This window comes from Ruditapes philippinarum, unplaced genomic scaffold (genome assembly GCF_026571515.1).
Source record: "Ruditapes philippinarum isolate M1 unplaced genomic scaffold, ASM2657151v2 ctg1094_1_1_1_1, whole genome shotgun sequence".
NCBI lineage: Eukaryota > Metazoa > Mollusca > Bivalvia > Venerida > Veneridae > Ruditapes > Ruditapes philippinarum.
Window position 1 is genome coordinate 33,548 of NW_026865634.1, and position 108,747 is coordinate 142,294.

At 31.5% G+C, this 108,747-nt stretch overlaps 5 protein-coding genes across 13 annotated transcripts; 1 reads left to right on the plus strand and 4 right to left on the minus strand.

The window, feature by feature from the left end:
- Positions 1–22,518: 22,518 nt before the first annotated feature.
- Positions 22,519–42,549, minus strand: LOC132729845 (josephin-2-like). 6 transcript variants are annotated; one of them, XM_060715685.1, is made up of 4 exons: positions 42,411–42,549; positions 33,179–33,314; positions 24,598–24,723; positions 22,519–23,857 (listed from the first exon to the last, which is right to left on the minus strand). In XM_060715685.1, exons 2-4 carry the CDS (start codon positions 33,304–33,306, stop codon positions 23,554–23,556), a joined length of 558 nt encoding a protein of 185 aa, XP_060571668.1. In that variant the 5' UTR covers positions 33,307–33,314; positions 42,411–42,549; the 3' UTR covers positions 22,519–23,553. The 6 variants fall into 6 exon arrangements, with proteins under 6 accessions (XP_060571668.1, XP_060571667.1, XP_060571666.1 ...); XM_060715684.1 differs by lacking the exon at positions 42,411–42,549 and adding an exon at positions 38,337–38,555; XM_060715683.1 differs by lacking the exon at positions 42,411–42,549 and adding an exon at positions 34,260–34,430.
- LOC132729846 (uncharacterized) lies at positions 38,753–40,788 on the minus strand. The gene is made up of 4 exons (XM_060715686.1): positions 40,643–40,788; positions 40,249–40,404; positions 39,746–39,995; positions 38,753–39,511 (listed from the first exon to the last, which is right to left on the minus strand). The coding sequence occupies exons 1-4, from the start codon at positions 40,682–40,684 to the stop codon at positions 39,252–39,254; spliced, it is 708 nt and encodes a 235-aa protein (XP_060571669.1). The 5' UTR covers positions 40,685–40,788; the 3' UTR covers positions 38,753–39,251.
- Positions 42,550–42,609: 60 nt separating the features above from the next.
- On the plus strand, positions 42,610–77,232 carry LOC132729844 (uncharacterized). Of its 4 annotated transcripts, XM_060715676.1 has the most exons (10): positions 42,610–42,672; positions 51,212–51,327; positions 64,227–67,248; positions 68,073–68,163; positions 68,687–68,780; positions 69,214–69,422; positions 69,943–70,087; positions 70,577–70,666; positions 71,186–71,323; positions 71,605–77,232. In XM_060715676.1, the coding sequence occupies exons 3-10, from the start codon at positions 64,245–64,247 to the stop codon at positions 74,167–74,169; spliced, it is 6,336 nt and encodes a 2,111-aa protein (XP_060571659.1). In that variant the 5' UTR covers positions 42,610–42,672; positions 51,212–51,327; positions 64,227–64,244; the 3' UTR covers positions 74,170–77,232. The 4 variants fall into 4 exon arrangements, with proteins under 4 accessions (XP_060571659.1, XP_060571658.1, XP_060571662.1 ...); XM_060715675.1 differs by lacking the exons at positions 42,610–42,672; positions 51,212–51,327 and adding an exon at positions 57,189–57,468; XM_060715679.1 differs by lacking the exons at positions 42,610–42,672; positions 51,212–51,327 and adding an exon at positions 57,507–57,630.
- Positions 77,233–80,305: 3,073 nt separating this feature from the next.
- Positions 80,306–94,416, minus strand: LOC132729847 (neuronal acetylcholine receptor subunit alpha-6-like). Its single transcript, XM_060715687.1, has 7 exons — positions 93,855–94,416; positions 87,930–88,069; positions 87,543–87,587; positions 86,269–86,378; positions 85,748–85,978; positions 84,111–84,421; positions 80,306–82,586 (listed from the first exon to the last, which is right to left on the minus strand). Exons 1-7 carry the CDS (start codon positions 93,889–93,891, stop codon positions 82,030–82,032), a joined length of 1,431 nt encoding a protein of 476 aa, XP_060571670.1. The 5' UTR covers positions 93,892–94,416; the 3' UTR covers positions 80,306–82,029.
- Positions 94,417–103,614: 9,198 nt separating this feature from the next.
- On the minus strand, positions 103,615–105,542 carry LOC132729843 (uncharacterized). Its single transcript, XM_060715674.1, has 2 exons — positions 105,327–105,542; positions 103,615–104,992 (listed from the first exon to the last, which is right to left on the minus strand). The coding sequence occupies exons 1-2, from the start codon at positions 105,421–105,423 to the stop codon at positions 103,617–103,619; spliced, it is 1,473 nt and encodes a 490-aa protein (XP_060571657.1). The 5' UTR covers positions 105,424–105,542; the 3' UTR covers positions 103,615–103,616.
- Positions 105,543–108,747: the final 3,205 nt, after the last annotated feature.

A 108,747-nucleotide genomic window follows, 5' to 3' on the forward strand; every position in this document is an offset into this window, starting at 1 on the left:
TTCAAATGGCTGCTTCGTGAGGGCCCCAGGGGTTAAAATGAATTGTTACGATTTTTTTCTGCCCGGCCCCGGGATAGTGGTAGGGGGTGGAGGTAATGGTATGCAAACAAAAAGGGGTCTCAGAAGTAGAATGGCTGGGCCCTTTCAGTAGGTGACCTATAATAAAAGACCCCTTTTCCTTTTTATTATTAAATTTTAAACTAATTGTGCCTTTTAATTTTTAAAAAAAATTTTTAATGGGAATTTATGAATTTATACCAAAATTTTCTATTAACTTATTTTTTTTTTTTTGACAATTTTTGTTTTAAAAAAAATTCATAAGATAAGATCCCGTAATGATACAGAATACCCCGTTGAACTTGACTTTTATTTGGGAAGATTTTTTTGTTCTCTCAATTATTTTTTGTAATGTTAGTGTATTAAATGTCATACTGAACCCAGACTTGATTTTTGTATATAGTTTTTTAACTATGATGATGTTTTTTTTTTTGTTGTTGTTATAAATATTCGGTATAAGTCTGTGTGGTCACAAATTTGATTTTAACACGTGACATTCATTGCATACTTAGCTCCGTGTGAAAAACCATCCAAAAAAAGTGGAAATGTGGTAAAAAGCACTAATGATTTATGCAATATAAAAAATATGTATGAAAAAGGAAGAAGGTTTTTTTGTTGTTATTTTATACTGTTTTCTTTTTTCTTTTTTTCTTTGAATAAAAAACAAACAACAACACAACAATACCCTAAACAGTATTCCTACACTTTCGGAAAGAACAGTTTATATTATTTTTAAACATTGCTATAAATGAGGTGTAAGAATTGTATTATTTTAATATCACAATTTGATATTATGTTTTTATACATAATACTTTAAATGAATGTGTAAACAATTGTGTAATTGAAATTTAATGATTTTGAGAATTTCCCTCATATACATAATTATTTGAATTTTTTTTAGTAGTTTATCAGCGAAATTTAAAGAAAATTGATTCATTGACAGGACTGTAATAGGAAAACTTGATTCTTTCAAATAAGCAATTTATAATGTTGTTTTTTTTAATATATATAATATATTATTTATGTATATTTGTTATTTTTGAGTGTATATGTATTATATGGTATGCTTATTTGTTGTGACTGCTAAATTGTGTTATTGTTATATAATAGTGTATGTTTTTTTCTCTTTTTTTCTTTCTTTTCTCTCTTTTTTTGTCAAACATGCTAGATTGCTAATTTTCTGGCAATAAATTGCTAGTTTTTACTGCCAACATGTAAGTGGCTATATACTCAACTGGCAATAAACTGCTAGTATGTTTTAAGTTGATTTCTTATTCCTCCCTTCACCCTATGATCATGTCAGAATTTCTGTCAGCATTTTGTTTGTCTTTTGGTTTAATTAATTATTTGTTCTGAAGACCACAATTATATAATATTCTAGTCATTTTGATCAAACTTTAACATGATTATCATCTTTTGGCTGTTTTTAGTGCTTTATGGCAATAATGACTTAGGTATGCCACCACATCTAGTTGAGGGAAAGATTACTTGGTGGCTAAGGCATCTGCCTCTCAATCCTTGGAGTGTAGGTTTGAGCCATACTCATGGCATGACCATGTTTGCACATATGGAAGCAGTATTGGTTAGTACCAGGAAATGAACATGGGAGTTATTCAAATAAGCTTCATCTTTTTAATCACAATTGAGCTAACATAAATATGATCAAACAAATTAAATATAAATTGTTTTCTGGCCATTTTGCACAGATCTGTACTGTTTGAACCCCAGCTGTATATTGTTGGCCATTCAATATTATTACTTTAATGCTGAAAGTCCTTAAACTATAAAGGAACTCTTCTAAATTCAAAGCATGGTACAGTCCATTCTATAAATTCAGCAAGGTGAAAACTAAATCATCCAATTATAAGATTTAATTGAGGATAATTATTATTTTCTTTTCTCATAAATCAAGGATACTTCTTATTAAAAGAGTCCTGGTCTAGGCATCATACAACTATAATAGGACATGGTATCTTTTGTCCTTCCATGTTGACAAAATATTTTACAGTATATTGCACTTAAAATAATTAAGAAGAATGATCTGTAACTGATAATAGAAATAGAAAGAATGGTTTGAACTTGTCTGGGTATTGTTTAGGGGGTGAATAAAAAATTTTCTTGGACTATACTGTACAAGATCTTTGTGCACATATTCTGGTCATTTTCTGTTTAAATTATTTCTTTGCGGAATTATTTCCCCTTGATTTAATGTATAGCACAAACTATATTGGAATACTTGCATCTGTGTTAGTGAAAGCTTACCAGTATTAGATTTGCTTACTAAGCATAATTGGTTGTTGTCAATATAAACAAATTTTTGTAGGAAAAATATCCTAAGATTTTATTTTTTGTAGTTTTTAAATATTCAATTATATTTACATATTGTGATAACCAGTTTAATCTGTAACTGATTTTGTAGAAATGAGGATGATATAATTAATTGACCCATAATCTGCTGGAAGTAAAAGTGATTAGCCTTTTCCACCAGTATAGAGCAATATGCCAGTATGCCAGCCTGAATATTCTGCCCATATACTGTAAGCAGATAACCTAGAGATCAACTTATAATTTTCATTTTTATTACCCAAAGTTGATAATGGACTGTTCCAAGAATGGAAACTGGACAAGTCTATTCAAGAAAATTCAGCAAGTTAAGTGTTAATTATCAAACCTTGAATATTGTTATAGATTTCTTGTTTATGCTTATTTGACAAGAATTTTTTATCCCATACATTGTACATGTAGTTTTAAATGAAGTGATAGTATGTGAATTGCATCCGAATTTTAATGTTTTATTTTGTTTTTAAATATTATAGAAATATTGTTTACATGATATTTAAGATTTTTATCTGATATTAATATGATTTTATTTATATGAAGCATTTTACTGACATTTTGAATTATTTATAGAACGGATTTTACTGATGCCTTTCATTGGTCAATTTTAAAACACTGTGATCATGATTAACCAATCAGAAAAGAGACTGTGGTTTTATAGTATTTGATCAAGTTGTTTACAAATGAAACAAGAATTAGCAGAGCTACTTTTAGTTTATGATTATTGTTAATTTGGTTGTTTAAAGAATAATACAAACTATTTAAAAAATGTTTCATTCAAGAATCTCAAACTTTCATATTGATATTATTTTACCATAGACATCTTCAGTAAAGCCTCTAGTCTTTTTGTATAATATGTAAGTAAACTCAGCTTAGCAAATAAAAGAAAACTGCATTATTAATGGTATTGATGGTATATGTGGAACAGTGGATTTGATGAACTTTTCGAGTGTTAGCTGTGATAATAACAGACCTATGAAAGTCAGTGCTCACTATGTCAGTTAGTGAACACTATGTAACCCAGTGTACACTCTGTAATTCAGTGTATACTTAGTAAACCAGTGTATATTACATAAGCTAGTGTACACTACATAAGCCAGTGTGCACCATATTATTAAGTCAGTATACACAAAGTAAGCTGGTGTACACTAAATAAGCCAGTATATACACAAAAGCAAGTGTACACTACATAAGCCTGAGTACACTACATAACCCTGAGTACAGTACATAAACCAGTGTACGCACAAAAGCCAGTGAACACAACATAAGTCAGAGTACATTACATAAGTCAGTGTGCACTAAATAAGCCAGTGTACACTATATAAGTCAGTCATGGTAAACAATATAACCCAGTCAATGTACACTATGTAAGCCAGTCAACACTGCATTGTGCATAAGCCAGTGTACACTACATTAATCAAACTTGTTGTTTTATTTTATTTCGAATAATCAAATGCAGTATACATTTGCTTGTTTCTTAAATTAATATATTATTTTTCTGCTATTCCTATATACATTTATTTATTTGCTTTTAAAATGCTACTATCATGCTGTTGTTTTTCAGTGAAAATAACATGATTTTCTTGTTCATAATTCTCTTGTTTCAAGTACTGTTATAAGTCCACTTGTGTTAACACGATTTTCTTGTTCCCAGTACTGTTAACATGATTTTCTTGTTTCCAGTAGTGTTAACACGATTTTCTTGTTTCCAGTACTGTTAATATAATTTTCTTGTTTCCAGTACTGTTAACATGATTTTCTTGTTTCCAGTACAGTTAACATGATTTTCTTGTTTCCAGCCCTGTTAATTTATATTACTGTTCACATGATATTCTTGTTTCCAGTACTATTAACATGATTTGTTTGTTTCTTTTACTATTAATAATTATGATTTTCTTGTTTCCAGTACTGTTAATATTATTTCCATTGATGTTAACATGAATTTTTTCTCTGTTGCTGTTTTCATGTTTACATTGCTGTTAATATTTTTCTGTTCCCAGTGCTGTTAACATTATACTATTGTTTGCTATCTATAACCATGATACTATTGTTTCCTTGCTGTTCTCATCTCTATATTACAAAGATGTCATTTAGGATTGTTTGATGTTTGTGCTTGTTTTTCAGTGCTTTTTCTTAAATACAGATGTTTTAAGTTTATAAATAGTATTGTTCTTGTTATTTGTATTATCCAAAACATTTATTCCTGAATTGAATAGAGACATATAAAATATATTTTCAAGGAAGTTTATGCAGAAAATTTTTGAGTGTGATCTTATTGATTACAGTTGCCTCCATGAATCTTTATGGGCGACTCACTTCAGACAAGTGTTGGTATTTTTATGTCCCCATTCGAAGAAGATGGGGTATATTGTTTTGCTAATGTCAGTCTGTCGGTCTGTAGACCACCTGGTTTCCGCTGATTATCTCAATCAAAGGGCTGCAGCTCTATGGTATTTTCTGATCTTTGCAATCTAAATCATACTGACTATCTGTATGTACTTTCCTGTATCAGTTTATTTTTATATACTATAATTCATCTTACGCAGCGACAGCGTTTTGATTTTCTTCTATAACAGTTTCAGATTGATACATATGGAATTTTTCATGGAAAAAAAAAATTGAATTGCCTCGACTAGGATTTGAACCATAGGCCTCTCACACCCTCAACGAGACCGCTTACCTCTGCACCACACGAATACATTATGTAATTCTAAATTGAGAATTTCCATTTCGTGTTTGCAATCCTTATTAATTTCGAGGTATTTTGTTCACGATAAACTTGTTGTTTAACACTGATGAAAATAATTTAGCGAAAATCTTCTCACCAAATCAGTCCGACATGTATATATTCCACTACTCGACAGTCAGATTTATTTGTGTACTACGCTCTGGAGTATCGGTAATCGACATAGCCAAAAATAGCATTTTTATGCCCCCGCCATATAATGGCAGGGGCATATAGTGTTACCCTGTTCCGTCATTCCGTCATTCCGTCATTCCGTCCTTCCGTCATCATCAGTTTCCGTTCATTATCTTAATAACCCTTGCACATATTGAACTCAAATTTGACATATGGATATGTCATGAGAAAATCTAGGTCAAGTTCGAAATTGGTCATGGTTCGATGATTTTTGGCAGAGTTATGCCCCTTTTACATTGAAAATAATATGAAATTTTCAGTTTCCGTTCATTATCTCCCAAACGGTTCAAAACATTCAATTTAAAATTGACATATGGATATGTCATGAGAAAATACAGGTCAAGTTCAAAATTGGTCATGGTTCGATGGTTTTTGGCAGAGTTATGCCCCTTTTACTTTGAAAATAATATGAAATTTTCAGTTTCCGTTCATTATCTCCCCAACGGTACAACACATTCAACTCAAACTTGACATATTGATATGTCATGAGAAAATACAGGTCAAGTTCAAATTTGGTCATGGTTCGATGATTTTTGGCAGAGTTATGCCCCTTTTACTTTGAAAATAATATGAAATTTTCAGTTTCCATTCATTAACTCCCCAATGGTACAACACATTCAACTCAAACTTTACATATGGATACGTCAAAGGAATGTGCAGGTCAAGTTCAAATTTGGTCATGGTTCAATGATTTTTGGCAGAGTTATGCCCCTTTCACTTTGAAAATAATATGAAATTTTCAGTTTCCGTTTATTATCTCCCCAATCGTACAACACATTTAGCTCAAACTTGACATATCGATACGTCAAAGGAATGCGCAGGCCAAGTTTAAATTTGGTCATGGTTCGATGATTTTTGGCAGAGTTATGCCCCTTTTACTTTGAAAATAATATGAAATTTTCAGTTTCTGTTTATTATCTCCCCAACAGTATTAAACATTCAACTCAAATTTGACATATTGATACGTCAAAGGAATGCGCAGGTCAATTTTAAATTTGGTCATGGTTTGATGATTTTTGGCAGAGTTATGCCCCTTTTACTTTGAAAATAATATGAAATTTTCAGTTTCCGTTTATTATCTCCCCAACAATATTACACATTCAACTCAAATTTGACATATGGATATGTTTTTGAAATGTGCAGACCAAGTTCGAATCTGGTCATGGTTCAATGATTTTTGGCAGAGTAATGCCCCTTTCACTTTGAAAATCATATGAAATTTACAGTTACTGTTCATTATCAACCCAACAGTGTTACATATTCAACTCAAAATTGACATATGGATATATCAAAGGAATGCGCAGGTCAAGTTGGAATTTGGTCATGGTTCGATGATTTTTTGGCAGAGTTATGTCCCTTTCACTTTGAAAATAATATAGATACATCTTAGGAATAAGCAGTTTAAGTTTGAATTTGGTCGTGGTTCAATGATTTTAGGCAAACTTATCTTTCCTGAATGTTGGAAAAATTTTGAACTTTCAGTTTCAGCACTCATACTTTTGTGGAAATGTATATAGCCATTATGTTGGCTACAAATATGCAATATGCTATTTTTAAAAGGTTAAGACTGAATAATTTCAGTGCCTTGAACATTGTATAAAAATGGTTAAGACTGAATAATTTCAGTGCCTTGAACATTGTATAAAAATGGTTTGTGTTAACATTGAAAAGTTTTAAGGGCTTTGAACTTAGAATGAAAAAAATAATTTGTGCAAACAAATTAGGAACTAAATATTATAACATTTGAAATTTTGGCTGCATGCGGGGGCATCCGTGGCATGATGACACATTTCTAGTCATTGATTAAAATGATATTCATGATAATCGGAAGCTTTACGGAAATAGCCGAACATTTTTCATTGGGTAAAAAAGATATTCATCCGCGAAATTTGTGATTGTAACCTCATATTTCTATTGACTAATCTAAACTTTTAATGCACTGTAATTCGTTAAATGCCTACATCAAAAATTATTCTTTCTTTTAAATTGTTGGTTTTTAAGCAGTTTTGAGTGAGAACTACTTTGCGTTGTTAGGACTGTGAAGAAATTTTGTGTTAGACCGTGGATGTTAGCTATGTATTTACTGATCTTACGATCAGAAAATACAAAAACTATTTATCACAAAGTCTTCATATTTCACATAGTGATAGGTCATAACTAGTGGATGACCCCTGATTTTTGAGTCAAAGGTCAAGGCCACAGGGGCCTCAAATGTCACAATGGTTTCCACTGATTATCTTGAAATTATCATCACAATTATCTTGAAAAGTATTCATCACAAAGTCTTCATATTTCACAAAGTGATTGGTCATAACTAGTAAGTGACCCCTATTGATTTTGGGGTCACTTAGTTTAAGGTCAAGGTCACAGGGTTATTGAATGTTAGTATGGTTTCTGCTGATTATCTTAAAAGCTATTTATCACAAAGTCTTCATATTTCTAATATTGATTGGTCATAACAGTTAAATGACCCCTATTGATTTTGGATCACTAGTTCAAAGGTCAAGGTCACAGGGGCCTTAAATGTCAGAATGGTTTCCGCTCATTATCTTGAAAACTATCACAAAGTCTTCATTATTTTTCTTTTTTCCATAATTGAACACTTCCATGTACCCATTTATGGCAAGTTTCTATAAACAAAATTACCAATAATGTGAGTTAAGGGCTAGAAAGGGGGCATATGTGTCCTTTGACATTTCTTGTTTTTATTTAGAAGATGGGGCAGCTTTTTAAAGCAGCACACCACCAGATTCCTGCTAACTTTCATGAAAATTTTGAAAATGTATTAAAAAAAAAATAATTGCATACAGCACTTACAACCAATTTACTAAAAAAGAGGTCAAAATATGTAAAAATAGCCCTTACTGCATTAGTAATGCAGTAGAAATAGGGTGAAAAAAGTGCAAAATCGGTTCTTAAAGACGTTTTCTGGAGTTTTCAAATATAGACATATAGGCAAAAAACTGTTCAATAGGATTTCTTTAAACTTTAAACTCATCAGTTTGTATTATTGTGTATTTCATATGTTAATCAAAACTTTCATTTTTCGAAACCCACAAAATAGTATGCAAAACAATAATTATTATGTTATGAATATCTGATCATTTAAGTGAGTACTACATTAAGATATGAGTCAAAGGAAAATTTAAAATTACATGAAATGCTTATTATTATAAAAATGTTAAATTTCCTAGTATATATATATATTTATATATATTTGAAATAATTTTAAGAAATTTTGATAATCTTTAATATCAAAACAGTAACTTAAATTTTACTATTTTTTGCCTCTGCCTGCCGAAAATGTAAATTAGATATGATGTACAACAGTTATTGGCTAAAAATGATTTGTTACATGAAATGAAGCACCGAGTCTATATAAGAATATTAATCACCAGGTACATTCAGTGCTTTCAACAGACTAGCAATAAGTTTAACCAAATGTCTATCTTACATACATGAACAGATCAAGTTGTTGTCAATGGGACAGCAATCTGAGGTCAACACAGACCCTACAATTTGTAACAACCACACGGGATTATGGTATCATGCATATTTATAATTTATCATTTGTTTTCATCTAATTAATGACATTTTATGACTTTGTAAATGCAGTTAAATGAAGACAATTAAGTCATTTAATAATAATTTATATGTCCATAGTGTTTGATACTGACCCGCATGACAAATGGATATTTGATTACGGTATTTAACGAGTGTTGACCATAGTTAATATGTCCATCATAATCCATTGGTACACTTCTTCTTTCATATCTCATAGGTAACTCAGTAAATAACACGATAATAGCCAAAAAGATATTTCTGCAAAAGCTTTTTTTTTTGGAATTTGGCTAATGACTTTTTGGATTATAAAAAAAAATCTGATAATTTTAGTAAATGAAATATTACCTAGGTCTTTTTAAGTAACTGATTTCAACCATGGAAGTGATAAGAAAAGTGTTTTACTTGATTTGGATACTTCTGAAAATCTTCGGATTGAGCCATTCTTTGAATACTACCATTTCAAAGTAAGTATTTAAAATTTAATTGAACAGTGATCAATAACCATGTCATAATTTCACAGTTTTTCATTAGAGATTTTGTCATTTTCAAAATATTTGTATTCTTAAAAGAAATCAACTGAGGTTTTTGACTGGAAATAATTTTTCTATATTTATGTTCTTTTAATTTTCAAGAAGGTCTAGACCAATCACTTATGAACAAAATTTGAGATCATTCGCTTGTTTTGTTTTCCAGAACAATTATTCTAAGTGTGCAAAATGACCCAAAATGCTTTTCACTCAAATTGGACTAAGAATAGCACAAAAATACTATTTTCAGTTTAGTGTTAGTAGATTTCTTGATTATTTTTTTAGTATATCTGTCTGCTTTAAATGCCCAAGCTGATCTATGTAAGAAATTCAAATTTTACGATTTAAAGCTTTTGGACCTCATTGGAGTTCCTTTAAGTTAAAACTACAATTCTAATAATTAAAAATATATTTTTTGAGAAAAACATTAAGTTATCAGAATAAATGTCAACATGCAATTTGAGGAAAAAATAATGTAAATAAAAAAAAAGATAACTGAACCTATTAGTTGTACCAATAAACATTCAATAAAATACCAATACATGTTCTGTTAAAAATTAATATACATAATAACCTGAAAAAATGCACACTAATCAAAAAGAAATTGTTAGTTAAAAAACGTGTTTTTGACTATAACGCAAGAATGGAAATGTAATATAAAACCAATTCTTATTTCACAGCTAAAAATATAAAAAAAATTAAAGTAAAATGAGTTTTCCTGTTGAAAATTTAATTATCAGAAGTAAGGCAATATGAAAATCATAGCATACTTTCTTCAGAATATAGCAATTAATTTAAACTGATATTTTACATGTGCTGTATTTAAATGCTTTCTTTTGAGAGAGTATCAATGAGTATTTTTTTTATCAAAATAGGAGACCAAAAAAATGCTTTTAAGAAATAAAACTAAAATCATTTCTTGGGCCAAATGAGACTTAAATCAGTTGATAAAATTAAGCATATAACTGAAAACCAAACATAACCTTATTCAATTCCAAATACTTTGTGATATCATTTTCAGTCATTTTGCAAAATTGATTTTTTATGCTTCAACTAATAAAATTCAGAATATTTTTCTACCAATTTGACCTGGAATAAAGGACATGTACCAGTGTCAGAATAAATTTGAAGTCATAGGTGTTTCTTGCGAAATTGCTCACATTTAGGGGCAGATAACTAATATAAAGTAGGATGGTCATTTTTTTTCCAAATTGGATTCATTTTATTTTCATCTTTATTAAATTGTTAATTTATGTTTATATACCGATATATGATGATTACGATAAAATACATTAGAATTTGTCTGCATGTTAACCAGAAGTAATGTACATGCTACATCAACAAATCTTGAAATGTTGTCTGTTTGTATCGGTTAATTTTGTAAATACAGTATATCTAAATTAAACCGCATATATGGAAAAAAAACATCAATGTGAGAATGATGACACCGCAGAAATAAGATACGCAAGAATTTAAAACCCCTTATTTTAACAAAAATCGCAGAATATTAAGCCCGCAGAAATAAGTACTTATACGGTACTTTCCATTACTTATTCCACTTCATAACAAGAGTGATTTCATACAAGAAACAAAACAATTAGCATGATACTTCCATTAACTGTGTATGAATCTTAGTTCATGACTTTTTTTGTGACATCTATCTCAACAGGTTTTAAAAAGAATTCAGTTTAAGATTTAAATAAACATTCGATAAAAGACAAGTCCAAGATTGTTAAACATCCTCTTAGCACATAACAGAGAAAGCATCCAGGGATCGTTTGTTCTTTCTTTTGGCAAGGCTAAATTTTTATGTGGCAATTTATTAGGGACAATGGTCACCCCTGATTCAGATATCATGTTAGATTAGTATTAGGTCATTTGCTGAGACATTGGTAATTGCTGGAAACTTACTGAGGAAAGAAAGTTAGGAGGGTTGACTGCCAAGATTAAAATTTGAGAACAGACTATTTGGTATAAGGGAAATTATAGAAATGTTTAAACTCTACTGACCTGTGCAGGAGTTTAAGTGAAAACTAATCTAAAGATTTGTGTATTTGAGTTAATTTAAACTCCTGTCTGACTAAGGGGGCGTCCAAAACACTGAGGTGAGCGCAGTAAGATCGCAAGCATCACCACAGCATTGTAGTGGCATCGCATAGAACGCTGGCCGAGGCGTGAATTTTGAGCATGCTCAAAACAAACGCTGTAACTCGGCATTCTGATAAGAACGCAGTGGGTTTGCATGAAGGACACTGTAGCAACTCAGAAGCATCTCATACAACGCAACAGGAGCTCCGTGAAAGCATAAAAGGAACGACGAATGAACACAGTATTTATCACAGCGCTTATACAGAGATTGTTGGGCGTATCTACCCTGCTTATACTGCATGTTCACGGCAGGAGAGCGCCGTAAAAGAGGGCAGTGACAGCGATAAGAACGCAGTAGAAGCGCATTACGAACGAGTCAATCACCAAATAAAATGCTGTGGAAGCTTTAAAGCATCATCATAATCGTCATAAGGATGCCGTGAAGTATCCATGTCATCAAAAATATCATATTTTTTATTACAATCTCTCAGCACTGTATTAAATTTAAGAACACCGTTCGAATGCAGTGAAAGCGCAGTCTAGTGTGACAGGGCCTTTATACTCCCCACCGGTTGCCCATATGGGCACTAAGCCCTCCAGAAGAGTATCAGTCATTTTATTTTTTGGGGGATAGTGCAAGATACAGAAAGATGCTCTAAAAAGCTTCTCTTAGTTCTTCAACATGCCAAGTGTTTAAGCACTCATGCACAGGACCATGATTTAAAGTCTCATCTGAAAGACTGATTAGTAATTTTAGTTGGCCAGCCAGGGAATCAAACCCACAATGTTGAGACTACAAGTCTCACACTAATCTATTGAGCTAAATAGATTTCAGTCATAAAACTTTGTTTAAATCATTAACACCTTCTGCTGTCTTAAGCGTTGGTCAAGGTGTGTTTACAATAATTATTCTACAATTACCTTGTCACTACAATGTCCCTGTCATCATCAGGAGAGATACTCACATTGTCCAGCTGTGATTATGTCTCACATATGATAAATTACACCTGAACATATCAATCTGTCATATATATGAAATAACGTATTATAAAACACATTTACCCATTCACCTCAAAATCGTTGGCCCACTTCTGACCGGACGCGTGAAATGCTTATCAAGTTAATATTTTCTCCACCCACCCATCATATTTATAATTGCTGTCATCTCAAGTGTTAATGTAAAGGTAACTTTGTGTTGCACTTATTTGAGAGTAAAACAAATGTTTGCTATTTAATATTTATATGAAAGTATAGCCTAATAAGATGGCTGGCTATAATTCATTTTCCCCATTTCAACGTGATAATAATTGAGTCATTATTTTAGCTTGACTTCTTTCATAGAAAAAAAATGAGGAATTTTTACAGTCCTCAGTCGGCGTTCCAATTGTTGTCCACAAACTTTAACGGTGATCATGACTTTTTCAGTTCTTAGTGTTTTGTCTTCATACATGGCTATAACAACCCTTGGGACAAGACCTTGAAGCAGACCTTGACCTTTCATTCACCTTGACTCTCCTGGTCAAATTAATGAAATTCTCTTGTTTTTTTTCCCTGTAACTGGCTATCAATTTTCAATGTTTTAGAATTAAATTATGCTTTAAGAATAAAACTCGATTATTTCAATATTTAGATCTAAATCAGTGATTTGCAAAGGTAAATAATTAAAAAATAATTTATCTCTGAAATGTTCACCAATTATATCTCAACAATTTAATGAAAAAAAAATAAGTAGAAAAAAAAACACAGTTGCAACTATATGAACAAAATGTTGGATTCTATTAAAAAAGGTATGATGCCATATATCAATAATTTTGTAGCTTTTATCAAGACAAATTTTACGACTGGCTGTCAACATAACAGAAATAAATGCATGTTTCCCTGACCTCACAATGAGTTTTAATATATTTTTATAATCACATGACCTTTATTTGGTATAAAATAGTTCCTTTACATGACTGTGATCTTGTGCATGAATGGGCCGACATATAATTTTGTCTCTTATGTCCATTTCTTGTTTAAGTACTACAATATCATTGAAGATGATAAATTATTAATGGATAATACACTTTACAAAAAAGACATTGTACAATTACATAGTTTTTTTATATTCTTATGGACAAATTTGGATAGATCTCGAGTTTTAGCAAAGAATGCAGCTGCCTTGTTATTTAGCACACATAAATAACATACGAATGTAGATTAAAAATTTCCATCACTCTTAACCTGCTGAATTTCTAAAATGGATTTGTCCAGCTTTTATTTTTGTAAATATCCATTATCAATTTGGGGGTATCAAAATGAAAATATGAAGTTGGTCAGCCAACAGTTTAGAGCCTGGCTTGACTCAATACTGGTTACAAAGACTTTTTTTCGGTTTGAAGTACATTGTATTAACTGTTGATATTTTTAGATACAGAATTTTACTGACATTTTTCTTTCAAATTTAAGGTAGTGAATTGCATGATTTTATCAATATACAAATAAACATTCTACTGAATATAGATTGTCAAATCAAGCGTTATGTGCATTTTAGAAGTGACATTAAGTTTATACCAGGATATCACATTTGATTTTTTTCCTTAATCATATAAATTCTAAGATAAAAGAGCAATAAACTCCATGTTGGTTTTCTGACATGACCGCAAGTTTTTTTTCCTTCATAATTTGCGATCCATTTGATGTTGGTAGGTTTGGTGTGAAAATTCAGATCATTCTCAGTTCTCTTACTCTCTCTTTTCCTGAATAATCATTTAAACTGAAAAACATTAAAATCCTTTAAGTACTTTGATGAGTAAGTGACAGTCACTGTACTCTAACTGAAATATTGTTTATCAAACACTTTTTGAACTTCTGAGTATAATAAATAATTACAAAATATCATTAATGATTACAAAATATCATTAAGGTATAAAGAGGATGAAGGCTGTCATGACATTTTAATAAAGCAAGTCAAATGACGTCTGTATATATGTTATAAATACCTGAGGCTACTAATCATTTATAATAAGGACTGTCTTTATAATTCTATAAACATGCACTTTATTCAATTAATTTTGTATTAATTACCTGACTATAAGTAGTTTTTGTAATGTAAAAAACAACAATAAAAAACAACAAACAAACAAAAACAAAAATAACAACATAAATAAATTATTTCAATGACATAAATTATGCAACATGTTTACTCAACATAATTATTATAAGATTAACACGAAAAATCCATACATATTGGCCATTTTAGAAGTCATTTTTATGTTCTTCAGAACTGGACTGTTACATATGAACTAACAGACTGATGCAAATTTGAATTTCCAAAAATTAGCAAATTTGGCAAAAAGAATAATTGTATTCATCAATTTGAAATAAATTTATGATACAAAATTGAGACCTTCACATAATCAAGTTGATGTGCCCTGAAGTTAGTTGGCGGGCTGGATTGACTATCAGTGTATGTTTTTCTTGGTTCATAATTATTCACATATGTAAGTGGCCCAATAGCTGCAGAACAGTATTCAGAGGGTTCCTTATTCAAGTCCCGGTCAGGGATCTTTGAATAGTTGAAACTATATTCTGTATAATATTGTACAACATTATGCATTTCAGTAGATTCCAATAACATAATATTGAATTCTGTATTGATAATTTCTTATATTTTAATAATTTCACATATTTTGATAATTTCACAGTTAAATAGACATCATAAGTGCAAGAACATAAACATACGCATGCTACATGTTAAAATGTAACTGAGAAAATTTCAAGAATCTTGTTTCAGTATGAACATTGTGACATCATGAATTATTTATACTTCTAAAATCAGTAAAAAATAAAATAAAAACATTAAAAAGGTATGATATAAAAAGAAAATTACATGTTTATCCCACTTGTAAAAAATAAAATAAAAACATTAAAAAGGTATGATATAAAAAGAAAATTACATGTTTATCCCACTTGTAAAAAATAAAATAAAAACATTAAAAAGGTATGATATAAAAAGAAAATTACATGTTTATTCCACTTGTAAACTCCAACTGTATATTTTAACTTGTGACTTTGCATATGATAGTACCTGGTACTCAGTGAAATATACATGTATTCCGATCTTGCGTTCAGACGAACAAATATCCTATATAATTATAGAAATATAGCCATAAAAGGGTGTTTCTGTTCACAGCATCGAAAATAATTTTATTCATAATATAAAATGTTTCTGTATTTTCAGTGATACCTCAGATATGATATCTATGATAGAAACTGCCATCTCAGGAAATACGGCACTTCATTTACATCAAGGTATGTATGACCAATCATTTCAGTTTAATATCTTTGAACTCTGGCTACAATTTATGTTAATTTTATGCCACCATTATAGAGCCACTGCAAGCTTGCACTTTCTTGTATAGTCAAAATAATTTGACATGCCAAAGCTAGATTCTGAGTCATTTTTTTGTTTTGGGTCAGAATCTCGCGTCAACAAGGGGAGATATATTGCCCTTACACAAAACAGCACAATATCTTAATGTGTAGTACAATTAGTTGAACTTATCCTTGTATTCTGGCTGAGATTCTTATTTCGAGTATCATCTTCATCTTGAATTTCTCTACAATAACAATGGAACTCCCAATTTCAAAGAATGTCTATCAAGCTTATTACACAAAATATTAAAAGCGGGTTGAAGTTAAAATCACTTCAACTTGTTTTGGATTGGCACAATTCCCTAAATTTTACTGTAAAATATAATTACAGGACTGTCAGCCAGACTTTTTTTGTGCAACAATTAAAATAATGTACAAATAAAAAATCATTCATCATTTTGTTTTTGTTTTGTCATTTTATTGTTTAGTTTTGGTTTTCAAACTTTTTAAATTAACTTTAAAAATAACCTAAAAGTACTTTTTATATAAACAGATATGATTTCAAGATGGTTTTTGTCAAAACATTTTGCTCCTGGAAAAATTAGTAATGAAATTGTATGAATGTGTTTCATGTTTGAAGATAATATTTTGCTAAATTGAATAAAAAAAACAATAATTCTTACACAAAATATAATTCTATTACAGGAGGTTCAGTTAATGTGCATGAGGGGACACCCATGCTAGATATGACTCGATCAACATGGTCATTGCCTGGAGGTCACATGGAGAATGATACAGAACAAGTTCTAAATTCTGTGCCATTGCCTAATGTCATTTCAGCTGTGCTTGATTCATTAAACAGTACAAAAACTTTACATAAAATAACGACAGAAGATAAACTTGATGTAAAACATAGTTTGAATGAAATTGATAAGAGTAATTCAATATTACCAGAAAATATAACAGAGTTAAACAATGAAACTGTTCCGAAATCGAACAGTTCCACATCTGGATTTTACATACCATTTGAAAAATTGTCACGGGTTAAGCGCCAAGCAAGAAATAATTCATCATCAGATGCAACTCCTAAAAAACGAGCCAGAGTTTTACTTCTAATGAATCGCAAACCTTCAAATAACACACGAAAGTCTCATGACTCTTTTCCAAGTAAAGTTCTAATGTTAGTGAAGAAACCAAATGCCTCTGCAGTTCAACAAAGTGGTTTTGGATTGAGGCAAAATTTGCATGAGATAGTATACTCCCCACAGACGAGTGACCCAAAAATTAGCGAGGTTACCCAGAGTCAACCGGCCATACAGAAAATAAGCGACCTGAATAAGATAGAACTTCCATTAAAGCCCCTGGAATTTACAACAGAAAATTCTTCATTAGGTTCCACTCAACGTATAAACAATCAGCACTCTTTCCCTCAAGAACGGAGAAATTCGCAGAACTCTACGTTCATGGAACAAATCAATAACACACCTTCTCTTCTTGACGTTCAGCAACATCACAACAGAATGCAAAATAACCAACAAAGTAACGTACTTCATAGCCAACCAGAAGAACAGAATATGCGATCTTCAAGCAATATACATACTATAAATGTAAATCTAATTAATAGTAATGGACAATCAGGTCAAAGATTTGAAAATAGACAAACAGGAAGTCAAACCAACAGCAACAAACAAACCAGTCATAGTCAGTCTACCCGAGAACCTTCCTCCTCAAGTAATTCAAAGCAACTGATAAGAAACAGTCCCGTTATTGTCATCAGTCAAAGTAGTAGACGGGCAAGATTACCAGTAGAAAGGCAGATGACAATACAGCCTGCAGTCAGCAGTAACAGGATAAGTATCAGTCCTGTAAGAACGTCTCGTAGACGGACAACTGTAACCAGCTCCAGACCTAACAGACCCTTAGTGAGGGCAATCTCAAGTCGTAATCTTAACCAACAGAGAAGTCAAACGCAGGTTCGACAGACACCAAGACAGACACCTAGACAAACACCAAGACAGTCAGCAAGACAATCACCTAGACAAACACAAAGACAGACACCTAGACAGTCACCAAGACAGACACCTAGACAGACACAAACTTTACGTAGGCGTACATCTGCTCGACAACAACCAGTCAGACGGCGACCTTCTCCGCCAGATCCATTCACAAGGAGATTTTCTGCCGGATTTCAAAGAGGCTCCAACTTGTTGCATCAACCACCTATAGATTTAACAAGTTTTGGTGGCACAGGATTCAATACATTATCACCTGCACAAACAAGATTACCACCTTTCAGGCCTCCAATGGGTATGTTTGGGGGAATAGGTATGCCTGGAATTTTTCCTGGTCCACCAATATTATGATTGTGAACAAAGCTGAAAATCATTACATGTATTTATGAAAATGTGAACAAAGCTGAAAATGGCAAATCATAAAATTGTAAGAAAAGCTCAAAATTGTTAGTAATGAAATAGTGAACAAACTTTAAAACAGTAAATCTTGGAATTGTGAACAATTATCCAAATAATTCATCATGAATGTGTTCAAAGCTGAAAACTGTTAGTGAAGAAATAATAAGTAAGTAAATAAAGTACAAAATTGTTGATAATGAAATTGTGAACAAACTTCTAAATAGTTAATCACGAATTTGTGAACAAAGCTCAAAACTGTTAATTATGATATTGTTAACAAAGCTCAATATTGTTCATTTACAATGAAACTGTGATACATAAATCATGAAATTGTGAACAAAGATTAGACTTGTAAATCATGAAATTGTGAAGAAAAAAATATCAAAATTGTGAAAAAGAAAGAGTTTAAGTTTGAAGTGCAAGAATTATTTAATAGTAACATTAAAATAGTTACATAGATTTACTTAGACTGAACACAAATGGCAGATGATTTTATGAAAAATAGAAGTGTAGATATGAATAGTGAGACAGAAGTGCAGATATAAATAAAGAAAAAAATAGATATTATGTTGAGTTTCAGGTTGATTTTTACATGTATTTGTATGAAACAGTTTGTAAACCTCATTTGTTACATTATATGAAGTTATTTTACATTTTCTAAAGCTTCTGTTGCCCAAAATCAGTTAACATTCTTACGCACAACAGTTGAAGTTAACTTACATTTCCTGTCACATGTTTTTATGGACAAAAACAGTATATTATAATATATTGACATATAATAAATAAATCATATAATAGCTATAACAGCTCTCTATAATGAGATCAAGTGTTACATCATCTATAAAATAATGACAGTTCAATGCCTCATTAAACCATCACGAGGAATTAATAAATTACCTGAATTACCAGTACATCATCATGTAATGTAAAGCATACACCTTAATTAAAGGTGGTCATTCTCAAATTACCAACATTTTTGCACATTATGGGGTTTTTTGGGTGCTTTTTGTTATTATTGTTGATATCAATTATTTTCCAATTGTTACAAAAATGTGGCCCAGTATCAATGACCGTCATATACCGGTAAAAAAGAAAAATGGTTTTTATTTCTAGTTTCAGGTTGATTTATATTTGTAAGAAAATATTTATTAGGTTTGTAAACTTCATTTATAATATTATATGAAGATTAATCCACACCCTTTTGAATCTGACCACTTTTGAAATCAAATTTTAAGGAATGATTTTCCTCCTCATATATCAGGGGCCTTTAAAAGCAAATTAAAATTCTAATTTAGATTTTAAAACTTACACCAGTTTTTTTACTTCTCAAATAAGTGATTGTAGCACTAATTTCTCCCAAAATTAATTGGATAAGTCCTTTTTCCGATTAAGTGAGAAAAATCACTGATTTCAAAATCAAATTATATAAATTGAGCTACCAACAGTATAAGGCATATACAGACTGCACGGAAAGTGCACGCTGGCTTGGCTCCATACCTTTGGCAAGGGCTATTCTTATGCATATTTTACATCTTTTTTAAATAAAAGAAAAATATTGTGCAAAAAACCCCATCCAAATAATAAGCTAAAGGTTTGAAAGCAACTACCAGAAATTTTAGTTTCATACAAAATATCGGCCATATTTTAATACTCACTTATTATAATCTAGTCTACTATATGCCATGATTATCATTTTAAAAAGATATATGCTTAGTATTTATTTTAGTATATGTAGTAAATATAGTATGTATGAAGTATATATCTAATATATATTATTATATTATAGTCAATGTACATTGTGAGCCATGTTTCATGTATATCAAACACAAATTCTTTGTATTTCATTATAATTACATTATTGTTTACTTTCTTTCTCTTTCTAAAATCTGTTTTATTTATTATGAATCTGATGACTTTAACAACATTGCTCCATCTTTTATCTCCTTTTTATAGGAACAATATTGGACAAATGAATACATGTTTTATTGTGTACATGTATATACACATGTACATAAATGACAGGTCCACCTATATGACATGACTGTATAAATAACTTAATACATTTGTACATGTACAATCAATTTTCAAAATATATATTGTATGATGTTTTTAAAACTCATTATTTGTATTTCCTCATGTTTGTTTCTTTTTACTTGTGTGTGTTTTTTCATTAATTTTGTTGAAATAAAAGAAAATAAAGCAAATATTATATAAATCATTTTCCAAGAATTTGTTGTTGATTTTTGCATCTAATCCTGATATCTTCAAAAATGATAACCAGGCCAATTCCATGAAAGGAAAGAGAACTAGTCCATTTAAGAAATTCAGACAGTAAAAGGTCAAATGCTAGAAGTGATAAGAATAGACTAACTCCGGAGTTAAGAATATTTGTTGCTTTTTTTTTTCAAGCTTATTGGTAGGCACAATCAAACTTTTGAAGTTACAGCTTTGAAAATAAGAGCAACAGGTTGACTAATCTATTGTCACATGTTGTGCACTGTGAAGCTATATAGGTAAAAATTTAGTTTTACCTAGTGAGTAGCTGGGAACAACCCACATTTGCCAGGCTCCGGATAACATCTATTGTCTATGCTACTAGTAAAGAGCAAATTCTCAGCCTGCACTCTCTTGTGTTCTGACCAAACTACATGTATATCCAAACTATATTGTATCATGTTAACTGAATTTTGACATAAAATTTCTCACATTAAAGCCGCATGCCTCCAGATGAACTATAATATATTTATTTGAAGAAAATCAAAATCGAGAAAAATGTACAAAGATTTTAAGAAAAGTAAAAATATTCAAGATTCAAGTGATAAACTTACATGTTATGTACAATTCATTACTGATTTTGCAGTATTTATCACAATTTTTCTACTCTGTGACTTAATGCTGTAAGGGCTATAATTTTGCATAATTTATTTTGACCTCTGTTTGGTAATTTACGTGGATTGTAAGTGATGTTTACAATGTGTACATCGTAAATTACTTTCTAATACATTTTCAAAATTTTCATATAAGCATGAATTTGAATTATTTTCCTTTTCTTAGATATATTGGTGTTCCATGTGACAAAGCAAGGGAGGTAATCACTACATGATTTGGCCAAAAATGTTGAAGCAATTATTTGCCCTTCTATGACTTTCAGTAGGTCAAGTTTTAGAAAGGTTGAAAATGTTTTTAAATTGTAAATAGTTATCTTCTTCTTGAAGTACATTACTTTATTGGCATACTAAACTATTGAGAATTTTCTCGCATATACAATGTATATGTAGAAAAATCAGCACATTTGCATGACTATATGTAAGAATATCTTCCACAAGTTCATAGAGGAATTGAATACAGCTTTAATGACCTTATGACATAATATTCAACAATATCATCATCAACAACAACAACAACAGCAGCAAAAATCAAATAAATATGAACAATTATTTTTGCAGACAAACTAAAATTGGCCACAATGTATTTTGTACATTTATTTTGAAGTCATATATTAAATTGAAACCCATGACCCAAGTCCTGTAAATGGGTGTCTTCTTTTTGATGTATTAGAAAGATAGTGCTAGATATAAAGACTCTCAATTCCAGATGTATCGAGCATTCACAAAGTACCTTTGTAGCTTTACAGTATATGAATGCAGAATGATACTAGTACACAAACTAATGTGGCCGAGTTGTCAACACATTGGACTAGTAATCTAAGGATTGCTGAACCCATGGGTTCAAACCCCATTATAGACAAGTCGTTGTTTCTGTGAGCAAGAAAATTTACACTCATTGCTAAGTACTGGTTGGGTCCAGGGACGGATTCAAGAGTGTTTCAATAAACTTATAGCTTCTAACACATTGGAAATAACTTAAATTAGTATATACTAATTTAATAAATAAAACAATGATTTTAGTACCAGCTATTGTATTTAGTTCAGACAGAGAACAGAAGAAAAAAATGGCGCAGACTCTTTAAAATATATTTAAATAAAATTAAAAATTTACAATGGCGATATTCATGTCAAAATGTAGTTAGGGACTTTCTATAGCCATAGTGGTTTAGGTGCTAATTTATTATCACTTACTCCTAGTGCTGTTGTTTTGAACCCCAATAGGGAAACTAAATTAATTCAGGTCAGGAAGCTATCCATCTAGCTTACAGAAGGGCAGTCCTTCAACTCAGGTGCCTACTCATGCCTAAAATAATGCACAGAGGGAAATATGAGATCTTACTACACCAGAAAAGCTTCAAAGTCTAAATAATTATGATCTTTACAGGGTCTGTATCACATAAACTTCCACCTCACCCAAAAAGTTGATAAAGGAATGAAAAAGTAGTTAGACTAAACTAATATTAATAGTAAATACATATGAAGGTAATGAAAACAACTAGTTCAAAAACATTTTCTGCTATATTAGAAAACACCCAACATTTTTACAAGAAAAAGTAAATAAAAATAAATTAAATGTATAATTAAAAATCATTAAATAACATGTATACAAGACAATAATATGTAACAAAATTCACTTTTTTAACAAAGCTTTTGAACCCTTATATAATGATACTCTATTCTAATGTAACTTATAATAATCATTATTTATGTACCACTACCAGTATATGTGTACATTTGTACATGCATAAAATTTATTTCTTTAAACATTTAACATGAACCCCCTACATGTATATGTATCATAAATGTAACTATAACCTGAATTAAACACAATGTTCATAACCTAGGCATACATGTAGATAAAAAAAATCACTGACACCTTTTTCAACAAAATACTTATGAACCCCTATATGTACATAAAATTTTACTATAGCAAAAACAATATTTAAAAGATTTGGAATGAACTTAACACATAAATACCTAGAGTGGTCATACAAATTTCACCATATTTCATCTTAGCATTTTCTCGAGACAGTCAAAGAATGAAAAAAAGCACAACTTAAGTTGTGCAACCCTTAATTGAGCATGTCCTTTAATAGTGTTTCTAAAGGATCTATCTAATAATCTTTAATTTGTTTATTAAAGCACTTAGAGACAAAAGGGCAAATATATTCTCAGGCCTATGTCACTTTTACATGTATATCATAATTATGATGTGTCAGCATTTTTTGCGTAGCTTGACAATACTTGTACAGTAATTTCAAATTTTTCTAAATTATCACTTTTTATTTTGACACTCATTTAATTGATAACATACACTTCCAAATCATGAAAAACTTCTCAGGTACTTAAATCCATTTTGCAAAAAGGTAAATCTTCTCTCCAATTTATCTAAAGACCACATTTTTTTAAGAATTAACATCTTCCATATACCAGGATCCAGAAGTTTCTACTGAAGGTTCCACCACGATCAATAACTGAGTTTTCTCATCTTTCAATCTTTCATTTAAGAAGTCAACTGCCGCCTGTCTCTCCCCGAGTTTTATAGGCTTATCTAGTTTAGAATCTAGATTGTAGAAGGCTCCTTGTACTTCCCGTATTACATACCAATGTTTGAAGTCAAATGGAATCTTGACAAAGCCAAGTTTATAGTCTGATGGAACATTGAGAATGACACCTTTAACTTTGCTGAAATCTACCTTTTCTACTTTCCTGAAGAAAAACAAGAAAATATGTTTTTAGAATTAAATTGTAAGCACAAAACTAGTAGTAATAAAGACACATTGTGCCTCAGAAAAGAATAAATTTTTACTCCTTTAGAAACATGATATTTATAATGTTTAAATAACGGTTTTAGAGCATATTAGGTCCTTTTACCTGAAGTAGGCTAAATATGAAATAATTTGTCAAAAAAGTAGTAAAATGTAAACAAAGTAGTATTTTGACTTCTATACAAAATACTTAACCACTATAACTTTACTTTTTGCTAGAAAAAAACAACAACAGAAGAATAGATTGCCCACTCTCAATCCATGTTGCCTGATAATGGTTGTCACAGTTTTTGAGTCACTTGGAAATTTTCCTAGAATGATGAATGGTTTTGTCTAGAATGAAAGGTTGACAAGTCCATTTAAGATATTTCGTGGGGTAAGGGTTAAGATATGACCATCATGGATGATGCAGTCAGATTTGTACTTAGCACTTGCAGTTCAACAAATATTCCTCATTTCTGTATAAGTAATAACGCTGCACTCCACTTGAAACTGACAACTTCTCCAATCTCCAAATACATTATTCAAAACATCTTGAGAAAACTGTAATACACAAGATTCTTTTGTTTTGGACCATTGTCATAAGCAAAATGCTCAAGCTCAAATCAAACATCTAAAGACCTGCGCTTTCCAGAAAGTTTTTGTTTTAAAATAGATACATGTAATTTAAAAGACGCTTACTTTCTTCTATCAAACCATATCAGACATAGATCCTTGGTTTGTAAAGCAGCTGTCAATACATTAACGTCATAGTTACCAAGGCCAAGCATATTACGATGAGGGTTCATAAACCTTGAAGGCGTCAAACTGTAAATATAAAATTGACAAGTGAAAGAAATATGATACTTATTTAAAATTGTAACAAATGTGTGTAATTGTCTGTCAGTTAAAAATCATATATAATACCTAAAGAATTTAACCTTAAGCAACAGATTTTTTCCTATATGACCAGTGCAGACCAATTTCAGACAGCATATCTGTACCATCTGATCTTACTCTACCATGTTCATTATTCAGTCAGTCAGTATATACATTTATCAAATAAACCACGGCACAGGAGTGTAATAAAGCCAATTAATAAAAATGATATTACACTAGACGATATTACACTAGTGAAATAACACTTTGACATGACGTAATTTGCACTATAAACATAGTGTTAAAGCGCGCTAATGTTTGCGTTACACTGTAGGCGCATCAAAGAAAAATGACTCTTGTTAACAGTTTACCGTTCTTATATACATAATAAACAGAATATTTTATTTGTATAGATTCAATACTAAATTTATTGAACTAGTTGAATAAATTTAGTATTAAACCTACACTCATTCAATATCCTCTATGTACTTTATTTATTCATGAATTTGAATCAATTTTGGACATTATTTATAAACACTCATGAAAAAAATTGACTTGATGACTAATTCAAATTTGACATTGACCTGTGAATGACCTTGACCATCAATGTTGAATATAAAATTTGAATTATATTCTGTACAGGAAGTATTCTTTTCTACAATTTTCTACCTCTGCTGATGTGTTTGACTTTAGAAATAAGAACTTGGCACCCACTAGGTGTGTTGGCTCTTGTTTAAACATCACCTTATTATATTTTACAATATTATTGATTTAACACTTGACATTTATGAAAAAAATGTGCAAGGTATATGCCTCTGTGACAGGCAAATGATATTGGGGGGGGGGGGGGGGGGGTGATGGAGGAAAGAACTAGACACGGGTGCCCCCACCGCGCCACTGTTCTGTCAATCTTTTTACTAAGTCAAGGGAAATTACTCTACAAATACTGGATAAATCCACAAGCAAAACCCCAGGTGCAAATCTAAAATATGCTGAGCAACCTGCCTATAAGGTTAAATGACTATGTCAAATCCTTTTTGAGAAACTTGCGACACAAGTTGAAAACTGCAAAACTTTTCTAAGTGAAGGGCAATAACTCTAAAAATACTAAATAAATCCAGACGAAAATACCCAGGTGCACAACTACACATGCTGATCAACATTCCTGTAAAGTTTCATGACTCTAGGTCAAATACTTTTTGAGTTACGTGCGACACAAGTTGAAAATTGCAAAATTTTACTAAGTCAAGGGCAATTACTCTGAAAATACTAAAAATATCCACACGAAAATACCCAGGTGCACAACTACACATGCTGATCAACATTCCTGTAAAGTTTCATGACTCTAGGTCAAATACTTTTTGAGTTACGTGCGACACAAGTTGAAAATTGCAAAATTTTACTAAGTCAAGGGCAATAACTCTGAAAATACTAAATATATCCAGACGAAAATACCCAGGTGCACAACTACACATGCTGATCAACATTCCTGTAAAGTTTCATGACTCTAGGTCAAATACTTTTTGAGTTACATGCGACACAAGTTGAAAATTGCAAAATTTTACTAAGTCAAGGGCAATAACTCTGAAAATACTAAATATATCCAGACGAAAATACCCAGGTGCACAACTACACATGCTGATCAACATTCCTGTAAAGTTTCATGACTCTAGGTCAAATACTTTTTGAGTTACATGCGACACAAGTTGAAAATTGCAAAATTTTACTAAGTCAAGGGCAATAACTCTGAAAATAATGAAAATTTCCAAACGAAAATACCCAGGTGCACAACTACACATGCTGATCAACATTCCTGTAAAGTTTCATGACTCTAGGTCAAATACTTTTTGAGTTACATGCGACACAAGTTGAAAATTGCAAAATTTTACTAAGTCAAGGGCAATAACTCTGAAAATAATGAAAATTTCCAAACGAAAATACCCAGGTGCACAACTACACATGCTGATCAACATTCCTGTAAAGTTTAATGACTCTAGGTCAAATACTTTTTGAGTTACATGCGACACAAGTTGAAAATTGCAAAATTTTACTAAGTGAAGGGCAATAACTCTAAAAATACTTAAAATATCCAGACGAAAATACCCAGGTGCACAACTACACATGCTGATCAACATTCCTGTAAAGTTTCATGACTCTAGGTCAAATACTTTTTGAGTTACGTGCGACACAAAAGTGAACGGACGGACGGACGGACGGAAGGACGGACGGAAGGACGGACGGACGGACGGATGGACAAGGGTAAATCTAAATGCCCGCCACTAACGTGGGGGCACAAAAAAGTGCCCTATGGACAACTTTGTATAGGTAAACTTGAACATTAACTGTAAGGGCCGGAAAGCTCTGTCGGTAGAACCGCAGAAAGGTATTCCATGGGTCCCAGGTTCAATCCCGGCAAGGCTGTACATTTTTCTCAGCCTGTGACAATAATACTGACAGATAACTTGAAACAGAGAGTTGAAATAAATTGGCTTAAATTTACCACAAGAAAATGTGAGGGCTCATCTAGTTTTGTAGCTTAATTAAAAGAAGTACATCTTACAAATAACATAGGTCTGACTTAGTTTGCCCCTTTGTATTGTCCAAAATAGCCCTGCTCAGGGTTCAGCTTAGTTACATTGACATTTTTAGGAAACCTGAGCTTTAAAATTTTGTACTTAGAATCTAAACTGCTGAGAGCCTGGATAATATGCTAACATAGACTTATATGGCAATGGTTGTCTAAAACCATATGCTTTAGAGATTAAATATTTAACATGAATCATTGGCTAGTGTTACCTCTTTAAAAGTTGAAGAAATCATATTCCTGTGATCCAAATTTATCCCAGTTTAATAACCTACTTTAGTAGCATTTAAGAATTGTGACCTTGTCTAGAGATGGATACCAGTGAGCGATATAGGATCATTATGGCCCTCTTGTATTTTCATGTACATTCTGCAGGTGACATCTACATTATTCTTATTGACTCAAGACAATGGCAGCTGCTGACTGCATTAAACAGGGTCATGTTATATAGAGGGTACATTAATAAATAAAAACAAAACTATGTATACAGGGTGTATTTTTTTATATATATAACAAGACTTTTAATAAATAATTATTGCCAGCAATAAAAAAGTAAATATATACAATGTTCATATATAGGTGACAGCTAAAACAGTTTAACCTACTGTGTAAAAAAAGCTTGGAAAAAACTCATGTTATTAACAAAAATTTGAAAACCATTTTCATGAGCATTAGTCCTCTTAGAGGCTCTTATCTCTCAAATGTAAAATCAGATTTTCAAAGTCATTAAAGTTTCAATTTAACATGATTAATGTTATTTCAAAATAATATGTGATAAAAAGAATGATGACAAGTCTGTATTTTAACATATGAATAAGTCTGATAGAGACAATCAGTATATGATCATTGATAATGATACTTCATACTGTCTGTTTTGACTCCATTTCATAGTCCAGCCAATATGTTGGAAAGAAGCTTACATATATGGAAGTTTGCTGCATTGTTTCTTGGTCTTAGTTGAAGAGAAAGCATGTAGCATTTTAATGCTTGTTGAGGTCTGTTTTCTTGTTCCATACATTGTCCTAAAATGTTGAGAGCTGTTTCTCTATGTTGAAGGTTTGTATCAGTTACTATGGTTATTGTAAGATTATTTAGAGCTTGTTGTTGATCTTGATGCTTTTGTAGATAACTGTAGATCTTGTATTGTAGGAAGTATAGGAAAGGTATAGAATCAACTACAGCCCAGTCCATCCAACAGTCTGTTCTTTCATCCCTGTGTATCATATCATCTTGCGTAGATCTGAACATTTCATATTGTAGTTCATGAGGAACACAGTTGATCTCTTCCTGTATGAATCTGACGCAAAATGCTGTAATATTTTTAATACAGTCCTCACTTTGTTCATTACATACCCTCATGAATTCTGCTGTTACTGCTCCTGGAAGCTTTTCCGAGCATCTGCAGATCGGTATGACAGGATAAGAGTTATATTGTTGTTCTGTGTGTCTCAGAATTAGATCAGCTTTCTCCATTTCTTCTGTACAGTAGAACACTGAAGCCAATTTAATTCTGCTAGATGTAATATCCGAGTTTAAACCAGCAGATAACCAAGCCAATGCTTGAGGTGACACTTGATTATTTTCACCAATGCTTGATGATGCTAGGATAGATCCGTAGGTGGTAAAAAGAAAAGGTGCCAGAAGCTTCAATGCAGCATTTTCTAATCTATTACCATTATCACTTAAGATCATTAGTTTACCTACAGATTGTTTTATTGTTCTAATGTTTTTATTACATAAATGTTTTAAAACAAGCTTATGCTCTCCAGTTATCTTGTTTGCAATATATATATATTCACAGGTCAAAAAAAGTTCATATAATGCAAGAGAAGAAGGAAAATTGTGAACTCCATGTGGTACCCTGTTCAGTTTAACTTGGAGTCTATGACCAAGATTATCAATATCAATACTAAGTAACTGGTGTCTATCATTCTGTATCAGTTCACATATATTTTTGGAAAGTTCATGCTTTGTGTCAGCTGTAAATTGCCATGCCATCAAATTATTTTCTGCTATAATGAAATGTGAACAACAGTCATTCTGTACACAACTGTGTAATTCCAATAAGCAGTATGTTAAACATGTAAATAAATTGTTATCTTTCCATGTACTTTGGTCAGTGTTTTCTATACAATGTAATAGAACTGTTTTACACATGAAACTTGATATATTGATTTCATCTTGAGGATTAAGGAAGGATTTAAGGATCATTTTCAATAACACATAGCACCTTATTTGTGTTATATTTAAATTAATCATAAGACATCTTTCTGCCATTGTTGTAGATATTCTCCATTCCAGTTCACGATATTCACTGACCTTACTCCCAGTTGGTACAACAACACACCCAGTACTGGCTGCATATCTTCTCATCTCTTGTGTTGGCCATCTGCCGATACCCTGTCTCTCTAACCAACCTGATGCTAATTGAGGCCATGATTTACAGGGTAATGCAAGCACATTGTCTCTTTCACAGAATCCATGTTGTCTTTGTTCTACTAAAGATGGTCCATGCTGCTGGTAAGGGCCCTGAAGGAAAGCATTTAATACCATTGTGTTTTTAAATAATATATTTCCTCTTCTATCAGAAATATGGTGTTCACCAGGAATGACAGTTGCAGGAAGAGGTTCATCATGTCTGAGTCGTTGTAAGAAACAATACCCGGGAGTAGTGTTCTCATCCTGTACCATTATGTAGTTAAACTTGCCATATTCCCATTCTGACCAGTCTTGTATTATATTGAAATCATGGGAACAGTACAGTATATCAAGGTCTGAATCAAGTCCTTGAGTAGTTGTTCCTTCACTCTGACTCCCCAGATCAATATTCAGTTATATTTTGATCAGTTAGCCTGCACCTGATATTACTCAGAGCCTCATTCAGCAATTTTGTTTTTCTCCTTCTCATCACAATTCTTTCATTGACCCCAATGTCATGTAAAACCTCTGATAAAATCAAAGATAGGTTTTCTCTGTAGTCAGGTTCTTGAAACATTCTGAAATAAATATTAAGTTAAAGGAATTTTTTTTTCAGTCAGTCACCAGATTTATTTTGTCACAATCATACTTCTACTTGTTACTTATATGTACTTCATGTCCTATAACAGAACAGAACCGGAGAGCCAATCTGGACTTTAGGAAACATAATACTAATCTTCCTCTATTGGCTATGAATGCAACAGTGAAGGGAAACAACTCACTTTTTCTAAAATTCTTGCACTTTATTTTTTTAAATTATGTCCCTTAAAAATATGTATAACACCACAATATATTTTAAAAATACATGATAATATTAAAGTTTATTTTGTATATTGCTATTAAACTGACTGGATTGCTAAAAGAGAGACACTAAACTGAAAACACTTTCTGAAATATTCCATGAAATTTTTTTTTTTCTTCACATAATTCATTCTATATAAATGAGAAATTGTGTATTTAGAATAAAGTTTAAAACTTACTTTTAATGTTGGATTTATTTAATATTTCATAAAAAAATGTCTTTCCATTTCACCAGGTAGTTGGAATTTTTTCAATTTTAACTTCCTCTTTTGGTTTTGAATGGAATTATGAAGGGAAATAACTCAATTCCGCCTCCTAATAGTTATGAGATGAATTACGTCCCTTTTAGATTTTTTATATCCTGTCCATGTATTCTAAAAATATGATTATATGAGGCTTAATTATTTATTTTTAAGTAATATAGAATGTATTAAAACATACATTTTTTAAAGAAAAACATAATTATATTATTTTAAGTAGGAAACAACACTTACTGTGAGTGATAGATTCTCTATTCAAATGCAGATTTGCAAATTTGACAAAAAAAGTCATCATCACTTTCTGCATAATTTGAATTGTTTATATCAATTTCCTGTAATTTTTTTGTACATTTTTACATTGTATGTACATTGAATGTGTAGCCTTTGGTTCTATGATATCACGGTACTTAACATTTATTGGAAAATATTAAAATATAAATATCATATATGAATGAGATTTTTCTTCTATCTAATAAGTGAACCTTTTCCAAAACTGTTTGTCAAAAAATTATTTCAAAAGATCCAATTAAAATGACATTTTTTAAACTATTTCCGATGTCTGCCATTCCAGAGGAGGTTACTATGGTATCACAGTAATCCCCCCAAAATGCAAGTATGGAAGGATAAATGGGTCAAAATCTTCAAGTTAAGTTGTGAAAAACTTCCAACAGATAACTTGCTATAAAATTCAAACTATATGAACAGACGATATGTCATAATGTATATGTGATTATAACATATTTTAATTGACTGTGTAAAAACAATTAAGGGAAATAGTAGTCAAATATGAAGATTTTATAAAATAGTTTTCTTGCCATGAATACATTCATTATTCACAAAATTAAATTTATTGGCAAATGAAAATGAATTAAGTGTGCCAGTTTTAAAAACATTAGCATCATTGTGTGTTGCTTTTACTAGCAGTCACAGAAAATATAAATACTGTGATATCATAGAACCAGTGATATCATAGGAACCGAGTATACTGAAAAACAAAAAACATTTTCAAAACATAATAATCTATTCAAATAATGTTTTTCTTAATGTAATTGTAAATGTAACAATTATTCATGGTGTTTTGATGAATTATAGACTTTAAAATTGGGACTCTAAGCAGTTTCAATATAAGCACATGGTTCCCTCACGGAAAAGAAGTTACGTGAAGGTTGTATTTTTGTATAATTTACTTGGTATGACAAATCCTTAAAAATCTGTCTAGTTATGGTCATGCTGAGTACAGTTTTCAAGTAAGTGGAAATAGATAAAGCAATGAACGGAATATTTGTAAAACTATTATTAATGATCATTTTCAGTACAGGTATGATTTTTTTTTTCTATTTGACTACTGTAAAAAAGAGGAATGAAGTGGTAACAGGATTGACATAACTAGTAACATACATGTGATTTATTTATTTTGTTGGGTTTAACCTCCCACCGTCACAATATTAGGCCAAATGGCACTTGCGTATACGTTAATCAATGATAAATGAATATATGTGTATACATGGTATGGGCATAACATTAGAAACACAATTTCTATTCCCGAGGAATATGAATGTGATCATATGTATTACCATGCTTGCACACTGTACTTCCTTCCAATGTGCTATGTCAGTGTATTAAGTTTGGAGTAAATCCCTCAAGTACCTTTGGAGTTATGTTCTGGACAAAACTTTAAGTAAATCTTATAAAGGGGAACAACTCATTAAAAGACAAGAATGAGTTATTCTTCTTGAATACTGTACTTCTTACCAATGTGCTGTTAGTATATTAAGTTTGAAGTTTGAAGAAAATGCCTCAAGAACAAGTTATGATTCAAAGTGTTTCAAGAAAATCAGATAAAGGGAGGAAAGGTAGCTATTGTTCTTAAACAATGCACTTCCTTCCCATGTGCTCATGTGTCAGTGTATGAAGTTTAAAGAAAATTTCGGCAATAATTTTGGAGTTACACTCTGGAAAAATTGAGACAGATGCACAGATAGAGACCATTTCTAATATCCCCTTCGCCTTTGGCGGAGGGGATAAAAAATTATGCAAGCAATAGTATATACAAACAGTCAAGTTAAGCACAATAATTAGATATATTGACTATATTCTGTGATAGTTTTCTTTGGGTCAGTCAGACAAAATAATAATATCTACTTTGTATATTGCCCAAAAAATATCACAATACTTTTTTTTCACTCAGAGAACTGCACATACAGCACCAAAGACCACAACAAATTTAACCATACTGATGGCTTAGGTGTGACATTTTTTTTAGATTATGAGATAGAAATACCTGGTACAAATGTCATCAAGAAATTTTTGTGTAAAAGCATCTTTCTCCTGGAATAGGTTGTTTAAAACATGGAGGGCACACAGTTGTTTTCTCTGTCTCTCATGGTAAACTGTCCCATTGTCCCCCATAACTTTAACTGTAATAAGAAATTAAAACAACATCGATGACAGACATCACCACCCTGACTCACGAGTCAAATCATTTAAGATCATTCAGGCTAATTTTCAATATCTTCCCACATATTTTGAATTGTTTTGTTTTAAAGATATACTAAGCTCAAATTTAATTTAATAAGATAATATTGAAAAATACTACTGTACACAGTTTTTTTGTAAATATAAAATAAACATGTTTTGACTTCACATAAAGTAGATAATTGTTATGTTTAAAATTCTGTAACACACTTAGTATAATATGTGGTTACAATATGAATATATAGCGTCATTAAAAAAATTCATTAACTGGCAAGAAAAGACTGACTTTACTGAACCTGTAATAGGGAACACAGATTCCAATACATAGTTTATTCATTCTTTTATTCAAATTAAACATATTAAGTAAGATTTTCAGAGATTTAAAATTTTAAATGAATTTGAATTTCTGTGATAAAAATATTTTATTAACGAATGAGCATTATCTTTAATTATTTTGCTCACATATTTTGCTTTTCTAATTTGCTATGTCACTAGTAAGATTAAATTGTAAACGATTTCTTATAAACATTTCATCTTTCTATCTGCTAATGTAAAACCCCAGTCACTAATTTGTAGCAGATGCTTATAATCCCACATTCATGAACTATAGTAACTTGTAAGAAGACCAACAACTATTGAGCTTAGATTTGTTAATCCAAATCTAACCCTGTCTTACGTAGGTAAAAATGTAGTGCAAGTTTCACTAAAGTTATCCCTGTTTCTCATATTCTCGGGATAGTCTTTTGTTTGTTTGTTTGTTTGTTTGTTTATTTATTTATTTATTTATTTATTTATTTATTTATTTATTTATTTATTTATCTAGACTATTCATCCATTTATCAATTCTAATAAGCATTGTTTTTATAGCTATTTTTTATTATCATTACCATTCCCAATTTTATATTATGTTGCAACTGTTATACTGCCTTACAGTAGGCTACCTTTTCAATATTTTATTTTCAATTTCATAAACTTACCTTCCTAAAAGAGATGCTGTGTTAAAAATAAATGCAGAAAATATGGTTAAACATAAAAACATATAAAACACATAAATAAAATTAAAACACATAATGCAAAAATAGTTCTTACGTTTTATATAAATTTAATCAACTCGCGATGCGAATACTTTAAAACTACGTGCCTCACTAAGTACGAATCCAATCGCATATGATAACATCCGTCTAGTCGGTAACAATACCGTGCAATGCGTCATAAAAGTAATATAGGACATTTCGGACCAGACACTTCGTCATAAATTATCAACTAACAGATTCTTACAGTTGAAAATGTAGATCGTGTATTTGCAGTCTGCATATGCTCAACAGCATATGAAGCCCAAGACCAACAACGTATACGTAGATAAATTTATGTAACAAATAGAAAATATCTTCGAAAATACTAATAATTCTGAAGCGGCTTTTAATTATGAATTAAGATTTTGTTTAGTTAATCATTGTGCATGAACAGTTTATTGATTCACGTGACTGTTATAAACTGAAAAGTATCACTTCGAGATTTGTAACTAAATTGGCCAAACAATATTATTTATGTTGAAAATTCCATGTCCCTGAAAGTTCAAAACGTTGGTCATTATAGGCAGCATTATATATGACAAATACTTTTTATCCCCTTACAGAGACTTTTATTATTTATTTATAATTAGATATAGCTCTGTGGCCTCTATAATTTGCTTGATTTTCAAAAAACGAACACTGGTCTTCCAGAACTTTCACTGACGATGCAGTATAAGTGATGATGCCATACCACGTCATTTGCAGCAAAAATAATAAATTTTATAGCGCCACGAAGTTGTTTATTTTGAACTAAAATAACTTAATTATAAGGTTGAATGAAATTGACCTTTTTAAAACTCTTTTTCATTGGTGGATTTTAATTTATGCATTACGTAGGCAGTAAACAACTTTCTATTGGCCGCTTATATATTTGGCGGTAAACTTTTTTGTCTCTTGCGCTTCTGCAATTTTTGTTCATTCCGTATTCGTTTGACAAGTAGATCACATAGTGAGATTCTATTTTATGATAAATTTCACTCTTCGTGGAATTTCCCGATTGAAATGTCATTGTGTAAAACAAGCTCAACCTATAACTCCTTTTATTCTTTCTAAGATTTACTTGACTTTGAATTTTAAAAATCCAGAAAACTTAGTTTTTTGGTGTTTATTTTTATTTGCATTTTTTCTGTTGGCACGAAAATCAAATTTGGCTTCAACTACACTTAAAGATTTAATTAATCATAAATATTTGATTAGGTCTGATGTTACTCGTTTTCATGGTAACTTAATAGTTACTATGAATTGGACCAAAACAATTCAGTTTGGAGAACGTCTTTTACAGACTCCTCTATTAAAGTTACCAGGCTCCTGTTTGTGTCCGGTTACTGCATATGATAACACGTTAAAGGTCATTCCTGGGAAATCTGCAGATGCTTTATTTCTTTTACCTAATGGTAAGCCGGTAACTTATTATTTATTTCAAAATAAATTGCGTCAGGTTGTAAATGATCTTGGGTTTGATTCATCATTATATTCCTCTCATTCATTTCGGCGTGGTTTTGCTACTCTTGCCTTTAAGAATAATATCAGTTCAGATGAAATTCAGATTCTTGGAGATTGGCATTCTGACGTTTATAAACGTTATATTTCACTATCCATTGAAGATAAGTGTAAAATTATGAAGGATATTTCTCATGTTTTTTATGTTTGATGTAAATATAGTCTTTAATAAACTGTTCTTTGTATGTTTTCAGAACATGTAGCTCATCCACCACTTCGAAAGCGTACAATTGTCTCAGACTCCATTGCCAAAAATGTGTCAGGTATTTGGGATACTCAAATAACAGCCTTTCCTGGAATTAATATTTCAAGGTTAAGTTTTCGTATTCCACAAGGTCAAGTTGATCTTAGATCTGCTTATATCATATTACATGTTGGTACCAATGATGTAACTGGCCCTCGTTCAGAAGATGAGATTATGTCATCTTTTAACGATTTGATTTCCAATGTTCGTCAACAATCTTCTGGAAGCATTATTGTATCTGCAATCATTCCACGCCCTATAGATTTTGATACAACTGGTAATAGGGTTAAAAATTTAAACAATAAATTGGTACTATTATGCAAATCTAGAAATGTTACTTTCATTAGAACTTTCAAACCCTTTCTTAGGTGTGGCATGCCCCGTCGTGAGTATTATGCTATTAAAGACGGTGGTTTACATCTTAATCTAGAAGGTACCAGGCGTTTGAAAGATTTTTTCATTAATACCATTGCTCACTTAAAGTAATTACAACTTAGTGTTGGATGAGCGCTACATGTTTACTGAAAGTTTCAATCTTTGTATTGCTAGACAGCTTGTTAAGTGAAATGTGTGATTTGTAATTATTATAAACTTTAGAATATACATTCATAAGATAGTGTCATGTTCTAATGTCATTATGTCCTTGCTTGAGACACACTGTTTCTCAAGAAAGGCTCAGTCTCGTAAGCTGGTAATGACCAGTCTTGGAGATTATGCTACTAAGGAGGTGGTATGAAAGCCTCTTAGTAGATTTGTTATAGTATATACACTTGTTCTAGAGTGTTTCATGATATTGAATATAATGCTTATATTCAAATATATACATTAGTTGATATATGTACTTTATGCTTTTGCTTGAGACACACTGTTTCTCAAGAAAGGCTCAGTCTCGTAAGCTGGTTATGACCAGTCTTGGAGATTATGCTACTAAAGAGGTGGTATGAAAGCCTCTTAGTAGATTTGTATGTATCTGAACTTATATTTGCTGATGTTTTGTATTTTGTAATGTTTTTGTTTGTATTTTTCATGGCCATGGGTGTGGCTGGATTATGAATATTACTTCTGTAATGATTAATGGATTGTCATATGGATAGACAAAGACATTTCTATTGAGTTTCATGATGAAACAAATTTTCTTATTTGTACTGGATAATAGAATCATTTAATATGAATGTGAAACATGTGATCTCAGATTACCTAATAATATTATATCAAGATCAAAATTTCTCTTGTGTTTTCTTTTAAATGAAAACTTATAATTACGCTGTTTTTTCAGGCTTTCATTCGTCTCGTCAGATGCAAATAAATACCATGTGTTTCTGTTAAATCCATAGTTTCCATTGGATGACACACTTTGTATATATTTTCTTAAAAACTGAGCAATTTTATGCCCCAAAAAGAAGTAATTGAACCAATTTTCCATCTAACAGTACATAACCAAACGTCCATATGTGCACGGATTTATATTTTGTAATATAAATCCGTGATATGTGTAAGGTAAGCCTTCTTGACGATAACAAACCTTTTACTTATAAAATATGTATGTATACAACAATAATCAAGCATACATTGTATATATATCTAAAAAATAGAGATAAAGCATCATGTAACCAGCTGCTCATTATTAAAAAGAAATTGCTATACTGTTGCTTATCATGCTAAGTGCATAAAAATTGTATTAAACAAGAAATGGGAGAAAACATTTTGCTTTTTAACCAGTAAATTATTGAGTTTCTTTAGCGTCGTCTCTGGGTCTTAAGATAAGTTCCTGGTCATGTACAATTGAAAGAGAGATAGGATAAGATAATCTTTATTCATAGTTGGTTACAATAAACATCTTACTCGGTCATTGTAAGTCCGGGATTTACAAGAACTATGCATTTTCTATCAATTCCAAAAGAAAGCAATTTAAGTAATTTGTTAAAGATTAAGAATGTCGTAAAGATCACATACTTTTTTTAATTTATTACAATCTAAAGACCAATTTAACTGGTTGTTTAGGCATATAATATGCATTAGAGGAAAACATAAAAGAAAACATAAACACAGTTGTCAAAGTTGTTCGAAGAAACTGACAAAATAGAAAATACAGCAAAAAAGAAAAAAAGAGAACATATATTTTAACAGTAACAGCTCTAGATACTCACCAGCCCCACATGACTGCCAGCCTAGCTGCCCAAGGTTATAAGAAAGAAATTTGTTTCTGATATTAATAATGGTATCAGAGTGATAGTAAGAAAAGTAAATGATGAACCAGCATTGTTTTGTCAATACTCACAACAGTAAGAAACTATTTGACAACGTCCATAATAACTTTACAAAACTTCTACTATCGTTAAAATGAACACATTCCACAAGATACATATTGAAACTCGTCACTTATTATTTTTTATCATAAAAAGTACATGTTCTTATATATCTGTCACAGAATACCAAAGTGCCGACCCTTTTCTATTGGTAGACAATGATTCCTTGTTTTAAATTTACATAAAATTTTAATTAAATTAATAGACAGGATACAAATAATTTTAAAGCAGAACCCAGTTTTGTACATGCAATATAGATTCAGAGTCAACTCGTCCTCTGGTCAACTCGTCCTCTGGTCAACTCGTCACCTTTTTGGTCAACTCGTCCCCTGGACAACTCGTCCTCTAGTCAACTCGTCCCCAACTCGTCCCTTATATTTTATTACTACTTGTTTTTCATATAGTTCATAAATCATTATAGACTGTTAAAATAATATATTATAAAATAACTGAATTGGACATATTTTGACGCTTTTTGTATGCGAATATTTGGAGTTTCATCTTATAATAAGGATATATATGCATAATTCTGATTAAATTACATACAGAAAAAAACAACACGAAGACGATCAATAGCAATAACATTTAATGTATAAAAACATGTTTTATATGCAAAGATAAAATATCATATCGTATGTCTTTTTTGTCAATATTATGTCATACATGTATATATAGTCACTTTCACTTTCACACTTTCATTGGTTTTTTTTCCATGCACATATTTCATTGTCTTTTTTTTTTGGACATCTTACGACTCTACTCTTGGGGCTTGTATAAGTTGCCGAATTCTCTCAAAAGTCCCGTTGATGATAACTCCCCATTCCTGTACTTATCCCACAGCTGGTGCGTCTGTCCCTGAAGAAAGGTGTACTTTTTCCGCTGGTAGCGGCGTAGTCTTCCTTCACTTATTAATTCCGAGTTCCTCACCGCTACCTGGGCCTCATCGTACAGCAGTTTTATCAAAAGGTAGAATGGAGGCGTTCCCCCAGCCCTCCCATTCAATCTTCTATGCCATCCTATAAAATAATAGAAGTTTATTACAATACCAATAAGATAGGCACAGGTCAACTATAATAGATATATTTTTCTCTTTAATGCGGCGATGTATGTGTCCATGAATGCATTTCTCAAATTCGCTACAATTTTGGCTAAGACATATTTTTTTATGTATGAGAAGTATGACTGCTACCATGTATACAGTCTATTTCAAATATCTAATATTGTCATAATATTTTAAAATGTGATTTTACCTTCAATATCGTTGTTTGTGCGGATGCTCAATCCAAACACCGACCAAGAATGGACTGGCCACATATCATTGTCGATCCAGGTCCGTCTAATGTAAGCTAGCAGTCCATCAAAACGGTCTGGAGCTAAGTCTGCCATAGACTCGAACACAGGACCAATGTGTTCTGCAGGAAGGAATGGCAGACACAGAAGTTTTCTGATGAAGCGGTGTGCCCCTCGGTGACTGACATACTCGGCAGACAGGCCTTTTTCCTGTAAAAAAACAATTAGTTTCAGAATACGTTCAAGAAAGATAAAAAAAATACAATTAGTTTCAGAATATGTTCAAGAAAGATCTATAAAAATAAATTGGCAATATCAAAATATTTCAAAAAAAATATATGTATATTTCAATCATAATTATGGCTCTTTTATATGAATATATTTGATGTGACATCATCTTGTTTTTATTTAATTCTATACTTTTTTTAATATTGTTTGATTTAAATATGATTGTTTTCATTACCTGTACTTTCCTCCATACTGCTTGCCCCCAGTGGAAACTGCATCCGTGGATTTCTGCGTCCTCGAAAACGTGGCGTAATGCATTCCAAAGGGCTGCCTCAAAATCAACAACGAAGTCAACCACATTCACTTCGCGCTGTAACAAACGACCCAGTTTCTGAAATACGAACTAAAAATTAAATTTCCATTCCAAACATTCCCATATACAGTACACTGATACAAATATTGTACAACCAGCCGATATTGAGTATATATCGTAATGCAATTTAAGTTTTTATTTTATTATTCTGATTACCCTTTAATCTTGTACATGTCCAGGAACCGGATTGATATATGGATATTTTTTCAATTAAATAATAATTTATAGGCTATTTTTAATATTGAGTCTGTCGTACCTTAAGGACTGCGACGTAGTCTCTTGTGCGTCTGCTGCTCATGAGGACGTTAAACGAGAGGTAGTTGTTTCGCACAATCGCCGCTCCTTACGAAGGCATGGATAGAAAAAAGGCTTGTGAAAGGTTCCCTCACAACCTTAAATGTCCCATCGAGGTACCATCTCTTCGCTTTCTTTAACTTGTCGCACAAGAGCTGGGCACACATTGTTAACATTGCGCACGCTGCAGCGCCATGTAGAAGAAGTTTTTTTCCTACCCTGGATATATTTTGAATATAAATTCAATAATTGCATTTAAACATTATAATAAATGTTGTTATACCTAAGAATGGAAATCAATCATCTTTAAAATTTATCCATCAATGCGTAATTAATGATAATATATATATAGAGCGGACATATTTAAATGTATTCTACATTCTGTTATCTAATATTTAAATGCAGCATTAACTAACACTTTTCATATATCAATTTTTTAAATAAAAATAATGTATAAGTGTTATACCTAAGAATGGAAATCAATCATCTTTAAAATTTATCCATCAATGCGTAATTAATGATAATATATATATAGAGCGGACATGTATTCTACATTCTGTTATCTAATATTTAAATGCAGCATTAACTAACACTTTTCATAAATAAAAAAAAAATGTATAAGTGTTGTATATTTGATATCAAAAACTACCTTGAGGTTGTATGTGTATCCTCGTGAGTCCGTTAATATATCTTTACCCCTCTGTGAAGCACCTGTCAGTATTTCGTAAGTCACGGGCGTATCTTCGATTACAGAACCAAACAACACAGGACCCTCGCCGGAACTGAAAAGGAATAAAAATCGTTATACATAATATAATAACTGTCAGGATATGATAGGAAGTCTAAGTCACAGTATAAAAACATTCATTTTTGTCATGTACAAAGATAAGATAAGGTTATAATATAGAAAGAACGGTATTAGTAAATAATCTGATATTAGTTATTAGGTTTGTATACTTTGGAATTGCAAGACCATTTTTCTGTTAAAAATGAACATAAACATCACAAATGACTAACCTGTATTACAACTTCTGTGTTGCCAGTGTTCCTTCTATAATGAGATCAATACGCACCGACATAAAGTTTTTAGCGCTTCTAATTTCTGTTAATCTGTCGTCAGTCTTTAATCCATTCAGGGAGGCGTTAAAAATCAAAGAGTTGGACCTAATTTTAGTTTTGATTATCATTAAAACTCCGATTAATTAAACATTAATTGAATGTTTGTAAACTTACCTGTCTTTGTAGTTTGACATCAAAGCTATGCACGTGCGCTTAGATAAAGATCATTAAAATTTAACGTAAAAAAGACGTAATTATTTTATTAATATTTCGATATCAATCAAATTCAGTATTAATTTTACATATTTTACATAAAAGAATTATTTAAAGACATTTTAAAGAAAGAGATCGAAAGAAGGGGACGAGTTGACCATATTAGGGACGAGTTGACCAAAAGTAGGGGACGAGTTGACCAAAAAGGTGTCGAGTTGACCAGGGGACGAGTTGACCGGATTGCTGCAATATATACTAATCATTTTAGGTGAATTTAGATTGTAATGTACCATTCCTTAACAAATTGATCCTCTAGTCTCAACTTAACAGCATTCCTTAATTGGTTAAAGTAGACTGTCAAAACCGACATGCCCAAAATATCTAAAACGTGTTTAACAAAATGAATTCATGGAAAACAGTTAGAACGATAGTTCAGTCTACTGTATACAAAATTTTACATAATTATCTTGTCATCCTTTGAGCCCGGTAAATAACACTCTGTAACATTTCTAGCAACAGAGATTGGCTTAACACCCAATTATCCAAATGACATACAATCAGAAGCAGAACTTTTGAGATTCAAGCCAATTTTGAAATTTAAAATGTCCACAAGGCCCCAAACCACTAAAATTTATATAACATTCATACAGTTGATACAGAAATTAGACATGCGGGTCACGTGATCAGGAAAGAAAAATAGTCCAGACTCGTTCATTAGAAGTATGCAATTTTTGCCTTCAATTTTAATTGAAATTGTATCAAGCATTTGCCAATCGTTTTATTTAATGCTATTGTTATTGATGACATTTTACCACTTGCTTTTCTTTCGTTGATACAGCATTAATGTTTATTTTAAAGATGAGTAGTATTCGGATATACACAGGAAGAGTATTACATTTCTTGAAAAGTAGTATTGTGTAAAAATATGCAGCTAAAGTTATTAGATATATAGCTCTATAATGTATGTGGTGAGACGCTCAAATATTTTACAGGAAATGACGCAATAAACATATTGTTCAATGTTGTAACTTCATATAGTGTTCTTTTTAAGAAATAATCAAATATTGGGTCACACAACTGGTGTTGCAGTAAATACTCACATTGACAGTTTCTGTATAAACTACATAAATAACAGAGGTATATTGAGTGTCAAGACATAAGTTGTTTCCCATATCTTTGATTAAAATCGATATCTCTAATTCTAAAACAATACAAATTTTGCCATTTTTAAACAGCTAGTTAATTGCGATTTAAAAGTCCAATTTTATTTTATATTACACCAATGAAAAGCTTGTGATCCTAGCTTCATCTCAGTTAAATCAACATATCTTTTAGTATTAAAATTAAATGTTTAACCTACCACATGTCAGGCCATTTAACATACAATTTATACAGAGATATGCAACCAGTAATCTTTACTCGCAAAGTTACTGATAAGAAAAGCCTGTCAACTGTTAGTTCAAAAACTGTCAACTGCCTTGGGTATTGGTAGCTTGATAGCTCAGTTTGCTAGATCACTGACTGTCAGTACTGAAGTTCAGGGTTCGAACCAGGTTATAACCCTTGGGATTTTTCAGAGACACTGTCAGTGTTTCCCACATACCTAATGGTGTACTGGTAAGAAAAGAAATCTAGGTAATTCTTGCATACATGTATTAGTGATTTACATGTGTACTGACTGGGCATGTAAAAGAACCAAGGGGTCTATTCTAGAGCTGTCATTGATTCAGTCAAAGGCATATCGTCGATATATCGATATCGGATTGCAGACATCGACGATACACCGATATATCGATATATTTACCTGTATTTCACATCCATATTTGTATAAATTATTTTAGTAAAAAGAACACCTTCTTTACATGAGCTTTTGATGTGTTTTGTTCATGAATGTCCCCTGATCATATTTTGCATATATTTTTGCTATGAAATATTTAAATTATCAAAGAAATATAAAACAGAGTATTAATTGTGGTTATTCATTTACTGGCCTCTATCCATATCTATACACCATCACAATAAGCAGAACACTTCAATGACTATGGAATCACTATCTCACTTGACTATATACAGAGTTCAAACTTAAATGTATATTAACTAGAATGACTAGTTAACATGACTAGAGTAGAAAAACATAAATGTTTCATAAAAAAATTCAAATTTGTGCATAAGTTTTGCATGTAGATGTTAAATAATAGTGACTGTTACAAGTCATAAAGTATTGAAACTAATGACACTTGAACACAGTGGATACAAAAACACAGTTGATAATAAGGATGCAAAGGAATGTGATTTTGAAAATAAACATTTCTGGAAATAACTATAGTTTAATAGGAATTTATTATATTGAAATACAATTTTATTGACTTTTTATGACACTTTTTTAATTTTACTGTTCATACAGAACAAGGATTTGTCAAACCAGCTTTTACTTGACAAAGTTACAATAATAATTTATTTTATTTATATACATATTTATTTTGTATATGATAGGAATTTTACAAATTATTTTATTTTTAAGTAATAGCCTACTGATTATATTGTTTTTACAATCGGTGCTGGCACTTGACTGATGTTTAACCTTGCCACGATCAAGATGTGATCTCAAGTTAAATGTATTGCCGCTAAATGGCAGCCATACAACGAATCTAACTTGGGACTAATTTTGAGTTAACAACCCCCTTTTCATCAACAAACCCAAAATGTTCCCAAATGGGAATTGGCTTTGAAATTTTAGCCTTCTTTTTGTCCCAACAATTTTAATGTTTTCAGCCATTTTTAAGTGTTGCTAAGATATGGGCATAGACTAAAATGTAGACAATTGTAAATGATGAATCTGACAGATCAAGACAGTTTAAGTATAATGATAATTGATTTAGATCTATTGGATTTTTATTTTCAAATTATTTTTTAAAATTGGATTGTTTTGTATATATAATTTCCAACACAGAGAAATATGTTTTTTTCTGAAGTGTAAATACAGCTAGATCCATACAGTAGCTGTCCATTTAGTAGTCACGGTATAGTTTTAGACATGTCCTTTTGACAGGGCACCTGTTTCCGTTTATGTTTTGAGCTAATTTTCGTCATTTCCACAGGTACTGGAAACAAACTATTTTAATGTTCTGTATGGGCTATATACTGTAGTAATTTCTAGACTTTTAGTAATAAGTTAAAGTATCGATTTTCTAAAATTTGAATCGATAATCGATCGACAAAAAAATATCAATGATACATCGATATCGCTTCTATCGATGACAGCTCTAGTCTATTCAATAAGAGCTAGGGACTGGTTCCTGGATTCCCTTTGTATCTCATAGCTGTCTCTGCCTGGAGTCTGTTGAAGCTACTGGAAATAAATGCTTGCACTTTTGTAGGTTATCCTTGACCACCCAGTTTAAAGAAAGTCGATTCAAATTTAAACTTTAAAGCACTAATTGTAACTTTAATTTAGTTCACAAGCAGTATAAGATATTTGCTATAAGATTGGGAGATTTTTTACTTATCACATGTACAGATGTTAATGAATCATGCAGTAGTTATCAATAAATTCAACCCTTGCCTTCTGTGGTAACTTAAATTTCATTGGTGATAGGCAGTCATTGCTGTAACATAACACTGCTACATTTATTGTGATGATTGACTGCAATTAACACATTAAACAGAGCTCCAGATAATTAATTTGGCAAAGGGGCTCCTACCCTTCAAAATCTAGTGAGGGGTAAAATGCAAATTCTAAAAAATGTAAGGGGTAAAATCTGTAAAAAAAGCGTTTTGCATTTCTTTATAATAAACAAATTCAACTGATTTTTTTTCTTTCTTTTTTTTTCAGAAAAACTTTTACAAATAAAATACTAAGTTAATATGAAACAATACAAAACATGCTCATTCAAGACAGACTTCCCTAGACTAGAGTATACTGGTTTAGGATACACAGCAAAATTGTTTCATATCAACGGTCAATGATGTTTTTCTCTTTATTTTATCTGTTGGCATGTTGTTCTTGAAAATGTATCACACTATCTTTAAATCTGCCTTTGACAGTTCTTTAACTATTATCAGATTATGTACTCCAGTTTGAACAATTATAGTTGAAATTAGAATTAAAGAAATATAAACATGAAAGATTTATATCTTTTCTTAAAAAAGTATTGGTCTGAGAGAGAAATGTCTGTAACATAAGACTGGGTATGAAAATATTGAGTACAAAACAACAGGTGAAAAACAACAACAAAAGTGAAAGAAATTAAAATATGTTTTTCTTTATTTTAAAGCATGACAATGGATGTCTTAAGAATTTTTATACTACATGTATAATACTATATGTTAACTCCTACGATGATTATCTGGCACATATATTTTATCATTAATTGCAGGTATGAGAGTTACCTCCCGTCTGTACTTCCTGCGACTTTCGTTTATAACATACGTTGTTGACAACAAAATTTTAAGTTTTTTAATGCAATTAAATAAAAATACATTGTATTTTTATCCTCAAAACATCATCTTTTTTAAATATCAAATATTTATACTTCTATTATTCATGCTTGTGTTTTGACATACAAGCATATTTTTATTTTGTTCTGCGTAACTTTGAGGCACAAATTCTGAAAGTGATGCTTATTTTAGATTTTCTATGCATATTTCTTGCTGATAGGCATGTTATCTGGAGCTCTGAATTTAAAGTGACATAATGTGCAGTTTCATCACTTTATAATTTGCCACTGTAAACATAGCAATTAACAGAGCACAATTTACATGATACTTGTAATTGTTTTATCAGAGAGTTTAAAAGGTTTACACATGGAATCTGTCTAAATATATCTGGCAATAGGTGATTCATGCAAAATTTCACCATGTAAATTTACTTGTATCTATTGACTAATGAAAATGGCTTTATAATAAGGGTTTTTCGGTATGTATAATAAGGGTTTTTCCCATCTTATCCAAGGATATAACAAACTTACAGATACTTTACATCTGTGTATATATGGGTAATAACTTACACGTTGGTCACTATATTGTGAACAGAAGTACATTGTGAAGCCATAACACTTTTAACAGTAGAAGTTTGTACCCTGGTCAAGTCACTATGCCAAGAACCCTTTTCACTTCTCCCTTTGTCTTCAAATTTCTTCCTAGTAATGTGTGCTGAAGGAGAAGTCACTTCTCTGGTTAAGCTAGAGTCCTGTAAACTCTGACAAAATTAGTTTTATAAAAATCTGTTTTTCACTTGTTGACCTGTTGTGGGAGTTTAGATAACTTGAAGATGCCATGTTTTTTGACAGTTACTTCGCTTGGTTGATAATAAGATACCTGTTTATTACTTATGTTAACAAAATCTTCTCAAGCCATGTTTTTTGGGTTTTTTTCTATTTAAAGAAAAATGAATAATATGCAGTATGCAAGAGCTTGAGAATTATGCATCCAAGTAGGCTACAGTCAAAACTGTCTTATGTGACCCTACAGGGGAATTTCTTAAGAAGGTCACATAAGACAGGGAGTCTCTTAATACAGGTTTACAGTAAAACATCCAAACACTATTAAAAAGTTAAATAATACAAATACAGCATATACATTTAGTGTTAAAACATTTATTTATGATAAGAGCAGTAAATGTGTGTACAGTGTTAAAATAATATACATGTAAAATGCTATTGAATATTTGATTGTAATTTTTGTAAGGCTTCATATTTCTGTTGAAGATCTAAAACAATACGTGTTTTCTTTCTTTCCGACATTTTTTTTAACGAAACAGGAAGTAGGAACAGAGTTATCTTTCATAACATAGTCGCTAAAAACAGTGCTTAGCCCGTTCCAGACCGTTCAAATCACGGTCGCTAGTCACGTAACACGGTGAGTCATTTAATACAGTGCAACTTTATAGTCAAAATCGTTGGGCGGACCCAAATAGGGTCACATAAGACAGGAAGTCGCTGAATACAGTGGGTCACTATGGCAGTTTTGACTGTATTTAGGGATATATTCAGAGCACTTTTCCCCTTATCACACTGATTCCCAATCCAAAATACTTTCTTTTTTCCCTAAAAATTAAGAAAAATCCCAACAGCAGCAAAAAAAGAAAGAAAAGAAACTGATATTGGACTAAGATGAATCATGAAGTGCAAATTAGAACACATTCAAATATAAATTTACATGTAGAATAATTATGCAAAGCATAATTTAAGCAAGATATACATTTTGTAAAACAATTTCTCCAAGAGATAAGAAAATCCCTGAGATTTGAAATCACAGCATAGTGACACAATAAAATAGGAATGTATATCTGACCAAGAAAAGAATTATTGGACTTGCCCATCAGTCTGACATCTTTTGCAAAATTTGGTACAGTTACACTACAGGTAACTCTTGAAATAAATTATGACCCAACAATTAATAAAGTAAACAATTCAACAGTATATTATAAGAAATAACATACTTGACACGATATGCAGAAATGAAAATATCATTAGAATTATTCTTGAGAAAATTTATAATTTATATCTATTCACACAGTATATTCAAGATTCAGTGCTCTAGATAACAGTGCTCTAGATGAAATTTTAAGTCAATTCAAGACAATTTCAATACAAGATTTTTCTGTTAATTAGTTTTTCACTTATCACTTTTGTTACCCAGCGTTTTTTTTCTCTACTTTGGGAATGGTGCCGGTACCAGACTGATTGGGAAAAAATGCATTATTTTGACTAAAATTGGGAATTTTTTAAATGCATTTTTTCAGCTACAAATAAGATTAGACATCATGAATAAAGATAGCTAACAGCTTCTACTGTTTAGATAGAACTATTGAGTGGTGATTTATATGAATATGTTGGATTTATATGATTTAAGAAAAATCACTTTGCCTTGTGGGCATTTTGAACAGTCATTTTGGGAATTTAACCCTTTCCCCCATGAGCATATTGTGAAAAATGGCCGTTTTCACTGAAAAGTCTCCTGTGACAAGTTCAAACTGCTATGAAACTATGAAAAATGCTTCAATACTAATCAAACTTGGCACAAATGTTGACTGGACCATTGCCTTTGTAACGACATGCTCAGTCTCAAATTTCCTGTTACCATGGCAACGAGGGGACATCTCAAAATTGCCAAAAATCACTATTTTGCATCGATTTTTTTCCATCAAAATTTATTTCAAAGGGCTGCAACTTCTCAAGGGATTGAGATAGAGTCAAAGGCTTTTCAGCGTTGGTTAAACGTTACATTATGATCGACCTGGGGTCATTTTTAGCCTCTCACAAGTCCAATATTTTCTTGGCGATGAGGGGGACTCCGCCCCCCTTCAAACCCCCCTAACAGAAGGGGGCACATCCCCCTTCTGGCAACCCCCTGATGTATCTTTTGGATGGGGGGCGGCGCCGAAAAAGTGCTCAATTTTTTTAGCAACATTTCTCAAACGAAAACTTATGTTTGGGGCCCAAATAGGACATTTTTTCACTATTTGAGGCCCAAAAAAGGGGGGGGGGGGTCGAAAGTGCGTTGTTTCGCGTATATATGTGGTAAAGGGTTAACATTGGAAATTGGGAATTTTAATGTCTATTTTCTATTGGGAATGGTACCGTTTTAGGGTAGTAGTTATATAAAGAAAAAAAACACTGTTACCATATAGTTTTGTCTTGTTTCAGAAACTTTAAATAGTTTTTTTGACATAGATTGTTCTATAACTTTTATTTACATTTGAATTTCTAAAATAAAAACAATTTATTATACAGATTTCTCTTACATTGTACAATCATGTAATTACAAATAATACTAAATAAATAGGAATACTTGAGTACATGTACTTTAATAATGTATTGCAACATGTTGTCTAAATACACAAGAAAGTGTTTTTACATGAACACAATCATGTGATTTTATTTGTCATGCCATTGATATTGCCACAGAATTTAATGGTTACTTGATTAAACAGTGAAATGTTACTTTTGCGACCAGTGTGTCAGATAATTGAGCCACTTTATATTTCATATAAACAAAAAATGATGACATTTGAATTACAAATCATTTTCAGCATTTTCAATCAATTTTAGTCTGACAGATTTTAAAATTTTAATTTGTTTTTATGAAAAATCAATTGGTAAAAACAATAAAACAGTGCTTATCTACATATCTGGACATTTCAAGTCCTTTATTAAAACTGTGAGCACATCTAAAATGCGTAATGTTGCAATGAATAAGTACTTACTGTATTATTAATGAAAAATAAAAAAAATAAACATAATGTTAATCTATCATCAGTTCATAGTCACATAATGAATGATTATTTTCCATTTCAATTATTATAAAACATAAAGTACCTGTAATAATGAAATAAGAATGAAAATTATCTGAAAGAGGAAAAAAATGCCAAGATCAAGACAAAATAAAAAAAATTCTAATTTCTGTTTCCGTAAAGTATGGTTGAAAAAAAAAAGAAAAGAAAACTGGGATTCTTTCATCATTAAGTAAATATTTTTTACAATGTATTGAAATGATCGTAGTCTAGTTTGTTAAATTAGCTTTAGTTGAACCTCATAGTTTATATTCCCAAATGATCAAACTATTTCAATGTCTGAGAACAAATTTGAACTGTTTTGACTTATTTTAAGAAATGACAGATTATACATATTAAAAACAACAATATAATTGTACATGAAAGGCATTTCTCAAAATGCAACACAAAATATAAACATGTGTAATTTGTCCCAAATTAAGCCAGGGGATGTTTTTTTGTTTTTTTTTTAATTGTTGAAAAAGGCCCTAAGAAACTACACAGTTCTCCAGAAAAGTGTAAGAGGTTTAAATTCTCCTGTTTAGAAACTAACATAAAATAGAAATTGAGGATTGTCAAATTAGTCTGTAAAAAGGCTCTGTTGCAATAGAGTATTGATACTGTCACTTGTAAGTTAGTGGTCACAAGTTTGAATACCAGTCACACTGTGACAGCAAAATCTTCTGGTGCATTTGCATCTCTCTGTTACAAATAAAAAATATTCATATGGCATTCACAACTTTGAAGAAATTACTGCTTTTCCAATTTTCTTTGTTGCCAATGAATGCCATGTCATTTATGCCTATTCAGTAAGTTACAGTAATGTGCACATGGTGTTTCAAGAATTTTATCAATGGTTAACGGTGTCTTGTTGTATAAATTCATACATTGTCCCTGGCAGCATAGATGTGTCATTTTAAAATGCAAATAGTGAAGAAGAATGGTGATTAGAAAAACATGTTAACTTGTAGCATTGCTAAATTTCAGTGTGTTGAGAATCCATGGTCGTGTAATGGGTTGTATCATGGGTACAGAAGAGGAATGAGGACGCAAATTGGACAGGAAATTTATAAGGAATACTCCTGCTTCACTGCCAAATTAAGGTAAGAAATTTAATATTGGAGATACATGTATCAGTGCTCGATTAAAGCTGAATGCCTCAAGATTAATGAACAAAATTTACAATGTAAGCAAAGGTAAAAAGTATAAAAGTTTATTTAATCTAGTTCCTCTAAACAATGCTTTGAAAGACTAGATTTCCCTTTTCCATTTTTTGTTTTAATTTTTTTTTTTTTGGTGGGGGGGGGGGGTAAAATGATTATTTTTCAGTCTTAATATCCTCTGCTTCAGTGCTATGGACATTTGACAACAACTGGTACATGTATGCAGTTCATTTTATTGCGATATTTTAGTTTAATGCCATATCAAGGTTAGAGAATTTTTTTTTAAGTACGGACAGAATAGCCAATAGTGTGGACCATGATCTGATGATACAAATTCGATCTGCACTGGACACATCGGTTAGGGTTAATATTGTCATTGAAGATGGATAATACACTGGAATTTATCGAACAAAATTGTTTTGATATAAATTTGGAACTGTTGTTTAGTAAAAGTGTTAATCTAAGAAAAATTCTACATAGAAATACTGATATAAAACATCTCTAATAGTTTATTATAGTTTACATCATATGCTTTGATGCTCAGGGTGGCCTCGCTTTTAAACATTTATATGGGTGGTGCAACTGCTCAAAGGGTTAAATTGGCAGACGCGAATCTTTTCAAGACTTTCATTACTTTTCATTTGTTTGTTTGTGCAAACATATTTTGTCAGGTAAATTGATACAGACTTATTATGAAAAATGATTCGTGAATTCACCTATCAAATAACATGCTCAATGTGATTCTATGGAAGACTTTTTCTTTTTGATCAGCCTTTTTTGAGAGCATATTTTGCATTCATAATCTGCATTATTAAGTAAACAAGGAAATAAAAGTAGGGCAGGAGTATTAGATAGACCTCACACTTGGTGCATTTTGAACTATTTACAAATTGGAGAAGATTTGCTCAATGTTATACCAACCTTGAATTTGATGCTTGTTTTTGAAATTTGACATAAATTTTTTCGTTGTATGAAAGAATGCTACTTGAATGTTTGAGATTAAGAATTGGCAGATTTTGTTGTAAATGATTGTAAATACTGTAGTATGATGAATTTGATGAATTACTGGATTTTAGAATTTAGTGTACCATGTGAAATAGTTTAAAAAAAAAAATTCTTAAGTGAATAGGTCTTTTAAATAGGGACATTTTCCGTAAGTATTTTAAATATTGATGAAAATAATAGAAATGTATAATTTGCATGTTATTATATAAAATGCCGCCTGGAAAAAAATGTTGATAAAGTTGTAGTTGTTCTAAAACATTAATATGATGTCTGCAATATAAATAAATGTAATATCTAGTCATGAATCTCGCACATGCCAACAACAGTTACCTGCATGTATAATTTTTTTCGTGGTTTGTTGTTGTGTTAAATATTTAATATTTACTATCAACATTATTATTTATTGCATTACAGACCATCCATTATAGACCAATTCACTTTAAGTCCAGGAAATATAAAAACATTACTAATAATTATACATTTGGGATTTTAATACATACTGGAATAATAAAGTAAAAGTATGCATGTTTTCAATTATCAGTGATTGATTCTATCTTTACTCTTTTTCATTATTCAACCTGATTTAACTACATTTGTAATACAAAATTGCTGTTTTGCTTAGATTTAATTAAAAGAATTCACTGAATACACTGGATGCAGTTAATCAAGGGGATTAATTTTAATGCAAAAGACAACAATTCCCAGCAAATCTGCAATTTTTTACTGGTGTATGGTGGTATTTTTTTGTGTGTGGACTTTGTCTTTGTAAATAACATTGTGCCAAAAACAAACTGTTAATTTCTGTGAAATATATACTCCTATATTCTAAGATGAAATACATAGAGGATATTCAAGTTTTTTCTATAAATACATGATTTAGTTTCATCGAGTGGTATGAAAATAAATATTTCATGAGTGGCAGTAGCCACAAGTGAAATATGGTAATTTTCATGCCACAAGATGAAAATAAATCATGTATTTATAGAAAAAACTTGAATTTTCTGTTTATTATATACATTTTCTCTTTTTTGCAATAAAATTTGAAAGACTTTCCCTCAAATTTTGTGTACTGGCAGAATTTAAAAGAAAGTAGTCCAGCAAAACACCAGTGAAAATACGGAAAATATGATTACAGTGAAAAATAAATTTTTACAGTGAAAATACGAAAAATGAAAATACACAATTTATTTCATCAATATTTCTCAATATTTCGTTTATAAATATATAATAAATGATCATTTCTGTTGGAAAAAAAAGATATATTTGATATTGTTTATATCCTAAAGTTCCGTATATACATGTAATTCTATTGCATTTCAACAGTCATTTGTATGTTTCAGTAAAATATGATAAAATATAAATGCAGGCATTTGACATTATAGAGTTTTGTGAAAGACGGAAGTCATGTTTGTTTAATAACATGATTTGTATACTTCTGAGTATAATCACACACAAAGGATGAAGGAATGGTCACTATATTTAACAAGTGAAAAATTTGAGAATGAATTCTGTGTTACTAAGAATTTAAGAAATTTTCTAATAATATTAAATAGATTATAGGAACACTTCTATCATATAAACAATATCAAATATGAATTTTCAAAATTTAAAATTTTTATGGTTCTTGTATTTCAATTTAGTATATATAATTTATTTGACAGAAGCTCACAGTTTTCTAACAGATGTATAAATTTGATTAATGCCTCAGTATACTAAATATATATATATAAAAATATTGGATACTTAATTAGCAAATATTGGATAGTGTCTTCATGTGTAAGTTCAGTAATGCACAGATACAACAAAAGATGGTGTTTTTCTGTCAACTTAAAGGAGCTCCACTAAGGTCAATAAGCCTAAAAACATGAAAGATCAAGACTAGCGAGAGCATGTAAAATGAAAAAATCTGCAAAGGATGATAAACATATATTCTCAGAATTCAACATAAAACCAAACATAAATGCTCTTTTTAGCTCTATTTGAGTCTCTTTCAAATCTTTGTTTTATCTATGATAATGTCTGTCTATTAATAATTGAAAACGAGAATGACTTGCAAATAATTTTCTTATGTTTTTAATATGACATCATCTGCTGTAAGGTAGAAATGAAGAATATGTTTTTACTTTGACACTTTCTGGTGGAAGGTACTTTAAAATTGAAGAATTGTAATAGAACTTTAATGTACTAACTATGTTATTGTATGGTGAACTTTGTTAGGTTAGTTAATTTGCTTCCATTGGTGAATCAACTTTACTTCTTCTGTTCAAATTTAATACAAAAAACATTCATAAGCTGCATCATGGTAGCCTTAAAATATAAAATTCCTCTGGCGAGAAATTTGATAGACTGATCTTGGTCTCTACGTATAGCATGATTGGAACCTGTTCTGTTTTTACGCCAGGAACCTTATGCATGTACGAGGGTTGTTCAAAAAGTAATAGGACTGGGAGTCTTGCGTATTCAAGTTGCATTCAATTTAGAATATTTTCATATGTACAGCAATCGTAAAATGTTTTCTAAAAATCAAACATAAGTTGTTTTAATCTATTGTGCTAAACGCGCTTTTCCTTTGCTATTGAATAACCATGGTAACACGCACCCGGCGCAGCACATAAATATAGTTATTGGAGCCAAGTTCTACTTCTAATTTATAAATAAATAACTGTTTGTTTTCCCCTGTATTCCATCAATACGTTGAAATATAATAATGTGACATTATGTCCAAATTTGACGTCATTCGGACATAAAATGGCCTATTTATTATGTTTTGACAGCAGCAGCGGTCATAGCGATAGATGTAGAAATATGACATTTGTTAACAAACAGAAAATGTGTGCCATCGTTAAATTTTGCCAAGAGATTGACTATAATCATTCAGATACACACAAAATGATTAAATAAACAAAGGACAATTATCCTGCCATCAGGACACTTGTTTTCAGCTGGCACAAGTAATTCAAAAACTGCAAATACAAGATCACTAACGAGAAAGGGCGAGGATGAAAGTTGAAAATTGACGGGACGTTAGTGACGTCAATTGCAAAAGCGCTACAAAAGAATCCACGGTAAACGGTACGCGAACTGTTTATCGTTGTTTGTATCTGCTTCGGGTCTACTTATTCAGTTTTAACCAAAGGATTATAAATAAGACATTTGTTATAAACACTATTTTATTGTATTTAACTAGATATACGTGTAATCAATAAATTAATGTAATAGTTAACGGTAATAATTAGTAGTGTTTCCCGAAAACTTGTTTTAATAAACGATAGACTGTGCTAAGTAGAAAATGATACTTTTCTATTGAGAAATATCTTTATTGTTCTGTATATAATCATATTGTTTTAAAACATACAATGACATGAGTAAATTAATAAAATAAATTGCTTTTGCTTTAACATTTTCAGTCCTATTGAGTTCCACGGTTACTTAAAAACACGAGAAAACCCGGATAAAGGGCGGCTATCTGGCATTTATTTTTTTTGAAACAGTGGAACGAGAATGTGATCGCTTTTTTTCTTGCTTCATCTCCACATATGAGGCAAAGTAAAAGTTACATGACTCATACACCTAGAGACTAGGGAGACTACTTTCAGAAAGAATGACGCTTATTACAATTTCGATTTAATTTACGACGTCATGAACGTCAATTATTGTATTGTTAGCGTGCGCCGCGTTTCGTACCCCTTGTCATTTGAAAATTTCACAGAAAATTCATTTGTTTACATTTTGTTTTGATTTTTTCACTTTATATAGAGAACATGTTCCGATATTTGTCTCATGTAAAATTGTGTACGTAAATTTGAAAATGTGAACAGTAGAGCTGCAGTCCTATTACTTTTTGAACAACCCTCGTATAAATGAATTTAAAAAAATATTCCACTAAAACACTCTGGGGCAATACATCTTTTGACGCCCGGCCTGTATAGTTTAATTTTATTCATAATGATACTAAATCTTGACTGCGATCGATATAACTTAAGAGAAAACAAAATCTGATCTCGTAAATTTGTCTCACGAATGTTTTTCCAAGCCTTTGGAATTTTTAATATTTTAAATCGTTACAAACTGAATTTTTTTCAAATAGATTATATTATTATCAATAATAATTTATCATCTCAATAAGTTGATACGATTGATGATATTAAATTTGTTTTTATAACTGCGATGTCAAAATTCAGAACATGAAAATGTACGGCAACATTTTATAGTCAGACTACATAATTATGTATTGTTTACAAACATACTGAAATGACCCAATCTGTATTACTTATCGGAAATCTATTTTTTCAGACGCTGAAAACTATACTATAGACAGAAATTGCTAGGTTTATTTATAACCATATTGAAAACACAAACACCGTTTTACCGCCATTTATTTTTGGCCTTCCATTGCTTACTCAGCGCACATTTTGGAAAAACCCAGTTGTAAAAGTGACAAGTTGTGGGATTAGGAGAGCGCGTTTATAAAATCTGTACGGTACAGTGGTATTAAAAGCGCAAAAAATAAATCTTAAGAAGTATTGTACTTATCTACACGATTACTATTAAAGTCTTAAGTTTATTACATTTTACTTTTAATATCTCAAGTTGAATATAATCGTAAAATGTCAAGAGTTACGTACAGTTAGTAAAATGGATGTCAGATTTTAAAAAAAACAACAAAAACAAATGTTTAATGAATTAGTCTAGCTCACAGTCCACATACACTATATAATGGGTGTGAGCTGAGAGTGTGCATTCAGTATAGAATAAACCATGTGAAACAGACTGAATAAACGCCTCTCTGTAATTATCAGTAGTTTTTTGGCTGCTGGAATGTCTATCGTGATAGCTATTTGCACTTGAAAGAAATGGGTTAATTTCGACAGCCAGACAGGGCCCTAAACGGGGGATATGAAATTGAATTTTGATATTTTCCTTGACATGGATTTAGATAGTAGATTTTCTGTGATGTTATGTGGTGGCGAGATTAAATGAAAACATTTGTAGATTTCTTGCACTGTTGTTCATAACACTGTGGGATTAAATGAGATATAGTTTATGGAAAGGATTATGTATTTAAAGCATTTACAGGTATATATAATATAAAGCAATAGCAAGGTTTATATCTTGTGTATAAACCACTTATATATACACATACACACTCACAACAACTTTGATGTGTATACTGACCTATTTTACTAATAATGTACAGTATTCAGTAGTGAATTGGAGAATATTGTATACAGGTTAAAGGTGGGTTTATTTTTGCTTCAGTAGGTATAAATGTTATATAGCGAAAAATCGGCAATCTTAATTTTGCCAGTCATCAGATCTCTATTTAAGTATTGATATTGCGGCTAAACTTCACTTGAGACATGCTAAAGGGGGAAATAATGACAAAGGAAATAAAGGTCGTTACTCACTAAATTGTGTACGTGATTTTCTGCATATCACCCCTTCCTCATCACCCCATGAGATTTTCTACAGTTTAATCCAGACTATCGCCATGGTAAAGTCATTTCCTTCAATATTAATTCATATTTATGGCATGGAACATAAACATTTATGACTTTAAGAGACTTAGTTTGTATAATTTTATTGTTTTATGATTTTTAGAGACTTTGTTTCATGTAATTATATTTGTATTAACTAGTTCAATGAAATATATCTTGCCATGCAATATGTTGTAATATAGTGTCTGTTACGGAAATCATTTATTTTTCATGGGCGTTATGAATACATTTCAGTATTAATTTTGAATTGCTACAGCCATTATGGATCACAGTTTTGCTACGTAGAGCCTGTGGGTTTCAGAAGTTAATATTGATTCTTAATTTATCAACTTTGTGTCATAGAAACAGACCAGTCAGGCCTTTACGTGCAAAGAATTTTTAGCGACTGAACAATTCAAGCTGCAGACGACATAAAGTCCTGATAGAGAGCCTTTTGTTATGTTTAGCCATGAGCGTTGTTGATAAAACTTGACTATCATGGATAGAGAAAAATAACAGGCTGTAGGGTTTTTCCCTGCGCTATTTTTAGAGCACAGCGAGACGTTGTAGTATGCATTGACCCTGTCGGTCAGCAATTTCTCAGTCTCAGTCTGAAGTGTAATTGTTTACTATTGATTACTGTGAGAGTATATTTAACTACGCGAATAATAATTAAGCGAAAGGTAGATGGTGTGTTCTTGCGCTTTATTAATTTCGTAGTGGTTTCTGTTCAAAACGAGTCGAAATAAATAATTAGATCGTGTAAATTTTTTTCACATGATTTCAAAAAAATTCTTATCCTTTATATTTTAATGTCGAGTTAAAAGTATGTTCGAATGTCACAAAAAAAAGTAAATTTTCACGGACCGATAATATTTTAAGTCTAAAGAAGGTTTCTGTAAATTTGTAATTTTTATGAGATTAATCAACCTTGACACTTGAATATTTGTATTAATGGACTTGCCGTCTTTTGAAGTAAGAATGATCCATTTAATATGTAATGAGTTTCGTAAAATTCATTCTTTGTTCTTATTTCAAGAGACTTAATTATTTATGAGATGTTATATACATGTACACGTATAGTTGTAATACAGTTTAAGAATAATTGATTGAATTTATATCCAAAAATATTTTAGTAAAAAATGAACAATTCAACAGAAAAATAAAATATCATCCAAGTTTTAGTGCTTCTTTATAAAGTTATCTCTACGTGATTGTTTGATACAGGAAATAACGCATACATGTACTCGTACATTATGATTTTGGAAGAATTTAATATTTTATTTTTAAGCTGTTTCTTACAGGCCCGTTATGCCTCAGAAATTATTTTTTCTTTAGAATGGCAAACATTGTAAGTTTAAAATGATATAATAATAGATTTAAGTATGTTATTTGATTATCAATGGTAGAAAGAATTGCTGAATTAGAAATAATTTGTAATAAAGGTGGAAAAATGTTAACAAACTGGTATTTTGGCTTTGATATGAATTTTGAATCGCTGTAATTGTACTAAATGCCAAAGAACAGAAAACCCTAATGATAGTTCAACTTTAATGCCTAGGCATTTCTTTTACAAAAAAAATGTAACAAGAAACCCAACATAAAACGCTTTTGGGAAAGAAAAATAATAGCTTTTTTAGGTTTATTGGGCCTTTAAGTAATAAATGGTGAACAATTTTTAAAAAACTGTTTAGTTTATGATTTGTGATCTTTTGTCTGTTTTTAAGATAATCAATTTAGAAAATAATAAAGACAGTATTTTCTATTAGCAGAATTGTTTAGTGATTCAGCATATAGAAAACACTCTATCAATTTGTTGTATTCAATATCTAACACTAGCCAATATTGATCCAGTTTTAATTGATTTCTTTATTAAAACTGATCAATATTTAGTTCTTTGTTGCTTTTTTGCAAATGTGATAACATCTTCATTTTAATTAAATACATGATTTTTCTGTTAAAAACTGTTATTAAAGTTTAATAGTGCAAAGATTTGGATCTAACAGGATATAGTCCCCATTAAAATTAAATTACCAGACAGATTTTACCCATTGTCCCCACTCAGGTCAGGGTTCACAGGTCAGTCACACAATTGATTACCCATAGATAATTACACTGACAATGAATAGGCCCCAGTAATAAAGACAAGAATTAATTGGGTCATCAGTTATTGGGGAGGAAGAAAACTATACTATAACTGTATTATCAGTCAGTTAACTGTTCATTGTGATTTGTCAGCCCCAGGGCAAATAGGAAGTCCTTATTATGAATTATTATGAATTTATTGCATTGACAATTGGACACTTATCTCTATGCTATATGTACTTGTGTGTGTGTCCTACACAATTCATTTCAGACTAGGATTTTCAGTTTTACATGTAGGAGGTTTAAATTAAAAACTTGACAAGCCTGATCTACCTTATTTGTAGTAATGGATCAGCCCTAGTCATACATTTTATTGACTGAACATTCAAACTGAGGCAATATTGACTGACATATTGGACACAGTCTTCCCTATTTTTGCCTCAAGAGTTGATCAATATTGCTTTTGCTTTGTTAGCAATGTTATCAATGGCTCTCTACTAGGTCATGTACAGTGAAATTGGATTTAGTTTTGTGTATTGTTGTTTGTTAGTGAGATACTAGCGGTATTGTTTGCTCTAATTCTTTTCTCTGGATGACTTATCGTGAATGTACCTTAATAGCTTAGTGGAGATATCAAGTTGGGTTCAATTTATACAAAGATAGTGGATAAATACACCTAAGTTTAACATATGGAAATGGACATGTGATATAGGAGTTTATAAGAGCTGGGAACACACAGGTGAATATATGGGCTATATACTTCATGTTTATGCATGTTCATTGATGATTATAGGTCAGGGTATTCATATTAAACTTTCCTGTAGATATAAACATACATTACATCTATGGCTATGCTGCATCATGTATGATGATTCAGTTTTTTGCTTGATTTGCATAAATTAACATATTTTAATGGAGATATTTTTGCTACTTTTAATATACTGATCAGTACTATTTATAAGTTCAATACTTTAGACGTTTACAACAATGGGAATATATTTAAAGATTTTTTTTGCACTAGTTTAATACGTTAACTATAAGAGTTTGCTGTAAGTTCTACGTTAATACTGAGCGCTGTTTGATCTTTACGTGTTAAATGCCAATATTCTATTTGACGCTCTTCTGTAACAAATTATTCGCAGCAAAAATCATCGCTTCCCATTCGTATTGTTTCACTTTAACGCAATTGTAAAAATTGCCACTGAATAGTTTTTTAAAATCATTTGCGAAACAATGTCACTAGTTAAATCTACATTACCGCTCCAACACGGCTTCGCTTGCTTGTGTATAACATTGGAAATTCCATTTCTATAAATAGATACAGAGCATAAACTTGACATACTTATCGAGATTATTATCGTTTTGGTGTGCTGTGAAGTGGGGATGAATAATCGCTGTGTTTATTTTTAGCATTTGTGGTTTTTGTTTGTCTGGCATATTTTTACTATGAACCATTTTAACGATATTGTAAAACATAACTTTGATATTGAGTTTTATTTTTTTATTTTTTTGCTTATCGCTTTGTCCAGTGCGCTGTTTGTTATGTAATATAAACTTATGAAATAGCCAGATTGATAATATTTCGATAGTACTGGTTTAAACACGACTTAGCTATAGGTTATAACGTTACGTAAACTTCTGTTTAATGGCATTCATTTCAATCTCAGATAAAAACACGAGAGTCAATGGAGAGTTAAGCCTTATTAATAAAAAGTCCCGCAATTATGCGTGTTAAGCTTTGAAAAAACTATTCTTGTTTAATTCTACTTTGATAGATTAATGATAATATCATGCAACGTCTTTGTTGATTACTTTTAAATGAGGATCAAAAAAATTTTTTTTTTTTCGTCAAAAGAGTGATTGTTATACCAAAACTCGCACATTGGTTATAAAATGGTTTAAATACATTTATTTAATATTATCTTTTTAGATATCCATGTCAAGCGATATAATGTCAAATTTGTGATTCATTTACAATTAGCATTTAAATTTAATTTTTAAATCTTAAGTGGAATAGTTATTGCATAAATAAATCAGTGCGTGAAGGTTAACTCACAGTTGAGATAGGCGTGTTTTTTTTTCACTGACCAGTTTAACTTGTTTGTACCAATGTGTGCAGAGTGTATAGTGCATTAGTAGTCTGTGGAATTTAATGGAAAAAACTTCTGAATTGGTAATGTGTACAGTATAAAGAAAATCGGTATGCGTTAAACACCTGTGCAGGCATGAAACATATTTCTTTGATTATTTTTTCTGGAGAAAACTTGTAGGAATTTTGTGTTTATGATTAAAGCATATGTTACGATGTTGATGTATAATAGAGAGATGGTTTAGTAAAATAGCTATATGACCCAGTTCAACTCACTGTTCATGTCTAGTGCAGTTATTTACTATTTACCCAGACTGCTGTTGTTCTTTTGTCGAATGTAGGGTAAATTGGCAAATAAACTACTGAATGGTGTTTTTATTAGGTCGTACTTGAATCTGTTTGCTCTGCTGGTTTAATGTAAATAAAGAAATCTTAAGTAGTAAATTGTAACATCGCCATGCACCAAGTATGTAAATTTGTATAATATAATAATTTTCTTTCAATTTATAGACATACTTACATACAGTGTATGTTATACTATGGTTTGCACTGAGATAGTAGTGAAATATTTAATGTCTATTAAAAAGCTGCGGTTTATAAGAAGAATAAGAATACTGAAAAGATTTGAATTGAAATTGACACTTCAAATTATAATATCAAGATTTATTGACCTGTTTTACTTTAGTTTGATAATGGTTGACAAGAAGATATATTTCATTGATTGAAAAAATAAGTAGCCCGTGTTGTGGTGTGAAATGTTGATATAGTAATTTGTTCGACAAGATGACTTGGCAATGTTGAGATAGTTTGATGTTATCTAACAGATACTTACTTATTTAAATGCCAGTCGGGTAAATGCCAGGGTAAATATGTGCGACCCTCTGTCACATGATGAAATAGGGTAGTTGTTCTAAGAGGTGTTCCTGATTACTTAGATGAAAGGACGAGAGTTCTGTGATCCTGGCTCCCTTCAACGCTATCATATTCAATTGTGTCAACTTTCTCACATATATATTGTATTCTGGAGATTGTTCAAATAAGCAATACTGAGATTTTGTACACAATTTGCATGACGTTGAAATATCGTAACTAAAAGTTAAGACCGGTTAGAGGTATCATTTATTTAGAAGCGCGGAGATTTATTGTGCCGTCGAAGTCGTAGATCTGGTTAGTGTGTGCTGGTACTAAGACAAGGTGAAATGCCACTAAGAATTATTTTTACACCTTACAATCGGGCAATTGGATACCCTTATATGTTAACTTTACATCTCGTCATAAATGAGAGTTTCCAATTGTCCCGAAATCTTGTTGAATTTGTAATGAAGCTCTAAAGGGTAGACACCCTAATTCATACTGTAGGAGAAAAATATAAAAGCAATTTTTCGCCAATAGTTAAAGCTGTTATTACCAAGTCAGATTGGTCTGGGTACATAATCGTATAGTGGCCCAGACTGAATTTTCCCATAACCTTTCGCGTCTCTAGATAGACGTATTACAAAATTAGCATTTTATCCCAGTTAGTTTATTTTGCAATAGGTGTTTGGTTATTGAGGTAGATTTATTGCCAGACGAAATAATGACATTGTGTTTAAATGGTAAGGTTGTTGTGACGGGCCGATTTTAGTTGGACTTTTTTTTCTTGGTGCACATGTTTCTTTTCAAAGTGTGTAAAAGATTTTAAGCTTCATAATGAAGTGAAAAATTCACAGTTGTCTGAGAGTTTTCACAAATAGGTAACAAAGTTACACTATTTATTACCAAAGGGGAAATGGATTTAAGAGTTTAAATTGTGCCCATTGTATTTATCAGTGGTGTTTTATGATGATGTTAATGATGATGATGATGCATTATGTAGATATTGGTATAAAAGTGTAGAAAATATCTGAGTCATTTTGAAGTAATAATTGTTATTGATTGATGTGAGAAAAACAGCATCTGAAATGGAGATTTATTGATTATAATAAGGACTCTTGCAAGCTGACAGCTTTGTTAAATAACTGGAGAACATTTTATGAGAGTTTGTCATAAAGACTGTTTACAATACAAGACTTCATTTTAGCAAATATGCAACTTAAAAAGAGGCATTGATTAAATTTCTTTTCTAAGCTTGTTACCCTCTGTCCATGATTGTTTTGTGCAAAATGTTTTGTAGAAATAAAGACCGTGTGTTTATCTCTTTTCAGGAAAAAGCTCAGGAAATCATGCATGGTGCTGCCTCTCCATTTGCTTGGCAGGGGCTTAGCCCATATGATGTTTACCAGCAGGCAGCTCAGGGGCTTCAGCCCCCGGCTGTGCTGTCACAACTGCCAGCACATTCTCATTTACCACCCATGCAGTCAGTCATGAATCCAAGACTTCCACTTCCATGGATTAATCCAGATCTCAGAACACCTACATCATCCATGGATTCATACTTACATAAATTACAAGAAATGAATGGCTTCCCATCTAGATCCATGTTCGAGACCTCTCAAGGTGCAACTGACGTACCTTTACCAGGCAGCCTTCCAGCATTTCATTCTCTGTCTGATAGATACAAAACTTCCAATGATTTATACTCTTCTATAGAGAATGGTTTATATAAACATGATCATTTGGATACTTTGGATTCAAGTAAAGAAAAAATGAGACATTCATCAAATTCATCACAACATACAAGAAGAGATTTACCATCGTTGCCATTCTTGCCTCACATGTCAGCTGGAGAAGTAAACACTCACAGTATGCATTCAAGTGAAGCGTTTTCTCATCTGAAATGGAAGAATGCATATTTGCCGCCAGCATCAACCAGTGGCTCAATGTCATTAAATGTGTCATCACAGTCAACTACCTCAGCAGATCTTATGCCAGTACCGTCGACTGCTGCCAGTGTTATACCATATTATTCAAAACCCAGGGACATTGATACATACTCTATGCCGAACGGTTTGTTGAATGATGCCGCAAGCAAAGAAGCAGCTAGGATTCTAGAAGAAGCAAATCTGTCCAATATGAAATCAGGGTTCGCTTTTTCAGACAGGAAACTAAAGTCACCATTTACAAACATATCAAATGAACATAGGCAGCAGCCATCATTATCATCAGAACATCAAGGGTTTCCTGTACCGCCTTCAAGTCACAGTTATCAGCCTCTGCAGCTCAAGCCTCCTGTCGACTTCCGCCCAGAGAATCAAGTGCATTCTGCTTTTCCAAAACTTCCAGATGGGCCAATGCTAGGGCAGTCTGTTAGTCCAATGCAGCAGCCTCACAGACCTCCTGCTGGGCCAATGCCAGGTTATTCCTCCATGCCAGTACAAGGCCAATCTGATGCACCATTACAAAAGCCCCCATCAGTTCAAGGCGGGTCGGTTCAAGGCAATATGTGGTCTGAATTTGTTTTACCACCCCCAAATGTTGAACTTCAGATGTCCAAAAATGCAGAAATGAATACTTCAAAAAGGACATCAAGTTTTCTCAGTGACTCTGATGGCCTTATACAAGCACAAAAAAGACAAAAGCAAGATGAAAGTGATGCATCTAAAGTAACTAGTGTAGATGATCCTGTTGAAAAAGAGAAAGTTGATGAGAAGAGAAAGAAAGATGAAAAACTAACAAGAAGGAAAAGCTTTTCTGAGGACCCTGCTATAGAGGCTTTAGTGGATGCCAAAGTTCAAGAGATAATGGCAGCTTGTAAAGAGAAAGCTCAAACAAAAACGAGTGCTGAGAAATCTAGACATGTCAAATCCCCGAAACAACAAAGCGGACACGTGGCAAGTAATTATGATAATCAGCAAGTTCATGCAAGTAACTGGCCTAAACCACATCCTGGCCACCAAACTTATCAAGCTAAACCTGTACAGAATAGTGTTTATGACTTTGATGAAAGTGCAGACAATTTAAATATACACAGTAAAAGTTCATACAAGGACTTACCCCATCAAGTAATGGACATAAGGCGATATAACAAAGAGAAACATATGTTAAAATCAGATCCTGATGTGAATTCTTTTGGTGTCCATCATGCTGAAAATAAGTTTAGAGAAAAAGTGAAAATAAATGAGCAGTTGAAACAAAAAGTGGAATATAGTAATCATCACCATTTCCAAATGTCTGACAAAGTGATGAGTCAGCAAAACGTACCTTTGAATGGTTTTCATCCCAATTTGAATGTAAATAGTCAAATTAAAAACAGTTTAAATCATTACATGTATGAAAAAGAGAATAATAGTGGCATAAATGAATTAAAAGCAGACTCTAATAGCAATGAAGGTAGTAAATCAGGTGTAAATATATCTGAATTTCCTGAAAAATGTCATAAAAGTGTTAACAATGGACCAGAGGTAATGAAAAGTTGGAATACGGGACAATTTCCATTTTTACCGGAGAACAAAAAAGTTAATAATATGAATTACATGGACAAATATCGTGGAGTAAATAATAAAAAAGGGGTTAAAGTTGAAAAGACACCACACAAGCTGAAAAATATAACAAAAATCGAGAGGCCTTCTGGACCACTCGGTATAACGAAAAAATTTGGAAAATCTTATGGAATTAAGTCTTCATTTTCAATGCACAAAAAGACTCCAAAATATAATAATTTGAAATTACCAGCAATCCGTAAAAAATGGAGAAATAACCCAAAGTATGTTAAAAAGCCAAAAGATGACTTTGCTGAAAAATTAATAAAAAATCTTGGATTTCCGCCACTAACATTAAAGGACCTTATATCTAGGAAACAATATAAGCTACCACATGGATATAATAATGGCTATTCAACTATAGCAGCCAGCATGCTGAATGCGGAAGACAAAGCCGCAAGTCGCGGTACCCTTCCTGCCGCAGATAACAATACTACTGTATCTATATCTGGTAAAAATTGTCAGGTCTCAGAAAGTGTGCAATCTGCAACAGATAAAAGCAATACAGATCTTGAAGGTCAGCAGACGTCATGTGCTGCCAAATGTCAGAGGTCAAGAAGTGCAGACAAGTCTTCTGAGAATGACCCTCAACCTGTACAAAGGTCAAGGTCATGGTCACATGGCATGGTTGATAACGGATTCGGTATAAATGAGTTCAATGATTCAGCCGTGCCACAAGACAAAGAGCGGATGAAGAAAATATCAGAGCAGATTAGTGATCTACATGAACAGGTCACTGGGCAGGACAATAATTTAGAGAGGAATACAGTGATTGAAATACCTAATTGTGGATGCCCCGGTACAGAGGGTAAGTTCATTAAGATCTTACCTAATTTGCTTATTGTGTTTACCTATAAATTTCAAGGTTACCTTTCCCATGTGTAAGTGGCCCTTATGCTATATTAATTTCAAGGTTACAAATACCTTTCCCATGTGAAAGGGGCCCATATTAGCTAAATTGGTAAGGAATCACCTCTCACAACACTGTCTGGTTGAATCCCATGAGAAACGTAGTACGGATGTTTTTATGTGAGGTAGCTATCCAGCCAGCTTACAGAGGGCCAGTGTTTGTTATATAATCAGGTGCCTGCTTGTGCCTCATCTGAAACGACTCGTGAAAGGGGGTCTTGACGTTTTTCTTCACCATCAAAGCTGGGAAATGTCTGCTACAAAAAATATCATTATGAATATCTGAGTGACTTTAAAAAACCCAACCAAACAACCCCCACGCTCTGAAGATTGATGTGTAACATAAATATTTATTTTATTACCGAGAATTTAGAACGAGTTAAATGTCTTGTACACTATATATCTCTGTTAAATGGGCCACAAATTTCATTTACATCAAGATTTAAGTGCAAATAGCCATAAACTTGTCTAGACTGTAATGGTATTATACACTTACATGTATACATCAGAGTAATTAAATTTCTCGTTTAAAAAAAAAATTGAATAATTAGATTAAAATTTTACAAATTAATATGTAAATTTCTTTTGTCTTCCGAAATTCCCCCCACCCCCATGCCTTTTATTTAATGTGATAAAAAAAATCACTGAACCTTTATATATAATGATTTTGATGTTTTATGTGTTTATGTAACTTAATGATTATCATATTATATAACATTTCAGATATATCTAGTGAAACCATTGACGGTCCGTACTATACACATCTGGGTGCTGGTCGCAGTGTAGAAGCCATCAGAAAAACGTTAGAGAAAAGGTTTGTAAATATTTTTTTGTATGAAAAGTGTAGGTTTAAGAAAAAATATGCAACACCACAAACATCGGGCATTTTCTGGCTGAATTGATTGACTGATCTTTGGCCACCTCTGAGGTTTCTGAAAAGTACTTTCTATACAATCGCAAAATGATCTGACTTGATTTCATTAAATACATGAGGTTTAGTTTCTTGAATAATGTAGATTAGATTTATTAAAGTTTTTATTGCATGAAGTGTTGATAATTTGAAAGATACAATAAATTAGGTTGTTAACTTAACACATGAGCGTCAACACTAAGGAAAGACTTGCCCCTAAGGTTTGATTAAAACATGAGCTTGCGAATCATTGAATTTTGTTGAGTGTTTAAGTGCATGCACCAAAATGATAAATTTATGGGGTAATGTTCCCAAAATACTGAAATAAATTATACATTCTGAGCATTGTCTACAATTTGTTGATATTTAAACATATTAAACTTTATTTATATAACATTGTTTTCATGATGATAATTGTTTTCTTCAGAACTGGTGAAAGTGGTAAATCTATCAGGATTGAGAAAGTCAGATACACTGGGAAGGAAGGTAAAAGTAAGCAAGGATGTCCTATAGCTAAATGGGTAGGTTATTTATATTCAGATTTAATCAATTTTTTTATGTGTTTAGGATAGTTGTTTACATGCCTGTTTTCTTACAATTACCCTGGGTTTCTGTGATTTTAAAAGATTTGAAGGGATAAGAATCTAAAAGCATTTATCAAGTTTTCATTTGCTGTAGCAAATTAACGATCTGTTTTTTAAAAGATTTAAAAATGAAGTTTAGTTAGTAATTTATTGGATTCAACTATGGTTAAATGATTAAGATTGTTATAATTTTTGCAAATATGCTATTTGGGTAATATTCTTGTTTATTATATGCACATAATTTGACAAATTTTTTCTTGATCCTCCTGTTAAAAAATTAACCTGACTTAAAAAATAATAATTTCTGATATGGTTTGATTTATAGGGAATCAATCTTTATATTTATTAATGTACCTGGTAATTTTTTCAGATTGTGCGACGGTCAGGTGATGATGAGAAGTATCTGGCTCTGGTACGTCACCGTGTGAATCATGTATGTGAGACGGCATGGCTTATTATTGCCCTTGTTGCGTGGGAAGGTGTACCAGCCATGCAGGCCGACCACTTGTATGACTACCTCTCTAAAACTCTTCCATCATACGGAAACGAGACTGAGAGACGCTGTGGCACAAATGACAGGTATAGATTTTTTACATTCACTATTCTCACACTGATATAAAGATGTTTGATTTGTTGGTTTGGATATTAAAGGACTTCATAGTAATCATATTACTGTCAATTAAATTATTCTTACGATAAAAATTGACAAGTGTGTTAAAGGCTAATGCATAACAATTCCACATATAGATTGATAATTGAATGCCTTTTATAGCTGATTTAAAGTTTTTATGACTTCAAATAAAACCAGAACTATGGTGTTGCTAGTATTTGTATTCTGTAAATTTGAAGTTGTATTTAAAGAGGCGAAAGCATTAATCTTTAATCATAGCTCCACTAAACTTGTGTAATCCACTAAACTTGTGTAATTAGCTTGGTCTTGGCTTTCTACAGAGTTTTATTTGTCAAGATTTTTTAATTTAGCATCTAAAAATATACTATATTATCAGACTCCACTGACAGCCAGGCTGGTTTGGTTCTATACTGGTATCTGTCAATATCATCTCTAGCACTTGTACAATTTAATGATGATTTTTTCCAGGAAAACATGTGCATGTCAGGGTGCCTATCTAATGAAGAGAGGGGCCTCTTTCTCATTTGGCTGTTCCTGGAGCATGTATTTTAATGGGTGTAAATTTGCAAGAAGTACACATGCCAGGAAGTTCCGGCTGAAGAACGAAGACAAGGTACATATATAATAGCAGAAATTTTCTGTGTGATAATTTTGAGGGTTTTGTGCACCATGTTTGTTTTGTCTTTTGCCATATCATTTTGCTCTCAGCTCGGGATTCGTTTGATGCCTAATGCTACTGGTTTACAGTCCAAACTTTCTGCAAATATGGAAAATACATTAAGATTTTTGCTTAGTAAATTGTCTACAGACATTGTATTTATTCAACAGGTATTTCTAATGCAATTGATTTAGATGTCATCTTAAATAGAACTTACAAATTTTGATGGTAAAAGTTTTAATATCCAAATGGTAATTGAAAGTAAAACTGACAGTAACTTGTGCATGATTTATAATATCTAGATAATGCTTGAGGTCAGTTCTCGGGTATGTTAGAGGTCATGGTCAGTTATCTTCAAGCTTGATATTTCCGTCTGTACCAGCAGCTGGTGTAATATTGTTATAAGAGAATATTTTATATTGTCAAGTGTATTGTATTTTGCAGGAAGAACAGTTGGAGGATAAACTACAAGCATTGGCGACACATGTTGGACCATTATATCAACAGTGTGCACCTGATGCCCATGCCAATCAGGTATAATAAACCTTTCTTTTATTTGATCATCATTGACTCAATGAAATTGTAATGTATCAGTTAAAGATCAGTATATATTATTAATTGATTACTGAATTTAACAAAGAAATAGTACTTCCAGTTTAAAGTCTAAATTAAGGAGTAGTAGCAGTAGAAAAAAAATTTATATATGTATATTGTGGTGGTAAATGGACATTTAGTCAAATAGTTTTTGTCATTATGAATTTTGTAAATATTTTATACTATGTGAGTCATTATTTTAACCAGTTATACTTAATTGTAGATTATAATTAAGCTTACTTCCTGTTTGTTTGTTATGAAAAATGTTATAATTAAAAGTTGCCCAACAGTGATTGAAATAAACACAAGTTTGACAGCAAAAAAAACCCACCCCACATTTGTTTGTTAATTTGAATCCTAATTTTTATATCAGATATAACTTTGTGTGAGTGTGACTTAAACCGAACAACAACAACGAAACATGTTTAGAATCAGCAGTATCCTTATTGTTCATTTCAGTGTTACTACTCAGACAAGGCGAAGGATTGTAGACTAGGTGATGCAGAGGGTAAACCCTTCTCCGGTGTAACAGCATGTCTCGATTTCTGCGCACATGCCCACAAAGATATTCACAATATGAACAATGGCAGCACTGTGGTAGGTCTACTACTTCCTTATATTGGTTAATTGCAGGAAGGGAATTCAAGAGTAATTTAAATAAGCTACGGAGTTTTCATCACTGTTGAGCTAAAAATAATCTGTATTTACATTAACTGACATGTTGTTCAATAAACTAGAATTTTAACTTCAGACCAAATAACTGTCTTTTCATTAATATAAAAGCTGGGTTTTTTTTTTGATATTACCAGACTGCATGTTAGGCTGAATAAACAATAAAATCATACATTGAAATTTATTTGCTCGCTTTTATGCTTCAGGTGGTTACACTAACAAAACACCGAGGATTGTCAAAGCCTGAGGATGAACAGCTTCATGTGTTACCTCTTTATGTGCTAGACCCTACGGATGAGGCTGGTAGCTATGACGGACAGTGCAACAAGTTAAAGAATGGTTCTCTAGAAGTCCTGCATCAGTTTCCACTTGAGGCCAGAATGAGAGCCCACCCTCTACAGTCATGTAAGAAACGTCGCATGAGCAAGAGAGGTCGAGGCGGTTCCCGGCAAACAATGAATGGTCGAACTTCGCCTTGGGATTCCTCATCGTCGGCTCAGTCTACCCCAAAGAAAGATTTTTTACAAGGGCAAGAGGCCCTGCTTAGTCCTGCAAGCTCCCATAATAACACACCCGTTAAACAATCTGCGATGAAGTTACCATTCAACAGTGATAAACCGATCTCATACGATGATCTCATGTCCATGTCAACTCAGGAAGGCTTTAGTACACTGTATGATAACTTTTGGGACTATTTTTACTCCTTTGGTGTTTTCCCTCCACCAGCAATATTAGCAGCCAGTCTGCAAGCATCAGGAGAGGATAAATCTCTGGATGCAGGGAATTTTAAACTGAATGAAAAAAGGCAGCAAGATGTACCAAATCATTTAACTTCTGTTAATGCTCTAAACCGAAGCTCAGTGCCTTCAAACATGGCAAATTCTCAGGATAAACAAAAAACTGCCATTTCACAAGATCAACAACACATGGCTAATTCGCAACATCAAGTGTCTAGGCAACATGATCAACAACACATGGCTAATTTGCAACATCAAGTTTCTAGACCACAAGATCAGCATCACATGGCTAATTCGCAACATCAACATCAAGTTTCTAGACCACAAGATCAACAACACATGGCTAATTCGCAACATCAACATCAAGTTTCTAGGCCACAAGATCAACAACACATGGCTAATTCGCAACATCAACATCAAGTGTCTAGGCCACAAGATCAACAACACATGGCTAATTCGCAACATCAACATCAAATTTCTAGACCACAAGATCAACAACACATGGCTAATTCGCAACATCAACATCAAGTGTCTAGGCCACACGATCAACAACACATGGCTAACTTTAAAAATGACCCACAAAATTCATCTGTATATGCTTCAAGTTCTGTTCAAGTTCAAAATCCATTCAGTGATCCACCTCAATACTATAGCAAACCTCCACCCTCATATGGAGAAGCAGTGAACTTTAGCTTTCAGGAAAAACAACCAAGTGTCAGTTCAAATGATACGCATGAAAACTTTAGTACAAAAGATAGACCCATTCAGTCAGGAATTACTGCCCGAAATGAAACAGCAAATCAGGGTAGTTTTGTCAATGGGGGAAGTGAAAATAAACAAATAAGCCATCAACAGGCAGCAGATAAAACAAGTAATGTGCCATCAGGATTTAAAACAGATTCACAGGCTTTGGATCTTTCATTTTCATCTAACAGCAGTAAATCTGATGGACTTGCAACAAGTCAGGACCTAACAGTGCCACCATCGGAAAATTGGGGAAGTCAATCCATGCAAGAACCTGCAAAATCTCTACCTCAAAATCATTCGCTGGAGTCTTCTATGAATGCAAACAGATCTCAGCAGTCTCCGTTGGATTTGTTAACAAAGGCCATGGACATGCGTAGTAAGCAAGTAGGTTTCAACGGCACTCTCTCACATGCCAATAGTAGTAATAGTGATTTACAGACAGAAAGAGCAATTCATCAGCAAGGATTCCCAGATAAACATAGTCAACAGAATAAACCTCAGTCAGATGAAAATAAGTTTGGTGTTCCTAAGTTTGGACATTATCATACAGAAAATAATTCTTTACATCCTAGTCATTTTCCAACTCCAGAATTCGCCAAGGCTAATCAACAAAATACACAAATGCAAAATCAGTACGAACAAGTTGGAATGAATTCCGGGAATCCTTGCTGGAAACCTTACGATCCGAACAGATTTGAGTTCCACGAAAGGCTTGATACTGTTAAAACTGAGAAGTTAAATTCAGAAGATGCAAGCCTCCCAGATCCCGATGTCGTAAAGTGTGAGATGCAATACAATGAGGAAGCTTTCAGAGATGCACAGATGGGAGGAGTTGCTATAGCATTGAGTCATAGGGCGGTTCTTTTTGAAGTAGCCAAACGCGAGCTCCATGCCACAACAGGACTGAAAAACCCTAATAGGTATCATCCTACAAGAATAAGTTTGGTTTTTTATCAGCATAAGAATTTGAATACAGAAAGGCATGGTATGTATGCTTACAAAAAGAAACTCGAAGATATGAAAATGAAGGAAATGGAGCAGATGCAGTTGGAAAGGGGCTATGTAGACATGCAGGAGATTGAAAATAGTCTAAAGGGCGGAAAGAAGCAAAAATTAACTGATGAAGAAGCAGAGATTGCAGAATTACTGAAGAGTTCGAAAGCAGAATATAAGTTTATGTGGAATTGTAATACGAATCGTTGCGATTCCAATACTACAGAGACTGTCTCAACTAAATGGATCGATCCATCACCGATAGTGACTGGACCGTACCAGAAATGGATTTAGATTGGTGTTGGCAATACCATATAATGGATTTAGATTTAGATTGATTCTGTTTGTACCGAACAATGGATTTAGATAAAAATTGATGTGGTTAGTACAGGACAATGGGTTTAGATATAGATTGTCATGGTTCAGTGATGATGAAGATATGAATGATCATAATCAGGCTAAATATTTGGCCAGTTGTTAGCTTAGAATGTTAGACTACCGGTATATTCATAGGGCCAAGTATAAATTATTCTCTGGTGATACATTACATCATTGAATTTACACCATGTTTTATAACTAGAGATAACTTTATATTGTTAATATCACCCCTTGTATTTATTAGAAGAACTGTTTTTATCTTGTTGTTTCTTGTAGATGTTAAACTCTATATTTATTTTTGATTTTTCTCAGGAATTTTTAAGAAGATTTTTACACCCTAATTATAATGTTTGCTGTACTAATAGCAAATTGTATAGTATATAATTATACTTCATGTAAATTTGGACTATTAAATGTTGAATTGCATTGTGCGAGGTTATATATGTGTTATTTGAACTTTAAGTTCTAGATTTATGTATGTGTTAGTGCTAGGAAACGAGTGTGTTGTTATTATTCTTCTGTTTGCTTTAGATATTATTATTATTTTGTTTGTATAGTCAGTGCTTGTTTCAGTATTTGAAAGGGGAGATAATTCTCTGTGCAAGATTTGTGCTTCATTTCTTTATTTTCCGACTGATCTCACTTGTAGAGATGTTCTGTGATGTTTCTTTGTCTTTGGTTAAGTCTAAAATTCAAATTTGTAAACCAGTCAGAAATTTTGAGCATTTGATTGGCTATTTCAGACTGCAAGGTTGAAATGAACCAATAGAAGTTTAGCATTTTCAGACTGGTTTAGACATTTGATTTTTATTATCTTTTGTATGATAGAAACTTGTTATTGTATATATTTATAGTATATATAACTGGTCCACCTGAAAATTTAACATAATGAGTTTAGTTTTAAGAGATGTTTCTCTTGTAATTGAAAGTACATGTAATAATGAATTTATAGTAAAGGTATTGTAGATGGTTTGTGATAGATGTTGTTCCCTGTATAATTCACACAGTTAAACTCTTAAAATAGTTCAGAAATGCTCAATGTAAAATGTATACTTTATTTTATATGCACACAATTTTTTTTGTCTTTGAAATAAAATTGTCATTGCAACTGTCTAATTTTGTTCAGATACAAAAAATGTACAAATAATTGTATTTATGATGAATATTTCATTAAAAGATAGATCTACATACTTCAAAACAAATTATTCCTAATTTCTACCTTATTTTAAGATTGTTCATTTACAACACATTTTTGACAACTATCAAAAAGAAAACAATTTTGGTTTAGTTATATGTGAAAAAATAAGTCATTTTTGTGTACAAAATGAATTTTTCAAACGGAGCTTTTTGCAGTCTTGTATTTTGCTTTAAAGAGAGTGCCTGTATAAATGCTGTGCATTAGATACATGCCGGAAATTATAGATAAGAATCATAGTGAGCTACTTAGGATAGGCTGATACAGTGTTTTTAGGTGTTAACAGTTCACTCAAACACCTCTCAGACACTCTGGTCAGGATTCTTGAAACTTGGATTTAGGCATCTCAACATGGGTTTTTCAGTTCATTCCAGGACTGGTTTTTAATCTACTAGAGATAATATATAATGTCTTTGATTTAACCATAAGAACAAGATTATAGGGGCTTCTTCAATTAACGTTTGAGCTGAACTTTGTCAGCCTATAAAGATTGAATGAATAGTTTAAACTGTTAAAAAGGTAGTTATACATATAGTTAAAAAGATACCATCATTATACCATGTAAACATTGTGTGTTATTGTTAGTTTTTTCATCTTGGCTGCCTTAGTAATATTTATCTCTGGAAAGAATTTTACCAACTTATACCAATTTATACAGCCATTATATTCTGGTTATTTTAATGTCTGACAAAAATGTGCACTGCTGAATATTCTGAAATTATTTATATACACCAGCTTTTCTTTTCTCTTCTCTGGAAAAGAGAGATGTTTCAGGTAAATTGCAGCACTTTTATATAATATCTGATTTACAGACTGTTTAGGTGAATCTTTGAAATATTGTTAACTGTTGATTATATAATGTTATAATTTCCTTTAGTACCTTGTCACAGTTTTTGAGGTTTTTTTTTTTTTTTTTAATATGCTTCAAGAGTTATCCCTCTTGATAACTTTGATGTTTTCTTGAGTTTTTAAATGTTCTTGACAGTGTAATGTACATTTGTTCTTATACTGCACTGCCATTGTTTAGTGACTAATGAGTTATTACTTGATAAGATTGTTTGATTAGAATATTTTTAATGTGTTCTATTTTTCAATTTGTTAAGAATCTATTCTTAAAAAGCAAGATTTGTTTTGATATGCCATTTTAGGTTAAAAAGTCATTTTTTTTTTCTAAGTGTTTTTTAAAAAGTTTTACTGTTAAAAAAGTTCTATTGTTCGTCTTTGTCTTTAAATCTTTTTTTAATGAAGTTCTTTTTGTTAAACTTTCTTTTAAATATTGTTTACTTGTTGTTAGATCAGATAATTTGGTATATCTCCAGTTGATTAAAACAAAATGTTTTATATTCCGTCTCCTTAGTGCAATAAGTGGTTAACTCCCAATTAATTTAGAAGGACTTAACTCGTTACATCACTAAGTTGACGTTTTACTATTTTTAGGTTTTATTCAAAAAACATTTTATTTATTCTATATACATGTACTAGCCTCAAGTGAGGTACTTTTTTAATAATTTACACTGAACAGTTTATAAATGATCTTTTGATACATGTTTAGATTTTATTTTAAACTTAATTAACCATTGAAGACATACAGAAAAGTAGAAGACATTTGGCAACCTTTTCCCCTCTCCTGCTTATGTTCAAATCAGGCTAGAGACTTATTGATATTTCAGGAATCCTATTATGCAGTTGGCCTGAATTTTTGCATGGAATGACACCCACAGTCTTTTTCCACCAGTAAAATTGACGTGTCATCTTAAGTGTTTTTGGTATGACTTGATACCTTACGGCAAATAAAGAAAAAAAAGGCCATGGAGCACATTTGATTAACTATTATTAGAACAAAAACTACCGGCTACATTGCTAAAACTTGATTAAAATTCTCAATTAGCAGTTGAAGTTTTAAAGCAGTTTAGCTTTACTTACCAGAACAGTTTGGGAAATGATTTATATCTATTTAACAAATACATACAATGTGTAAAATATGCTTATTTGTGTGATAAATCAAGTGTGGTGATCATTTTATTGCTTTAAATCTTGTCTTTTTTCTAAGCTGTTTTTTAGACCCCTTTTAATTTATTATGCCTACTTATATATACCCTTTGTTTTCATGAAATTTATAGTTTTAAACAATTTGTACATGATGAAATATAGTTTTTAAGAACTAATGAAATATTTTAGCAGCACGATTTTATGTCTTCTTTTAATTGTACATAGAGAAACACAAGAATGTTTATATTCCAGTTTTCTTTTGTTTTTTTCGTAAATTTGTCTCGTTTTTGAATGACTGTATATTTATAAAGTGTGTATATTAAGATAGACATATTGTGATGTATTTTTATCCCTTTGTTTTACTGATATCTAACTCAGTAAAGGTTATCTTAACACATAAAATATCTTTTGTTGTTATTTATCATCTTATTTTTAGCTCAGCTATTCCAAGAATAGGGAGGGCTATTGTACTCACCCTGGCGCCCAATCAGCATCACTCTTTGGTTAAGTTTTTGCATGCAAGTTGGTATCTCTAAAACTACTGAAAGAAGCCCGTAACCCTTTTTGAACTTAGGAAATTCTACATTATCCAGGCTCTTGTTTTAATATCAAGCAATGAGAATAATCGAGTGTGCCGTCATACTAGATAATGAAAGTGCTTATAGTTTATAATGCTCTTGCCATTTTCATTGAATTATTTCAAAATGAAAGGCTGCTCTTGCTAGGAACATTGATTGAATTCTTTTATTTGATGAAGTTGTCCAGCTTATTAAAGGTTGATGATTCCACTTGGGCATCCACTTCCTCCTGAAATAATGCACTAGTAATTCAGGCAGATGTGCTCCAAGATCTTCCTCTATCTGCTTAACTTGCAAATCACTGAGTCTGAGTGAACACATATAATTATAATGTAGTAAAGAAATGAGGCCAGAAACTTTTATTAAGATAGTTATTTCAGGTTAAGAGACAATATCCAAGTAACTAATGAACAGCTTGTTTTCTCTACACAAGTGATCTCATATGTTGAGCCTCAAAAAAATTGAAAGTCCTGACCCTATCTCAAACAAAATCTTCTGTGTTGAAACATATTTTTTTTTTAAAAAATTGCCCAAAAAAAGTAATGAATACCTTGAAAATTTCTGTCTGATTAAGAAACTCAAAATTTTAAAAATTTAATAAAACCAGTAACAATATAAGCCAGTCCAGTTGGCAATGGTTAAAATGCCTTCAAATATCAAGATATTGTAAGTTAGAAAATGAGACCATTTCAAGTAACAGTCATGTTTCTTCTTAGTCCAAGAATGGAATGCCTAAGACCGAAGGTTTTAGACTGGAAACTTAAATATTACATGACGATAATTATTATGATATGATTAAGGCATGATTTCAGTAGTATTCTCTTATAATGTTGATGATGTACTCTGAGTTATACATCAGCCAATTGTTTGAAATACAGATGCCAAAATGCATTCAAAGTGCTGTATCAGAGATGTTACGAGAGTAAATATCCATTTTCTACTTCATTTTTGTGTCGCCTCTACGGAGTAGTGGCTACATATAGGGATCACTTCTCCGTCGTCTGTCTGTCCGTCTGTCACAAAACTTGTCCGAACTACTCCTCATAAACTACTGGTGCAATTTCATCCAAACTTTACAGGAATGATCAGTACCAAGTCTAGTTGTGCATATTGTCAGCATTTTCCGGTTCAATGATTTTTGTCAGAGTTATGGCCCTTTAATAATTTTTAATTTTAAAGTTTGTCCGGACTACTTCTCTTATACCACTAATGCAATTTCAATGACACTTTGCAGGATTGATCTGTAGCTCAAGTCCTTGCGCATATTGCACGGGTTTTCCGGTTGAATGATTTTTGGCCGAGTTATGGCCCTTTGATAAAAAGGTGTTTTTTTTCTGTGTGTTGCCAGATACACAAAAGCTTGTCCGGACTACTCCTCATAAACTACTGGTGCAATTTCATCCAAACTTTACAGGAATGATCAGTACCAAGTCTAGTTGTGCACTGTCCGTCTGTCTGTCCGTCTGTCACAAAATTTGTCCCAACATGAAATTGGCCATCATGAGGCGACACATGTGATTACTGATCGCTCTTGTTATCTTTTAATCCTTAACCTACTGAATTTCTGTTCTCCTTTGAATTTGGAATAGTTCATTTATATATATAAGGGATTTCAATGTTACTAAGTATTAAGCCTGGCTGGACTGCACCAGTAGCAAAGAATGATCACTTCTGGCTCCAACAGGCTAAAGGTTAAACCATTGACAGCCATTATCGATTGTAACAAAGGCTTTTCTTGTTGTATAGTCTGTTACTGGTCATCAAATGTAGACAAAAATTACTGAAGTAGAATATCCATATATGTGTATATGAATTCAAGTAATAACTTGTGTATATCACAGACACTTGGGGGCCAAACCCTATCACCAGGCTTGAACCGCCCTTGTTAACGGTCATTAAAAATCTTTTAACGTTTTTTTTCACAATTGGGCATCTGTCTTAATCATTTATGTTGTTTTCAAACCATTTCCACAAGAATAAAAAAAATCCCATTTACTGTCAAGTCTCGAAACTTTACGGTACATTGGTTTTTTTATTCTTATGGGAATGTTTAAAAAATAAAACAATTTTAATGATTAAGACAGATGCCGCATTTGTCAAGATTTTTATTGACCATTTCTAGGGGCAGTTCAAGCCCGGGGGACAGTGTCTGATCCCCAAGTGTCTGTGGTGTATGTATAAAGTTAAACATCTTTTATATGTTGACTATGTTACACACAAATTGTCGGGTTACCATTAGATTAACAGATATTTATTGTTTGTTTCAATTCATAACAAAACAGGCTAAAACATTATTTTTATTTGTTTTATATTTTCTATGAAATGTACAAATGCTAAATGACCTAACATTTTAACATATTTAAGTTGAAAACAAGCAAGAAGTGATATAAATATAAATAAGTATGTACAATAACTAGCACAATATGTGCTGGACTAATAAAGTACTGCTCTTTTTGTTTTAAAAGTTATAATTTAAAAATATATAAAGTTTTATTGTGAAAACAATACTGCATAATAAATAATAATGTAATGCATTTGTGCCATATATAGAATATATTCAATATTTACTGACATAAACTAAAGCATTTATTGCATGTTGTTTAAGTCTCTGATAAGATATGATACACACAACCCACAGGGACTTTATCACAGATAGCTGTTAGCAAACAAAATTATAACATACCTTCAATTTTCATTATTTTCCTAAATTGATAAACCAATGATCCAGTAAAAGAATGCATTGAATATGTTATAACAATATAAAATTTACAAAATTTACATTATGTTCCAATGTAACAAAACATTTTTATGATGTCTCACATATTTCTACAGTATTTCACAGATTTATCATGTTTCAAACTTATTTCTGTAATGTCTTACAGACTTCTGCATTATTTCACACATTTCTATAGTGTTTCACAGATTTCTACAGTGTCTCACAGATTTATCAAGTGTCAAACATATTTCTGTAATGTCTCACAGATTTCTGCATTATCTCACACATTTTTAGTGTCTCACAGATTTATGTAATGCCTCACAGATATCTGCATTATCTCCCACATTTTTAGTGTCTCACAGATTTCTGTAATGCCTCACATATTTCTGTAATGTCTCACAGATTTCTATTTCATAGTGTCTCACAGATTTCTGTAATGTCTCACACATTTCTATTTTACAGGTCTCACATATTTCTGTAATGTCTCACACATTTCTATTTTAAAGGTCTCACAGATTTTTGTAACGTCTCACACATTTCTATTTTACAGGTCCTACATATTTCTGTAATGTTTCACACATTTCTATTTTAAAGGTCTCACAGATTCCTGTAATGTCTCACAGATTTCTGTAATGCCTCACAGATTTCTATAGTGTTTCACAGATTTCTATTCTATAGTGTCTCACACATTTCTGTAATGTCTCACAGATTTCAGTAATGCCTCACAGATTTCTAGTGTCTCACAGATTTCTATTCTATAGTGTCTCACAGATTTCTGTAATGTCTCACAGATTTCAGCAGTGCCTCACAGCAGTCTAGAACGTCTCATAGATTTGTATAGTGTCACATAAAGTGTCATGCAAATTTCTTTAATGTCTTGCAGATTTCTTTTAAGTGCCACAGATTTTCTGTAATGCCATAAGAATTTCAAAAGTGTCTCAGAGACTTCGTTTACATCTGAAAGATGTCTATAAAATCTCACAGATTTAGAGCTGCACAAAGTTTAAGTCCTCCTCCATCATATTCCACAAAGTCTGGCTGTCTTAAAATCGATGGGGTAAAATAATATGTACATCTTGTTTGATTTGAAAATTTGCAAATACTCGTTGAATGTCACTAGCTCAAATACATTCAGATTTCATGATTAAACACTTAGAAATCTAGCTTATATTGCTACAACATCACAGTATGTAAAATATTTAGGATGCACCAACATTTGAAGCACATTTACAGTGATTTTTCAATTCAATTCATTTAACCATAGTGTCGAAAATTTGCCAAAGCTCATTCAAATTTTATCACAGTGAACCAGTTCCAAGAACAACTAGAAATATGAAATGTGTAATAAAAGAAATAATGAGAAAAATAACAAGGAAAAGTGTGTCAAGACATTTTGCCAAATGTTGCCACGGACATCTGTTTGGTAAGATTTCTTTAATGATAGGTTTTCTTTCGGGCAGTAAGCCTGTGACAGTAGCTTGTTCCATGACATGACTGGTATCTGTTCGAGGTGTAGGCTCTAAAGGTGGCAAGCTGTCTCTCACAGGCTCCACCCTACGATGTATTGGTGACAGTCTGCCTGGTTTTTTAGGGTCAAGGCCACCATTTGGCAAGCTTGAACAGCCTTGTAAATCGTGATGCGACACTCTCGTGCTACTTGTACCTTCTGACGTAACCATGGAATTTGTATCTTCAGTTGAACCTAATTTACATGTAATCTTGGCCAGAATGTGTAGTAACGATACCATAGATGGTTTCATTTCACGCTGGCGATCTTGATGGTAAAAATACAATACCAGAAACTCGCAAAATGTTGCCAGCATTGCCAATAGAAGCACTACAGATATGTATCCCACTGAAAAATAAGACAAACAAAAATTATACCAGTATAATTATGATCATCGAAATATCTCTTGAGATTTTAATACATTCACAAAACAATCATAAAAACATACATGAATTCTTAAATGAAAGGAATATATAATCAGTTCAAAAAAAAAATCAGTTCAATAAAAACTAACGTTTCTCTTTAGCTGTCGTGTTCAGAAACAACTATGATTATAAAATAACAAATGATGCAACATCTGTTTAACTATACGCTAAACAGAATGTGACATTTACGTCAGAAATAAAAACTTTGCCAAATAAGAACAATGTTTCATTTAAAACATAGCTACATGAAAACAGCAATAAACAATACAAAATACATGTACATAGAATATGGCTCTATGCATGATTGAAAAATTCTCATAATTAATAATATTTATATATTTTTTATCATTATTATTATTTTTTTTTAAATGAAATGAAATAACATTCTCAATATTCTGTACCGGTATGTTAAGATAGAGCATCATGAATTTATCAGTTGAGAATTAAAACAATTAAAATAAATCCTGTTTTATATCTCTAGAAATAACAAGATATGTCTGGAGGAGGGCATAAATTACATACTGTAGTCTGGAAATTGGGAAATTTAGAATGTTACATAAGCCTTACTTGTTTGAAGGCAAGATCTCAAATAGTCAAAATATATTGATGTGCCAAAACTAGATTCTGAGAATTTTTATTTTGGGTCAGAATCTCCTTTTGTAGAGGGGAGATATTGCCCATACACAAAAAAGCACTATATCTCATTCTCGTCATGTAGTACAATTAGTTGGACTTGATCTAAAAAAGTGACTATTGCAAAAGGAGAGGTAGTATGAAAAATTTTACTGAAATCAAAAAGAGGCAAAAATTTATTCAAAATGAGTTTATAACCCAAAAGGAGTTTATTATGAACTCTTGCTTACAAATGAAAAAGATAATGTCATAATTATCTTGCAATTATATTCCAAATTTCAAAGCATAAACAGGATGGTATAAAATCCATATCCATATTTAAAGTTCAAAATAGGGGTAGAAACCACATATCAATCCATGTCAAAGTAATATAATCTGAAGTACAAGTAAAAAGTGGTGGCAAATTATAAAAGCTGGATGCATCCTGTTGAGATAAAATAATACATGAAAATCAAACTTGAGCTAAATGTACCATAATTTGAAGAAAAGTAAAAGGATTCAATATTCCATTTATGCATGATTAATGACTGATTTCACAGTAATTATCACCATATTTCTACTGGATGACCTTTGCAGTAAGGTCTCTTTTTGCATATTTTAACCTCATTTTTGTAATTTACATGGCTTGTAAGTGCTGTTTGCAATGTGTTAATTACTTTCTATGTTCACTTCGCAACATTTTACTTTTAAACACACTTTCAAAATTTTCATGAAAATTAGCCTGAATCTGAATGCTTTTTCCTTTTATAAACTTATATGAAAACAAAGCCCTGGCAAAAGTATAATTTGAATAATTTATGATTTTCATACATACCAAGTACAGAAACACCTGTAAACACAGGAATATATTCCAGGGCAGCAGCATAATAAACTGCAACCATCAGTAACAAAGTTATACTGTAGTGTGCTTTCTCTCCGCTCTCAATGGGTAACATGAATGTGAGAATCGTCAGTACAGATATAACAACCAGTGGTAAGGCAAGGACTAGTCCATAAAACTCTGTGTGCCTTCTTACAGTTAAGTAGAATGTTATTGTTGAATATGTTCTCAATTGTCCAGACTGTGAATCACTTTTCTGTGTGGTTTCCACATTTGATTGAACAAATTCAAACTCTGATTTCTCTCTGTAATATCACACAAAATTAAACATAAGGTATCTTATATTAATACATATCAGAAACAGGCAATGTTATGTTATAACAGCAGTCTTATAGCTGAGTAAATGTAGTGTATTTAAATGACCATTTTTACAAACGATCAACTGGATTTTTATCCAAATGGCATGTCCATCTATTGAATATGCAAGAAAATTTGATGTGTCATAGGCAAACTATCATGTAGGCAAGTAAATATCATGCTGTAAAAGCAACAAGTCTTGTAGATGAGTAAATATGGTAACTTATCAGAAATCCGTCTTATAGATGGGTAAATATGGTAACTTATCAGCAATCAGTCTTATAGATGGGTAAATATGGTAACTTATCAGCAATCAGTCTTATAGATGGGTAAATATGGTAACTTATCAGCAATCAGTCTTATAGATGGGTAAATATGGTAACTTATCAGCAATCAGTCTTATAGATGGGTAAATATGGTAACTTATCAGCAATCAGTCTTATAGATGAGTAAATATTGTTATTTATCAGCAATCAGACCTTATAATAGATGAGTTAATACTGTACCTTATCAGCAATCAGACTTATAGATGAGTTAAAACAGTACTTTATCAGCAATCAGACTTATAGATGAGTTAAAACAGTAACTTTATCAGCAATCAGACTTATAGATGAGTTAAAACAGTACTTTATCAGCAATCAGACTTATAGATGAGTTAAAACAGTACTTTATCAGCAATCAGACTTATAGATGAGTTAATACAGTACTTATCAGCAATCAGACTTATAGATGAGTTAAAACAGTACTTTATCAGCAATCAGACTTATAGATGAGTTAAAACAGTACTTTATCAGCAATCAGACTTATAGATGAGTTAAAACAGTACTTTATCAGCAATCAGACTTATAGATGAGTTAAAACAGTACTTTATCAGCAATCAGACTTATAGATGAGTTAAAACAGTACTTTATCAGCAATCAGACTTATAGATGAGTTAATACAGTACTTTATCAGCAATCAGACTTATAGATGAGTTAAAACAGTACTTTATCAGCAATCAGACTTATAGATGAGTTAAAACAGTACTTTATCAGCAATCAGACTTATAGATGAGTTAAAACAGTACTTTATCAGCAATCAGACTTATAGATGAGTTAATACAGTACTTTATCAGCAATCAGACTGATAAATGAGTATATAATATTATGTTGTTTTTTTATAATTATAAAATTCCTGCTCATATGACCCTCAATTACCCTAAAGTCTACAATACTAGTATATCATGATGAAAATATTTCACAGGTTCTTTGATTATTCATTGAAATGATACTTACTGGTGCATGTCCATGTTGACCTTATCAGTAAGAGAGAATAGTGACATTTCACTGTAGTCATATGACCAGCTGGATAGTGTTATCCTACATGTCTGTTTATCAAATGGGTAGTAGGTAAAATCTAGAGGACAGTGGACAAGAACATTGACTGGTACCTCCAAGACAACAAGAGATGTGCTGTATAATCGACTGTATACCTTCTCATTATATATAACTTTTATATCATCCATCCTGGAATAAAACATTGGTTATGTCAAAGTACATGTATGTCATAAATAACGGGTTATACACAGTTATAGAAAAAAAGAAGTTTGTTTGTGGGCATCTGTCAACGTTAACATCATCATGACTTACAACAATAGCTTGAACTTATAAATAAAGTTGAGCTTGAAATAAATTGTTTTAGATACACAGTGTACATATATTTTTTTTTATTTTTTCAAATACATGTATTAATTATCTTGGACAAATGTTATGTAGTTATAAAGTAAATGTATAAGTAAATAATAAAAACAACATACATATTTTCCAAAACCAGCTCAGGTTTCCAAATGTCTCCATCTTGTAGAAGTAAAGTATTGATATTACTATAAGTACCAGCATTCCAGGCATATCTAGGGTCATTCCAGATCTACAAAACAAAAGCATCCCACTGAAGTCTTCTTTAATAAATATGGTATACAAAGTAACCATTGAAGCAAACTGAAATGAACATTTTAGTCATTTAATGTTAACTTCAGATGTTTTGGCTGGTAGCCTTTATCTATATATATACAACAAAAATATCAGAAAGTGTGCAAGACAATGTCTAATCAGTGTGGTTTTCTGAAAATCTGGGTGATGGCTTGCCTTAGTCACCACTTTAGAGCCCTGCCATTCAGCATGTCTATGTACTCTGACCTGAGACTCTTAGAAAATATATTTATCACATACCCGTGCCATTTTTGCGACTTTGTAAAAATGGTATTGCACGGCCGTGCATATATTTTGATGTGATGTCATTAGCGTTATACAAACATAGTGTAAAGATGCGCTTAATGTTAGCGTTAGACTATAGGCGCATCAATGAATAATGACTCTTTTCACTTTAAACAGTTTTATTTTGGGAATGTGATAAATAGAATATTAAATTTGTGTAAATCCTTTACTGAATTTATTGAACTTGTTGAATAAAATAATATAAGGCTTGCCAGAGGCTCACATAATATAATTTTTTTCAACTTGTGCAATAAATTCAGTATCGAACTTACACTTATTCAATATCCTCTATATCTTATATATATATAAAATATAAAATCCAATCTTAATTTAACTAATGACCTTGTTAAACAAGTCTTTTATATACTTACCAAGGGTTAACATCACTAATAATGATAGATAAAATATTGTAATATTGAATGGTTTAAATATTTTATACTGTTACAGATCACAAAATTGAACGCAAAATTAGTCACTGCAAACTAACATAATAATGTTTTCTTAAAAAAACATTGTTATATCTTATCATAAGAATTCACTTAATTTCGTGAACATTAAAATTTGTGCTTTTGTCACAAAGCACATTTTCGTGGGTACTTAAATTTGTGGACAGTCTATTTTCCTAAAGGTAAAATGTAAATAATGTGATGCAAAATAATATTTTAGCAGACGAAATGAAATTCTTTTGATCTTAAATTTGTTGATTGATCTATCCACAAATACCACAAAAAGTAGTGCCCCACCAATAATGAATTTGCAGTATGATAAATTTTTGTATGTCTGTAAATTTGTAAATAATATAATAAAATTAACTTACCATAGTCAACTTTCCTGTAACTGCCATAGTTTCTTTGTGAGAATCCTGAAAAATAACTATTCTTTTCTAATTCTATAATGGGATACTTTTCTTAATTGTCACTATTATACTGATATATTTTCTTAAAATTTTGTGAAAAATTGTCAGAATTGTTGATGCTTGCAATGTGCCTATATAAACTTCATGACAAGAAAGTAAATATGTAATTTGAGTCATGCTGTACAAAAATATCATTAGTTTGTCATGTTTTAAGACATCAAGAGAAATTTAAAATGATAACAAAACAGACTTATAATATGGGTTCAATTATATTACTGTAAAATCATAACCCCCGACTTATAGACAATCTGTCTTATGGCTAAGTAATTCTGAAAGTTTTTAACATACCAGATGAAGGCTAACAACATTTAGTCCCACACTCACATTCAAACTTGATTCGGGTCGTATATTAGATTTCGATGATGGAATAGAAAGAGCATTGCGGAGATTTTCTACATTACCAGAATATTGACAACTTGACAAATACACTGAAATAAATAGATAAAGTTATATTATATCATATATAATTTGATAGTTTTTACATTTTGACAAATCTATTCAAGAATAAACATATTATCTCTAAAAAATTTTCCTGCCAAGTTGTAATAGAAAAAATTCTTGGAGTTTTATTATCACTTTAAAAGAGTGGGTTACTTACCTAAAAAAGATTATTGATTCAAAATTCCCATGTTTCCCATGTATACTTATAAGTGTAAAAAAAAATTTACATGTAAATTTTTAAATTTACATTAAAAAAATCCCTTTGTTCTGCTTGTATTCTTTTTGTTATATTAATTTTTTTTTCTTTAAAATTTTATTTTTTCAACTTGAAAATTAAAATTTGATTTCAAAAAAAAAAATTTTAAAAAAAATAATAAAAATAAGAAAAAAAAAACTAAAAGGGTTTTTTTCTGTTGTGAGAATAAAATATTCTGGTATGGGTTTCAAGATAGAAATTAACACCAAAAACCCTTTTTTACCCCTTTTGTAAAAAACACCTATTTTTACTTTACCTTAAATGGGCTTTTGTCTTTTGGTAGCAATTTATTAAAGGGCATTCAACATAAGCTTGCATTGTTGAAAAAAGAAAAATTCTTGTTGTCTTGGGAAAATTTAAAAGGACATTCAACATCAAGTCTTGCATTGTCTGCAAAATGAAATTAAATGGTCTTGTTGTCTTGGACAGCAATTTATATAGGACATTCAACATCAAGTCTTGCATTGTCTGCAAAATGAAAAATGGTCTTGTTGTCTTGGACAGCAATTTATAAAGGACATTCAACATCAAGTCTTGCATTGTCTGCAAAATGATAAATGGTCTTGTTGTCTTGGACAGCAATTTTATAGGACATTCAACATCAAGTCTTGCATTGTCTGCAAAATGATTAATGGTCTTGTTGTCTTGGACAGCAATTTACTATAGGACATTCAACATCAAGTCTTGCATTGTCTGCAAAATGATAAATGGTCTTGTTGTCTTGGACAGCAATTTATAAAGGACATTCAACATCAAGTCTTGCATTGTCTGCAAAATGAAAAATGGTCTTGTTGTCTTGGACAGCAATTTATATAGGACATTCAACATCAAGTCTTGCATTGTCTGCAAAATGATAAATGGTCTTGTTGTCTTGGACAGCAATTTACAAAGGACATTCAACATCAAGTCTTGCATTGTCTGCAAAATGATAATTGGTCTTGTTGTCTTGGACAGCAATTTATATAGGACATTCAACACCAAGACTTGCATTGTCTGCAAATGAAAAAATTATCCTGTTGTCTTGACCAGCAATTTCTTTAAACACCAAGACCTGCTTTGTCTGTAAAATGAAAAATTATCCTGTTGCCTAATAAAGGCAGGGCAACCTATCCAGCAGTTGGCTTGGCAGTATTATTTCTCTACTTCTCAAACTATCATTTCAGATGAAAGTTTCATAACACCAGAACATTTATTTTACACAAACCCTCCTGTCATCTGGACAGATTGTGGTTACATTGATTTTTTGCATGCTTTTTTCAACCTTGTCAGGTTTATAAAAGAATAAAATTTGTACAAAATATCATGTTACAATTTGAACATATCGAAATATTCTGGGTCTAACCAAAATTTGTTTTGAAAAACTTTCTTTAGGGGATTTGGACATGCTTTACTCAAAATAAAAAACAAATCATTTTTTGAAAAAAATTTATGTTTAATTTCCCTTTGGAGTTTTAAAAATTAGAAAATTGTTAATGAAAAGGGAAATTTGGTTGTTTTTTGGTTTTAATTGACATCCTTTAAAACGATTTTCATTTTGGATGTGTAAGCTTTCCCTTTTTTTATCGTGCATTTTATTGTCCCAATAATGAAATTTGTTTTGCTCCATCTCCCTTGCAGGTTAATAGGGGAATAGTGTGAAGCATGTTAGAATTATGGTGGCCATTTTCGTGAAAAATTCGTATGAGTAAACTTTGGGGCATGCATGCAAGGATACTGAGCAACAATTCAATAATGTATATGAAACATTATTAACATCAGTATGTTTTATTTTGCCACCAAAGAATGTGACGTTATGGTTTAACATTACGTCCATTTTCATGTTATTACTCTGAAAAAGCTGTGATGAAACACAAGGTTTCAGTGTTATGTAACTTAAACTGTGTTGGTGCACCGTAAAACCAAACAAACTAAAAAACTTGAAAATAAAAATCAAAAACATTAAAATTTTGTAGTTGGCATTAGAAGCAAATCTTTTGCGGGGAGAAAACCACTGTTGACGCTGGATACCAGACTATGGTCAAACAACTCCAGTGCGGCCAACCTGTACTAATAGCTTATTTTGAAAACGTAGATTGGTAGAAAAAAATAAGGTTAATTAAAGAGTAGTAAAGTTTGGCATGTGTCAATGATTGGCAATATGTAAATAATCTCTCGGTGTCATATTTCATTCTCTTGTTCTCTTCACACTTCATTTTACAAATGACTTTCTAAATACATTACTGAAACTCTAACCGAATTCATGACATTAAGTCATGACTTTAATATCACAATATGTGACATAAAACATTTTGTCTGTATTCTGTAAACAGTAGGTTGCCAGTAATTATAATTGTCGCAATAATGTTTATTTTTCAAGATAAACTTAACAGCATTATGTTTTTTTGGAAAATAAACTTTTTTGTGCTATGCTGATAATCAAAGCTTAAAAACTCCCCAAAATATATCGATAAGATATCTTTTTAATGCAAAACTTGTTGAGACTTAAATAGGTCACAGAGACTAGGTCATTACTAATATGAAATAATATTAAGAACTATGGCGTTCAGAAAAATGTCATTGGCGTTCAGAAAAATGTCACTTTTTGTAATTCAGGGATAATGTGAAGGGATTGGTTCATAATGATTTATTTTTAAAATTTTAAATTTAACCTTTTTAAATATTGAAACAAGAACTGTCAGAGGACAGTAACGCTCGACTATTCGAAAAGTTGTCACATGGGTGTTTCAATGAGTATAATAATGCTTACATAGATGAATACATAAAATTGTCCAAAAGGTACAAAGGCTTGTTATTATGATGTTTTATTGAGTTAATCACTGCTTTATTATTATGAATGCATAAAATTGTTCCAAAAAAGGCACAAACCCTTCAGTAGTTATGGAGATACCAGCTTACAAGCAAAAACTTTACCTAGAATTTCTAAGACTAAAAAGGGTCATAATTATGCAAAAAAACAAACAAATCAGAGTTATGGGACTTGTGCAAATTATGTAAGATAATCACAGAGAACAAGTGTGTGACGTTTCAATCCATTCCCTTCAGTAGTTATGGAGATACCAGCTTACTCACAAAAACTTAACCAAGAATTTCTAAGTCGAAAAAGGGGCAAAATTATGCAAAAAAGCAAATCAGAGTTATGGGACTTTTGTCAATCATGTTAGATAATCACAGAGAACAGGTGTGTGAAGTTTCATTCCATTCCCTTCAGTAGTTATGGAGATACCAGCTTACACGCAAAAACTTAACCATAGGGACGCCGACAAATGGGTGACTGCATTAGCTTGATTATTCTGCGAATAGTCGAGCTTAAATAAAAATGAAAATTTAGCGTATATACTGAGTACAAGCTTTCTAATACAGATTCAAGATAACTTATTAAAGCAAAATATTTTTTTTCTCCAAACAAGTAGTGAAGATGACAAAAATATAGAATACTGAAAATGACATTCAATAAATTACTGAAAATTAAAAAGAAATATTTCAATATTTAAATGACAATAACTGTAAAGATAAAATAGTGAATATGACAAATAAACATTAAATAATAAAAATGTTTTTTTTTTTAAATTAACTGAACATGATGAATAAATAACAAATTTTTTGAAAATAACCAGTACTAAGAATTATTTCATAAAATAACAACATATTATATATAGATTATATAATTATAGTCATGAAAGAAAAATCACTGTACTAAAAATGACACAAAAAAAAACAAAAAACAAATAAACAAGATAAATAACAGAATTTTAAAACTTACTATGATATATTTCATACTGAAGATATAAATCAAAATATATAGAGGATGTTCAAGTTTTTTTTCTATAACTACTGCATTTATTTTCATTTGGCAGTATTAAATAAGATAATTTTCATATCACAAGATGAAAATAAATACATGTACTGTTTATAGAAATAGCATGAATTTCTGTTTATTACATAGTGATACTTTTTCTCTGCTTTCACCTGATGATTTGAAAGACTTCCCCTTTAACTATTTTGTGTATTGGCTAAATTTACAAGAAAATTGTCCAGCAAGACATCAGTGAATACAGAAAATATTTTTTCACTGCAGTGAAAAATAAACTTTTACAGTGAAAATACAGAAAATAAAAATATGCATTTTATGTTGTCAATTATATTTCTAAATATATCATTTATAAGTATAATAATTAAAGGATATTAAAGTTTTTCTATAAATACAGGATTTATTTTCATATGATAATTTTCATATCTGACAAGATAAAATCCTGAACTTTTAGAGAAATATTGAATTTTCTGTTTATTATGTTATTTATTTATATATTTTTCTCATTCTGACATTACAATTTGAAAGACATCCCTTTAATTTTGTATAATGGCTAAATTTACAAGAAAGTAGTCCAGCAAGACACCAGTGAAAATACTAGAAATATTTTTCATTGCAGTGAAAAATTATTTTTTACAGTGAAAATATGGAAATTGAAAATATGCAATTTATTTCATTCATTATATTTCTGAATATTTCATTTATAAGTATTTCATAAAAAAATTATCCATTGGAAGAATCTAAAAAAAATTGTCAAGAGTATAGAGTCAGTCCAGTGTTCAAAAGCATATTTCAATACTCTAAGTATTAGTCATGTGTTTTCAGAAAATACTATTTAGGTAGTACATTGACTCTCTAAATCAGATATGCAAGTAGTGTAAGAAGAAACATTTGGGTCCAACATTATAAAGCCTGGTCAGATACATAAAAGTGCAAGCTAACCGCAGGCTTTACACTGATGGCAAAGGCAGATAATTTTCAGTTCAAGCATTTTCATTTTTATGATTTTATGTGTAACGCATTACTTAGGAGCTAGTTATAGTATCAGACTGAAGCAGTTTACATAACAAAAACAAAATAGAATTTTCCCTCACTTAATATTAAACTGCTATGTTTTGTTAGTAACTTTTTTATGACAATTTTGAAGATGCACCATCTGGTTTATCAGAAATGGTCTAAAAATTATTCTTTCAATGTTGGATTTTTTACTTTACTTAAAGACAGCTCAAAATAGCTTCATACCATTTAGCAGTCTTACCAAGTAAAAAAATGCAACAATATAACTGAATAAAATATTGCATTATATGGAAAATAATAATTTTTACTTATTATAAAAGCAATTTGTCTTTCAAAATTGACAAAGAAAATTATTTTTGTGCCACAACATTGTTTTCATTTTGAGCTAGAATTTAAGGATGACCCTGTATCAGTTAATGTCAACCCCAAAAATTGGAATAGAAAAGCAATTCTACCTATCAAAACAGACACACAAAAATTAAAAAAAAATAATTTAATCTTATAATAGGAATTAAAAAAAAATTCTAATTCATCTGGCGCTACCAGAAATAAGCTAATATTTAATAATAAATCTGTTACCCTTGATGTCAACCTAAATGTAATAACAGAAAATCTCTTCCAAAATCTCGTAATAAAAATATTTCACATTATAATCAGTGCTTAAAAAAAAGGTAAAAATATAATTACTTACCTTTTACAATTAAAATAAGACAAAATAAAAACTTCATATTGAAATCCAAGTTAGTCAAGTCTTTAATGAAGCTAGTTTGGCGGTACAATGCTGAGCTTGCCTTGGGACATTATGCTACGTAAAAATTGCCAATTAAAACAATAAACAATTAACGCTTCATGATTTCCAATACGCTCCATTATTTCACTAATTGCAAATCAGAAATTTAATCTTAAGATAAATAGGAGACTTTAAATACCATGTAAGATTTTAAACAGTTTAATCTTTCGCTTTCGAAAATAAAAAACTGCGACAAAATAGCCAGACATTGTTTCTGTAACAAAAAAAATAAACAATGGTAACCCCGTATCAAAATGTTGTCACTTTTTAATTGAATTAAATGTTGATTGCTTAGTCTTCCAGTACATTTGATTCAAACAGGTCCTGCTTTGTTTGTATGGTACAAACAATGTCATAAAATAAAAATAAAATTATTGACAAAGAAGGCTCGTGCAATGTAAATGAGGAAATTTAATCTGTTATTGGCAATGCATGATCTAACGCCCTGCTCATAAAACATTTTCAAAATATCACCTTATGAAATAATACAATGATTTTCTTATAAAATATAAAGGAGAAAGTTAAAAAATAAAAAAAAATTTTTATAAAATATAAACGGGAAAGTTAAAAAAAAGAGTAAAATGGAAAAATACTGCATAATTATGAAAGAAAGCCATTGACTAGAAATTAATTTATATTTGTGGACGATTTTTTTTTTCTCTCCAAAACTGATTATCATATTATATGATTATTAATTTTATAAAAGTGAAAATGCTTTCATTAAACTTGATAATAAAAATATATTGTGAAAATCTTTATCGAAGTACATTTAAGTTTCAAACTGATTACATTTTTTGAAAATTTATGCCAGAGTTATGACCCTTGTCATATGTGATGTAGGTGATGGTAAGGAACAACACCTGTAAAATATTTTCAATAGGACCAATACATTTTATTTACAGATTACATTCAAAATTTCACCATGGATTGTGAATTGTGAATGTCTTAACATTTCTTAATATATACAATGTATATATTTTCCTTTTTTTAAAGGATTTATTTCACTTTGTAGAATTAAAGGGGCTCAACTGAGGTTTAATGTGTAAAAAAAAAAATAATTTGGAAATTCTTCCCTTATGCTCTTGAAACTTTCAAAAGACAACACAAACTTAAAATGAAAATCAATGTTTTGTGCCATTCTTAGCCTGATGTGAGTTAAAAGCATTTATAAACAATTTTAAATTTTAGTTTGTTTTGCACAATAAAAATATTTTATAAAAATGGATTGAACAAATGATCTTCACTAGTTACAATTCTAGACCTTCATCAAATGTCACCGTAATTCTCAAAAAAATATTTCTTGTCAAAAAAAAACGCAGTAGATTCCCTTTGAAACAATGCTATCAAGTTTCCTCACTGCAATCCTCTGTCATAAAAAAAAGAACACATTCAATATCAAAACATTTTTCTTGTCAAAAAAATTCAGTGGAGTCCCTTTAAAACAATGCTATCATGTTTCGCTAAAGTGGTTCTCTGTGGTAATAAAAAGTACACATTCAATTTCAAATTATCTCCTGGTATTTTTTATCTCTTTGTCAGGCATATTAAGGGTTTTGGCAGCTTAGAGGAAACATTTTGTTGTTGCTTTATTTTCCAGGATTGTTTTCATTTTTCTTTGTCTTGCTATTAATTCTTTAATCTATTAAGCATCAAAATATATTTTTTTCCCCAAAATTTATGTTTCTTTTGTTTGTTTTGCATTGTCACTTCCATTTCTTAAGTCAGTTAACTGTAATCATACTAACGAAAGTATCCTGAACATGCCTTTATGAAATTAAGACTTTATGTAAGGGCTGTTGATAATGTTGTAACAAAATTCCATTTGCACTTTAAATATAAATCATTTATTTTATGTTGTTCATATTTTACATTGCTTACCCGGTACAAAATTGCAATTAAATATTATTCAACTAAAAACACAAAGGTAGCCTGCGGTAATATTATCTTTTATTTATTTCAATCACTTTATAGTTACAATGACTTACCTTACAAAATATACCTTTAAAGTTCATGCGCAACTAAGGACTAGTACTGGCAAATTTTTTTTCTTTGAGCCAATTACTGTATATTTTGCTGTGGACATTGTGTGCCTGTATGTTCAAATAAGGCAAAATACTGCAAAAAAAACCCCAAAAAAACAACAGAATTGAATTGTATTTCTTAACAGTCAGTGCTTACTTTATTTACTCTTTTAGTTTATTTAAGCTGTGTAAGAAACACTTTAAAAGGCATGAGATACTAAGAAATACATAAACTATATTCAACTTTATTTTGTAGTAACATTTTTATAACATTAACACATCTAACTTATAAACTTATAGTCAGGTTATCATAAAAAGCCTGCTTTATGACTAATTTCTTGTAAAAGCACATTGTCAAAAAAGCATAATAATAAAATAAGTGCCAAATGGACGTGTTTCATTTAGAAAATTACAAAACAAATGCTTACAAAAAGTATAACTGCAACTACATACAGTTATCAATGTGTTATATAACAAAGTCAAAGACAAATTTCATGTATGAGCTTCTCAAAGTTAAAAATAGAACTGAATTATTAAATATTCAGGTTTAAAAACTAATAAATCATGAATATTTCTCATAATCATATTAAATAAACAAAGATATACATGTACATTATATATATACATTATTAACCTACCATAAAATTTATATTTTAGATGATATAAGTAACACCTGAGAACATAAAATAGAGAAAATTGGGTCAAAGACAGAAAAGGCCGGGTTGCATATGTATACAAAATATCATGTGGCTGTGATGTTACGGAAAAATTTTTCAATTGACCCATTAATGTCGAAAATTTAATTCAGTAGGTAAACAGGAAGTGGATTAGCTACACACCTAAAACCGAATCCCACAGTATGGGACCATGTGTCAATGCTGTTTGCCAAATATCAAGAGGCTGTGATAGGTAGTTGCTGAGAAAACTGTTACGAAAATTTCCTACCATTGACCATTAATGTCAAAAAATCTAACTAATTTAACTAAGTGGATAAACAGGAAGTGGATGAGTGACAGACCTGAAATCAAATCCCACAGTATTGGACAATGTGTCAATGCTGTATGCCAAATATCAAGAGACTGTGATAAGTAGTTGCTGAGAAAACTGTTACGAAAATTTCCTACCATTGACCATTAATGTCAAAAAATCTAACTAATTTAACTAAGTGGATAAACAGGAAGTGGATGAGCGACAGACCTGAAATCAAATTCCACAGTATGGGACCATGTGTCAATGCTGTATGCCAAATATCAAGAGGCTGTGATAAGTAGTTGCTGAGAAAACTGTTACGAAAATTTCCTACCATTGACTATTAATGTCAAAAAATCTAACTAATTTAACTAAGTGGATAAACAGGAAGTGGATGAGCGAGAGACCTGAAATCAAATCCCACAGTATGGGACCATGTGTCAATGCTGAATGCCAAATATCAAGAGGCTGTGATAAGTAGTTTCTGAAAAACTGTTACGAAAATTTCCTACCATTGACCATTAATGTAAAAAAAATCTAACTAATTTAACTAAGTGGATAAACAGGAAGTGGATGAGCGACAGACCTGAAATCAAATCCCACAGTATGGAACCATGTGTCAATGCTGTTTGCCAAATATCAAGAGGCTGTGATAAGTAGTTGCTGAGAAAACTGTTACGAAAATTTCCTACCATTGACCATTAATGTCGAAAAAATCTAACTAATTTAACTAAGTGGATAAACAGGAAGTGGATGAGCGACAGACCTGAAATCAAATCCCACAGTATGGGACCATGTGTCAATGCTGTATGCCAAATATCAAGAGGCTGTGATAAGTAGTTGCTGAGAAAAACTGTTACGAAAATTTCCTAGCATTGACCATTAATGTCGAAAAATCTAACTAATTTAACTAAGTGGATAAACAGGAAGTGGATGAGCGAGAGACCTGAATTCAAATCCCACAGTATGGGACCATGTGTCAATGCTGTATGCCAAATATCAGGAGACTGTGATAAGTAGTTGCTGAGAAAACTGTTACGAAAATTTCCTACCATTGACCATTAATGTCAAAAATCTAACTAATTTAACTAAGTGGAATAAACAGGAAGTGGATGAGCGACAGACCTGAAATCAAATCCCACGGTATGGGACAATGTGTCAATGCTGTATGCCAAATATCAAGAGGCTGTGATAAGTAGTTGCTGAGAAAACTGTTACGAAAATTTCCTACCATTGACCATTATTGTCGAAAAATCTAACTCATTTAACTAAGTGGGATAAACAGGAAGTGGATGAGCGACAGACCTGAAATCAAATCCCACAGTATGGGACCATGTGTCAATGCTGTATGCCAAATATCAAGAGGCTGTGATAAGTAGTTGCTGAGAAAACTGTTACGAAAATTTCCTAGCATTGACCATTAATGTCGAAAAATCTAACTAATTTAACTAAGTGGATAAACAGGAAGTGGATGAGCGAGAGACCTGAAATCAAATCCCACAGTATGGGACCATGTGTCAATGCTGTATGCCAAATATCAAGAGGCTGTGATAAGTAGTTGCTGAAAAAACTGTTACGAAAGTTTTTTTCCCCGCCCGCCCGCCGCCCTGACGCCCGCCCAACATTCACCATACTATAACCCGGATTTGCACCAGTGCAACCCGGCCAACAAGAGCTGTCCGTAAGACAGCGCGCTCGACTTTTTTATTGCTTGCCAATAAAAAAAGTTTTTGCAGTAAAAGGCAATACAAGAATCTCTGTATTTTTAAAGTGAACTAGTTGTTTGATACCCTTGAATATTACAGCAATGTTTATATGACATAATTTATGGTAAAGTGAACAAGTGGATAGGAATGAATTTTTTTAGATTTTTTAAGTTTTTTAGTGCTTGCCTATAATACAAAACATTGACAGTTAAGGGCCATAATTCAAATAAAATCTTTGACAGAATTACCTTCTCCTGGACATGTTTGGGAATCATGATTGTAAACAAGTATTCCAACTTTCAAATTAATATCTCAAACAGTTCAGTCAAAAAGTGGACTGGTACTAAAAACTTAACCAAGATTCTAAGTCGATAAAAGGCCTTAATTTTTAAAACAAATCCTTGACAGAGTTACCTTCTCTTGCGTACAGATGGGGGTAATGATGTGAAATAGCATTAAAAGTTTCAAAGCAATATCTCAAAGGGTTAAGGCAATAAGTGGATTTTACCCATATTCAATGTATTTTCTAAGTCAAAAAGGGGCATAATTCTGTCAAAAACCTTGACAGAGTTATGTCCTCTTGTCTGTTGATGAAGGTCGTGATGGTAAACAAGTATGGTCAGTTTCAAAGCAATACCTCCAATGGTTTTGAAATAAAGTGAGGTGGTACAAAAAACTTAACCAAGCTCAATACACTTTCTAAGTCAAAAAAGGGCCATAATTCTGTCAAAAACCTTGACAGAGTTATGTACTCTTGTCTGTAGATGGAGGTTATGATGGTGAACAAGTATGGTAAGTTTCAAAGCCATACTTGTAATACTTCTGAAATAAAGTGGGGTGGTACGAAAAACTTAACCAAGGTGTGACGCCAACGCCAACGCCGACGCCGACGCCGGGGCGAGTAGGATAGCTCCCCTTTTCATAGAAAAGTCGAGCTAAAAATGAAATCCCTAAAGAAAACCCAAACCGACATACATGTAATTGAAAATATTGCAGGCTCAGTTTGATTGTGGCTGTTCATAATTTACACAGTAATTTCTTTATGCATTATTGACTCCATGACTGACCAAATCTTAATGTTAAGAAGTAATGCCCAATGATAAAATACATGTCTTATTGTACAAATTGTACTCATACATACAGGTACATGTATTTACGAACATCATGGACTAGTTCTTTTGGATGAGAAGTATTAAATACTCCTGCTATGTACTTGTTAATTTCACTTTCTTTTAAAGACTTCATAATATATATATATTAACACCTAATCTTAATCTTTAAATAAAATTGTGGTGGCAATGGTCGAGCAAAAAATGTGTCCACAGCATTAAATAGGTAATCAAGCTTAGTAATCTAAGGACCACTAGCTGCATGGGTTCAAATCCTGTCAGGGACAAGCCATAGTTTCATTGAGCTAAAACTTTGACACTCATTGCTCAGTGCTGGTTGGTTCAAGAAACTGATCTGAGAGTGCTTCTAAAGCTAATAATTTACTATATTCCTACACAATCATACATCTTTTACTTCTGATGATTTTTGGTAGTAACTATAGTGATTAAGTATTTTGTATAGAAGTCAAAAACAACTTTGACTTAGTTTTTTGACAAATAACTTCACATTTAGCGCTATTTACTTCAGGTAACAAGCATCTAACATGCTCTAAAATCATTATATAAATGATGTTAATTCAAAATTACCCTTTCTAAAAATGTAAAATTTAATCTTTTCTGAGGTATAATGTTCCTTTATAGTAAGACCAAATGACCTGTTGTACATGTATAGTGAAAGTAAAGAATACAAAAATACCAATTTAGTGATTTTGGCTAAGCTGTCTTGATAAGGAATTATTGACAAAAGCTATCTTCCAATCTCTATGTACAAAATGGCACACCTAGCTATTACTTACATATACATAGTAAACCCAAGAATTTCAAGATTTTTTTTTGTTGGGTTTATGTCACACCAACACAGTATAGGTGACTGGTCATGGCGACTTTCCAGCCATACTTGTGGAGGAAGAAAAACCTTAGGTGACATTTTGTGCATTATTTCAGGCACAAACGGGAACCTGAGTTAAACCACCGACATTAAGTTAGCTAGCTGGATAGCTTCCTCGCAAGAAAGAATTTAAAGACCCTGTCGGGATTCGAACCCACAGCGATAATGGGGCAAGAAAGTTTTAAGATAATTATACTAAATTATTATTATATCAATATAATCAACTTTAACTTTTGAGTCATTAAGTGATTTAGAAAATAGTAACAGATGGTGAAATACAAAACAACTGATCTGAATTTAAAATTATATGATTTTAGTTGAAATCAATTTTCAATTCTGAACAGAATTTTACTTAGCTCAATGTGTTTATTTCACAAATCGTAGGTGGATTCATTTTAACCACAAAAAATTCAATGTTAAAAAGTTAGCTTTAACCTCATAACACACAAAAAATCATTTAAAATGCAATGAATCTTTGTAACTAGATATTTACCAATTGAACTATAAATGTAGAATTATGAACTTATAGTTCATTTAAGTTATCACTATAGGAAGTCTATACTTTCCATGATTCTCTGTAACATGTATTCCCGCCTAAATGTATGCAGCTCCAGCGCACTTGGAATTAGTGAATTAAACAGCCAAGAACCACTTTTTGTTTTTTATACAATGGGCTTAGATTATTAAAAATTTTGGCTACTGTTTATACAAAATAAACCCAAAAATTACATGGTTTTCCCAAAATAATGGGCATAAAAAAATACAAGTTTAATTTATATTTGGGTTTAAAACGGTTTAATATTTTTATGGGTAATTTAAAATTAAAGGATTATTAAATTAATAGAAAAAAAAAAACCCTGGAAAGGAAAATTTTCCAACCATCTATAGATGGACGACACCAACTTACCCAAGGGATTTAAAAAATTTGTACGACATAAAAAATTTGTTTTTTAGGGGCCTCTAGCAACAAACCCAAAAGGGAAAAAGTCATACCTCCTATTTTGGGGTTGGTGATTTAAGGGCCCTGACAATGTCATTTTTGAATAACATAAAAGGAAAAAAGCAAAAAAACAAAATACATTCTAACATCTGGCCAACTTTAACCCAATTTTTTCCAGATACCAGTTCTTCAACGAAATCCAACAAGACGAATCAATAGACTCATTTGTTACAAGATTGAGACTTAAAGCTAAAGATTGCGATTTTTCAAATTTAGATGAAATGTTACGTGACAGGATTGTATTTGGGACAAATTTGAACAAAATTAGAGAGAAATTAATAAATCAAAGAAAGGACTTATCCTTAGAAGAAAAAGCTATTCAAATCTGTCAAAATTATGAATTCTCCAGGGAGCAAATGAAGGAAATGAGCCGCGATGACGTACATGCTGTAACAAACAGACGTGAGTACAGACAGCGTGCACCAGCCACACGCGCAGAAGTTGATAAAAGTAGACAGAAGCAGTCTAGAAAGGGAAAACCCAAGAAGTTGGCAGTCAGTGGTAAAAAATGTGACAAATGTGGTTATGAACATAATGAAAGACAGTGCCCAGCAAAAGGGAAAATACCTCAGCAACCCCATGAGGCAAGTGTAAACTGATTATGAGATAAAGCAATTATTTATCAGAAAATGTGTGAGAGTTCGGAAAAACGAAAAGCATTCGGACAGTATAAACTAAACTTGACCGATATTCTACTTTGAGAATGTTTATATAATATGTATTTGATTTCATTATAAAAATGTAGACCATTATACTTGTTAACATCTTCATAATTATAATGACTCTGTCTTCTTAATAATTTCATTTTATTGTTATGATTTATCTAACTTTATAAGTTAAGAAAATTTTAAGCATACATAATAATTAAATATTTTTAATTTCAAAACAAAGGAGATGTAGAATTATGTACTTATAGCTCCAGCGCACTTGGAATTAGTGAATTAAACAGTCAAGACACACTTTGTGTTAGTTGTTTATACAATGACTTAGATGTCATTAGAATATTATGGACTATTGTCTATACAAAGTAAGTTTAAAATAAATGCCATACATTTTTTTAAATCTGACAGTTTAAACAAATATCACACAAATTATTCAAAAATGAACTTTCATATGTTTGACTAGATTACAACTTAGTGCACATTTAAATCCACAAAACTTACAGTCAAAAGGTTTATCACCAGTGTGAACTCTCATATGTTCAGCAAGGCTGTACTTTCTATAAAAACCTTTATTACAAATGGTACAAAAACAAGTAAATTCTTTTTTATGTCTCCGAACATGATCCTTTAGAGTTGCGACACGCAAAAACATTTTCCCGCAAATTTCACATGACAGATTGAGTTCCGATGCCTGTTTGTGTGTAACAAGATGATTTTTCAGTTGACTTTTAGTCTTAAAGCGTTTATCACAGGAAGTGCAAGCCTCTGGCCTATGGTTTGAGTGGACAAACCTTCGATGGGCATTCAGCACTTTCCGTTCCTTGAACTTTGACCCGCATAAATCACATAAATATGTCGGCAGTGCTGTTTCTGCATGCACGGTTTGTACGTGTATTTTCAAATCATTGACTGTATAAAATTCTGATATACAAAAGTCACAACCAAACAGATGCTTATGCTTCTCATTGTGCCGTTCGAGCATTTCTTTGGTCTGAAAGCACTTCGGGCATTTGGTGCACGAATAAACTTCCTTCTGCTCATCAGCATCACAATAGATACAGTCTCGCAAGCAATGCCCGCCTTTTAATCTCTTATGAAGTAAATATTTATTTTTTCTTCTAAAAATAAACAGACAATCCCGACAGAAATAACCTTGCTCGATCTCACTGTAATTGTCCGAATCTAAATCACGCGGCTGTGTTACACATTTCCTATGGAATCTATGCATCCTCATATTCCGGTTCACCGTCCACCTAAACTTTACAGCTGATTCCTTTTCACTTTTATCATTTACTTTCTCGAATTCATTAGAAGACAATACTTTGTTTGTTACTATTACATTTCCACTTCCCGCTTTCCTTTGATTTACTTGTTAAAGAACTAACACCATCAAGATGATTAATATCATTTGCATTCTCTTCAAATGCTTTGTCAATATCACCAGAACAATTCAAAATCTCACATTTTATCCATTTCGTACTTTTACTATAAGATTCACTTTGACCTGACTTTATTTTCACATTTTTGTATTTTCTTGCATCTTTAACTATGGTTCCAGAATTACCTATAAAATCACTGTCTGCCTCAATTTCTTGAGTATTGAAAGTCATTGGTGTAGTTGGGCTTTTATCTTCAATTAAATCAGTATCATTGTCTTCAATTTCTTTCTGTTTATCTAAATCATTAATGACTTCCTTTTCTTCTCGGACTCCATAACTTTTATCTTTTTCATTCAGAAAGCAATCTTTATTCAATTCTCTTTTTCCTTGACCAACTCTTCCCATTTCAGAAGATTTATTCCACAAATATCTTCCAGAAGTTAGAATTTCTTCCAATTTCGGCAGAATTAGTTTCTTGTCAAACTCTATTTGCATGGCATTCTTTAAGATTTTACAAATCATATCAAAGTCATTCAGTAATTTGTTATCAAAACAAGCATTTACAATACACCTATCCTCTAAACTAGGGTTGGACATCTTTGAAACGTTGGTACCATTATTCAAATCAATCCTTTCTTTCTGAGCAAGAAAGGATTTTGAATCATCGTTCACAGATTCTTTTGCAGTCTCAACATGAGCTCCATTTTTAACCATGTTGAATTCTTGGAACTTATCTTCAATGTTGACATTACACATAATTATCTCCATGTTATGTTTACCTGAAACAGCTGCACCAATAGCCTCATTTCTTTGATCCGCTAATACTGTTAAGCTGTCTTTATACAAATCTGCACTAGATTTTGCTGTTTGAGATGTAAAATGAGACGTACAATTCACAGGTTGATGCAAATCTTGTTTCTTTACAGTTGCTTGTGTAGTTGGATCAACTCTGTTAACTTCAAACTGTTTACTTGCTTCTCTTGATATATCTGAGTAGTTAAGATTAACTGAATTACATGTAGGGAGCCGCTGAATTCTGTTTTGACAAACCTGTGAATTCTCTAGATTTGAATCACTTGTACTTTTTACCATAATGCTTTGGCACTGCGATTCAGCAGTCAAACTTTTTTCATGTATCTCTTTTGCTGATGCAGTATCTACTGTTAGCAGCGAGTTAGAAATCTGTGATACACTTTGATGATAAGATGGATGGAAAGTTTGTTGGATATCACCTGGTGAGCAGTCAGCAAGTTTGTTGTGATTTAGACCTAACAGAGTTTGTTCCCTTGGCAATGGAACTACTCCTACAAAACAAGCAAAGACAAATTTAAAGCATGGTATTCAAAACTGAGCAATATCTTTTCAAGTTTACTACTGAAACATAATTCAATCTGGAATAAAACAAAGTCTAACATTTTTGATGAATACTTATCCTAAATCTTACTTTCAATTTTTTAATTATATTTTATGATAATTATCCGGTTACTCGACTTACAGGCATTGGCCGAATTACCAGAATCTACCGGAATCGGTGCAGAAATACGAAATCGGCCTATTTGTTAATTGTGATGGAACAGATGATAAAAACTGAATGCCAATGTTTCTATCATTACTCCTTCCATAGGTTACCACACTTACCAGTTTTATCGTATGTCCATCCTTTGATTTGAAACAGATCTTCAATTGCTGCTTCTTGGTCAGCCGTCACAATTACCATGAGGATATAACTGCCCATTCTGTTATAACAGAGAAGATGTCCCTGACCATACCAATGTCCTGTTTAAGAGTTGAGCAAAGCTATAGCTAGCCTTATCTTTACATATTGTATATTCAGCCTAAAACGAAAACAATACACAATGTACTCAATACTTGTTTTTATATATTAACTTGATCAATACAACTTTACAAGGTACAAATTGAATTCAGATTCAATTTTAGATACACCTGTACAGTTATAAAAACTTAGAAAGTCTGTAAAAAATATACGGATTCATATAATAATGAATATTTGCATGCCATACAATATTAGATGTGAAGTAAATAACCTAAATAACATCTGCTTATCATGGAAGCTAGTTCTCCGCTGAATTCACCACATTTTTTTTATAAATTATACATTTAAATCAGAATGTTTAGAATGACCCATTTTTTAAAGGGACTCCACTGAGTTTTTTTGACATGATGGGACTGAACATTTTTTTCCCAGATAAACATACCATTTGATGTAGGTTTAGACCACTAATCTTTGTGCAATATATAAATTATATTCGTTTTTCCAGAATAATTATTCAAATTGTAAACAAGAGCTGTCGGTAGGACAGCAACGCTCGACTATTCTTAGTGCTTGATAGTAAAAAAAATGCTTGATACAGTTACCTCCTCCTGTTTACAGGTTGGGGTCATGATGGTGAACAAGTGTGCAAAGTTTCAAAGCCATATGTCAATGGACTTTGAAAATATTTGAACTATTACAAAAACTTTAACGTAAATTCTAAGTCCAAAAAGGGGCATAATTCTGTCAAAATGCTTGATAGAGTTACCTCCTCCTGTTTACAGGTTTGGGTCATGATGTTGAACAAGTGTGCAAAGTTTCAAAAGCCATATGTCAATGGACTTTGAAATTATTTGAACTATTACAAAAAAGTTTAACGTAAATTCTAAGTCGAAAAAGGGGCATAATTCTGTCAAAATGCTTGATAGAGTTACCTCCTCCTGTTTACAGGTTGGGGTCATGATGTTGAACAAGTGTGCAAAGTTTCAAAGCCATATGTCAATGGACTTTGAAAATATTTGAACTATTACAAAAAGTTTAACGTAAATTCTAAGTCGAAAAAGGGGCATAATTCTGACAAAATGCTTGATAGAGTTACCTCCTCCTGTCTACAGGTTGGGGTCATGATGGTGAACAAGTGTGCAAAGTTTCAAAGCCATATGTCAATGGGCTTTGAAAATATTTGAACTATTACAAAAACTTTAACGTAAATTCTAAGTCGAAAAAGGGGCATAATTCTGTCAAAATGCTTGATAGAGTTACCACCTCCTGTCTACAGGTTGGGGTCATGATGGTGAACAAGTGTGCAAAGTTTCAAAGCCATATGTCTATGGACTTTGAAAATATTTGAACTATTACAAAAACTTTAACATAAGTGGTTACGCCGACGCTCGGGTGACTGCAATAGCTCTACTTATTCTTATCGAATAGTCGAGCTAAAAAATGACCCAAAATGAAAAGCGTTTAAATCAGGCTAAGAAAAGCATAAAAATACGATTTTCAATTTATTTCAAAGCATTTTTCTGATCTATCTTTGCATATATTTCTGTTTTAAGTGCCCCAGCTCATTTTTGTAAGAAATTCAAATGTTTTGTTTTTAGGCTTTCAGACCTCAGTGGAGTCCCTTTAAACAGTTTATAGTATCAATATTAATCTTTGAATTAATAATAATAATAGAGGGGAACAATCCTCAAAAATTGCACTTATGCAGACAGTTCTCCCCCAAAATATGGGGTTGGGGTGTAGAACAGCCAGGAAGGTAACATCAGGGAAGGAACTGGTATGGGGGAAAATTGTCTAACTACGGTATCTACCACTTATATAATCTAACTAATTAGACTTGTCAATTAGACATTGGGATATTTTTGATGGTTGATGTCAAACCATGAACTGAATTTTTGTACACAGACAATGCCCAGTTAGAAGTTGTTGGGAGCAGAATGTAGCAAAGTGACTAAGAATCAGCTCACTTTACCTGTTATTATAGATAACTTTCTTTTTTTTAAAACATATTTCCAAGATTTTATTTTTCAAGAAAGAAGTGAATACACATAATCCCATTTAATTTTTCCCTCAATGGAAATTGGCTATTCAATCCACTATCTTTAATTGTAACTGGTGCATATCTAATTACTCCTACTTCTAATTTCTGGTCTCTCTAGACCTTCATTGTATTTCAAATGATTTTTAAAGAACTGAAAGATGTTTTCTGATTTTAACAGTTAAAATCAATTCAAACAAGCAAAGGGGCTGCAGATACAATTTTCATACATGTAAATGACATTTAAAAATTAGGCGTAAACGGTAACGGTTTGACAGTTTGAATAACAACAAAAATGGCCTGTTAAATGCCAAAATGGTTCAAACTGTTCATGCATAAACAGTTAAATAATTAAGAATAAGATACAAGTTATACAATTTCTGATTGGAAGTGGCTAGCAGTATGGCACTTTTCAAAATTATATGAAAGTCATATGCATGTTATTTTATGTCTTTAAGCAAGGATTATAACCAAGAAACAGCTATTGTGTTTGTTTGTTTATTTTTATCTAGATAGACCGCCATATTGGCTACAGTAAAGAAAGTACAAATATCGATCTTTATCATCTCCAGACGGAGAGAAAAAAAAGAGTTGTAATCGTTTACACCGATCTTTATTATAATAATCCTTTTTGTTTCAATAGGTTTAATTTTCAACACCTTTAAAATGAAAAACAGCACCAAAAATATTTATTATTTGAATCTAATAAAATTGTGTCAATTACTGACAGTTAGGAAAGTTTGCATGTTCAGTGAAGCGCACTTTTAATTTAGGCTAATTGATTTTGATTTTATGTTCGATATTTATATACTTAACTTTTTTTGCATATAAACAAACACACAGGGTTCTAGTGAGAATGAATTTATTTTTGAAATCAACGAAAAACCAGCTTTTTTGGCCGTTATATATATATGATTATTTATTCCATGTGCTTCATTAAAAAATAAATGATTAATTAATTCATCATTCATACAAATAACACAACAAATCATTAGCATAAAAAACACGACGTTATAACTTAAAATATTTATCATTTAATCATAAATATAACTTTTCATACACAAATACGACAAATGGACTTTGAATTATGCGTCATGTAACTTTGACACTTTTATCAAGATGACAACGCTTGTATTTCCAGCGTATTCTTTTTTAACAAAATGGCAGAGCATCATTATTTAAGTAAACAAGTGGTTTTGTATTTGAGAATATGACAAGGAGACAACATATTACTCTAACAGGAGATA

Excerpts from the sequence above, each read along its gene's own strand:
- LOC132729845 (XM_060715680.1), bottom strand. The coding sequence starts at position 30,049 with ATGGTACAGGATGAGAACACTACTCCCGGGTATTGTTTCTTACAACGA.
- LOC132729846 (XM_060715686.1), bottom strand. The coding sequence starts at position 40,684 with ATGAGCAGCAGACGCACAAGAGACTACGTCGCAGTCCTTAAG. Across the intron at positions 40,405-40,642 it reads ACTACGTCGCAGTCCTTAAG|AAACTGGGTCGTTTGTTACA; the intron begins GTACGACAGACT and ends TTCGTATTTCAG. Across the intron at positions 39,512-39,745 it reads CACAAACAACGATATTGAAG|GATGGCATAGAAGATTGAAT; the intron begins GTAAAATCACAT and ends ATTATTTTATAG.
- LOC132729844 (XM_060715675.1), top strand. The coding sequence starts at position 57,436 with ATGGAAAGGATTATGTATTTAAAGCATTTACAG. Across the intron at positions 67,249-68,072 it reads TGGATGCCCCGGTACAGAGG|ATATATCTAGTGAAACCATT; the intron begins GTAAGTTCATTA and ends ATAACATTTCAG. Across the intron at positions 68,781-69,213 it reads GATGTCCTATAGCTAAATGG|ATTGTGCGACGGTCAGGTGA; the intron begins GTAGGTTATTTA and ends TAATTTTTTCAG.
- LOC132729847 (XM_060715687.1), bottom strand. The coding sequence starts at position 93,891 with ATGAAGTTTTTATTTTGTCTTATTTTAATTGTAAAAG. Across the intron at positions 88,070-93,854 it reads TCTTATTTTAATTGTAAAAG|TGTATTTGTCAAGTTGTCAA; the intron begins GTAAGTAATTAT and ends TATTTATTTCAG. Across the intron at positions 87,588-87,929 it reads ATGTTGTTAGCCTTCATCTG|GATTCTCACAAAGAAACTAT; the intron begins GTATGTTAAAAA and ends GTTATTTTTCAG.
- LOC132729843 (XM_060715674.1), bottom strand. The coding sequence starts at position 105,423 with ATGGGCAGTTATATCCTCATGGTAATTGTGACGGCTGACCAAGAAGCA. Across the intron at positions 104,993-105,326 it reads ATGGACATACGATAAAACTG|GAGTAGTTCCATTGCCAAGG; the intron begins GTAAGTGTGGTA and ends CTTGTTTTGTAG.